Below are 133,280 nucleotides of genomic sequence, written 5' to 3' on the forward strand. Positions count from 1 at the left end.
TAGTTACAAGAGACGTCTGCACGAACGTCTGCACGAACGTCTACACGGAGTTCTGCTTAATGCTCTGCATAAGGCTCTGCACGAGGCTCTGCTCGAGGCTCTGCTCGAAGCTCTACACGGAGCTCTGCACGGAGCTCTGCTCGAAGCTCTGCCATAGAGCTCTGCTCGAAGCTCCGCACGAGGCTCTGCTTAATGCTCTGCACGAGGCTCTGCTCAAAGCTCTGCACGAGGCTCTGCTCAAAGCTCTGCTTAAAGCTCTGCCACGGAACTCTGCTCGAAGCTCTGCACGAGGCTTTGCCCGAAGCTCTGCATGGAGCTCTGCTTGGAGCTCTGCGCGGAGCTCTGCTCGAAGCTCTGCGCGGAGCTCTCCTCGAAGCTCTGCGCGGAGCTCTCCTCGAAGCTCTGCGCGGAGCTCTCCTCGAAGCTCTGCTCGAAGCTTTGCACGAGGCTCTGCTCGAAGCTCTGCATGGAGCTCTGCTTGAAGCTCTGCTTGAAGCTCTGCGCGGAGCTCTCCTCGAAGCTCTGCTCGAAGCTCTGCACGAGGCTCTGCTCAAAGCTCTGCACGATGCTCTGCACAGGCTCTGTTCGAAGCTCTGCACGAGGCTCTGCTCGAAGCTCTGCACGGGCCCGCGGCATGTTGCTGGGACAACCTCCTGGCCAAATATCTGATTGGAAGTTCAATCAAATCGGCCGTCAATCAGGCTAGCTTCAATCAAATAAGGCCCGTGCGTCAGTCAATCAAATATCCTGGCAATCAGTCCGGATATTTGACTGTTGGCAGCACTGAGAGGAAGCTGCTGGTAATAGAATTCCGGCTCTAGCAAGTAGGTAGCCTTATATTAATAGCTACTGTTCTAATAAAGGAGCCACCTACTAGCAAAATAGACGTGGAAATAAAGCTAATCAAGTTAAGCACCACTATCCTATCAATGCTCATATCCTTCAGAGGTGGAGTAGAAAGATCCAATCAGATACATTAACGGTTAAGGAGCCATCGCAAAATATAGTCTATCAGCTGTTAGCTTAAAAGATAAAACGGCAGCTACCAAAGAGTTAAGAGCTAATAGTAGTAGGAGGCTCACTATCTAAGTAAGTCAAGGACCTTATTTAGCTAATTACTGTTTAGGAGTTAAACTTAATAAGGCGTCTAGATCAGCAATAGCATACTTAACCCCCGCCTCCCTCTAGTGTTAAGCCGCCTACTTAGTTAAGCCCGGTACGGTTAAAAACGGATCATTACAAGATCCTCTCATAATTCTTTAACTGGCTAATGGCTTAGCCAAGCCATTCTAATAAGCGTTAAAGGCAGATTCTGGAGTTAATTAGGCATACATTAGTAGAGGACAATTAGGATATTAATAGAATAAGATCTCTAAAAGATATAACAATTAAGATCTGGAAGGATTATAGCTTTCCAATTAGTACGCTACCGCGGATAAGAGAGAAAATAGGAGAGTTTAAACGGCAGAGAGTAGTACACTATAAGTAGAGAGTAGATTATAAAGAGTCTCTATAAAGAGCCTTATTCTACTATATAGCTAGCCCTTTTAAAATAACCTTCCGCGTAAACTCCATAAGCTTAACTAATTATAAACTCTAGAAATCTATTAAAGCTCTTAAAGTTAACCGCTAGTACATAGTTTTTTTTTATCTAAGCCTTTAGATCTTTAAAAGTCGCCTTAATTGGATTAAAATCTGGCGAATATAGTGGTAGGAATTTAAGAATAACACCCGCCTAGTCGCAAAGCTCTTAAAGCCGCTTTAACTTATAGATAGATGCGTTATCTAGTATAATAATTAATCGCGGCCCTAGGTACGGTGTATAATTAGGTAGAACTTTATACTCTATAAAAGCCTTAAAAAGCTTACTTATAAAAGCTCCTTAAAAGATAATATGGTCTATATAGCCTTCAAGTATTAAGGCCAGTAAGATACTCCACCGTTCAGATCTTTTGTATGGCGTTAACACCTCACAGTCTACACCAACTAGCGCCCAGCCTCGTTTTCTATCACCAGTCCTCTTATTCAAAGCCGACTTATTAAGAAAGATAAGCTAGTCGGCGAGCCATTCTTTCTACCTACTCTGCCACGTATAACGGAGCGATAAGCTTTGCTAAGCGGCACGCTTAGAGACTACCTTTCAAGACCACCGAGCTGCCTTAAGAATACGGCAAATAGTGGTAATAGAGGCTTGGATGTCGAATTCGTTAAAGAGTGATGAACTGGATCTGAGGATAAAAGAATGAATGAAGCTATCGAATCTAACTACGAGGAATATAGGCCTTGATATAGGCCTATATCTACGGGGTTCGGGGTGACTACTACGGATACCGAACGGGAAAGGGACTCTGCTTATGTAAGCAGGAAACGCATGTGGAGGACTCCTCCAGTACCATCGTCAAAGAGGAAGTCTTACATCTCGTTAAGATACGCAGTAGGCCTGTCTTTAAGGTACTTAAGCAGTTACTATAAGTGGGCAGGAACGTTAATAAAAAACTTAACACTATGCCAAGAATACTAACCTGCTTTTAATACTCTAAAAGAAGGCCCGGTCTACCTAGTTTTACACTAGGTGGCGCGTATAGTCGGCCCCAAAGGTCCCAGTTCAATTAAAGCTTGTAAACGGTTGTTTTTAACAGCCCTAAAGCGACTGCTATATCAGGTACGTACTCATCAAGATCTAAACGAAGCTTAATTTGGGTTATAACCTCAATTGGAAGACGACGGCCCATTATAACGGCGTGTGCAAGCAAAAATAATCAATGGCATCGATTTCTATGTGAAATTGGGTGGTGCGCGATGACCGGCTTTACTCCGGCGCGAGTTCACGATATTTCGGCAAGAACAATACCTCATAAAACTCTAGGTTAGCACTCTTCCGATTCAAAATTTTCACATTGTGTTAAAAGTTGCTAACCCCTGCATCAGGACCATGTATTGTCTGGTATTTAGAATACTAGCTCAAGCCAAGCGCTCAGAGGACTGCCCGTCACACGCTTGGGATTGAATTCATTAAGTATGCCTAGTGTCTGAACATGTAACTATCTCTTATTAGTGTCAGGTAATTAAATTCGTCAAGACCTAGGCCTGAACGGTGTTAATAGACATAAAGTCGAGCAAACCAACGTAATTGTTACCAAAAACGCTATTCAGCGGCGTATTCTGCCCGGCACAGTTGGTAAACCAAAGCTCTCTTAAAATTGCGGATTAATTCGAGTTCGATTGACTGGCCTTGGTGACATGGGCATGGCATAAGAGCCCTCACCAATCTCCAAGACGCTATTCTTACAAAACTCCTACATAGGCGAGATGACACAATTGGCACCAATGTGCACCGTCCCCCCACCTGCCAATGATGATTTTACAACCCCGCGCCTTTCTGTTCATCGGACTACTGTGTGCTCACCCTTCGCCCTCTTACCCAATTCTCAACTCTCCAAATGGTATGACTTTGAGGACAATGCCTTCCTGAGAAAGTGCTCATTCCATCTCATTCTTTCGTCTTGACCGCAGAGTCAGCACCAATGCTACCCCTTTCAAAGTTCCTCCTCGGTAGGAAGATGCTGCCCACTAACTCTCCTACTAGGTGATTTGCTCGGAATCTGTCTAAAATGTCTCCTCCCTCCTTCTCTACCGGACACCGAACCTTCCGGGCTCGGTACTATCAGTGGCGTGGAGTCCAAGACCGTCGAATGTACGGATGAAGCCCGAGAATGGGGCTGTCTTGAGGGCGTATTGGGAGTCGAACGATAGTCTGGATAAGGCGCGGCGACAGGCGAGGATCCAGGAGGGAGCACGTTAACGGAGGGGTACGCTGGGCTTGAGCCAAAGGATTCTGCGCTGTCGATGATGTACATGTTGATGTCGCCGAGTTGCCTTTTGCATTCGTCCAGGGCTTTTTGAAGGTCCTCATGCTCCTCTTCGAGGGTTGCGCGGCGGTTGCGCGTTTTCGGGGGTTCGCTGGCTAGGGCTTGGAGGAGGGATTCGTTTTTGGAAGCTATATCTTGCACCATATCTAAAGTGAAGAGGTTAGGCAACTCGTACACGAGACAGTTGGCGATGGCAAGCGAAACGACGTTGTCAATGAAGGTGCGGAGCGCGTTCTAATTTGTGTCAGTCTAGTTTCCTAGAACGTCTTCCTGGACTGTGGACTAGCTGTTCTCATGAAGGATGGATGTTTCCGTGGGAAAGAAGAGAGGGCCATTACCTTGTAGTACAGTTTCATTAAGTCTAGAATTTGAGAGGAGTCAGATGGAAACTCTGTTGCTTCCGCTTTATAATCTGCCAGCCTTTGCCTGACAAATTTCTCCGTATCCTGGCCTTGTCCGGCGGCTATATGACTGGTAAGATTGCCTTTAACATTTTCCCAACGTTTACCATAAAGGTCTTTTTGCCTCTGGAGAAATTCTGGATCATGTGTCGTGACTGGGAGCTTCTCATAGGGTCGCAACATCTCATCGAGCTTGCTGAACAGGGTTTGCTGCTTGGTTTCCATTTCTGGAATTATGATATGATGCATTAAAGCTGTTGCAGTATGATCGTTGTCAGGGCCTGAAGCATGGCGCACCGCATCCCGCAAGAGTTGGTGAGTAGCGGTACAGATTGTTTCGAGATGGGCTTCGGCAATTCGTCGCCAGCGCTGAGACTGATTCCGAAACACTAAATTGAGATGCTCTGGGTTGCACATGCCAGGCAGCTCATGACCTCTATAATCCATTTGGATGCGCTTAATCATGTCAATGAATTCGGCTCGGGAGATGACCTCTGGAGGATCAAGGGGTTCTAAAGTACTCTTCATAATGGGGGGCTCGAGATCTCTCTTCGTAGGATGTTCTTTCTCTTCGTAAGTATGACCCCATCCGTACATCCATTCGACGAATCTGTCGTTTTGAGACCAAACGTATGCGTAATATCTCCTGCGGGGCTCGCTAAAGAAATTGTCGTCGTAACGAGCGCAAACAGCATCTTCGATCGTTTCCTTGAATTTTCCCCCAATCCGCGCCAAGTATTTCTGTTGGTCACTTGGTGTGATGCGGCTAGGTCCTAGGCTCTCCAAGTTCCGCTTGCAATTTTTTAACTTCCTCTCTAGTTCTTTGATAATACCTGGCAGTGCAGAGCGGGTGTGGTCCTCCAGGATCTTGCTGAGCTTCGCTCGCAGATTGTCAATGCCAAGCTGATCTGGCTCGAGTTCCCGCTTCCAAGCACTTTGGCTGAAAAATTCCTCTTCTTTTCGATCCCGTTCACCAAAGCTGGACTTTTCCTCCCCAGCGGCTCTATTTCTGACCACATGCCAGCCGAGCTCAAATCTGTACCGCGGAGACTTGTTCTTGGCCATATGGATCCATTGTTTTTCTGTAGCCGGGCCGTCAACTCGATCAGGTTTTGTGATGATGCCCATTGTTCGTCGCCCTTCGGGGTCGAAATGTTGGGCAATCTGTAGAACCTCCTGGTTTTCGTGATCAATTGGAGCAGCGACTACGGCTAGAATGATAGTTTTTGCCTTTTCCATATGCGCTCTGACGATTTCCCTGACAGTTTCCAGATCTTTTTCTTCACCAGCGTGAATAAGTCCAGGAAGATCGACAAGGGTGAGTGGCGGCCAGGATGGGTTGGATGCCTTAATCTTAAGAACATCTTTGAAGAATGCGCATCCATTTTGCTCATTGCGGCGCTCCATTATCCGTTTTGCCTCGTTGATCGTACTGCTCAAGTTTTCAACCGCGGTGTCCTTTGGACGAAATTCTTCTGCACCTTGGCGGGGGTTTTCCCAAATAATGCTGACGGAGACGCCAGAAGCATTTTGGTGTTCCAGAGTCAGCTCTGTTGCGAAGGTTGTACATTGTTTTTCAGCTCTTGGAAAATTCAACCTAGAAATAGCTTCCAGAACCGAGCTCTTTCCACAAGATTGGTCACCGCATACAATGATGCGAGGCAAATCAATTTCATATTTGCTGATAGGACGAAGGTTTTCAATGACTCCCAGGATGACACTCTGATCAGGAGAGAGAAGCTGATCGAGGGCCGCCAAACCAGCCACAGAGCCCGGTTGGTTCTCGTCTCTTCGAATAGCCATTGTGGGTGAATACTGAGCCACGTTTGCTGTTGTTTTGTAATGTATTTATGGAATGTTTCGGTAGGGCGGTAGGGAAGGGCGACGCAAGTTGGCGATTTAAAGGGGTGAGAAGAGCATTATTATATGGATAAGTTTTCGAATCCTTTCGAGAGGCCACAAAAGCGCGAATTATGGGACGAACTACGGCATCCAGCATTCTGGAAGGCAGGCTGTCGGCGTGTCCGGTGTTTCACACGGCGTAGCAGAAGCATAGTGAGAAGAGATAGGTGCGCACAAGGAAATTGGTCGCCAAGAGCTACGCCGCAATCGCGTCCTGAGGACAGTAATCCACTCCGGATGATTATAAACCTTGCGAGCCGCGTCAGACCACGAGATACGAGATGTGCCAGCCGCCCCTCACTTTACAATAATGTCGCGGCTACCCGCTCGAGCCAATTACCCCCGCTCAGGCCACCCCTTTTGTGACTTTCAGATCGAGCATTAACCCCACCTTTTAATTCAATCTTCAGCCTGTACGACCTTCGGCGTTAACCCCCCTTCTGAGTTTCGCTAGCAACTAGTCAGGTGCACCATCCGGTGTGGATAATTTACACCTTTCTAGTTAGAAAAGTTTCTGTACTACAAAATTATGGCTTGCTGAATGGCCTGAAAGGGAGCCATGTATCTGGTCTCGCTATCTCGCTCAGGTCCGCGAAAGAAAGAGGTAGGAATTGGTCGCCGATTTCAAGAATTAGGGCATGCACGTCGAAACGCCCTCTTGCGACATTACTGACAAGATGGCACTGCGAAGGTCCTTTTGGGCCACAGACGAGGGAAGGTTGTTCGATGATCAAGCCATGTTTGACAGGTTGATGTTGACCGGGCAGTACATCCCTGTACCGGAACTAGAGATCCTCGTCCTGCTTGACTACTTCTGCGACCCGTCTTTGAGCCTGTGGAAAGCTAGCCCATCATCGGTATCCGGACCCCGTCACTGATCTTAACAAGAGGGATTGAGTTGCCGGACACCATGCGCCAGCCTCTTTAGCATCAACTGTATAGAGTCAAAGACGCGCTGGTAGATTCACTTGTGGCGCTAGATGAGCAAGTAGCTGATTTGGGAGCCCAACCCCAGGGCGCGCGCTCAATCGATGAAGTTGCCTAGCTCGTCATGGAGGCGCTCATGAAGTGGATTCCGAGGACAGCGGCAGTTCCGAAAGACAGAATGGACATGAACAAGCCGATCCACGCGCATGGCATCGACTCACTCACAGCCGCGGGTCTGAGAAACTGGTTTGCGAAAGCCTTCGGTGTTAGTATTGCTGTGTTGAGATACTGGCTGGTGCGTCTTTCAGGGAGCTTGGATTCGCGGCTGCGAAGAAGTATAAGGATAAGGATAAGGATAAGGGTAAGGATGAGGATGAGGATAAGGGGAAGGAGAAGGAGAATAGGGAGGAGGAGAAGGAGGAGAAGGAAAAGACTAAGGCTGGTGAGGACAGTGAAAATAGGGTTCGTAGCACTTAAGAACGCTAGACGCATTGAAGTAAGGAGGGAGCCCCGTCACCATTTTGACGGCTTGTAATAGCTTTTGAAGTGCTCATATTCTTGATAACTCCAAGACTGCACACAAAATCCCGTCTGCCTCTGCACTGCTCCCTCTGATAGAACCGACACAGTAGCCTTCTTTGCGTGTCCCAAAGTCAAGGTAGTGTAAGGTTAACAAGTACGTAAATATTTCAATCGCCTATCCGGGAGGGTGGACAACATATCAGTTCTCTAATGCCAGACTCTGGGAGTGTTCTACGGAAGGCTGCTGTCGATGTGGGAAAGTGTGGTCTAATCTAACTAAAAGCGTTAAGTGTGAGTATTGCGCGAGATCGCTTCCTTGCCAGTTAAGTTATCAATTTCACTGCCGTATCAGCTGTGCCCCCCGCAAAACCAGAGCCCAGCTACCCCAACCAACCACTCTCCCAAACCCCCAGCTCCCTTATCATCACCAATACCTCGCGCCCGATTGGCGCCAGCCCTCAACAAGCAGGAAAGAGCTGTGAGAGAGGCGCCCCTCTCGGCCCCCAAAAGGCCATGGCGCACGCACGTGATGCCGAAAATCACGCACAGAGCGTCAGTCTATAAATTATCTTATGAATCAGACGCTCCGCAAAAGATTTGTTCCGTAACACGGGATAGCGTATAGACCCTCCTGCTAACTTCTGGACTAATTAGAACAGCGCACTAATTCCAGCCCCCTGCGCACCCCTGTCACCTGATAAAATCCTCTACGGAGCGTCTGAGAGCTTATGGGCGTCGCTTTGGTGAGATTTAAATGTTTTAAAAATTAAATTTTGTGTATTTCTATAAGCGATGCCCTTACTATAAGAGTTATTATATATTTTATTGATGCAATAGATTCTTTAGGTAATTATATTTATATATTTATAAATTATAACCCCCTACTAAGAATATTAGGGGGCGAGATACATCGTCGTAGAACGTAAGTTAATTTTAAATTTAAATGTTTGTAGATTTTAGGCCAAAGCTGACCGACTACCTATATCTAACTTCTTATATAATAAAGCTACAATATCGCTATAATATAGAGGCGATAGAGAAGACAAAGGGCTTTTAGCTCGTACTATTTTAGAGATAATTAGANGTAGAGAAGTATGTAATTTTTGGTAGTAAGGCAAGATTGCGATAAAATAGACTAAAACGACCGACTGCCTATGTCTAACTTCTTGTAAAATAGAGCTATAATATTGCCATAACGTAGAGGTAATAGAGAANAAAAAGAGCTTTTAGCTTGTAGTGTTTTAGNGATAATTAGACGTAGAGAAGTATATAAGGTATGGAGCTTCGAGCAGAGCTTCGAGTAGGGCTTCGAGCAGAGCTTCGAGTAGGGCTTCGAGCAGAGCTTCGAGCAGAGCCTCGTTCAGAGCTTCGAGCAGAGCCTCGTGCAGAGCTTCGAGCAGAGCCTCGTGCAGAGCTTCGAGCAGAGCCTCGTGCAGAGCTTCGAGTAGAGCCTCATGCAGAGCTTTGAGCAGAGCAGTGAGGTAAGATTGCGACCGACGAGTTTTTGCGACTGACGATTTTTGCGACNGATGAAAATANAACTAACGAAAATANGACTAACTAATNTAGCCACGACGTCGTTATTTATTGCAATAGATAGAGAAATTAAAGAGCTTCTACCTTATAGTATTTTTATAATAACTAGACGTTATAAAAGGGTTGAGATACAGCGTTGTAATAGAAGAGTCGTCGCCTAACAAGAAACATTGAGTTCTTATATAAAGGGCGCCCATAAGCTCTCAGACCCTTGGGGAGAAATTCCTCTTGGTGTGATCTAATTGGTCTAGGAGTCCACAGTACTAGGGTAAGGTCCACAAGCGTAGCGCTAGCCCTTAGCTACGTCGTGGCGCAATTTCTCCCCGGGGGTCTGATTCATGAGATAATCTATAAACGGGTTGGGCCCAAGCCCGCACGGCAGAAGCTTATCCTTAGGAGACCATGCACTCGACTAATGCCGTCAACCCGGTGCGCGCGCCGCGCCGCTTCGTCGACCAGCGCGGTAACACGACGCGCGTGACGCGCAAGAGCGCACCCGCCCGCATCACCACGCTGCCGGACTCCACGCTGCAGGTCCCGTACATAGCATCTTCCGCCGCCGCCGCAGCAGCAGGAGGAGTCGCTGGGGCGCCGGCAAAGCGTGCGGGCGGCAGGAAGGAGTTTACGTTCAGTCCGGCGGCGACGCCAAGGGGCCGGGGCAGGCGCAAGCAGGGCTTGAAGGGCCGGCGGGCAGAGCCGCTGGACTTTTCGCAGGAGGTCGAGCTGGACGATGGTGAGGAATCGGATTCGAGCTATAATAGCTTCACGCTCGAGTTGAAGAAGAAGGAGCTGCTGGGGAAGGACTCGCTGCTGGGGCTTGGCGAGCAGCAGGCGACTGGCGGGCTGGGTGGTGGCCGCAGTCCGTCGCCGGCTGGGAGTCTCAAGTCGAGTCATGGCAGCCATCCGGCTACGTATCGGGTTTTGAGGTCGCGGTATGAAGGGGATTTGTTTCGGACGGGGAATTTGACGGCGCAGCTGGTGGTTGCGCCTGAGAGGAGGCCGGGGCAGGCGGAGTCGATGAAGGCGTTGTTTCATTGGATGTGAGTATTCTGGCATGAGCGTGTCTGGATTGGGGCTCACAAGCTTTGCTAGACATGTTGAGAACCCTACTATGAATTTTGGTGCTTATATGGTTGGTCAAGCTTGCGTTTTGAACGATGATTAATATTAGAGCACCGTTAACTGAGCTGATTCAGGATTGTGTGCTACGATGTCCCTATCTAGAAGCTGAGGAAAGGGTGAGCATCAATTCAATTCTGAAGTCCGCGCGGGAGAAATCAGACACATCTTTACGTATGCCACCGGGCATGAAGGGCAACTATGTGGAACCTGAGTACTTCGAAGAGACGATTCAGACAACCGTCTATGAAGGCCCTCGATCCAAGAGACTGAAAACGCAAATCGTTCGGTGGCTGTCTATTCCTTACTTCTTCCTCGGGACCACCAACACTTCGTCATCTTCGAAGGAGGGTGGCGATGACACTGATATAAAACCCCATTTCTTCGCGACGGGTTTCACTGCGCAGGGAGAATTCTTCCAGGTGGCACAACTTTGGTGTTTGGTGCTTGGAGATAGTAGGACGCTTCACTTGTGCATATGTTGAACTACTTGGCTGACTGTGCAGGTCTTATCGTATCGTGCGCTCGCAGAGCTATACCTGATTTGCCGGGCAAGCTCATAGATATCATAACTCTTCCTCCAGCCGATCCTGCTCATCCGTTGACAGGAGAGCGAGCTCCGGTTATCCAAGTGTCAGACGGCGGTATCAAGGTCTGGCTGTTGCCTCTTGAGGATTGTGAGACATGGGCGGTGAGTCGTTTTCAATGTATACACCATTCTAACGAGCCAGGTTACCTACCGGCCATAGCACTGTGGGCCCTTCATTAATTCTTCAGTGATACTAATACCTCTGCCAGGAATTCGCCGCAAATTTTGTGACCTTGGGGTTCAACCTGGCGGATGGTTGGGAGATCAAATACAAAGATATAGCATTAGACGTTGACGATTGGCCTCGCATTATATCCATTGCTAAGAAGACCTCAATTCGATTAGTTTTGAGCAAGAAGTATAGTCATTGTTTACTACATAAAACCACAATCAAATGCTGACTCTGGTAGGGCTCGCGATGATGACGCAGATGTGGATTACGAAGGCTCAGATAATGAGTCCGAGGAAGATGTTGGAAGCACCCCAGAAGGGCTCTTTCAATACTCTAAAACCGACGAGGAGACACAGACAGAGTCTCCGCTCACTCAGCTACATGTCCCAGAACTCTCACTAGCCGGAACAACTCCGACTGAACAGCCAGCCCCAGGAAATGCATCCGGAGACCGAAAATCATCGGCAGTGTCACTTACTGCTGAGGGTTTTCACGTCTTTACCGTGCTGGCGACTGATTTCGACGCAGGAAGCGTTCCTCAAGTAACTACTCAAACTTCGACTGCCGGGCCGGGAACTGGGACCACTGCGCGGCAATTCCAAGTGAACGAACAGGTTCTACGGAACGACTTGGCCGAGGTGAACAAATACCTCTCGACCAAGAACTCACGGCTGATGGAAAGCGAGAGCTACGCGCAATGTCCCACGAAAACCACCTACGATGTCGAAGCCTCGATCGAACAGCTAAAAGCGCTGCGCGACCAGGACTCGCGGTACCAGCGAGAATACAACCGGAAGATCGCCTTCGCGCGAGCGGCGCGGGACATCTTCGAGTTCTTCTTCCCGCTGCGGTACGAGAACGTGGTGACGCTGAAGTACTGGGGCGCGCTGGACCGCATCATCCGAGCGCAGGGCATCAAGAGAGCGCGCGGCCAGTTCGACGTCGTCGTCAGGGACATATCTAGCCTGGCGCGCGTGACGAACGAGATCAAGCTGGAGCTGTTCTCCGGCAGGGACGCGCGCGACTACGTCACGACGGTGCCGCACGAGTTCATCCAGGCCTGGATGCTATGTCTCATGTACTTCATCATGTTCACTACCGAGTACTCGTCCCACTCCGTGAGCCACATCCGTAGATGCAAGGAGCGGCTGCTGCAGGGGAGGGTGAAGATGATCGAGCGGCTTCAGACTGTCAATATTCATGATATGGAAGCGGTGCTGCCGCTCGGTATCACGTCCTTACTTTTGGGGCAATTGCTGCAGGATAACCAGGGCCCGCTGATCCCGGACAGACACCGGTTAACATCGTTCTACTGGGAATACTTGCAAAGCCTCGTGAGTCTAGTCTACTTCACTTGCTCTTCCGTTCCTTGTTGGGTTCACGCAGCTAACACCGCGCGGACCCAACACGTGCGCGACAAGCCACTAAGCCGCAAATACCAAAACACATTCTCGATCCTAAAAGAGCAGCTCGAGACCGTAATCGCGCAGCTCGAAGACCAGCAGCGCGTGCTCGTGGCGCTGGACGACAGCATCAGCGAAGGCGAAACGGCGTCTATCTCCGCGTCTTCCCTGTCCCCCGCTTCGACGCCGCCGCCGCCGCCCCAGGGCCGCGAGTCGTCGGTAGTCGAGTTCCTGCTACACCAGACGGAGGAGATGCTGCAGAACTTTGCTGAGATGAGCCGGCGCACCACGGACCTGGAGTCGTGGCACCTGCGCATAATCGACGTCAACAAGGACCGCCAGGAGAGGGCCGCCATGACGTTCACGACGGTGACGGTGTTCTTCCTGCCACTGACCACGCTGGCGAGCATTCTAGGCATGAATACGTCTGATATTCGCAATATGAGTGACACGCAGTGGGTGTTTTGGGCGGTGGCGGCGCCAATGTGTCTGACGGGCGGGGTGTTGTGGCTCGCGTATTTGGGGATGTTCAGGACGTGGAGGAAGGGGAAGAGGAAGGGAGGACTTGGGAGATTGTGAAGGGAGTACTAATGTATAATTGATGCTGAGGGATCGGATTGAGCATGATGATGGGTAGGCATGATCAGCCCGGGCGATGGTTCAGACGTAGTTAGCATGCAAAAGTCAAAGAAGAGAATTGGCACGGCAGAAGTCAAAAAAAGAAAATCAGCATGGCGATATCTGGAGAGGATATGTGGCTAGTCCCTCCCCTCCACGTGGTGTCCGTGATTGATATAGCCGTAAGAAATGAATGCTGCGGGGCTGAGTGCCGAGCTACGTGGAGCGTGAGGTATGGAGCCGAGAGAGGATATTCCCGCGTCAATATATTGATTTCGAGATATCAAGTAGATATACTCTTTGCTCAAGTCCAATTTCTAGGATTGCGCAAAGGGGAGAGTTTATGTTTCTTAGGATTCTGTCGGTGTAGATGTGGAACTGGCGGTAAACAAGGGTTTGTGTGATGGGACTGGTGGCGCGTGCAGCATGCGAACACACGGCGCAGGCTTCGCGATAGCTCTTCTGTATTCCCACGGTATTTGATATGTTGATCGCAGAAGTTCTTGTGTTTCATTGAATAGGTAAATGCCTTGGTAGAAGTAGATGACGTTTCGTTGTCGCGGTGGTCAAGGGTCGAGCGGCGACTTTCCCTTGGTTTTCAAGCCCCTGCCAGCAGCTAAACCAGCCACCCAAGCTGCCAGCCAACCCCAGCCATCCCGAGCCATCCCACTTTTCTGCACGCCCAACCACGCCAACCACCATAAAACAGCTATGTCAAACCTTCAGCGTGCAGCTCACTACTGCATCTACTGCAACTGCTGTCTCCCACTTCAATTCCTCTCTTCCACCTCCCACCTACCTCCTCCACACTTTCAAAGCAATTGCCACTTGCACTGCACTCTCACTACAATCGCCCATAGCTACGCCTATCAGCTATCGATACGACACGCCGCTCTAGCAAGGAATTCCTAGGGAGTCAGTATAGCAGAGACGTCGATATTGCGTTTCGCAGCCACGACCACGGTATAACCAGCAACTGGAGGGGACTAGACACTGTATGCCTCTGAGAGAGACCATCCCTTGGATCCCCAGTGGAACCGCTGTGTCGCACAGCGCAAGCATTCCACACGGACATTCGACATCCAGACAACCTATACAGAAAGGAACCATGTTTAACAATCCACCCCATGCCGCCCGTTGGCAACCACCACCGCCGCTTCCACCCCAGGCCTCTCATGCAACCCTCTGCTCTCTACGAGGAGAGTCGAGACCACACCCGCTAAGGCAGAACCCGCCCTCCGTCAGGGGATCTTTTGACGAAGTCGTCTTCGAAGATATTCACCTCGCACCACCACCCTCCGCACTTACCTCAACCCACTATGACCCGGAGCCTGCCTCGCCCCTGGATGACTACAATTCTGCGACACGCGGCCACCAGAGGTCTTTGACGGATACATTCTTCGAGAACTGCAGACCGCTAGTGACCAGAGCTGCATCGTCGCTACAACAAACCTCCAAGACATCATTCCACTCGCCGACAAAGTCTCTCGCGAGCTTCATACCCTCCCGCAGCGCCGCCACCACTGCTACTTCTGACGCAGAAGCACACGCAGGCCAAGCGAAGCTGCGTGGCACCAAGATCTTCAGCGACTGGTTCAACGGGTCCTCCGCACCCGTCGCCGTGGGTGTCGCTCCGCCGTCCCCTACAAAAGACCACGCCGACCACACCGACGACGAAGAAGACGAAGACGAAGAGCAGCACGAGGAGACCGAAGACACTATCGCCATGCCAACCCACACCCTAACCCGCCCTCCGCCAGGGACCCGCATTACCACCACGACCGTCCCAGCCGCACCCATAGCCGCAAAGCGTCCCACCACCTCCGGCACCTCTAACCCCACCAGCAAATTCTCCTGGCTCCTAAACGCCAACAAGCCCTCCACCCCTTCCCAACCCACCACCAGCACAACCACCCCATCAACAACAAACTACCACAACCCCACCGACCCCCTCCTCACCCTCTCCATCCCCCACGCCCTCTTCCCCCACGACGCCATCGACCCCCTCGCGCCCTCCTCCTTCCACGACCTCCTCAGCACCGCCGAAGCCCTCCTCTCCCGCTACCAAACCTCCTACCGCACCCTCTCCACCGCCCTCGCCGATGCCCGCGCCGAGCAGTCCGCCCTCGCCGACGAGCTCGACGAGGCGGACACCCGCGTCCGCTGCCTCAAGACCCAGCTCGCGGACTCCGCCGCCCGCGCCATCGAGCAGGACGCGCAGATGGCGCGGCTAGCGGCCGAAGTGCGCAGGGAGAGGGAGGGCAGGCGCGAGGACGAGGAGCGCAGGAAGAGGAGCGTGGCCTTGGTCAGGGGTCCGGCGTGCCGGTCGTGCGCGCACTCGCCGCTAGCGCGCGAGCCCGTGGTGGTGTGCGCGGAGGAGGAGCGCGAGACGCCGCGGGCCGCCAAGCGCGTCAGCGGCGCGGGGAGCTGCGTCAGCGACTCGGGCTTCGAGAGCGAGGGCGAGAGCGAGGCCGGGAGCGTGTTTTCGCGCGGCCAGGGCGCGGTCTCGCCGGTTGGGACGGCGCTGTCGTCGGCGGGCTCGGTGGCGGATCCGGAGGAGCGCGAGAGGGAGCGCGAGCGCGAACGTGAACGCGAACGCGAACGCACGCCTATCACCGCGCCGCGCCCCCGCCCGATGCAGCGCCGCTCGACGTACGATAAGGTGCGTGCGGGCTTGGCGCATGAGGTCGAGGGTCGCGGGTGGGGTTGCGCGAACTGTGAAGGTGGGGCGCAGAGTGCGGTTTGGGGGCGGCTGGCGAAGGAGCGGGAGCAGAATGGCGCGTTGAAGCGGAGAGTGCAGGAGTTGGAGGGCGCGGTGGAGGGGTGCTTGGATTTGGTGAACGGGCCGTGGGGGTTGGGTGGGTTGTGATGATGACGATTATGACGGATGAGGAGAGTGATGATGGGTGATGATAATGTTGATACTGATACTGATACTGATACTGACGGCTGATGTTGACGCTGATGGGTTTTACGGTTTTGGGATAAAGGGAGTTGGATGGTCGGCTTTTTCGGATTTGTTGCTTTCATGCTAGATTGGAACGCATCGGACTCGCTGTCCTTGGTTCTTTTTATCTTTCACGGCGACGACGGGCAAGAATTGGATGCATTTTCATGAGCGTAGAACGCTCCCTTGGAGTCTAGCATCAGAAAACGGACGGGATGTATGCCTAGATTGTTTAGATAATTTCTTGGAGAATATATATTCTTGTTCCTAAAATGGATATGTACCCATATCTGGCATTGAATTGGCTGTACTTTCGCTCGCAGAAAGTTCGGTGCAAATGCAGACGGTTTTGGCACACAGGCTTGCATTCTTTTATGTCTTCCTGCACAGGAGGCTGGTCCGTCAGTATATCTTCCTCTTCCCCTTAGTGACAGCCCCTTACAGTAGGGCTGTATGTATTTTTATCCCTTAACACGCTTACGTCCTAAGGTCAAGTGGTCCGTGCAGAGCACCGTATAGCGTTATTTAATTGATTTAATTGGTTGGTTCTTATCAATAACGGTAGGACGCAAACCAGCGTGTAAGGGATACAAGGCTTTTAGCACATCCACGATATTATCACCGAAGCCTTTTTTCTTGACGAGCAACTACTGGAGTTGTATGACATGTCCGGAGAGAATTATTCCTGCTGACAGCGAAGCACATCGCCATTCTCTTCCGCCGTGTTTGCTTCCAATCATTATATTTTTATCATCTCATTAAGCCATCACCACCAACACCCACCATTAGCAAAATAAGCTTATTCCGGCAATTAATTACCTTCTTGTCAAGGCTGAAAACGGCTTCGCGCCAAGCAAAACCTCGGAAGAAGGTCTGGCCCCGAGGCAACTTCAAGCATGCATTTTGTAATCGAGCGCGGGATTGTTAGTCATACAATCAGAATGGAAGACCGCACATTCGACCCGAATGGGGATATTACCTTGATCATGAGGAGTCACCTAGAAGATGATCAGACTTCGGAACGCACTACCACTACAGAGAGCGTAATTGAGAGCACTCCGATGCATGTCCGCATGCTCGTGTCATCAAAGCACTTAGTCCTCGCCTCGTCGGTGTTTGGAGCCATGCTTCAAGGTCGTTTCAACGAAGGTCAAACACTTCGATCTGCAGGTTACTTGGAGCTCCCCCTTCCAGATGATGACCCGGTCGCTTTCTCGATTCTCCTGGACGTGATTCACGGGCATACAAGAAAAGTTCCACGTAAGATTGACTTTGAATTGTTGATACAGATATCGATTCTGGTAGATAAATATCAGCTGCAGGAAGTAGTGGAAGTGTTCTCCGATGGTTGGGTTCAAGCTTTAAGCCGGGAGGTCCCAGCAAGTCTAACTGCGGATTTGATTCATTGGCTCTGTATTTTCTGGGTCTTTGGGCAGTCAGATAAATTCAAGCTTATGACGCGGATCATGGAGAGAGAGAGCGGTGGGACAATATGGACTGAGGACCTTCCAATCCCACCTGCAGTTCTTGGTACGTTCTTTGGGGGTGGTCTGAACTTCACATTATACTAACTATTGTAGATGCAATCGAGAATAAGAGGCAGGGAGTGATCGCAAGTGCTATCTCTATGCTCACAGACCTCATCACAAATTATCAGAACTCAACCCCTCGCTGTCCACGTAGCGGCGATAACGCCTTTAAGTGTGATGCAATGGTGCTAGGAGCGCTTATTAAGAGTTCCATCAGCATTGGGCTATGGCCACCGCCTGCTCCACCATTCACTGGTATTTCATTTTGCGCCTTGAGTGGGCAGATTCACCAAATGAAGGTTCCGACTTTGTGTGATACAATTGGTCAGACAGAAGGATGGTATGGTTCTAGGGGTGATTATCCTTATTATGATAGGGGTGAATTGCCTGCCCATATCGGCATTAAAGAATCAATTGAGGCATCTTTCAGAAGTCTTGAGGATCAGCTATGCGGACTTGATATCAGTACTTTCAAAGCTTAAATCAAATGTGTTCTGCCTCCTGAGAACATGTTTGGGCGATCGTCAACCAGGTCCTATGAAATAGTTCCATGTATCTTCACAGCATGATTTCGAAAAAGAATTTTGTGTTGCAGTGAGATCTTACAAAGATTGCATATGATCTCTTCACCCTCCTTGAGATTGGATATGTGCTTCCGTCGGAAATGCTTGCTTAGGTCACCGGAAGTGTTAAAAGAATGGATACGCTTGCTCATTGGCAAATTTTGGTTGCCTGGACAGAGAAAACAAATCGTGTCTCTTCTCCTGGTAGACTGATAGCTTTGCAATGTCGAATGCTTGATGCCAGGCCTCTTTGGCCGGGATTGGACTCGCTTTTCTAGTAGGTAGCCTCCCACGTGATCAGGCAGTAGCTCCCCCTTCCTGGAACTTGCAGTAGGCAGCGACTACATTAATGGGAGCATTGCGCCGGCGAAACTCCTCTTCCAAGGTCGTTCCTGGCAGTGTCATCATTGTCTCGACCAAGCACCTCGGCCAAGTCCAAGGTGGTCTTCGCGTCCTGGTCGGACTTGAGTCCGGAGAGCTGCAGCTCGACCCCATTGACCGGGTGTCCTAGATCCCACGTCTCTTGAAGTTACTCTAGGAGTGCGGTTCCCGTAGCCTCTCACTAACGATCTCACCGCTGAGGATTCGGTAACCAGGCTGTTTCGTAACTGTGCCTGCGAAGCGGCGTTTCCACTTCTCCCGCTGTATAACAAGCTGGCGGATGCGGGGATGCTCATTAACCGACTGGGATTGCTCGAGCGTGAGTTCTTACGGCCGGTTGGGATCGATCCTTTAAGTTCTAGACACTATTATTTAAAATATCTAATAATCGAGAGTAGTTTCTTATCGTATATCTTATGGTTTAACTCTATAGGGCCGAGTCTTTAGAAGAGAAAAGTGTCAGGTGAAACCACAGTAGATAGCTAGCATAACGCACCTTAGACTGTGATATTCTTAATTTTTTCGCCATTTCCCATCTAGCGAGTGAATATCTACACTCTCGCACGTACATTTCAGTCCGGCGGATTTCCTGGCTTCTGGCCATAGACGACCGTCCTGGTAATGGCTGTCAGGTGGGCCTGTACATGGTATGAGGATGCTGGGAGGAGGTTGTGGAGGTGACAGCAGCGATAAAAGGTACACTCACACTTCGTAATACGCATGCGTCTTCCTGTCCTTGAGCCCGTCCTTGAACTTGGCGATGAAAACATTTGCCTCAGCGAGACTCCACTGAGCACTCGTCAGCGCCGCTCAAGGAGACTCACTGCATCCCACAGGCACTCACTTCCAGGACCCGTGTCAGCAAAAAAAGCCCCCACCCCTCAGCGCCCTGGTAGCAGTGCAGCAGGTTCCACCGCCCCAGTTCCCTCAGCTTAGGGTCGCTGCTCCATCCTCCCAGGGGGACTTTGTACCGTGTCTGGACGACGTTATCAAACCCTGCGGCCGTGATGAAGGGCTTTGCGCGTTCAGCGATCTTAAAGGTCTTGCCGGAGGCTTCGCCGGCTGAGATGAAGGTGCTCGACCATTGTGATAGGATGTTGTCGGGCGGGCAAGTCCCGTCGTCGGACTTGAACTGGATGTCCATTTCGAGCTGGTTGAGCCAACCGCCGGGCTCAAGGTGGCTGCGTGGGTTGTGTGTTAGTAGTTCAGCGGTTGGGAGATTGCATGGACGTGGACGCGACGTACTTGTATACTTCCTTGTACAGGCGCGGCCAGTCGGCCACGCTGCCGTACAGACACCGGATGTGGATCAGGTCGAAGTGGTTGAGCGGGAACGTCCAGTTCAAGCAGCAGTCGTCGATCTCGAACTTGCAGTTTGGCGGCAGGAATTCGGGCTGGATTGGTGAGAGGTCGATGCCTGTGACTTCGGCGGCGGGGTGCTCGTCGGCGAGGTCGCTGATGCCATGGGGTTAGATTCAGGGCGTCCGTGAATTGGGGAGTTACGGATANCATGGCGCGCACATTGCCCTGGCGTTTGTCAGTGGGCGGGTGCACGTCAGGGTCGTTGGGTCGGAGCCATACCAGATGCCTGTTCCCGTGCCGATGTCTAATACACGCTGGGCGCAGAGTAAGCGACGCACACTTGCGGATGATGGGTTCCTTACTCGCGGACTTGTGATGGGGGCTAAGTAGAGATTGTCGTCGAGGAGAAGCTGTAACATGTGATGCCTGCCGTCGATGGTTAGTGTTTCGGTCAGCCAGAGCTGATGCGCGGGATGCGAACGCAATGTCTAGCTGGTCGTTTTGTATATCGTCATTGGGTCCCCTTATAAACCGTGTTAGTAACAGCAAGGCAAATCTTGGTGCAGCAGTGAGATACCAGTATTCCCCCTCGCGATACTTGTGGTACCGCCGGCCGTGCTCGTACCGATGGCGATGGATCGAAGAGGCGACGCTCGTGGTGTCGCTAAGGACGTCATCGCCATATGCGGAGTCGTTCGAGTCGTCCTCGGAGGCCTACTCGATTTGGGAAGTTGGTCAGTGTGCCCACAATAGTTATCCTGTCTAGGGAGTGAGGACTACGGTACGCACAACGGGAATGTGGATTTCCTGTTCGTTTTGCGCCATAGAGACGGAGGCGGGCAAACCTTAGCCCAACGGTCGGGAATCAGTTGATGGTGCAGGTTGCTTCTACGGCAATTCGCCGTTGGGAGGACGGTAACAAGACACGACCTGCAGCCGAGAGAAGCTGCTTAGACGAAAGGATCAGAGTAGACATCCAAGGCTTTGAGGGGAAGGGGGTGGAGGAGGAGGGAAAGAGTGCAGTCCCAAAGCCAGCGGAAAGAGCTGTTTGAAAGCTGAAGCTGTGTCTTCTCTTTTCAACTTTCAACGGGCACGGCGGACGGGACGTGGGGGGGCGCCCGGCACAGGTTCTCGTCCGTGCGCAACAGGATCATGCTTGGTTCCCGCTTCTCAGAACAGCCGATTTGCAGGTGAGTTGCAGCCCCCCACGCATTTGGCGCGGTACAGACAGGGAAAAGATGACGTGCCATTCCAGGACCTACCCCGCACCAACAGGACCCCCCGCCGCTGATTTCTAGAGCGAGTCGATCCGCGGCCGAAACACAACACCACAATGCCAATTGCCCGCGATGCAGTCCTCAATGCTCGCTCATGTGGCACATCCGGCCTTCCTGGTCGCCGTTGCCGCCCTCACGGTTGGGTACGTGGCGGCGCAGATAGCCTACCGCCGCTTCTTCCACCCACTGGCCAAGACCCCTGGCCCTTTCCTCCCCGCCGTAACCACCCTCTACCAGTCCTACTACAACAGCCGCTACTACCTCGAGATCGAGCGCCTGCACAAAAAATACGGTGCGTTGAACACGCCTCGCTGCCCCAACCAGTTTATTCTAACAACCTAGGCCCAATTGTCCGCATTCAGCCCAATGAGATTCACCTCAGCGACCAACAACACTTCGAGACCATCTACCATGTCGGCTCCAAATACACCAAGAGCCCCGTCTACTACGGCGCGCTGTGTATCCCGAACGCGACCCACACGACGGCCTCCAACGAGATCCACAAGCGCAAGCGCGCCCGCCTGAACCCCATGTTCTCGCGCAAAATGGTGCTCGAACTTGAAGATGTCGTCCACAGCAAGGCCAACAAGGTCATCGCCCTCACCCGTGCCAGCATCGCCGCTAAGCAGCCAGTCGACCTGCACCACGCCTTCCGCTGCGTCTCCGTTGACGTTATTACCGAATACGCCTTCGATAAGTCGTACGACCTCCTCGACTCGCCGGACCTGGGCGCCCATTTCTTCAGAATGGTCCGCGGTCTTGGCCCGGCCATGTACTTTTTCCAACAGTTCCCCCTCATGCGCGATGTCACTCTGAAGATCCCGCCCTCGGCCGCCTACTACATGGGCGGGGCAATGCGGCAAGTAACAACCCTACAAATGGTACGTTCCGCCTAGTTTATGTCAAGATTCAGGCCGAATCAGTTTGACTTGTTACTTGCAACATGAAGCTTCACACCATCCTCTGTATATCTAGACGTCTCTCCCAATTCTATGCGGCGGTCAATCGAGGTCATGCTCAACTCACCTTTTGACGTCTTATCCAAACACATTCCACTGACTCCTCCCTCACCAACCACAGGAAGCCGTCAAGCAACTCTCCGACGTGAAAGCTCGCATGAATGCCGGCAAACTCGGCACTACTCGCCCAACTATTTTCTCTGAGCTCCTCGACCCAGAAAAACAAGACGGCTGGCCCGCCCCTCCGGCACACGAGCTCAAGGACGAAGTCTACTCCATCCTGGCTGCCGCCGCCGACACCACGGGCAACGCAATGACCGTTGCGTGCTATAAAGTTATCGGCAACCAGGAGATCTACTCCGCGCTTAGAAAGGAGCTGCATGCCGCTTTTCCGGGCCCTGATGCTAAGCTTAACTTTGCCACGCTTGAGAGACTGCCGTATTTGGTACGTTGTGCTTAAGTGTCTTGGTCGCGCAACTTGGGCTGACGGCTGCAACAGACGGGCGTAGTCAAAGAAAGCCTACGGTATGTTTAACTCTGATCCCATTCGAACCCTCAACACGCTAAGATTGATAGCCTCTCCTTTGGCGTCCCCGGTCGCCTCCCGCGAGTAGTCCCCCAACCCGGCGCCACTTTCAACGGACACTTTCTCCCTGCAGGCGTGCGTTCCCTTACCCCTCATTCCTAGCACACCACTCACTCATGCATATATCCTCACAGACAATCGTTAGCATGAGCTCTTGGATTATGCAGCGTAACGAGGAAATCTTCCCCGACGCGATGAAGTTCGACCCTACACGCTGGCTGGATCCGGTCGCGTATAGGAGGCTGGATAATCACATGATGCCTTTTGGTGGCGGCAGCCGGGTCTGTGTGGGGATGCCGTAAGTCACTCACACACACACATACGTACATATATATATATATACCCAACCTAATAAGCCATTGGCATCATGGACTTGAGCAATTAGAGTCCTATAGCCCTGCTAACACGTCTGTTGTGTAGGTTGGCATACGCTGAGCTTTATATTACGCTGGGTACGTTCTTCCACCGGTTTGGCAACCTCAAGGTCCATGAGACGACGGATGAGGATATGGTCTTTGAGGACTTCTTCTCGTCATACCAGATTGAAGGGAAGAAGTGGTTTAAGGCCGTTGCAGCGGAGACATAATAGCTGGGTGTTAAGAACAGAGTAAGGTATAATATGCATGGATATAAAGGTTATGATACCGCACATGGTATATCTGTGATCGTTCGAACGATCTGACATAACGAGAGAGCGATATTGGCCCTCTTGTCTTGATTCCGTGGTTCTTGTAGTGCAGCGAATGGTGTTCAGTATTAATAGTCAAGGATATTACCTAAAGAGAGAGTCTTATAAGGAGGTAATTAAGCTATTATATAAGCCTCTAGCACCTCTAGAAATTACCTAAAGTAGAAGTAGTAATGCGATACTAAAGGCTTTAAGTCAGGCTCCGCGCTACTATAGTAGGTATAGATTAATAGTCTAAGTACATAGTAAGGACTTATTAAGCATTTAAGAGACCTTAAGCGATATAATTATTGTATAAAATTAGGTGGTGGTTTTATAATATAAGGATATCCTCGTGTTGTGGAAATGCCCGAACGTTTCGCTTGTAGAGTACGTCAAACGGGATCAACCCGTCGAAATTCGGCTCCGTTTTCCCCGAACCTATAATATATAGAGCGAAGATTAATTAGTAATTTTCCGTAATCCGCACATGTATACGACTTAGATCTTCCTTCCGTTTTCTAGGAATTGCTTATAAGCTTTAATCTAGCGAAGTCATATTGAAATGACTATTACAACCAGATTTCTACACACTTGGGGTTATACCTATTCCCAGTCCTAGAAGTGTAGGTAAGGTCTCCTAGCTGCTAAGTATCCTGAGAATCTGATGGAATATGTTACAGATTTGTCTGGAGCAGGACCGACCATCTAGTTATACAATATTTGCTAATTCGCGCTTACTGTAACGTTTCGAGGTCCTTAGGCCCTGCTTTGAGTATGTGGGAAATTTCTGTTTCTTAAAAAGTAAACATGAGCTTTAATTCTTTATGACTCGCACGTGTTCATGGATGATGTGCAGAGAAAGGTGAGAGTCAACCTGCACTCACACGGGCCGATCTTAGTCCGAGACATTCAGCACCTCAACATCACCTCTAGGCTTCATCATCACCAGACTCAACTACGCAATCCACATCCTACCGAGAAACCTTGTTGGATTCATTCAGCGCGTTTTCTTATTAGACACGATATCCTGGAAGCCTACGCACCTCGATACCTACACTCCTAGATCGTCGCCACCGCATCCTCAAATCTCCGATAAGCTCGCCTACCATGAAACCCGTCGTGTCTGCTGTGAATGCATGGACATGGTATGCGTTATCATCCTCAAATTACCATGTGTCTATACTGATGTTGCTAACTCTCTACTAGCATTGTCGTGTCTATGTTCGCAATCGTCATTTTATCCATCATCGGCGCCCTATTCAAGGTATGATACCTACTACGCCGCCATAGAGCCCCCACCCCCATCCGACATTTTCACAACGTCGAGCCATGCAACAACGACATGAACTAATGTATCTGTGCTCTAGACAAATAATCACATAATGATGGGCTCCAAAAAGGATCCTGAAGATGGTGGTGCAGTCGCCGCGGCTGTTTTTGGTGCTGTTGCTGTATACGCTGTATGTCCAATTGTTCCACTCGAACCTTTGGGGTTAGATAATTGATCACTTCAAGCAATATCAAACTAACAACCTTTTGATTTTTAGGGTTTCCTCGTTTTCTGCGCCAGCCAAGCATGGCTACATATCAGAGAGAGTCGGCGGGGCGCGATAACACTATCATAACCTGTCATTTGTGATAGTAGGAAGAGAAAGCTGGCCAAAAAGGGTTCCAATCTAATATGGAACTACAGAAGCTTCCCAAGTGGGTGGTACACGATCAGTGATATGGCGTTCATATGGTTGCTGGATGGGAACTTGTAGATATTATTTCCTAGCAGGCGCATGCCCCGGATTCAGTTCTGTACACTCTGGTTTGTCTGTAGGTGGATTATTGTGTGGTATGTGTGCCTGTTGTTCAGCTCTTTGTTAAGCCTAGGCGGATGTCATTTCTCATGAGGTCTTGAAGCCAGAAAATTAGACTATACAAATATGCTATCAGCTAATCTCTATCCTTTTAATTGCTCCCAGCCCTGTGTGCTTCGTACCATTTCCCCGGCTCCATACGAAGCCTATGCTTTGCCTGTATATAAACGGAACGCTAGTAATGCGGAACGCCATATCATCATAAAATCCATATACCATAATTATCATTCTTCATCGCTGCCATCCGCACTTTGCTCCAGCATCTTACTCATGTACGGCCCGTCAAGGAAATACCCTAATTTTGCATAATAACTCCTGACCCCAACCCCTGAGATAACCGCAATCTTCTGACTACCATGCTCATCCCTTGCGATCCTCTCCGCCTCCTCCATAAGCAATGTTCCATAACCTTGATGCTGGAATTTCTTCGGATCACGCGCATGCACTGGTACAGCAGAACCATACACGTGCAACTCCCTCACAAGACTCGTCGGCTGTCCCGTCAACTCTGGCCGGAAGGTATGCGTCTTGCTGCATTGACGGAGACGCAGCAAGGCAATCAGGATATCCTGTTTAGGATCTTCATATGCCAAGAATGTCTCCCAACCCCCGTTAGCTACGTAGTCCCGCCGCACGAGTTCAACCTGCGAAGGCCGAATCTTGTTCTTGACTTCATTGATCCCAACTTCACGAGTACGCACATCTCGACACGTTGTCCCAAAATCCTTCATACGCGCCAGCGCCAACTCGCGCAGATTACCGTTCTCAACGCCGGCGGTGACTAGTGGCATCGGGATGTCGCGCTGCACACGGTAGATACGGGTCCAGGGTGGGACAAGGGCGAGGATGCGGGCAACGAGGTCGATAAGCGCGTTCGGCGTGTAGTTCTTGTAGCGGCCGGTGCGCCACAGCTCGTACAGGCCTGTGCCACGGATGACGAGTGTCGGGTATATTTTCAGGCCATCAGTGCGGAAAGCGGGGTTGGAGAAGTACTCGACAAATTGATCGAGGTCGCGCTCCATGCCAACATTGGGCAGGTCGGGCATCATGTGGCTAACGACCTTAAAGCCAGCATCTTTGGCTAAGCAGAAGGTTTGCGCAACCGCTGCGACTGTGTGCCCGCGGTTGGTGTCCCGCGCAACATCTTCGTAGAGGGATTGCACGCCGATTTCGAGGCGTGTACAGCCGTATCGTAGCATAGCGCTTAGATGTTGGTCAAGACAATAGTCGGGCCGGGTCTCGATGGTTATGCCTACACACTTAATATTGCTCATCTCACCTGCTGCAACAGCTTCGTCCACATTGCTGGTTTGGTACCCGCTAAGGGCATTATGTAACTGTGAAATGAATTCATCCCGGTAACTCTCTGGGAGAGACATGAACGTGCCACCCATTATAATGTACTCGACTTTATCAACGCTATGGCCCAAAGCTTTAATCTGATCGACCCGTCCACGAGCTTGCTCGTAGGGATCGTAGCGAGCACGGATGGCGCGCATAGAGGTCGGCTCATAGCCGGTATAGGATTGGGTTGAGTATTCAAAGTCAGAGTCCGGTCCTCCAGGGCAGTATACACATATGTTTCCCGTGTATGATATGTGCGGGCATCGGTGGGGTTTGCACATTACTGCCACGACAGCGATGCCCGAAGAGGTTCCTGCCAAAATCATTAATATAATATATGCATTTATCTCTTAAGTGCCATTCGTACGTATTGGTTTTGCGATTAGCTTTGGAAGAATATATTTTTTATAGTGTTCTGGCACTGCCGCAATAATTGCAGTCAGTGGTGGTTGGGTCTTGAGATAATGCTTTTTTGCTATTTGCCCTCGAAGAGCATTTAAATTTAGGTCTTTCTTTGGCTTAGAGCCATCTGCCTGTGCCTCATAGTCCTGGATGAGGGCACTAGCAATATCGGCGCATGCCCGCATATATCGCTCGTTCTCTGGTGGGAGCTTAACATTTTTTGGTAGTCGGTTCTTAGTCCTAGTCTCAGTCAGGGTTACGGTAGCCATCTCGATTTTGTACAAGAATATCTATAGGCCGTTTCGGGGATATTGAGACTGTCATGGGTGGTGCATGGTCAATACCCTCGGGTTGTGACTCTCAAAGCTTTACATCTCCAAAACTTTCGCGAGACTTCCCGGAGAAGCGCCGCTGACCTCGCACCTCCTCATCCCATCCATTAAGCCGAATTCTCGATCGTCCCATTTCCCCCCTCCAGGTCTGCTTTTGTGGCAGGTATACTGTCACAATGCAGGCAATTCGGCGTCCTCTAAGCTCTGCTCTACAAAAAGCCGCATGTCGGCAAGGTTATGCCACGGCGTCCTCGCAATACGCCCAGACCATTAAGAACCTCCGCATCAACAGCGACACGAAAGTCATATATCAAGGCTTTACTGGAAAGCAGGGATCGTGAGTGGTATCTTTTCAGGCTTTGGATGTGGCAGTGAAGCTAATACGCACCCAGGTTCCACGCCCAGCAAGCAATCGAGTACGGTATGCGACCCACTCAGATGCGCTTTTGATAACGCAGAGAGCACCAATTAACCCTCAACAATAGGTACCAATGTCGTCGGAGGCACAAACCCCAAAAAGGCTGGACAAGAACACTTAGGCAAGCCTGTCTTTGCGACTGTGTCCGATGCAGTCAAGGAGACCGGAGCTACCGCCTCAGCTATCTTTGTACCGTACAGAGCATTACAAGCATGATTTGTGGTAGTGACAGTATAACTGACGGGACATTAGACCACCTCTTGCGGCGAAAAGTATTGAGGAAGCACTTGCAGCAGAAATTCCATTAGTCGTAGCGTAGGCGCAGAGGTATTCTATCTAAAATTGAACGGAGGCTAATAGCATAATATAGGATCACGGAAGGCATTCCACAACATGGTAAAAATAGAATACCTCCAAATATTGACATAGATGCTGACTTTCTCAGATATGGTTCGCATTACGGATATGCTTAAGTCGCAGAATAAGACGCGAATGGTCGGACCGAACTGCCCAGGTATCATTGCACCGGTAAGTTTTAGAGTTGCAAATTCCACTGGTACAAGCTACTAACATATTTATCAGGGTCAATGTAAAATTGGCATCATGCCAGGTTTTATCCACAAACGTGGCCGCGTTGGTATCGTCTCTCGTTCCGGTACTCTTACCTACGAAGCCGTCAATCAGACCACACAAGTTGGCCTTGGGCAATCTCTTGTTGTCGGCATTGGAGGTGACCCTTTCTCTGGCACCAATTTCATCGACTGCTTTAAGGTCTTCCTAGAGGACGAAGAGACGGACGGAATCATCATGATTGGTGAAATTGGCGGTTCAGCGGAAGAGGATGCGGCAGATTTCCTGAAGAAATATAATACCCAAAATAAGCCTGTTGTCAGCTTCATCGCTGGTATTTCGGCGCCGCCTGGAAGGCGAATGGGCCACGCTGGTACGTACTGAACTCTCGTGTTAAGATACGAGCTTTATATGCTGACACTGGACTAGGTGCTATTGTTAGCGGAGGGAAGGGAGACGCCAACTCTAAAATAAACGCTCTTGAGGCTGCAGGCGTTGTCGTCGAGCGTAGCCCTGCCTCCCTTGGTAAGACCTTGTACAGCGAGTTTGTGAAGCGGGACTTGGTATAGTTGCAATAGAGGGGGTATAAGAATGAAGAGATGATGAAGGGCTCTGGGAATTACCGTTTTTGGTTTGCTGGCGCTATTGCTTTGCCTTTAACAGATCGTTACGGCGGCCCGAGCGAATGTTTGACTGTATCATGCATTATCTACCTCACGACATCAGTTCCGTCCTTGTACATTTAGTCATTTAGAGCAACTTGTACGGTCTGCGACCGCGCAGGAATCAGGTGCATTGTACTGGAAGAATCCTTCTGAGCAATGCCATGAGAATGGTCTGGAAAACGTTTAGATAGCTCTGGCAGAACGAATATCAAGAAGCTCCTCTATCCATGAAGCTAGAGCATGGCCCTTGCGCAGCCGACGCGGAGATGAACCCTGCCATTATTGCCCACCACCCGCCAGCACCGCAATCCAACTTCTACCGCTCCCTCGCCGGCATCATGCTCTCCGGCATCTTAATCTTCAATCAGAAGGGCGAGAACCTTATTTTTCGTGCTTTTCGCAATGACTGCCGCCCGCGACTTGCCGACGTCTTCCGCATTCAGGTCATTTCCAACGCCCAAGTCCGCTCACCTATCCTAACACTCGGTTCTACGACCTTCAGCCATGTTAAACATGAGAATATCTATTTAGTCGCTGTTACGAAGAGCAATGCGAATGCTGCCCTCGTCTTCGAGTTCCTATACCGCTTGGTTGGGCTAGGGAAGGCGTATTTTGGGAAGTTTGATGAGGAGGCTGTGAAGAATAATTTTGTTCTTGTATATGAGCTGTTAGATGGTGCGAAGACAATACTACGAATATCTGTATAACTGTTTGATCTTTGAGCTAATTTTATCCAGAAATTCTTGACTTTGGATACCCTCAGAACACAGAGACAGACACACTCAAGATGTACATCACGACAGAAGGAGTCAAGTCGGAGAGGGCAATGGTGCGCTACATCTATGCTAGGGATAGCCTTAGGGTACTGATAGCTAAATCGCACACAGGAGGATTCGTCCAAGATCACAATGCAGGCCACCGGCGCTCTCTCCTGGCGGCGAGCAGACATCAAGTATCGCAAAAACGAAGCTTTTGTCGACGTTATCGAAGACGTCAACCTTCTCATGTCTGCAACTGGCACTGTCCTTCGCGCTGATGTCAATGGCCAAATTGTTATGCGGGCCTATCTATCGGGGACCCCTGAATGCAAATTTGGACTCAACGACCGTCTTACTCTTGGGGAGGACAACCTGCAACAACCATCGGGGAACAGGGCTGGAACAAAAGCAACTCGTGCTGCAGCTGGGAGTGTCACATTAGAAGATTGTCAATTCCATCAGTGCGTGAAGCTGGGAAAATTTGATACAGACCGAACCATCTCCTTCATACCTCCGGACGGCGAGTTTGAGTTGATGCAATATCGAGCAACAGAGAATGTGAATCTGCCATTCAAGGTCCACGCAATCGTAAACGAGGTTGGCAAGACAAAAGTCGAATACAGCATAGCTATCCGCGCCAACTATGGGAGCAAACTATTCGCAACCAACGTTGTTGTACGCATTCCAACTCCTCTGAACACTGCCCGCATTACGGAGCGTACATCACAAGGGAAAGCGAAATACGAACCCGAGCACAATAATATTGTCTGGAAGATTCCACGCTTTACAGGCCAGAGCGAATTTGTGTTGAGTGCCGAAGCGACCTTGACGAGTATGACGAACCAGAAAGCATGGAGTCGGCCACCATTGAGCCTTAATTTCTCATTACTCATGTTCACAAGTTCGGGCCTATTAGTGCGGTATTTGAAGGTATTTGAGAAGAGTAATTATAGTAGTGTTAAATGGGTGCGATACATGACTCGCGCAGGTAATTATGAGATACGGTATGTGCTCATTATTCTTTCTTCGCATAGAACAAAAGACCTATATCCAGCCTTCCCCGGCAATTATTTGCTAACTACTTTTTAGATTCTGATTTCACCAGTGCTTCCTGGTTTTCATGAGTTTATGAAAGCGTGTATAGTACATTCGGCATATCTGGGCGTCTTTTCTAGCTGCATCTCGTAGGAGTTACCTATGAATATTATTCATGTCTACGCAAATCCATCACTTCGCAACACATATTTTATTGATCTGCAGGTAGAGTCGGCGCGCTCCAGAAGCTTCCTCGTGTTCAAGACGTCATATTCAGTGAATGCATATGACAAGTCCAAAAGCCTTTTTGGTTGCTTTAATAGTGGAGCCTTTTCCACACAACTCATCTTCGTCATAACCTCCAAATCCAACTTTTTTCTTAATATATTCAACATCTTCCAACAATGAATAAACCTAGAGGTGTAGTTCTTTCATTTAGATATTAAAATTATATCACTAGACCTCTTCGGCAGCACAGCTTGAGTTTCTTACACTCACGACTAACGCTAGTCATCATTTCTCTCCTCAATTATCTCATTAGAGGAGCGATATGCCCTCCGGTACTCCAACCTCTAACATTCAACCCACGATTCGCGCCCTTAATATCCAACTCCGCAAGCTCGAAAATGCATCCCACAACCCCTACACCGCCCTCACACCCGTCAAATCCCGCGACCTAGCATCTCTATCTGAGCAAATTGCGGAACAGGTAAGGTGAGCCAAGAGCCAAGAGCCGGGCAAGAGACGCTCCTGCCGCGGCTTGACGAGGCCAAGAGGAAGCTTGCATGTGCCAAGAAGAGGAAAATGTGGAGCTGTACTCAGGCGGACCCTGCGGGTCCGGTGAGGGATAGGCATCTGGTGGGGGAGGCGGTTGAGGAGCTGGAGAAGAGGATTAAGAGTTTGGAGGATGAGGTGCGGGGGTTGAGGGACCTGTGCCTAATGGAAAGTTGGAGACAGGGTAGGACTGTGAAAGCTTGCTGAAACTGGCTGGCTGGGTCTGTTAATTGATTTCGGTTGGTGAGAACCTGAAAAGCTGTGCACTAGGTGAATAATGAGCGGGATGTTGATAAGCCCTCCCAAGTGACTCATAGCCATGCAAGCAGTTGGTGAGAACAATTTGACGTCACATGAAGAGGATTTCTTCATCTCTTCCTAAAATTTCTAGCTCTGAAATATTCTACTCCACATCTCATACACTGTACACTTTCATTATACCAGCATACTCACTTAAAGCCATGCTATCACCCCCAAGGTCTTATCCATTATCATACTTCATACCCCAAATATCACAATAACTCCGCCGACTCCCGTCGATGACGAATACATTACCAGTCGCTGCCAGCAGCTAACCGAGTAGCTCAAGATCCTGAAAGAAGACTATTTGCAAGCGACAATCTGGCTAGACAATATGCGCGCCAAAAGCCAACGGTGAAGGGCTATGAGTCTAGACCCGGCTACTTTAAAGAGTTAGAAGATCCGAAGAATGAGATAGACGGATTGGTGGAGGGATCTTAGAATTTCTAATGGTTGTCAGAGGCCTAAAATTCAAGATACACGAATAATACTAAAGATTATTAGCTCTTACCCATCCACCATTAATCAAGAGCTAAATAAGAGCTATACATAAGAAGCCGGCATATTGCCCTGTGCCCATTTTTTGACGCGTACGAAAGTGGCAAGTGTCCCCATACGTCTCTCTCATCAACTATAACACCATGGTCAAACAGCAACTTGACTACCGCCTGGTGGCCCTCCTCCGCTGCCAGCGACAGTGTACGCCCCAAAAGATCTTTCCGATTAACTCCAATTCCGTTGCCGGCTAACAGCAGCTTAACTATTTTCTCATGGCCTCCACCGGCTGCTATGGAGAGCGGTGTGTGGTAGCTCCAGTCAACGTGGCTATATCGACTTTGCGTGTGGCCAATAGCAGCTTTCACCGCTCAATAGGGCGGTGCACGTCGATTTTGGTCATTGAGTCCGCTGTGACCACCCCATTGTGGGCTAGCAGCAGCTCAACAAGCTCCTACATCCATTTTTCGCGACCATTAACGAAGGGGATCGGCCTTCACGGTCTCTTAGGTCGACATTGGCATTATATGAATCAAGTAACTTAACCGTTGCCTTTGCTTCCAAATTGGGCGCCTCTGATGGCCATCTGGGGGCCTCCACAGGCTTGCTCCCACACAATGTGTAAGAGAGATCGACCGAAAAGATCTTAATGGTTAACCGGCACTTCCCATTTCAAGAGCAGTGACAAGGACTCCAGAGGTACTCGATGGCCTAAGGCGACATGTAAGGCGGGTTGGCTTGACTAATTCCGCCATAGTAATAGAATTCCGAGGTGAGGGAATCGCTATGCGGGGGTGTGTATTAGCTCCTGTAGAGAAGGAGGCGGTAACTGCCGTAGTAGCGTAGGGGTATAGATAGAGGCTCTACGTTGCTTGATCGCGGGGTTGGGATGGAGGGGCAGAAGCGACTGTTTTTTTGCCGTCCTACCGGGGAAGGAAGTGTGGAAACGGGTGCAAAAGAGGCGGTCCAGCAGTTAGCAGGCCGTTATGCCCAATGCGGAGTGTCCGCAGGGGTACTCGGGGCCGTGCGAAGGACGCCACTGAGAGCGCTAATATAGCCAGGGCTACATTAGCGCTCTCAGTGGCGTCCTTCGCTCTTAAGCCAGGTTAACTGTTCGACGCTAAATGTGGCTTAGTTCGGGAGTCCTACAGGGGGGGGTCCCCCTTCTTTTTATCCCGGCGGCGGTATGTGCGTTTTTCGTGGTCGTTTCCGGGGAGGCTCAGACGTGGGACATGGGTGCGAGAAGTACATCACCCGTTTAATCGTTACCGAAAGCCTTCAAAAGCACGGCGGAAATAATTGCTATGCGCAAAAATAGTTACACATCTGAGAGTCAAGGAAATCCATATTAAAGACAGCAACGGCCAAATATCACAATTTATACGGCAGATGCGCTTGCGGCCTCTGCCCGTTATGTATGTAATGGCAACTCTAACTCATGTAACCAGCCTACGCGTGTTTGAAAGCGTCAAATATTTCAAAGAGGATGCAGCCTTGTTTACTGACTCTAAAAACGGGCGCCAATTTAAGTGCGCGGTTTCGACTCATGACGCGCACCAGCCTCCCGTCGACTCTCTTTCAGCTGAGATTTTGACAGGGGTAGGGAAAGGAAGACCGAGACATGTCGCACTGTCCTGGCGGTAACTATGCGCTGGTGACCAATTGGCAAAGCCGGGTTGAGGCCACTTGGCCTGTGCGTGCGTCTAATCTGTCCCCGTTTCGTCCTAGCTAAACGTGCGAGCGATCGGCGCAAGTAATGCCGTCTTTTTGGGCTTGTTCTAGAGGCGGCGCTGGGCCGGGAAGCGAAGACCGATCGAGCGCTTTATTGGGCCGTGTGGAACGCCTCGCCGAAATACTATCACACTGTACGCTGTGTGTTTGACACTCTTGCAAGATATATCTCCAGCGTTGGTTTAATAACCCATGTAAGTACCAAAATCATATCCGATCTTTCCATGCACTTCAACTTCCAATGGCTCTTCTCTCTGTTGAAGCTATTATTGCCTTGATCCTTGGTGTTCCTTCTCTTATTGCTGCAACGCTTACTTTCTGGGAGGCTCGACGTAGCAGGCTTCAGGCTAGAGGTACTCCTTCATGTCTAGGATAACAACATCGTGTCTGATTTTGTTTAGCAATGGAAGCTGATGATGAAATAATTGACACACCGCCTATCCGAAGCTCAGATCCAGCAGGACTTCCAACATCTCTTGCCTTACTAGGAAGACCCACCTCAGTCACAGCGCAACATTCTCGTGCCGCAGTACCAAAACGACCTTCTTCTGCATCCTCGCCTGTGAAATCGCCCGGTGCAATACTACGGCAACCTCGTTCAACTACGCCGGCTAGCTTTTGACCGTCAAACTTTATACAAGCATGATAGAAAGCGTATGAGCTAGAAGTCGGCAACTTGGATCTTAGCCAATTGGCATGGATTAATTGGGCATTTCTTCGAGTTCTGTTCGATCCTACGATTTTGCGTAATGATCTTCGCATATTCAATTGCCATTGCTCAGGAAACAGGATCGCCTCGCGCTGGAGCCCGAAATCCATATATTTAACATTGTGCAAGGTGGTAAACTAATTAGCAAAAGTTTATTAGTAATAGACCATATATTCTATGCGCCTCCGAGACATCCACTCGAATTTTGGTGTCATTGCTGTGCCCTCAAGAATTGTAAAGGCTCCATGTATAGCTAGTCTTGAAGTACTTTAGATGTTTGTATAAAACTCAAATAACGTGGTAAACACTTAACGAATGGTCCTCACATGTGGATTTTAATTAATAACACCAGAGGTAGACTGAACGAAGCCTCTACTATTGCTTCATGTTCAAGACCAGGGTTTCAATTCAAGTCGCTCGGAGATGAACGGCATGGAGTATGGTGCATTGATAGAACCAACCTGGGGTAGTGTCTACTTAGACATCGAGACCAAGAGATTGTTTACTTCTGCTGCCAGACGTACCCCCTTGTTAGCTTAGTCTTCAAATAAGCGAGCCCATGTCTGAATATCGGGACCGAGTTATCTTACAAACATGCCGTACGTACCTGCAGGGAGGACATCTGGCCCGTTCGGGTGCCCCTCCTAGAAACTAGCAATCACGCCACTCCCCTGCTAGATATCTCATCCCGTGCAAAGCTCGATCGTCATAGCTCAACAATGGTAATGCTACAGCATTTCTCGATGTATGAAAGTTCCATTCCAAAGCGAAAGGCCACCGATTCAGAACCTCGTAAAGACATGGAAGATTCACCACCGAAACATCCCTGGAGATGTGTTTGTGGGATCTCCATCTCCCTCTGCAGATACCACAGGGCACGAAACTCCAGATAACCAAGGCATTCCCAACTTAGCTACGGCCGCAGCAGACCGCCAAGGGTTAGAGTTTTAGAGGGCCGAACAAGGGCAAACAGCACCGCCTCACATCTGCAACCGAAGAATAGCTATTCCTGCCCCTCCTGCTCCGCCCGCTCCTCCCGCTCCTCCCGCTCCTCTTGCTCTCCCGCACCTCCTGCAACTTATGTTCATCTTGCTCCTCCACTGCCAAACCAAAATCAAATCTCTCACGCACCAGATTGGGGTGCCACGGCTCCAACAGTGTCTCCAAGATACGACCCCAGTCAACTTACCCAAAGGAATGCTCACCAGGCGCCGCCTGCTCAAGTACCCAGCCGACTCTCTCAAACTCGTACTGCAATTATAACAAATGACATATCTGAAGAGCAAACAAGCAATATCTCGCTTATACTACATTACGATCGACCGATTAGATATGGCGAGGGAGGTGGAATGACTTCTAAAGATGTTATGCAGACTACAACACTTAAAATGTGCCAGTCGGTAGATGAATTTTTTTCGCACGGGCTTCCGAAAGCATTGGTGACAGAACGTGTTCTGTCATTAAGGGAGCTGTCCTAGAACTTTCAACCGTTGGGTGCGCTCCGTGGTCACCAAGGTTCGTCCCAAGGGGAGATCCAGTCTATGACCTTTGTAGTGGTCAGTCGTGTCACGTTTCCTATACTCTTTCACCACGCAAACTCCGCTTACGAGCTAGTGGTATTGTGGCATAATGCTTATTCCATTGATCAAGAGACTAGATGGATCTGGGGGCGCCCGTATAGCATTCGGTTTTCGGAGTCCGAGGGGGTTTAGCATCCAAAACGTTGTAAATAAAGGATATTAAATCCCACGACGTTCCTAAAAATCCTCGGAATTGCTGTTGCGATTACAAGGTAAGACGCTGGTACTTCCACAAGCAGTTGAGTATATGACTCTACTGACTCAATTGCGACTCCCTACGTCTTCAAAATCCGCGTGGCAAGCTTCTTCAGCAGCTCCTACCAAATACTCACCAATAAACGGTGCAGGTATCCCCGTACTGCTCTCAAGCCACTATCAGCGAACATGATGCACACGTAGCAAACCAAATGCTCCTTCTCTTGACCTTCATAATTGTCCGGTACATCATGCTTACATACACCGTAGATTCCTTAATATCCAACGCTCTCAATGACGACGGTAGATTCACGCCACCAGCACCCTGCGAAAATACCGAGCTGCAGCTGCAGTCTTTGCGGGTCACTAAGTCTCCCCCTAACGGAAACGGAAGAACAAGTTATCTTTAGTCGGTACGTCGTCTACTATCTTCGGGCCGTGGAGTTGCTACGTCGGATTCGGGTTACGAAGTGGAAAGCGGCGCTCGCGCGGAGGAATCTGAGGGTTTCTAGGGCACAAGGGGACGGGAGGAAGCGGCTACTGTTTAAAGCTGTAATTGACGGGCTTGGAGGGCGGGCTGAGAGGTGGGAAAAGGAGTTCGAGGAGTTGGTTTTAGGCGGGGGCGCTGAGGCGAGCGAATGTGTTCCGGATTTATTCTTGATTCGATATTTACCTAATGTATTAGTTGGCGAACTTTGAAAGTAATTAGATAGATAAACATAATGAGAGCGTGCCTAATGAGCTTCTCTCATTGCTTGCATTAACCGGAGGCGCTCTGATAAGGTTTGGAGATCTAAGAGAGATGTAATTAATCAAAGCAAAATCAAGGCAGCATAAGTAACTGGTGTTGCTTCTAGAGGAACACACATTTGAATATCATGAATAGAAATGCATTCCAGAGACTAATGAGAGTCATCAAACGAAACATTCTATCGGGCACCACAATATAAGGTAAGGGTAGCGCTAATCCTACTGCTGCATATGACTGGGTAGATTGTACCCCGTATAATCTAGGTGCACAAAAGCACGATCAACTGTAGGTACACTCTCAAGAACATATTGGAGACTCTCACCCAAGTCATGGCTATCGCGGAGACTTGTACTCTCATCAAGAACTACATCAACCTCAACATTGAGTTTGTCACCGGCGTGGTAAGCTTGTAGGCCTTGAATCTGCTTAATCGTTTTGGCAAAACGCATAGTAAGATAAAGCAAAATATTGCGTTGATCAGCGGAGGCAGCAGCTCCAGTAAGATTGCGGATATGAGTGGTTGAGGTCCGAGACCAATTGATCATGACGTATAGTGAGAGAATGATACCGCCAGCTGGATCGAGCCACCATACTTTGGCGTAGTAACCGACTGAACACCTAATTAGCTGCGGCTACAAGACTAAGATGGGAGAACGTGCCTAATGGAAAGATGATACTGAAAATATTGAACACAACGTCCGTCATTGCGTCCTGTGCTAGGGCTTGTACACTCGAATTCTTGATGAAACGGCACCAGAGCCAGCATAGAAACTTTATCACAACAGTAGAAGACATAATTGTGATAGCGGGTATTGTTAGTTCCACGATAGTATGATTTCCGGATGTCATTCTCTGAAACCCTTCCAGGGCAACCTGGAAGAAAGAGGTAATCATAATAACTGAAAATACAAGAACTCCGATAGGTTCTAATCTTCGTCGGCCGACTGGATATGCGTACTGGTCTTGCCGAGATATTAAACGCGTTGTTGTCCAAACAATCGCTGTGCTCAAGAAATCGAGCACCGCATCAACCAAACTTGCAATAACCGAAAGGGAAGACGTGAGGACTGTTACAATGATTTTGAGTATGAGCAGAATCGTGTTCGCAGCCAGGTTAGTGTATATGGCAACCTTTACAATGGAGTCTCCGCTGTCGATTTCTTCCTCAGGGATGAATTCTGGCAGAATCTGTTGAGGAGAATCCGAGCCATCGACCTCGGCTGTGAGCAACGGTGTCTGCTCGTCTGGTAATTTGTAGAGATTTTTGGGTGTTCGTTTGACCTTAACTTGGGAATTGCTCCCATTGCTTAAGACCTCAGCAACGTTACCAATTTGTCCGCTTGTTTCATCAAAGTCTGGAGAGACTGGACTAGAGTAGGATTCTTCATTTATAGTTGGTGGTACGTCTATTGGCAGCGACGGTTGATTGTATTCTTGAATCAAGTTGTGTGGTAGAGATGAATCGAGAAGGCGGTCTATGTAAATATATTGTTGTATCAAGTAGTTATTGCGTTCATAATATTGCCGTCTGTTGAATATCAGCATCAGCATTCCACCTCGATCTTATGGATACTCACAATGGTTTCTTCATTTTCTTAAGCTCCTCATCAGTCCTAAAATATTGCTCCCTAAACAGCAACACTCAGCTTTTAGATTTAATATACGACATTGAACATCCCCCACTTACCACTTATATCTTGGGTTACTATTCCCAATCAACCTCTGACTTCGCATCTGAGGTGTCATGAGAACAGAGGCCACACTCATCTTTCTATCCTCCCTCTCTGAAGCCCCTCCCCACGCCATTGTAAGCCCATAAGACCTGCCGGACTCGACATCGTCCTCGCTACTCCTACGTTCATACCGGACGCTGGACCGTCGACGCGTTACGGCTGGACTTGAAGACATGTTATGAATTAGAGAGGGAAGATTCTGTCCGCGGGTAGAGATAGGACGCTCCTCTGACAAGGGGAGGAAAGCTTTGAGGCTTGCGATACGGTGTAGGTTGGATCGCTGAGGAGGTGATTCTGATACGTCCTCCATGGCTGCTGTTTAACGACAGAAGCTGTGCTGCTTGTTTGCAAAATGATGGGACTATGCCGACGAGACTTTGTGTGAGAGGGGAGGAATTAAAGTAGAGCTTGGACCCTTGCCAAGACTTTCAGCCACCCACAGCCCCACTCCAGCCACTTAATCTTCCACGTCTAGCCCGCCATCTGCATTTTGACTTGACCAAATCCCCAGGCAACATGCCCATCTTCACGCCGGGGAAAGCGCCATAGCCTCACTTGCGTGAAGACCCAGCTGCAATAGCCACCCTTTCATTTTTCTATATCGCAACATGACCGCCGTAATGATTGAGGCAGCTTTCTCTTAACTCTCACCGCTCTCATTCACCAGGACCAATACTCGTGTTCTCCTATTGATTCACATTGCTGACAATATATCACCCTAGTATTGCAATATTCCTAGAACTCAGCATATTTAATAGGCCATGCCCTTCATACCTCACACTCCTGAATCTCTCCTCCCTCGTTCCGACTCGAAGAATCCCGCGACAACATGTAAAGGTATCACGTCTAGTGGTCGACCGTGTCGACGCAGTATTGCTACTGCAAAATCGCCTACTCGATCTTCTGCTTCTGCGACAAACGGCGTGCTCGCTGTTGTGTCAGTGGGAAATAATGGGGATAAGAATGATTCTGGAGCTGCTGCTTTCTTTTGTTGGCAGCACAAGGACCAAGCAGAGCAGTTGGTAACGACGGATAGCTCAGCACAACCACGAGAAGACGTAACGAAGCTTGTGCCCTTGAAAGAGCGGAGTAGTATCGATACTCTGGTGGCAAGACTAGGAGTTCTGGAGATTGAGGAGCCGAATCCTTCTTCCAAAAGGAAGTCGAGAAAAGAGAGGCACTCAAATGACAAGATTCTGAGGGACAATCCTCCTCATCGGATAAATCGACCTCCAACCTGGGAGAATGTCCCAGGCCCCCTGATGTCCGTGCCGGAGGACCTTATGGCCTCCACAGGAGGCCGAACTCCTCAAAATCAAGGGGCATACCGACCTCCACCTCGAAGACAGAGAAAGCAAGGACTTTGGGAAGCACTTTGTTGTATGGGGACCCAAGAGGACGATTACGTGGAGGTAGTGAGACATAAAAAGAGGGTTCACGGGCATCCTGTAGAAACACCTCAGTCTATGCCAGCAGCTACACCCGCGCGGCCGGAACGTAATTCTCAAAACTCTAAAAATGAGCAACGCAAAAAGCCACGACCTCAGCCAAGTCCGGGGCTTGTTCCTCAGCCGTCTACTCAGCGCTTAGCAAGCAGTTCACCAGTACGCAAACCGCTATCAGATAAACCAGCTCGACCTATCAATAAGCCCACTTCATCGAGCCAGTCGGAAACCTCGACTCTCCTTTCCTATATTCCCACATCTCTCTCTCCGCAAACAACATCACTTTTACTCGCCGAGCTTTCTAAACCCATCTCACAATATGATGACGAAGGATTTATCTACATCTTTTGGCTCACTTCCGAAGCCAGCGGTCCACCTCCTGCCACCGCTGCTGCATCACTCCTTACATTGCCATCCAGGCCTGCCAATGGTCGGCGGCCCAGTGACATAATCCGCGACTATTCCAACGTTTCCGCTCAAAATCCAACTAGCTCAAGGACTATTCCTGGCGCTTGGAGCACGGAAGATGGTGAAGGTGCAAATAAAACCGAAAAGAAGACGATGCTCTTGAAGATTGGCCGCGCATCCAATGTCCACCGTCGTATGAACGAATGGACGCGTCAATGCGGATACAGCCTCTCTCTCGTGCGCTTCTATCCTTATATACCCTCAACACCATCTCCCTCTCCCTCTCCCTCTCCTTCTGCTTCACCTGAGAATCCTCGTCGCCCATCTCTACAACCTCCTTCTCGACCTGCCGACCCCGTACGGCGTGTCTCAGAAAATTCGAATGCTAATGTACGCAAAGTCCCGCATGCTCACAGGGTAGAGAGGCTGATCCATATCGAGCTAGGTGAGCGGCGTGTAAAGCGGGATTGCGAGGCCTGTGGAAAGGAGCATCGGGAGTGGTTTGAGGTGGACGCTACCAGGGAGGGTGTTAAGGATGTTGACGAAGTGGTGAGAAGATGGGTTAATTGGGCCGAAAGGGCCGAAGCATGATGGACTCTTCTTTTTTTTTGCCGATATGAAAAAATGAAACATGAATAATGGACACGGATGTCTTTTAGTGTCTTTGAAAAATGATAATGTGGAACTTAAGGGTTATGTACACATTAATCCTCGATGCAAATGTATGAAGAAACTCAACACTAGCAAAGGTAGGATTAAAATGTCATTGTGATCCGTCTGGAACCTTCCTTGCTAAACGCTGATTAAAATGAAGGTCAATAATAATTATACACCCCCCAAATGATACGCGTGCACTCCCTAACTAATACGCATACACACACTCTCTAAACAGGGTTAGATCCTTCCTGTTAAGGTTGAAAAATCACGTGGATTTGACTTGTTTGCGAAAATCAAAGTGTTAAATGTGACTTTTATGGCTGTAATAACTAACGTAAGTGATAAAGTTATGACAGTCGGCATAGTTATGACAGTTCCTACCAAATTTCGTCTGTGCGTAGTTTTGATGTTCCAAACCGTCATAACCCTTAGTAGAGTTTAAATTAAATTTGGAATGTTCCGAAGGACTCCTAAGCAAAGTCCTCCTGAAAGGGCAAAGCCCCGAGACCCCTAAAAGCTTGTTAAATACCACCGCCAACACTAGGCAAGTTACCCGTATTAGTATCTTAACTTCTACCACAATTCTCACTACCTATAATACTACTCACCTGCCCCTGAGTCGATTAATTGGATTGCGCAGTGGCCTGTAAGGCACTGCGTAAGCTGATTTGGGTGCTGCCACCTCTGCTTAACGCCTGCGAACTGCCTCCGCGGCCACGCCCGCGGCCACGGCTACGCCCGCGCCTAGTGTATCCGGTATTTCGTTTAAATGCTGATACTCGCGACGAGTTGAGGTATTAACGCGATTTGTATTTGTAGTGCTGGCCGGGCGGTCACGGCGACGCTTAACAATCACAGGCTCTTGAATACGGAGTAGAGGATTGATAGGTGGACCAGAAGGTAACGGAGGTGGGTTGAGAGCTATGGTTGGTGTGGGGAAAGGTAAGGCAAATGCGAGGTGATGTTTTGGGTATGGGCGCGCATCGGTTGCAAATGCAAACAGGTCAGATTCACGTGATATTCTAACCTAAACAGGAAGGGTCTAAGCCTGTTTAGGGTATATGCGTATTGATTAGGGGATGCACGCGTATCATTTGGGGAGTGTATGATTATTGTTGGCCAAAATGAAAACCTTCAATTTTTAAAAATTTTGTCATTGTTGCGCAGTGGTATGTTACCTAGCGACAAGGGAAAATAACCACGTAAGCAACTTCACTGTTCTGAAAGACAAGTTTCCAAACCGTCAATCTTACCCCAAATAGTTTTTTGCATACCTCTGATAAGCATTATGACACTTTGCGACCTTTGCAAATCAATTCCGCTGGATGAGCTCCCTTCTCTGCCTTCTGAGTACTACAACGGACGTCCGGAATGGAAGTACATTCACCCATTTTACGGACCGCAGCAAACCAACAAACCACTCGGGTTTCCACATTGGCCAAACATTGAAGCTTTGAGGGACTCTGCAGCTAAATGCGAGCTCTGCGACTTAATTCTTTCTTCAGTAGACCGGGTCATTGACGAAATCTGCGACGCTACGGAAGAGAAACTGCTTCGCTACAACAGCTCTCCCGCAAGTCTAGCGTTTGATTTCTGGATCGTAAGACGAAGAGATGGAGGTGATGGATTTTGGGTTCTAACACACAGTGATGATGCCGATGACATTGGTAACCACAAGGTAAGTTTTTACCTTGTGGCTGCTATTGGGATCTGCGTCAAAGAGGGTACGATACGTTGGATAGAAAGCCAGACCTAATGAGAATCAATTAACTGATAAGCCTAGGCAATCCTCTTGCGCCCTCAATTATAGGTCGACCCGTAGAAGAAAACCCAAATAGCCAGGTGATATTAGCTCGGGCCGTGGATTGGGTGAACAAGTGCAATGAACACCCAAAATGCAGCGCCGGGATCCAGCCGCTACCTTCTCGTGTCATCGATATTGGAGACTCAAATGAACCTTGCATTAGACTTGTTGAGACAAGTGGAGACTCTGGCATCTATGCCACTCTTTCTCATTGCTGGGGCACTTCGATGCATCTTACAAGCACTCAGTCCTCCTTGGTTGCACGCAAAAAGGGCATTGACTTTGCTGAAATGCCAAAGACTTTCCAAGACGCAATCATTGTAGCTCGTGCTGTGGGCATAAAATATATTTGGATCGACAGCCTCTGCATTATGCAAGACGATGGAGAAGATTGGGAAAGGGAGTCTGCGAACATGGCATCGGTCTACGCTAATTCATACCTTACCATCGCTGCAACCAGTGCCAAAGACAGCTCCATTGGCTGCTTTACGCCTCGACCACCCAAACGGTATGTTAGCATTGACTACAAGTCAAAGGAAGGGATAAGCGGTCAAGTCCTAGCTTTCCTTCTTCCCATACAAAATGAGGCTCTTGACGACTTTTATATTACAATGGAAGAAGAGCCCTTAAGTAAAAGAGCATGGGCTTTACAGGAACGCGTATTGGCTCGTCGTACGCTGCATTTCGGAAAGCACCAGATGTATTTTGAATGTAACAACGGTTTCCTAGGCGAAAATGGCCTCCGATTTGAGCAGCGATATAATAGCGTACACACTCCCATGAACTCTACAGATCACACAAACCCTGTAGACTCGATGGATTCGACGGGCCCCGCGTCAGGGAAACCCCTTCTTGGTTCGGTAAATGCCAAACTGAACCCCATATTGAATCATTGGCATGAATTACTCTGGGCCTACGGTCCTCGCAAGCTGACGAAGGACTCCGATAAACTTCCTGCTATATCAGGCCTTGCCCGAATATTTTCAGAGAGACTTAATGATCAGTATATGGCTGGCCTCTGGAGGAACTCACTAATAGAGGGTTTGCTTTGGCAAGGTCTTCGGGTTCATCAAGTCCCCGAATATCGCGCCCCATCCTGGTAAAGATTATCTCCTTTGCTCTTGAATCCTTTTGGATAGGCAGCACACTTGCTGATACGTCATCTATTTGATAGGTCCTGGGCCTCAGTTGATGGTATTCCGGCCGCAGGACTCACGGAAAACTGGGAGCCGTTGGCCACGATCATCGACTGCCATGTCGAGGTGAAAGGGTCGAATCCTTTTGGAGAAGTGAAAAGTGGCTGGATTAAGATACAAGCCCCGCTGGAACCTCTCTTCCTAGATGAACGAATTGATCCTGATGGCGAAGGAGTACCGTACTCAAGAAATCCGAAGGTGCGAACTGAGAAGGGACATCCTGAGGGGGAGTATTCCCGTTTCGATGTCAACCTTATTGAAGGGACAGTTAAAGATGCTGCAGATTTGGTAGAGGGTCTGAAGAATGTGAAGATCTTCGCTCTTATCCTTGCAAAGGAGGCTACCACCCCAGATCAAGACGGTTTATTTATATATCACTCTTTGATAGTGAGTCCGACGGTAGATGGAGGCCAGACGATGCGGCGACTGGGCTTCGTAATCCAAGACGAAGGTACTCTAGGAGGTTGCGACTCTCTCGACCCTTCGGTTGAACGACCTGTTATTATGCTTGTGTGAAACGTCCAAATCCGCACTGCGAGAGTTATGAAATGGCCGCGCACAAAACTCTATGAATATAATCCTTGTTTTCTGCTCTTTAGAGGGCCGTGCCGCAATTCCCTAAGGGTTGAGGAGGTTTAAAAGCCTTCTCTAAACACAAGGACGCCCCGGTCCGACATCAGCTCCAGCATGGACGACGTTCGTAAATTATCTTAAGCTACACCCGTGGAACTGTGCAGGGTCATTCATCAGGAGGTATGGTAAGATGGAATAAAATTATGTACTTCTATGATCATCAAAAGCATGTCGAATTGTACTGGAATATTGATACCGACGCCTTGTATTAATCCCTGCAAAACCGTGCTTGAATGGTATTTGGGCTTGCCGTCAGGGACTCTCAGAATTGCATTAAGATATTCCTAGCCCATATTACGCGCCAACCTATTCCTCCATAATGTCAACAGAGATGTCTAACATAATACCCTACAGCTAATTACTGGGTAGCATTTTCATTTCATGGTGCCGCTGTGTCCCCATCGAGGTCTTAGCTTGAGTGAGCGAATCATGCTGGCATGTTATGAGAAGTAAATGACGGCTAGAATGTAGGTTGATCTTGCTTGAACAAGCTGGGCCAAGCCTTCGAGGTTCTATTAGCCGCTATCTCCTGCGACTAGAAGTGATTTGTAACATACTCGAGTATGCCTTTACCACCAAAAAATGGTCTGTATGATTATATTTGCCTATCTGACGGCGAGAGTTCAACTTCCATTACCGCGGTTAGTCACTTGGCAGGACGCCCTTGAGCCTTGAAGTAAATAAGTCCGGTTCCTTCCTCAGAATGAAGGGTTCTTGTTTTTCAATGCCACTTCTACTCTTCCGGTCTCCCTAATTATGGGGGTGCTGCCTGCGGAGCTGCTGGCAGGAAAAGGACGAGGTGGAACTGAATGGCACGATATTTGACCCTTTGTTTAGTAAATGGACAGCTTTCGAGCGGCGAGATGTAAGGCAAGACAATGGAGAACTAATTAGAATTAAGTATTAATTTGTCAATGTTTTCGTAAACTCTGGAGCGCCATGCTATGGATATATCAGACAATCATTGCGCCAATCATAGAAATATCAAGCCGAGCTCGAAAACCGAGTCAACATCATAATTGTCAAGTCCGGTAGACAGAAGCCATTTCCTAATAAGCCGATATCCAAGCGATTACTTCGCCGCAAACCTACTCCTGGCCCTCAGTTTAGCACCGAAGAAGTAGAGAGCGTAGACACCGAAGATACAGCCGCAGGTCAAGCCAGCCAGTAAGCTGATACCGGGGCCGACACCCAGGTTAATGAAGAGCGGTCTGGAAAAATGGACAGCTCCAGCGGCAAGGGTTGACCGCACGAAGTCGTTACCGGCGAAAAGCGAGGCGCTGTATTGAGGGTACGACAACGGCAGATATAGGAAGATACACTGGATGATAAGGAAGATACCGACAGTGAAGATACCAATGCCAATGACGGAGGCGATCCAGTGGATTGACGGATTTGATGTCCACCCTAGGGGTCATTGTTAGTCTCTAGCATGGTTGTAATCGGTGATAAAATGCTTACCGAAAATAAAGAGGCCAATGGGACACAAGAATGTGACGACTAGGGCGGGAATTAGCCGGCGTTCGGGCTCTCCAAGGCCATGTGTGCGGATCTCAGGCTCAACAATCCAGCGAATGTACGCCCAATATGCGCTCATTGCAAGAATAACACCAACAGTGATAGACAAGAAGGTGAGGCCGGTCTCGCCGATATTAAAGCCGTACATTCCAATATAAACGAGCGGGAAGGCTTCGAAAAAGGAGTAGTAGATACCATAGATAAGGGCGGTATAGATGGCTGTAAATGCGATGGAAGGATCCAAGAAGATTAGCTGCATGGGACGCCAGAGGGCCTCCGCGGCGATATCCTTAGCAGTGAGATTGGCCTGGTCGATCTCGCTCTGGCTCTTGAGACGGTTATCACCGGTAAGCTTTCGTAGGCGGCGAGCCCGACGAAGAAGAATGTTTGACGGGGAAGTCTCTGGGAGAGCAAGGAAGAGAAGAATCCAGATTGGGCCAGAGAGCCAGAGAAGTTCCCAGAGAGACCAGCGCCAGTTTTCGGCTGCTACACTAAATCCGCTGATAATGGGACCAAGAGCAGGACCACAGGTTGCTGAAAGTGCCCACAGTGACAGCGCGTACGGGAGCTTAATAAGCGAATACATATCCTGGAGGGTGGCCCCCCCAGTTGCCAAACTAGGGCTTCCAAAGAAACCTTGCAAGAAGCGGAGGACGATGAGACCTGCGAAATTGTCGACTACCGCCGCTGGGACTAGGAGAATAACGAAGATGGCAAATGTGATCAGGTATGGCGGATTCCGACCGATCGAAGGGATCTCACTCAAGGGAGAGAATACAAGAGGGCCGATACCGTATGCTAGCACGTACATAGAGAGGCCTAGAGCTGCTGCGTCTATGGAGACTCCAAAGCGTTTCACGACACCTTCTTCGCTGGGCGCATAAATTGCTGACCCCATGTAGAAAGCGAGCGTATACATACTAATTGGAGGCTCAGTTTCTAAATTCATACGCTAAACGTTTCGACTTACTATATCTGGAATGAAACAAAGGCTTTCTTTCCAAAGGACCAATTCTGGGGATTGTCTGGGTCATCGGTTGTGTACCAATCAACCAAGATGGTTCCATCTTCCAATTTCTCGGGCTCGATTGGTCGTGTTGGCCCCTTTTCCAAAGTTGCTAGCGTAAATTGCTCTTCAAGATCGGCACGGGTCACGGATTTCTGTAGGGCGCTCCTGGTGCCGACTCTTGATAGGCCAGTGCGAGATGTGCGCTGTGTGGCTGCTGTCTTGATCTTTTCAATGTCGAAGGTGTTATCACCTTCCACGTCAGAACCTGCCGTGTTGCTCTTTTCAAGCTCAAGAACGTCTTCGGGAGCTGCAGGGACAACCTCTTCCGTAGGCTCACCCTCTGGCTCTACCTTAAGTTCCTCTTGAGTCTCCTCTTGAGGCTCCTCTCTAGGTCCGTCGGGATGAGTGTATGATCCTGGGCACTGAAAGTCGGCCCTCTCTTCGGGGTATTGTAGCACCTGATTCTTAGTGACCCATCGAATTATCTGCCCCAAGGGGGCGTCTCTGATGAGAGCCGACATAATTTGGGATATAGATGATAAAAACTGGGCGAGGTTGAGGACGAAAGGTAATGGGGAATGAAAGCGATACGAAGCTGGTAAGAGACGAAGTGAGGCTTGGGATGGCGATGTAGACTCATGATTGAACGAGGTTATTTATTTACTGCACTGTTCGGCTGCAGCTAAAAGTCAAAATCCGTATGAGTCGCATGGACAGTACTACGTAGTAAGCAGTCGTGTCAGTAATTACCAATGTGCCAAAAAGCTTGGCGAAAATCGGCGCATATAGATTGGTTAGGGAGTTCAAGGGCTTGCTCACGTCAGCTACAGACGATTATCAAATCCACCGCTACTTCCGTTCTTAGTTTAGCGCCTTCATGAAACGTGATGCCCGCTTATTCCAAAATAATCTGTCTTGGCACGCTTTATAATCGGCGATAGGGCATAGTTAACAAGACAGTTGACGTCATTTTTACCGTCACCTACATTTCGGGGTTGAGAGTTCCTCCGCTGTATTTCTAAAACCATCATAACGCCATTCGACTCAGGAGCTTAGAAGGAACTGGAAGAAATACGATACACAAACATGCGGACAGCTATACGGACGAACTGGAAGACCCACATATCGGCTTTCTAATTCAATTGCGTGCTACGCTGCGGTGACTCTACGGGTCTTATTTAATCCTCACTACAGCAAATCCAACGGCCATACCCCGCATATATCTATGTTCAGATAGAGTTTCTGACAGTAAGGGAAGTGTGGAAACTAGGTTTTCCCAACCTCCAGAACCGCGAATCCTAATAATCACAACAACAACCGGCCAAAAACTAACTCAAGCCCTCGCCTTGATGAGATATGTAGCCTGTCATTGAATAAGCGTTTAGCCTTGTTTAGCATTTATGTAGCATCCCTGCATTTAAAATCCTTCGAAAATAAAGGAAAGAGCCTTATTCACATATCTTCTCGGCAATCGCGTACACAGAAGCCTGCAGATGCCTTGTAGGAATAAGCGGGATCACACTTAACAGGCTCGTTCCGTACACTCTCAAATCTGGACTCACAACACCGCCCCTATCTAGTGGCAGCATAGCGCATGTGCAGCTTGGGTGAGTGAAGCTAGGATACACCAGTGCAGTACGTAGGATGTTTTCAATATCAGCATCGCTGGTGATATTTGCACCAGGGAATGTTTCCACTGGCCCTAGGGTTTGGGTTGAGGGAGTGGCGTAATATTTCCGCAAAAGTCTAACATGATTAGCGACTATTATTATAAAATTAGACCATCTACTTATATAGCAAACTTTATCATAGCGATGCTGTTGGCAACTTCGACTAAGTTTGCAAAGGCGCCGTAGTCGGTGGTTGGGTCACCAAAAGGGTCAGTTATGTTGATTGAAACTGTCCCTCTAGAATGACTTGTGTAGGGCTGCCCAGGCAGCAACATCAGCTTTGTCCAAGGCAGATAACTGAGATGCAACGATGGAGCGCTGGGACAGGGAACTGGCAATGAGGGTCTGGTCGTAGATTTTCGGTAAGTAGGAAGTAGCATCCTGTGACCAGTGGAGCCAATTTGGACCGGATTGGACTGGAGTTGGATTACTAACCTTTATAGGTAACCGCTAGTCCTATTTAGGTTTGGTGTTCACGGAGCTCCAGGAGCTTTAGAGCGGATTTGTGGGTCAAATCCACTCCACTCCAATCCAACAAGATCACTGCCTGTGACTCCAGAGTTGATATTATAGATACGTAGTTTGGATTAACGGTTTTAAGAGAAAGGAATCCAATGGCATTGGTCTGAGACATAGTATATGGGCCTAAGAAAAGATTGATGTCTGTCGGCCTGGCGTCGATCACTACACACCATACCAAGCTTAGATCAGGGGTCCCTTTGACCCACCCAATTCGTGTATTTAATGAGGCTCTAAGCCTCTCGTAACAGACCAGAGTTCTCATCCTTGATCGTTCTGTTCGACAATGTATAAACAACGGTTTTAGTGCGGAGGAGACGCACTAGTCTTGAACTTCTGGTATTCTGTAAAAGCATCGCTATTGAATGTGGCATTAACGAGAAAAATTATCTGGATTGGGGAAGTAGTTCTTTATGACTAAATATTTAGCTGCGATGCTTATGGCGTCGTGTGTGGAGATAAAGCCTACAGTTATATTCTAGAATGCTACGGGATGGTCTTGGAAGTTTCGGCCCACGCCTGGCAAACCTTGTTTAACCTTAATTCCAGCCTTTTCCAGCAAAGCCTTCGGGCCAATGCCACTCCGTTGAAGAATCTGCGGAGCCCCAATGACCCCAGCAGCGAGAATGACCTCTTTATTTGCCTTGATGACTACGGGTGGGGTGCTATCTCTCGGTTGAGCAGATACTCCTTAAACAGTTAGTCCACCAGTGAAAGTAATGTGGATTACAGTATAGCCTGTAAATAAGTGGTAGTTATTACTACGAGATTTGGCGCGGTAGTAGTGGGCTGTTCTAGCGTAGGATCGAGTCTCAGTCATCAGATCTAGGGGACTTGGGACCCAGAAAACGCCAAATGCCTTGCCATTCGCGCCCTCTTTCTGTTACGGGATACCAAGGCCAGTCCAGACTTCCCGGAAAAGACCTGTTATCAACTTGTCAGTATTGATGCTTCCGAGGCCGTCACGGGAGTTTCGCACCTTCTGAAGGCTATTGATGTAGAGGGAAGATAGCTTGCACCGGCCCACACCCCCCCTATGCGCTTGGAATATCATGTCCGTAGTTGTATTGAGCTACCATACTTGCCAAAGGAGGAGTGGAAGTTACACTCTACAACTTGCACAGTCCAGCCGCGGTTCTCTGATTAGATGCATTAATGGCCTTACCTTACTTTCTTGAAGTAAGGAAGCAGACTAGACCATCCCCAGCCAGGATTGCCGAGCTGTTCCCACGCATCATAATCTGATGCCGATCCTCTATCGAGAAACATACCATCAACTGCGGAGCTCCTACCAACAACGGCACTACGTGGTTCCCGTCTGCGCTGTGCGATTGCCAGGGCCGGCTTAAGGAGCACTAGTCCAGTTGAACACATCTCGAGCGTTCCCTCTTAGTACTCGCTCGTGTATGAGCAGACCTTGATGGTCGTCCACGAATCTAAATTCTACAACTAGAACATTTCCTAGCAGCGCAGTATTAACCTGGCAGCTGGTTTAAGATCTCCGCTATGCTCGACGGAAATGCTTACCCTTGCCATTCTCTGTTAAAAGATTTGCAACTGTAAGCCGGCTGTTCCCCCGCCGGCGATGATATAATCGTACGAAGAGCTAAGCAGATCAGTGAACCACTTGGCCTGTGCTAGGTAACTTGTTAGGTAAACATGAGCAGACACCAGAGAGGAGCAAAACGTAGACTGCACGAGCTAAAATACACGCCATATTTATGAATTGATGAAATAACTTCGTAGTGAAGTCTACGAAAAGGAGTGCAAAAGAAAGGACAGGACCTTGCCCCTTAATATGATGGTTTTACCGATGAGAAATGAGTAGATGATGAGTTTCAGTTTATTGAGGCGCGGCAGCAAGACCTGGATCAGACGATCCAGCTTTCAAGCCACCAATGATAATCTATCGGTAGGTTTCCTCTATTGGCTTCGTCTATATTTCGTCAAGCGAGGTATCTAATACTCCTGGTCTCTCCATACCCCAAGGCAACCTAAACAAGTTTCCTGGGTGATGGAGGCGTAAAGATTTCGCTCCAAAGGACGCACAGAGAAGCCTGGCATTTACCTGCCGACGCCTGGCCTTGTAAATATACCCTGGGAAAACATAAATGGCCGAGTTGATAGTAAGTTATGATGGGGCAGCCTTTTAATAGCTCTGTGGCAGTGATGGCGCCTTCCAGATATCTGATGGCACTGCCGGTTGAAGATATCTCTTTTTGGGATACCTAGTTACACGATCGTGGCCAGGGCATCGGATTGGTCTTTGCGCCAAGGTCTGGGCCTGTTTCAGCTATTAAAAATTCCAAAAATACAAAGTGAGGCTGAATACATATGGCTATCATGCATGCGTCTTTGGACTTCCTCGGGTTCGTGCCCATCGATATTGAAATCACTATAAGGCTTGTCCTGCACATTCATTAAAAGTCAATCCGACTAGCTTGTCATTGGAGGGTCTATCCTTGCCGTGGATTGAGTGCCGCAATTCGTCTCTACATGCCTCATTAAAGAGTTGGAAAAGCCCAAATAACCAAACTCCCGTTTCTACCGCGCCCTTCTACTCCACGTTATTCTAGGATATCGCAATCATGCCATTGCGCCGAAGATGGTACGAACAAACATCCGATAAAACTTGACAACGACGTTGATTACCAAACCCATTGCCATCACTGGGAGAAAAATCTGGAAAAATTCGATCGGGCTCGCTGGCTTAACTTCTGTCTCGATATATCCGGCGCCTTTGACGGCCTTCCCACCGTCGGCCGAAGGAGCTTCTTCATCGTCAGCGGGGAAGCGACCGGTTTGGACATAGTGCTCCAAGAGTTTGTCTTTCTCAATCCAGCGCTGTCGCAGCCACTCCTCGAATTCCTTGGTGTCATCGATGGGAATTGTTGAAACGGCAAAGCGTCTCCAATACATGTTGACGGACTTAGGTGGTCTGCCCTGGAAATATGTCGACTTAAGAGTGAAAATGTCTTGACCGAATTGGCCACGTCTACGTTTAAATGAATATCTCGGTCAAGGGTCTCAAATGTTATGCGTGTAACTTACGGAACGCCCTCGTATATCACCGTACAATCATACACCCACTTCACGGTGCTCCTCATTTCCTGGAGGCAGAACTGCAACCCAGTGCTGCGGGGTAAGAGCAGGTGTTGCAAATCCTGGAGTCCAGCCTTGTCTGCCCATCTCTTGCTCCCAGCTCTTCCATTCTTTGACAGATTGGTGCCCTCGGGGAAAATAAGTAACCACATTGGATCTAGAGATTGGGAGCCAGACATGGGTCCACTGTGTCGGCCGCTGAGCTTCTGTAAGCGGTGCTGGAATCGAGGTTTATCTTTTGCCCATTTTCGAGATAAGAAGACAAAGCCGTAGAACATCATCCCCTGTCCTAAGATTGGTATCCACTTGATAGACTCCTTGAGGATGATGTAGATATGCCCGTGCATTTTAGCTGTATACGCTATCCACCAAAGATATAGCCAGTCGGTATATATCTAGCCTTGATTAGTACGCTAGATATGGCGTGACCTCTTGCAACGTGCCTGATGGTTTGCGATGAGGATCATGCGCTCCTCAAAGTCACATTCCAGCCGTCCATCCTTTGTTCTCCGCAGTTGTCCTCGAACGCTCTTGTCACCGCTTACTCGGACAAGAGTGGGACTCCACCACTGGGTCATCGTCGCAATCAGGAGCCCAAAATGCTGCTTGGTCAAGGCCATCCACGCGTAGTATAAGTCTTGATTGAAGAAATATAAAGGAGCGCCCATGAGTTGTGTGACAAATATGCTGAGCCCTGCTATTAGCGCTTTGTGCAGCGTTAGCACAAGGCGACCCACCATATGCAGCTTCCCAGAAAGTACGCAGCAAGCAGCACCATACGCAGCGCTTGACCATAGGTCCCATGCTTGATAGGACCTCCAGGGTGATGCTCTCCATCCTTAATCTGAGCTTCTGTTCTATTCTTATATTCGAGCTTCACGGAAGCTGGTGGATGCCTGTGCTTGAGGCCGTTGGCAGCCATAACGGCTTGTAGGACGATACAATAGTCAACGAGGGATATCAGGTATGGATGAGTGGGGGGTGGTCTGAAAGCGAGGCGCGTGCCGGTTTCGTGTGGGATTTAATTTGCAGCTAGGTTCTTTTTGTTAAATATGAAAGGTAAAGACGCAACAAAGAGTGAGGATAGGGATGTTAAGGGATTAGACAGGAGAGGAAAACAAATGTCTAAAGTCGTGTATCTCGAGCATACTGCTCAGGTGCAAGGTGTTGCTACCTGAAAAGTGTTGAATCACTCCCAAGTGCTTATTTGATGGATGTGGGCAGGCAGCGCCACGAAAGGATACAGCTGCCACTTTGCAGCAGACCAATGCGGGGTGGGCATTAAAAGAGCACCGCCGCAGAAGCTCGGGCCAAGGCAACTTGGTTCAACGAGGTAAAACATTCCAAGCAGCCACGGTAGCTTTCGCTCAGATCGTCAACACCAAATAAAAAATTCCGTATGAGAAATATCGCTGCGATATGAGAGCTGGAGCTGGAGCTGCCTGTGGGCAATTCTCAACTACGTTTGACCTCTTCTCCGTCTGTCATAATTACTTGTACATTGCTTATTTCCCACCACGTAAACTTGGAGTCATCTCAGAGGCCTGAACAACTTCGTATAAGAGATGAAGTCCTTCGTCCGCTCTCGCGACCTGCCATGGAGGCGATGCTTCTCACATAGTGCCACGAGGAGAGATATCAAAAGTATCTCAGAGCTGCCGGACCGGATACTCCCAAGCTACCAAGGTATGTATTCATTACCCCCGGAGAAACATCATGCCACGAACCCCGAGAGCATAGACGGCCTCTCTATCTGTAGCAACCTCTCGACGAGATAATTACGGATGCATCTTCTACCTTGTAGGCTAATTTGAGAGCCAGAAACCCGCCAGAACGACCTGCTCTGCCTCCAATGGCCCTCACCACCTAGAAACGTCCTGCTAACAAAAAAGAACAACACCCCTGGGATTACCGAGTCTCTTATCGAATATGCCCAGCACATTCACTCCACCTACCCGTCCATGAATATGATCCTAGAACCTCATGCAGCCGAGGAAGTCCACTCTCAGCTACCATTCCCAATATTCACCACTAATGACACAGCCCACGATAGAGCTCCCACTCTCCTCTCACATAAAACCGACCTTATTTCAACACTAGGCGGCGATGGTACAATCCTGCGCGCTTCCGCCCTCTTTGCACACGCGCCCACCGTCCCACCGATCCTCTCTTTCGGCATGGGCACACTAGGCTTTCTAGGGGAATGGAAATTCAGAGAATACAAGCGCGCTTTCCGCGAAGTATACATGTCTGGCGCTAGCGACGCCTACGCCAGCATAGACTGCACTAGCCCCTATTTATCCTCAGGGACTGCATTAGCGACAGAGATATCCCCACCCACTTCCTACGCCTCTATCCGCGGTAAATCGATGGGCAAGACGCGGAACGCGCGTATTCTGCTGCGAAACCGGCTGCGTGTAGGCGTCTTCTCGCCCTCTGGGTCACGCATCAACGGTCCTAGCACATCCTCTTCCCCTAACCCTGGCGACACGTACGCATTGAACGAAGTAATCGTGCACCGGGGCTCCTCGCCACATCTTAAGATCCTTGAGATCTACGTCGGAGGCCGCTTACTGACCGAAGCGGTTGCGGACGGGATGATTATTTCGTCGCCGACTGGTAGCACAGCTTACTCGCTCTCCAGCGGTGGCAGTATTGTGCATCCGCTCGTGTCCTCACTCCTCCTAACGCCTATATGTCCGCGTTCGCTCAGCTTTCGGCCGTTAGTGTTGCCAGCCAACACGCCTATCACGTTGCGGCTGAGCGAGAAGAATCGCGGAAGGGAAGTCGAGGTGAGCATTGATGGTGTGCGAATCAGTAAAGGAGTTGGAGTTGGAATGGAAGTTAGGGTGCTTGGGGAGGAGATTAGGGATAGGAGGACGGGCGAGTGGTGCGGAGGCGTGCCTAGTATTGTAAGGGGGGTTGTGGGGACGGAAGAGAAAGAGGAGGATCATTGGGTCGGGGGCCTAAATGCGTTATTGAAGTTCAATTATCCATTTGGAGAGGAGGTATGATCGATTGAAACGACTTGACTGACTCAAGAGGAAAGCGATCTCCTCGAAAGAGGATCACGAAATTCTTAGAGAAAGAATTGGCCAAGCAGCCAGCCGACATGACGGCCAGGGTATCAGCAAACAGATCACGCAATACACATATATTCAATCCAGCTAGGTATTCAACTGTCTCGATTCATTCGCATCAATGGACTAAGCTACCTATTCCAACCGATGCTATTTCAGCAAGCTTGCCACAGACAGAAATCTAACACATGACTCGATCACGGAAAGACAGCTACAAAGGGTACTACATTGCCCGCCATATAAAGCCACAATAGCCTAAAATATGCTTTCAGTTGATCCCAGCGAACCCTCCCGAAATGCTTGATGCGGCAGACGGTGCTAGCCAATAACGCCTACCCGGGGATCGCAACCCGAAAAATTCTTTGAAATTCTTTGAAGAACACAACCAAGGAACTCGCACTGAGGCCAAAAGAAAGGAGCAGAGGATTTTTGTACAGGCAAGAATATAATAGCGAGTTACGCAGGGCATTTCCCTGGTCATCCGCGCTCTAATCAAGCGTTGTGTCCAGAAAAACTTTCATGGGAGTACAGGACTCAGAAATGAACCCTCATGTGATCATTCGCGCCAAACGATTTGCCGCACTGTGGGCATTTCCGAGACCGGGAAGTGAGGCGCTCTTCAACGCACTCCTTGCAGAATAAGTGCCCGCAAGACTTAATAGCAGTATCCTTAAAGTTCTTTTTGCAAACGGCGCAGAGAATCATGGACTATAACTTGAGATCAGTGACCTTTTATTGGTGCCGGCCAAACTTCGTGCGCAACTTACCCGCATGTATTTCTCTTCGTCAGGTTGGTTACTCAGACTCTTCTTCTTCCAGTTTTCCGTCTGTTTCTGCGCATCTTCGAACTGAACCTTCAGCTTCTCACGCTCAGCTTCAGCTTCTCGTTGTGAGTGTGTGGCTGCTAAATATGAGGTATCCTTCGCGGCAAGAGTTTTCTTCAGCTCCGCTATTTGATTAATGTATCCTTCAGAACTGATTTGAGACTCGCTTAATTTCTGCTGCAGTACACGATGCTGATTTGAAAGTTCTTCTAATTGTACCCTCATTTCTGCAACCTGTTTCTCCAGCCTGTCTGTGAATGATCGACTAAGAGCTTCGACCTCCTTCAGCTGTGCAACGATTTCCGCGCTTTTAGTATTCTGAGCGCGCAATGTGCGGTTTTCCTGCTCTCGCGCCTCCTTGGTCTTCATGGCCGCAAAGTACTTTTGGTCTGCCTTGGCTTTATCTGCGCTGGCTCTGGAAATATGTTCCTCCCAGGATGCAAGCTCTGCTATCTTCTTGCTAGCAACGGATTGCGCTTTCTTCCATGCAGCTTCCATTGAAGGCAATTCGTTACTAAGTAATTTGTATTGACTCTCCAAGCTGGAAATCTTGCTGCGCAGCTGCTCAGAAGACATGTTTTCCAATTCGGTCTGATGGTCCTCCGAGGCTGTTTGTTCGGCCAATTGTAGGCGCAACCGCTCGACTTCGGATTCTAATGCAGCTATCCTGCTCTCTCGTGCGCTCGCCAGTTCTTTAATTTGGTCAATCGACGCCTTGTGTTCTTCCTGGCTAGCCTTTCTTATAGCAATGTCGGCCAGCAGTTCATCCCTTGAGTTACGGATACGTGTAAGGTCCGCTTCCGCACGAGCCAGTTGACTTTCTGTCTCACTTATCACCGCTCGAGATTCGTCGTCCATCTGTATGCGGTATGCGGTCCGTTCCGCTTGCAGTTTTTGGGCTTCTTCGCGGAGCTGCACATTGGTGGCTTCTAGGTTGTTAATACGCTTAATGACGTCCTCATGCTGCGATTTTAAAGTCTTAAACAGATCCGTCTTTGCGTAGTCATCATCTGTTAATCTAGAAAGCCTGATATTCAGAGACGTTACATGCTCGGACAACTTTTTATTCTCGGCTTCAAGTTGCTCCAGCTGCTCTTTTCTCTTAGCTGCCTCAGCAACAGCTTCCTTCCGCGCTGTCACTAGCTCTTCGTTAACTCGGACACTACCTTTAGTGCCATTAACTTCTACCGAGCCATCCACTTTTGCGCTGGACGAGTCTTCTCGACCGCCACTCTGTGTGGCTTGTTTTTCCAATTTGGCAACTTGAACGCTCTTGGTACGATCCAATTTCTTTTCCGCGATCATATATCGGTGGGTTGCACTTTCCATACGTTCGGATAATTGTTCCTTTTCCGTGGTAATCTGGTGCAATTGCGCTATATGTTCCTTTTCTATGGCCAGCAGTCCTGAAACTTGTTCTTGGAGTTGAGTTACTTCGGGTGACGCAGTAGGTATCTTGGCAAAGAGATCTGACAAGGCTGATTTGATGCTCTCTGAGCGTGATGAGAGATGTTTTTGGAATGTTTCATTGTCTGAGAAAAGTAATGAAGATGGGAAAGGAGTATCTGCTGCTGTAATAGTTAGGAAATATCAGCCTTTGAACACTCAAAATTACAACTCGAATGTGCTTACTGCTTTGCGAAATTCCAAGTGATAAGGTATCGTTCGCCAGTATCTTGACTTCATCGACCAACTAAAGAACCAGTCAGCCTCATCACCAATGCTAATGCGGACCAAGTGCACCGACTTGAGAGAACCAAACGTCTATTGTTCGAAGGTGGTCATCATGATATGCAGACCGCCTTTCCATATCGGCGACCTGAGCTTCGAGAGCGACCTTTTCTCGCTTGTACTCACGCATCTGACGGAGGATTGCATCTTTCTGGAAGGACTGTCAAGTATGGATGTGGTCAGTTGAGATTTCGTAGGTTGTGATTGACAGTGGATGCGGGAGGGGGCGAACCTCGATGTCATCTTTCCAGGGAAGGTCAGCGTCGGGATGCGGCTTCGCGCCGTTGACAGTCACAGCTTGCCTCTTAGCAGGTGGAGCAGAATCATCATGATCAAGCATTGCAGGTCTTTTACGGTCCTCCATCTTGACGACGTCAAGTGATGGGACTGTGACGGTTCTGGATTCGAGCCTCATCAGAGCCGCGAGGAAGGGTTTCAAGAGGTGAGGGAGGGTGCCAATAAGACAAGAAATCAGAACATGGGGGAGTGAAAAGAAAGGATCGAGTTGAATTAGGGCAGGCGAGCACTGGTGTTGGGTCGTGTGCGTTCACCGTCAACGAGAGTCAGGTCGAGATGGAGTCGAGGAGATGCGAATCCCTTTAAAACTAGCGCCTTGGCGCCAAGATATCGCGCTAACGCCCGGCATAGCACGAACTTCAACACCAACTACCACAAATGCTAGAAACTCTTCATGGCAGATCCTCATGTCTTCAGACACAGGCGGCACACAGCCACCGGCTGCTAGCACCGAGCAACCACAAACACTAAAACCTATAGCAAGTTTCGGCAGCTCTGTTATTAGTACGTTTCTAACCCGCTGCCTATGTGACCAAAGCTGATATCTCCTAGACAAGTCGACCAGGAAGTTCGCGCCGAAGGCCATACAGCGTCGACGGCCTGGCGCACCTCAAGCCCTTCAAGGAACTTTAACAGTATCGGCAAGGTCTAGCGTTGATAGACAAACTGCGTCCGGGACACCGCAACCGCCGACGACCCGACCCACCGAGTCAACCCAACCAGACACCGAAAATACAACTCCTTCGACCTTATCTTTACAAAATACCACCCAGCTTCCGCCTCAAGATGTTACTGGAATAGGAGCCAGCGTCCCGACTTCCACACCGTCTTCAGCGATACCCGCAATAGCAATATATACCGCGGCTGGAGATACCACTGCGTCACCTATCCATTCACAAGCTACTGCGGCAAATGAGCCAACACAGCTCAGAATTGATATATCTAGAACATCTCCTTCCCCAGAAGCTAGGCTACAGGGAGACAATGAGCATACAATTTCAGGAAGATCGCCAAAGCGGCGAAGGATACAATCTCCGCGCCCGGCGCAGCCTACGATTGCGAAACCAGTCGCAAGCCCGATATCAGCAGTTTCTGAGCCTGTAGGCCCTTCTACGTTAGCCACTTCCACCCCGACACAGCCTGCACAAGCAATTTCTACACAGTCCGAGTCATTGCAGCCCTTAGCTCGAGATAATGCATCTGGCAGAAGCCCTACAACGGCTCCCACAGCTGTTTTGTCACAAACTGAGTCTACCACATTAACCTCCCCAAGCTCCGAACCGCCTAGCTATCGATCACTCGTGAGGAAGGGCATCTCGGGGTTACCTGGGCTTATCAATGATGATACTCAAGCAGAAGCTGAACAAAATAGTCGTGCTGGAGGACAGGAAGATCGTGCTATAACTCAGAATGCAACAGAAACTACAACCCCAACCACAAAAGCAAGAGGCAAAAGGAAGACTACTGGAGATAATTCCGCAGAAGCTCCAGAACAGGAAACAAACGGCGATGCTCAAACGGGAACTGTTAAAAAGCCGCGCAAGGTGCGCAAGGACAAAGGTCAGCCCAGGAAACGGAAAGTTGTAGCTACTGTGGAAGGCGAGCAGACTGAACAGCAGGAGGGCGCGAGCGAAGCGCCTCCAAAACGAAAAAGAGTTAGGAAGAAAGCTGCCGCCACTACAGGAACTGAAACAAGTGGTGCACCTACTGGGGAAGGCCAGGATGGAGAGCTAAGAGGGAATGAGTCGAGACGCAAAGGCCGCCAAAAAGCCACAACTCCCGAAGGTGCCGAAGATGTCACGATAGCACCAAGTATGGTGTCAATGGGCAGCCTCGCTATCAGGGATCCCCGAAATGGCAAGCTTTCTGCTCGCGAACTCGCAATGCGCGAAATCGACTGGCCAGAAGTGATTCGTCGCCGCAAGGAACAGCAGTTAGCCCTTGCTAATAGTGACGGAACAGATCAAGACGAAGTAAACAAACGCCTAGAAGAAGCAGGCCGCGAGCGCGCGGCCGCCCAGACCCGCGGACCCCAACTCCGTATTGTGGACGGCAACATCATCCTGGACCAGACCTCCCTCGTCGTAGACCGCCACGCCGAAGCTACCCGTGACGAGGATACTCTGGAAGCAGTTGAAGAAGACGACCTGACCACTCGCGTCAATGTACAAAGCTGGATCCTAGCCGGCCGCCGCGNCCCCGCCGATCGCATCATGTTACACGGCTCCGCTACCCGTTGGAGTGCAGCGCAGACAGAATCCTTCTATGATGCGCTCCGGATGTTTGGAACAGACTTCCAGACTATCAGTACCATGTTCCCAGGCAAAACGCGACGGCGCATCAAGCATAAATTCGTCAAAGAAGAACGGGAAAATCCAGAGCGTGTCAAAGCCACTCTCACCGGCCCAAAGGATCCTATTGACTTTCAGAAGTACCTAGATATAACAGGCAAGCAAGCAGATTCGTTCAAAGATCCACGGGAGCTGGAGCTGGAGCTAAAGGAAGAGGACGAGCGGCAGAAGATTGAAATTGAGAAGCAGAAGCAGGATTATCAGGAAATGCAGCGCCAGAAGCAATTTGCGGGTGCCGGTGACTCTGACGAAGAAGGGGCTGAGGGCGGTGTTGGGGATTCTGCGAAGGAGAATAGGGGCCAGGAGCAAGGGGTTGCAGGGGCAAAGGGTAAAGGAAAGAAAAAGAAGAAAGACAAAAAGCTAAAACATCAACCACTTGGTGGCGAAGAGGCCGAGGTTTTAGGGACGATTGATGATTAATGAAGATATATGACGTGGGTTGGCATAGTCGGCTGCATCTAGCGAGGGCGTGGAGAGTCTAAGTGGACGCATGATTGATGTCATGGCATCTGGATTTCGGATCATCAATAAAATAGGGGAGTGCTATTTGGACACCCCCCAAATCGGGTTTGGTACCTGCCTCAGTAAGTTGGAATATCACGTGCGTTTAACTTGTTTGCATCTGCATCGCGAAAATCAAATCCTCATCAAAATCTCAACACCATCCTGTCGATAGCCCTCACTACTACCGCCATAGCTCTCAACGCCGCGCCTATAGCAAATTACGACTCGGTAGAGGCAGGAATCGAAGACCTTAATGCCCAAGCGAAGTTGCAAGGCTTTGCGATAATTACAAAGCGATCCAAAAAGGACAAACAGACTCCGGCGACTGTACGCAAGCTATGACTTATATGCGATCGAGGAAAACACTATATACCAGATCCGCGCAGAGTACTATGTAGTCCAATCAGTCGACTCAGGAACAGGTTAAGGTTAATTCTAGTGGTAGACGTAGGGTGGAAGTCAAAATACTACTGCAGATGCCTTGCTACCTATCGGCAGCAATATTCAACAGGCTTTAAGCGGTCGGAGGGCTTTGCCCTTTCAGACAGACTTTGCTAAGGGGTCCTTCGGCGCATTCCAGCTTTAATTTAAACTCTACTCTATATACTATAGCGGTTTAGTTAGGGTCGCTATAAGAGGCTTCTAGTATAGTAACTAGTTCTTTTGTAGTGCTTAGTTAAAATAAGTATATAGTTTCTACAGCGTCTCCCTTTAAGCGGCTTATAGTATGACGTAGCTAACTATTAGGAGTAGTATAGCAATTAATATTACTATTTAGCTTGTCTTTAAGTTAGTTAAAAAAGGAGTATAGTTTATTTCTTTTATTTAAATAGGCGGGGGGATTAGGGAGATGTTTAGTTAGGTTTTTTATAAAGGCACTGGCTAGCGAATTTAGGGTTAAGGAGCTAGTTTTAAATACATTTCTTTTATCTAGTATTTATAGGTAGAGGTAATAATATAGCGGATAATATATTATAACAGATCTCTTTAATTTCTTTTCTTAGAGATCTAATTATCTCTTAGTATTAGGCCTTTTATTAAGCCAAGGTATCTATAAAGGCCTTCTATAAGCTCTTTATTTATTCAGTAAATATATTTTATAAGTTAGTTATAGATATAGGGGCTTTTAGGTTATTTTATATACTAGTTAGAGTAAAGTAGGGCGGTATAAGGTATAGGTTTAACGTAATATAGTATTATAGAATAAGTATAAGCGGTAATAATATATATTAAAGTAGGTATTATTAAGCTATATATATAAATTACGTAATAGATTAAGACGTTATATAAGGAAAAAAGGGACCTGTACATCCCTCGATAAGTAGTAAAAGGCCTGGCATGTCAGATTTATAGTCCGTATAAATTGTCACGTGCTGTAAGAACCGTGTTAGTGGTGCTTCTGGCCAACAGCTGTTTGTTAGCGACTCAGTCAATCGAGGCACGAGCACGGCAAGAGGGACGCGCAAGCCTGTACGATTGGTAGTCTATAAACGAGGATCTAAAGCTAGAGAAAGGAAAGGAGAAGAAGAGCAGCGCCGGTCGAAGTAGGGTTCTTTTATGCGGTCCTCTAGTCACGTGACCGCGAAGTTCTGCCAAGTTCTGCCAGTCAAGTTCTGCCAAGTTCTGCCAGTGCCGTAACACTGTTGTCGTTAGACCATCTTCGTCTGCTATAGTGTTCCGAAATGACCTCAAAAGTGTTATCGCTATAATATATAGCGCGGCCCTCATCTCGCATTTCCCGACATGTTTCAAGAAGTTCGAAATTTGCTTGGTGCAAGTAATCATCTAGGTCAATTGGACGGTTCTCGACAAGCACGAGTCTTAGTATTATTCTAAGAATCTCAGGCGAGAATTTGCGAGGGTCCATATTGTTCTTTCGTTTTACCGGTTCAGGCAAGCGATTTGACCCAGAGTCGCCGCCAAAGCGGTGCGCGTAACATGCTCTGGGACGCCGTGACGGGAGCAGTGCTACTCGGACTCGCCTAAGTCGGTCGCCTTCTTGCCGGACGCCAATAATTTTGCATCACCTAATTAGTAACGGAAGGGGGTCGAATCTTCTCTGGCTTCCTCCTGTTTATCGAGTGATTTGTAAGAGTGTGTGGAACGAAGCTATTGTATTCGGACACTGGACGGGTATCAGGGCAAACTCGGAATCCAGGATCTGAATATGGTCTCGAGACAAGTCCTCAATCCCTACGCTCGCCCTCAAAGAGAATGGCTGGGTGAATCTTGTTGTTCCGAGTACACCGTAAACGACTTTATCTCCAGGATGGCCGTCTCACTCTGGTTATCCACGTCCCCTTTTGACGTGACCACCGCAGTGGACTCGATATCTACCTTATTGCGCCCTTCCGGGACGAGCTGCAGCTCTAAGGGTTCTGGAAACTGCTCGTAATGTTTTCGTTTTCGTGACCAGCTGTAGGTGTTGTCGGAACGTTGACGACCCCCCGATGGTTCGTTGGATTTGGAGACGGTGGAGTCGTCAAAGATGCGTGGGAATACGTGTCTCAGGAAACGACGCATCGTGGGCATCGAACCGCAGATGACGAACAGGTTGCCTTCGACGAAGCTATGCCGGAGTTAGGACTGGGATGCAATTGAGCGGTCTTGGAATTGCGGGAGGTACATACGTCCATACGTCTGCCGGAGCTGCATCCCAAGAAATGTCAGTGCTCCTGAGGGTTGCTGGCAGATAGACGAGTCGGACAATCGAGGTCGCAATAGTCCTGTGCAATGGTTAATCAATATCTGAGACCTGCGCTGGACGAGTTAGACGGGCGGGCGACTTACAATGAGCCAATGCCAAAGATAGCGATAGCAGCAATCTTCAGCGATTTGCCCATCTTGAGCTTGAGGATCATAGGGGTGGGCAGCAAGAAGAGCATTACATCGGTGAGGATGTTGGACACAGCCGTAGCCATGTACAAGATACCAGCGTCCAAGCAGTGTCCTGTTTGGATCTTGAAGTCAAAGGCTCGGCGGACTGGGTGGCAGTGAAAGAACATGAGGAGTGTTATGACGGATGTGTAGAGAACAACGATAACAATGCTGAACCAGGCGGCGACGCGGAACCATTTCTGCGGTGACAGCCGGAGGTAGACCATGAGCAGCAACAGTTTCGTGAAGCCGTTGCACATCTGGTAGATGGGGGCAGTAACGTATGTGACCTGTGCAACGTCGTCAGTCCAAGTCGCACAGTCTGCGGGACGACGGTTAGGTATTGTTGACGACTTACCACCGAGTACCTCTCGAATCTTGTGAGTGGCATTTCCCACGCATGGGCACACATGCCGCCCTCGACGATGGAGTCTGCAACGGCATCGTCAGCAACGCCATCCAGATGCAATGAGAGAGGGTGTTCTTACGGGTAAGCATTGCCTGGGTTACCAATGACATGACCTATTGTTGTCAGTCGTCTTTGTCAAGGGGAGTCGCGGTGTCGCGTGAGAGCCAACGTACCCATCCCACGAACATAAATACTGGAGAAGTCAGCAGAGAACTCCTACCGGCGCCTTGGATACTCACAATCATCGAGCTGCAAACCCTTGGAGAGAAACAGCTTGGTGTAGAAGCGCTGGCACAGGGCCAGAAAGGCCAGAGGAGCTCCAATGCCGAACACCAAGAAGTGGGCCAGCCGTTTGTTCTGTTCCGGATGGTCGAAATCCGGCACGACGCCCGCTGGCGGCAGCACCAGCACCGTGACGCCGTCGACGATAGGATAGCCCGTAAATTTTGGTGTATTTTGGGGTAGCTCGAGTGGTAGGGTGGCTCGATCGGGTGGCTAAGACGTTACCCACCCAGTGCCCACAGTGTCCACCAAGGGCCGCCAAGTGCGGCATCTCCTGTACGCTCCCGTTCTCTCACTGACTCTCACCGTACGCGCCCTCGTCGATGAGATGTCTAACTTTTTAAAAAATAATTATGTTGTAATTTTTAAAACAATAATTTTAGTTTTTAATATTAAATTATAATTTTAATTATAATTTTATAATATATTTTAACTATATATGCTTTAAAAAGTTTATATTTAAAATTCTAGCTAAATAGGTATTGTGGTGGTAGAGTTATAAAAGATTAAAATTAGTAGATTTTGGTGGCTGGCTCGATCGGGGGGCTGGCACGATCGGTCACTAAGACGTTATTTGGTGGCTGGGTTCCGGGAAGGGCGTCGCGGTCCAGCGGCCTTGGTACATATCCCTTGCACCGCTACGGTAAGTCCAATAATTTGTGGCCCGTGCGAGCCAATTAGGAAGCTGCGGTGAGGCTTTCTGCCGCATTAAATAAGGCTTCGCAAAGTTGATGTTCCTGAGCTCCGCGCACGGGCTACAAAATATTGCACCTTAGCGGTGCAAGGGATACTGCAAGGCCCATCAATCACAAAACTCTCGGTTCGAATGCGGTTGAATAAGGATATTGATCTCCACGCCCCCTGCGTTTTCGAACAATTTTTCCAATCTCGCTGCAGCCCGCACGATTTTGGCTCCTCCGGGGATCCGGCTGCTGGGTGCCGTAAGGAGTTTCCCCTGTTCGAGGAGGAGCTGGAGACGGGACGGCTCGCCCTCGACCGCCTTCTCCTCAACGAGACCACGATACTCGACCGGGATCCTGTGCTCTTCCGAACATCGCAGCGCAGCGGGAGGCTGGGGAAGAGGGGCATTCTGCTTGCAGTGTGCCGCACTCCCACCGCCCTGGATCAGGGCATAAAGTGGGCGCCCAGACGACGGCCATTGCTTACCTACGAGTGAGTTTGTTTTTCTGTTCTCCTTCTCGTATACACTGTCGATCTTGTGTCTCACTCCCTCCATCGCCATGAAATTCTCCGTAGCGGCATCGCTTGCGACTCTCGCGGTGCCGACGATCGCGAGGTCGAATCCCCACCAAGTCTGCGTAGGTTCATGCTTCTCTTCTTTTCGTCCCTTCTGTTCATCCCTTTCCCTCCTTCCGACTCAATTGAGCTAGCTGTAACACTGACCTGTGTCAAGTGCGCGGCTCTCGCTGCAGACAAGCAGCTGCAGGGCAAGGTCCTCCTTCCAAATACCGCAGCGTACAATGCGGAGTTAGATACCTACTACTCGGCCAATGCGGCGCAACACGCCTGGTGCATGGTCCTGCCGGAGAGCACGGCGGATGTGCAGGCCACGGTCAAGATTATGACCAAGGACCAATGCCCTTTCGGTATCAAGGCGGGTGGCCACTCGGCGTGGAAGGGATCCAACGGCATCGCTAACGGCGTCACGGTCGACTTTGGCTACATGAACACGACAAGCTACAACCCGGACACTGGAATTGCCTCGATCCAGCCCGGTGCACGATGGGGTTCTGTGTATGAGTTTGTCGATCCATACAACGTCACGGTTGTCGGCGCGCGAGCTTCGGTGGTTGGTGTTGGCGGCTTCACCACGGGTAGCGGGGTAAGTGTTTTCTACATACTGGGTCGACAGGCGAGCACTGGCTAACAATTTTTCAGTATTCCTTCCACAGCAACTCTCATGGCTTTGCATGCGACAATGTCGTCAACTGGGAGATTGTTCTTGCCGACGGCAGCGTCGTCAACGCCAACGCCAGCACGAATTCCGACCTCTGGAAGGCCCAAAAGGGCGGGTCCGGAAACCTGGGCTTCGTCACCCGAATTGATCAGCGTAAGCAATTGTCCCTTTTTTCTATAAAAACAAAAACGACGGGCTATACAGCGGGCTGATAATGTAACTTCAGAGACTGTCGAGGGCACCCAACTGTGGGGTGGGTTCACCAGCTACAACCTGAGCGAGACAGACAACGTCTTCAATGCCTACCTCGACTTTGTGGAGAACACCCAAGAGAACTCTCCCGACCAGACCATCATTGCCCTCTACTACGACTATACTGGATTCTCCATTCGATCCATCTTGACTAACAACGAGGGCATTGCTAACGCCCCCGCGTTCGACGGCTTCCTTGCGCTGCCTAACATCTCTAGCACCTTGACGGTGGGACCCGAGGCGGAGATCATCCCCCAGTTCACCGGTCCCACGGCTCTTGGTCTCTAGTAAGTTCAGCATACATCTGCTTCTTCTTATTAGTTTTATATAATCATCGACTAATACCTTACAGCGCCAACTGGTTCACTGGTATGGCCACCAACAGCTTCGAGGCCCTTAGCATCATCAACAAGCTGCATCCCGAATACGTCGCCAAGATGGTGGTCGCCGCGCCCACCTCCAACTTTAGCACCCTCATCGAGTTCCAGCCCGTCACCAATACCATGGTCCAGAACAGCGGCAAGCGCGGGGGGAACATCCTCGGTCTGGAGCCCATCGTCGCAGACGGCCCTATCCTCATGTGGCTCGTCGCGCTAACCGTCGACACCGAGGAGAACCAGGCGGTCATCCTGCCCATTGCACGCGAATTCGTCACTGCCATCAACCAGAACCTGCAGGAGGCCGGACGTTTTGTTGACTGGATCTACCTCAACTACGCCTGGGGTAATGAGAAACCGTACATCCACTACGGACAGGCCAACCTTGACCTGCTGACGGCCGTGTCGCACAAGTACGATCCTAACGGCGTGTTCCAGAAGCTGCGCCAGACCGGCTTCAAGTTCAGCTAGAGGAGCGGCCTGGACTATGAAAGAATATTATCAACGCTTTTAGAGACCTGACTTTCCATTTAGATATGCTTTATGATAACGACCTTGTGAATACGAAGGCGGTAGTATCAGAGTCGGACATACATTACCATTCTTTGAAACAGCAGGATCCGGACCGGGGACTTGCGTTTTGCGACTTTAGCTTCGACGTCCCGTGGGCGTAGGATCCGGGGGAGAGGATATGCGGCTTCTTACGTCGGGTTAGATGTTATTTACCGGTGAAAATAGATGTCACCCACAATTTCAGCCATTGTTGGGAGCACGTCGATTTGTCTATAGACCTATCCCTTAACCCCCGGAGCAGGTGATCCGTGCGAGAACGTCGGACTCTAAACTTCGCAGTGGTTAAATTCTATGGCTCTGATTGGCTAGTTCTTATCGATAACACGGGGACGAAATCCGACGAGTTAAGGGATAGCTTCAGTGCCGGGTATTATTCTTGAGAATCAAAGCCACATTAACGCCAAGGATATCCTATAACTCATGGGCTTTGATAAACAGAGTCCCTATTCTCCTTCCCCGATTCCCGTAGCGTTTGCAGCAAGCTGCACTTTTCAGAAAGTACGAGGGCGTGGTCCAGCTTCTTCAATCTCACTGAAAGACCTGTCAAAGTCCGGCTCTTCCACATATTCTGTTGCACTAATTGTCCATCCGTGATTCTTCATTTCCCTTCGTATATGATTACTCGGGCCGTCCTCGTACACCTCGACAATGATCTCTTGTAGGGACGAAAAGGCTCTGAAGCGAGCATCGACCAGCGCCAACGCCTCAGCAACGATCTTGGGATGATCAAGTGCATCGAGCTTCACCTCCATGGCATTGGTGCTATGTAGGGACGTTGTAAGCGCGCCTAATTCGGTGTAGTCACTCTAGATCTTCGCGAGAATGCAATCGCTATCGTCCTCGAGAGTGAGATCATGTACGTCGAGATAGTGGAATTGGGGAAAGTCGACACAGATATACAGGATATAGCTTGCGTTGTTGCGGCCAATTTGCTCGAGGAACGAGGTTACATCCTCAGAGGTGCACATGGTAAAATCGAAACGATTCTGGGCGTAGAGCATCGAGCTGGCCTCGAGGTGGACGGTCTTGTTCGCGCGAAGGAGCTGCGGAGTAAGCGCTCGGATATCGGCGTGTCGGGCATGCCACGAGTTCTTGAAGCACTAAGAGTTGCTCATATATGTTGTTGCGGAGTTCGCTGGGGAGGCTGAGGAAGTTGGCCGACATGTCAGTGGTCGTGGGCTGTTGATGCTGTGAGATTCAGTCAACGCTTCTTCACAAGTTGCGGACTGCAGACGCTGCATTCATCGATATCAGACATGCCGTCGAGAAGCTGCCAGCAGGGAATTTCGCATTGTACGATCTGAAGCCTTGTCATCTAAGGCAGCAAGCCGATTTTATTAGGCACGAGTGTGGCTACAAGCTTCCGCCATGCTCACCCTCGGCTCAGGTATGCTCACCCTCAGCTCAGGTTAAAGCAGCAGTTGCTCACGTCCGCAGACTAAAACGGAACTAGCGAAAGGGAAAATTAATCCTGAATCTATGGGGAGTTGCCCCATCTGTCCGGTTTTCTAGTACATGGTTTCTAGTAGATGATTTTGGTTAGATGGTTTCTAGTACATGGTTTTTGGTAGATGGTTTTTGGTAGATGGTTTTTGGTAGATGGTTTTTGGTAGATGGTTTTTGGTAGATGGTTTTGTTAGGTAGTTTTTGGTAGATAGTTTAACCGAAACTCTTCGGGTTGCTGCTTTGGGCTATGTGCTGAATAGAGTTTTCCGCCACGGCAACGGCTTAAATATAGTGCCACACAAAATAACGAGAACCAAATCGAATTCTATTAAAAAAATATATAACTAATGCCTTGATAAAACCAACTCCAACAGTCTATGGATTTCAAAAGTTTTAATCCTAAGAAATATTACCGGATATTCAAGGTTATAGGGTTCTAGTTCTCACCTCCGGGTCCATCGTATGCAGCTGTTCCAGTTGTTCTTCTGTAAGTTATACAATATAAGAATTCTTAGTTGGGGTGCGCAGGGGTGCGCAGGGGGCTGAAATTAGTGCGCTGTTCTAATTGGTCCAGGAGAGGGTCTATGCGTTATCCCATGTCACGGAATAAATCTTCTGCGGAGCGTTCTGATTCATGAGATAAGGCGTCCGGGGTTGTCCTGAGGGCAACTCGAGGTGACCGCAATAATATCCCTTACAATCCGTTCTCTTCAAGGCCGTACACCGATTGCAGTGCTCAACCTGTATCTTTATTGACGGGCTGGATGAAATCGACCAAGCGGACGGTGATGGCCTCTATGACCTTCTGGGACTAATACATCGTCTTCGCTCCCTGCCGAACATCAGGTTTTGTGTTTCTAGTTGCCCTGAGACGCTGATACGAAAGCAATTAGAAAGTTACCTCAATATGAAGCTACAGGATCTGACTCAGCACGACATGCACAAGTATATACTAGACACACCTACTCCAGAATGGGAAAAGGCCTCATTTCTTTACCCCACGAACAAAACCCTATCATCCTCAACCGAACTGGTTCTTGAGAAGGCGAATGGGGTCTTCCTCTGAGTCCGGCTCGTCGTGTCAAGCATCCGCGACGGACTGATCAAGTACGACAACTGGGAGGTTTTGTTAGAACACATAAATACACTCCCAAGCAAGATCAGTGAGTTGTATAACAATATGTGGAAGCGTTTCAATTGTGACATGGAATTTAATCGTACGAATTCAGCCTTATACTTCAAATGCTTCCCTATCAGCCTCCGTTTATCCGAGATTGGAGTCCGAAGGCCGATACTTTGCTCCTCATGCTATTGTCATCTAATCTTCCCCTTCAGCGGTCATTCTTGGAAGGCGGAGTCCATGTGTCGGAGCACAATCTGGCCAAGGAATGCTGCGTCTTCCAGCATCAGCTTTTGTCAAAGTGTGCCGGATTTATTGAGGTTGCAGACCATCTAGATGGGAGTGAAAAACTTAGCGCTTGGTCAAGACTGAGGTTTTTCAGACGAGCGAGAATGCGTTTCATACATAAAAGTGCCACAGACTTCCTCCTGGATACCTTGGACGGCCAGAAGCTCCTTCAACATGACAACACCACCATGCCTGAGCTTTTTGTTCTTTCAATGTTGTCAAACTTGATCTCTGAATTGCTTTTGGGCACATTTGAAGAGGATTCTGAATTATATGAGGTCATGTACAGGTTTACTCGAATGAACGTAATGCGAGAGGGGCTAGACGCTTTATGGGATCTCTATCATCAATTGTTTGTTGACCTGATCGAGAGAACACTAGAGCGAATTCCCGGGTGGACAGATTCTGGACTCGACTTCGTCCCCGTAGCGGCTGAGTTCGGCTTATGCGACTATGTTAAGAAGCAATTGCGAGAAACACCTCCACCAGAAGGTCTCTCTCCTTGTGAATGGAAGAGTGTTTTGCTTGGGCACGCAAGCATGGGTCATCGAGATCTTGGACACGTGTACTTGAAAGGCGAGAACATGGAGCTCATATCGTGGCTTTCCGACGAAGAGGCTGATCCTAACCGCAGTGTTTGCGATATCAGATTGAACGGTCAAACACCTTCCCATTGCTTCTTATTGACCGTGCAATATGGGGTGGTCGATGAGACAGATACAGAGACGAGAGAATTATCAGCAAGAGCATTGATACGAGTGCTTTACCACTTTCTCGGTCGTGGAGCGGACGTCAATGTTCCGTTATTTATACAGCTGGACGTCCTGGATTGCGCGCACGAATTTCATCCCCATAGATTCCCATACTAAATTAAATCATGGCCAAATGAGTTGGAGTCAGGGGAGGAGTTGGTATTTAAAGTTTAGGTTAGGAAGGTCAAGTTTAAATTTTAGAATATATTTTTCAGGGCGCGTAGCGCTAGTTAGGGCTAGGGATAGGAATGTGAGATTTTGCGAGATTTCAAACAGGCCCTCCCCCTTAGACGCTCTCGCGCTAAAGAAACTATCCTAGCATGTTAAGGGCTCTGCCGTAGCCTCATCTCTCATACCGTGTTTGGCTCACATAGTCCTTTCTGGGCCCCTTTACATCATAACAGACCTCCCACCACTCTTCATTTCCTTTCTGACCTCCGTTAGTATCCTCAGTCGCTAGCATATCCGCCCCAAACTTATACGAAGCTGCGTATAGATCTTCTCCGCATAAGTGCTTCTCTTTGCCATCACATATTTGCACTTTCCCGTCTCCGTGCCGACTGCTCCCTTTATCGCTCTCCTTTTGGTCAAGCGCCACTTCTACAAACATTCCAGTGACTGGTGGATACTTGTCCTTTCCATTCTCGCCAACAAACCACACACTAATTTCGTCTTTCTCTTCACAGTACCGATATGCGTATTTCTTTTTTGCGGTCATGTTGAATCCGGTGCTGGTTAAAAATATACCTTGCTCTTCGTATAAATATTCCTTCGAGAATTTCGGACTGGAAGGATCGCGTGCCTGGAAGTTCGCGGTGCCACTGAACGTACCAGAGGGATAGGTAGGAAGAGCAGAGGTTAGGGTGCGTTGAATAGACCAATGACCTTGGAGAGATGTGAATAGCTGTAATGTGACCGTCGATTCTGGGTGGATATGTAAAGAATAAATGTCAAGGCCGGAATCGGAAGGGCCTGCATTAGTTTGCGGATTGTTGGTAACAGGGACCGAACGAGTAGGACGGATCAAGAACGAGTTGATAGACTGTAAGGTTGCTCGTGCTGGATTAGCGGTCGGATATGAGGTCGTGATCCAGCTAAGGCGCTGACGGATGAAGGACTTATCGATATCATCGGTGGTACAGTTGGTTGATATTATTCCTGTCGTGTAAGACATTAAGATATAGCCCCTAGAAGTGCGATTTTAAGGACATTGTATACATACCATTATCGTTTGCGTATAAGCACAGAATAGCTAAAGCTACACCCAGAGAAAGGTCTTTACCAGTGGAACAACAAATAAGAAGCTTTTTAGGTGGTTCTTGCAAAGTGTTGAAAAAATGCTCTAGCTTCGGTAGCTCGTTCCTCAAGTCTCGGCTTCCTACCTTGCCAGTGCGGCATTTAAGATGGAGATAATTTCGCTTTAGCTTGGTTTGAAGTTCATCAATTAAACCTTCTCCACAGCTGATTAATGAATCAACGCCGAAGATTTCTTTAGTTTCCATCGATCCAACGTAAAGAGTAGAGGTCGGCTTAATTAGGATTGGTTCTGCCTCAGAACTTTTGTTTGGGCCCTGAAGGAGCCCTGAGATCAAAGTCGGAAGGTCGTCCTCCTGCGTACGGAGCAGTTCCTCTCCATGTTGCCAGAATAATGGAGGCGTAAGCCCACATGCCCATGCCTCGCTATCGTCTCCGGCGCCCTGTATGTAGCCACCTTCCGAAACTTCACCTCCTCTCACTCGCCGAGATGAAGTGCAGAGAACAACAGGGTGAAAGTCAGGGAAGGATGGAGGCGTGGAGGGTAGTGGAGAATCCTGAGTAACCCACAGTGGCCGGAGAGGTTTGGATATCTGCCCCCGAAGGGAGGCAACTGGGATGTTTAATTCCTAAGTGAGTGTGTGAGGTTAAATTATTTCAGGACCAAGAGCATTTGAAGAGGTCTGAAGCCTTCATGTTACCTGAAGTTGATGTACAAAGCCATCCAGGCGGGCTTCAATTTGAGAGCGCTCCGAGGCTGACACAAATTGAGGAGGAGTATGTAATGAGTGGACTTCGTATTCTGGAAACAGCATCCTATTCAGGACACAGCACCATATTGGCACAGTCTTTGATAGCGCATCTGGCATGCCTGTGTAGGAGAGCCTAAGAGTCAGATAGGGTACGAAATTTTACTAGACAGGAGTCTTAGACATACTTTTGCCTCTCCTGGTAGAGTCTACTATCACGCAACTACCAATCTCAGCCTGGTTCCTTCTTTATCTAGCTTACTAGTCATTTATTATACCCATCATGCTCCCCAATAACCCCTAGAACCTGAGTGTTCAATCTTCGGAGACTGAATGCCCATTCACCAGTATGGCCATCGGTGCTCTTGAAATAAGCACTTTCAGCTTTTCGATGCGGGTTAATGTACCAGGAACCGCATCTCTCATTCGCAATTAATGGTAGGCCGTAGGCATTGGCAACTGAGTTGACGAACGCAGCATCTTGAGAAATAGAGTCAAGACGATTAGATATGGAAAGGGCAGAGCGCGTAAGCGATGATAGGGTTTGAGAGAAATTAGTTGATAAAGCTGGGAAAATGATGTCGGAGGCTCGTAGTGGTTGAGAAACCGACACGATATTGTCCGTCATACTTCAAAGGACGAAGGAAATCCAGCTCAAAGACTGATCATCCCCTTTATCTCTTCAAGTAGCTTCGACGGCAAGCCTGGGGCCGTGAATCATTTGGAGTTCGAAATTCTTGAGTTCGGCTCCCGAATTTCTCCCAACTCCGAAATGCCGTGCCTCAGGCTACTTCAGTGTATGGAGATTTGGAAGAAGGCGTATATTGCAAATGAAGCCCAGAGAGGATTGTTTTTATCTTCTAGAGTGTTTCATGATGCGATTTACGGTGCTGGGACAGCGAGGTGGGGCCTTGGCTTTTTAATTGTACTGGATCAAATATTACACTTAATAAACGCAAGTTCCACCTGGATTTTAGTTATCTAATACATATTCCCATGCAACCATACAAAGCATGCCATGAACGCCGTTTACTCATGCTTATGGTGTAGCTGTAAGAAGTGTGAGCATCCTCAATGCGGACCACTTTCGGCCCTGTCAAAGTATCGAAGTCTTTTTGGATCTATGTAGCTTTCTATGGTGCTATATATTCTACCGCTGCTGCTCGTTGTGTAAAAAGGATATTTTGAATTATGCCAATTTCACACGACGCTTTTGGAGTTTGGCAGCCTCCCAAACTCTCTTCTTGATTCCGCACAGGGCGACACACCTCGCAGTATCTCCTACCCACTCCAAGACCATAGCATTGAAAACAGACCACGGCTCGCGAAGGCCTAGCGTATCTCCTGGTGCAAGCTCGGGGTTGTTGTTGAAGTCAATCTCGCTAGCGTGAAGCCCGACGATAGAAGTCCTCATAAGCAGCTTAACGCCGCCGAAGCCGTGGTATTAAATACCAGACACAGCTTCTCTTTGTCGTGAATAGCACCTGCAATCGGCCGTGCATAAATAATCTTAAGTCGTCGATGGTGGTATTCTTAGCATTGAGGATCGAGGTTTTCGGATCGAAGTCGAGTCGTGTTCGTATAGACCTGTGTACGCGTCTAGTTTAATTCGATCGGCGGACGAAAAACTGTCTTCCTCTCTCTCCCTATTGCGCGAACGCTCGTAGTGTCGTTCGCTCGAGCTCGTCTTGACTTCTCAATACAGGTCGGGTCACTACTCTGACAAGTAAAGATACTAGACACCGGACACCGCGTGAAGGTGCGAGCTCATCGTCCGGCATTGAAAATTGACTAGATGAGAAACCGGAAGTACCGTTTGTGGGTATGTAAACCAATCTCGTACAGTGCAAGGTACAAGGTACTTTGTAGCGGTGAGATTCCCCATCTTTTGATGTTTTGCTTTTTGATCGGACGCATCCCCGTATGGTGGGCCATACGCACCAAACCGCCAACGCCTCAAATTCGCCTCATCAAAATATCGCCCCATTTGAACCACGATTTGAACCACGATTTGAACCACGATTTGAAGCTTTGATTTAAAGCCTTAACTTGAAGTTTTTCTTAATTTGATGCTTTGATTTGGGGCCTTTTGACTCTATACCTACGTAGAGCTTCGTGCGGAGCTTTACACGGAGGCTCTATACAAAGGCTCTGCGTATAGGTGCTCTACACGAGGCTCTGCGCGGGGCTCTGCATTAGGGACTTCACGTACAGAGGCTCTATATACGGATGCTCTGCGTATAGAGGCTCTGCGTATAGAGCTCTACGTACGGAGGTTCTACACGACGCTCTGCACAACGCTCTACATTAAAGACTGCGTACGGAGGCTCTGCGTACGAAGGCTCTATACGACAGTCTACACAACGCTCTGCATACGGAGGCTCTGCGCATAAAGGCTCTACATACGGGTGCTCTATACAACGCTCTATACGACGCTCTGCATCGAAGACTCTGCGTACGGAGGCTCTGCGTATAGAGGCTCTGCGTATAGAGGCTCTGCGTATAGAGGCTCTGCGTACAAAGGCTCTATATACGGAGGCTTTGCGTACAGAGGCTCTGCTTATAGAGGCTCTGCTTATAGAGGCTCTGCACAAAGCTACGTGCGTAGAGCCTCTGTATATAGAGTCTTTAATATAGAGAGTCTTTAATATAGAGCGTTATATAGTATTATATAGAGTTATATAAAGCCTCTATATAGTATTATATAGAGTTATATAAAGCCTCTATATAGAGAGTCTTTAGTAAAGAGCGTTATATAGGCGTTTATTTATTAAAATATTTATAAAGATAATTATAGAGGCGTATATAGAGACGATTATAAAAGGATTTATAAAAATATTTATAGAGGCGTTTATTAAGACAATTATAAAGGTATTTATAGAGGTAATTATAAAGGCGTTTATAGAAATATTTATAGAAATATTTATATAAACGTCCTTAGAGACCCCCTAATATACTAATATAATATATTAAAAAGGCTTTAAAGTACTATATAAAGTTTTAAGTAGAGCTTTTATAAGATTATAACTAAAATTTTAAAGTTTTAAAGCTTTTATAATTTAGGTATTTAGTAGTTTAGTATATATAGCCTACTATATAACCTAAACGCCTATTATAAAGAGATACTCTAGTTTTTATATAATAATTATAATATAGTAGTAGTATAAAGTATACTATTCGCTAGATTAATATAAAGGAGATAAAGTAGAAAGGTTATAAGGATAATAATGTAATAATATAGCCTAGGTCTAAGAGATAATTAAAATATTTAAATCTATAGCTATAGGCGCAATTGGTTTATTTTTATTAATAAATTGGCTTATAATAAGAAGATAATAAGTAGGAAGTATAGGTAGGTACTTATTAAGAAGCCTATTAAAGAAATATTAAAACTAAAAATATTTAAAATATAGGGCTTACTACTAACATATACCTAATAAGGTAATATACTTAGTTAATATACTAGGGCGCTATTAATAGATAAAGAATAAGGTTTTTACTTATATATAGCCTTATTTAGTTTTGGTAATAGATAATTTATTAATCTATTATAATAAGGTATATATTAAAGGATAGACGTATTAATAATACTACCTACTTAAACCTAAGAAGTCCAATACCTCTATAATACTGCTAGTAGTAAACTTAAATATCTTTTTCTTTACTTACCTAATTTTAATCTAATTAAAGTTTTTTTTTAAAACTTAAAGTAGTAGCTATATACTTATTAATTTAAACTTAAATTATAAAATAACTTTAGCAACTTTCTAAACTATATAGTAGAGTAATAAAGATTTAATAAAGTGGTAGAAATAGTATTTCTTATAAGTAGGAATTTAGTAGTATAATATATAATATATTTAGATAAAGGGAAGAATAAAATTATATAAAGCGCCTATTAATTAATATATTAAATAAAGTCTCTACTATAGTACTATAACATTATTAATTTGTTCTAAAGTCCTTTAAATTATCTTCTATATAATTAATAAGCCTATATATATATATATATACTTTAATATCTTAAAGGTATAATACTTATTTGCTAAAATTAATCCTACCCCAGTAGAGATATAGGTAAAAGCTAGATAATAGCTTTATAGCTATTTAATAGAGATACTAAGCTTACTATTTAATTATTTAATACTACTATTGGTAGGGCTACTAAGTAGTAGGCTAGTAGAAGATATATTTAAAATTAAATAGTAAAGATTAATAGGCGCTTTAGAGAATAGAACAAAATTTAATAAAGTACCTAATAAAGAAGGCATTAAAGAATATTTTATATTTAATATAGGATCTACTATAAAATATCTAGTGGTAATTAGTAATATAAAAGAAAGTATTGCTTATTTATATAGTATTTATATCTATATTATATATTTACTAGTTTTTACTACTACATCTAGTTTATTAAAGCTACTATACTATTAATACTAATAGTTTTTACTATTAAATAATAATAGCTAATAATTTATACAACTATAATATAAGTCTCTTCTTATTACTACTATTATTAGAAAGGAGAGCTTATTAATTAATTTATACTATAAGAGTTACTTTAATAGTATTTATAGCTACATAGAGAGATATTTATATATTTATCCTCCTTATTCTATAGGTATTTACTATACTTAATCTGTAATAGTAAAAGATAGACCTAATATATTAAGCGTAGCTTTTTTCTGTTCTATTACGTCTAATTAACACGCTAAATAGTAGGGTTTTATTAAGTAAGTACTGTTAGTCACACAGGGTGACCTCACCAATAACGACTAACTCGAGTAGGTTACAGTGATGTTGGTTAATAAAGCTTATTAATTGGAATGAGGAAGGGCGAGGAAGCTTAAGACTCCTCGCCAGTGCCCGCGGCGTCACGTGACGACCGCTTGCCTCATTCCCGATAAGTACTTTAATTTGGATTTAAGACAGTATATAATATTATGCCTTTTATTCTTATAAGTATTATTAAAGATAGTAATAGCGTTAAATAGTGTGTATATAGTTACTCTATTTAGTAGTCTCTTTTTACTAATAGCTTCTTTACTATACCTTTATAATAATTATTAAAGACTCTACCTCTTTATTAACTACTACTTTAGTTAAAATACCTACTATTTAAAGTGCTGCTTAAATAGCTGTAGTAATTTTAATAATTATAGTATTAGTAGATGTATTAATAGGTATAGTAGTAGCCTTATATTTAATTAATAAGATTAACCTATTAAGTCTTTTTATATATTTTAACCATACCTCTATTATTCCTTCTGCTTTATACTATTTATCTATATTATTTACTTTCTTTAAGTATTATAAGATTCTTTAAACTTTTATAATATAATAATAGTAGTTAATTAATAAGCTAAAACGAATAAAAGGCTGCGATATTTATTAGCTAATATATATTTTAAATAATAAACTTTTAGTATTTAAAGACTTTAAATAGGATAACTAGAATATTAATAAATATCTTTATAGTATAGTATATGTAGTTATATTTAGAATAAATGTATAAAAACCTTTAGGTTATTCTATAATAGTAAAAGGCGTTTATATAGGTAGTATAGGTTTAATAGTAAGGTCTACTTCTTTAGGCGCTTTAGAAGTGTTTTTAATAGTATTTTTAAGTACCTTAGCTCCCCTCTTATATATTATAGTGCTAACTAAAATAAGAAAAAGTATAGGCTTTAAATAACTTTCTTAAAGGAATAGATAATAGTAATATAGTATANAGGGCAAGTAGNATATTATATAAGTATAGAAAAATAGTTTAAATAGGTAAGGTTTTAGTAAATTGCTATTATTAATTATAATTTCTAATATTTAATTCTCCTTTTTTAAAGCAACTATATTATAGCCAACTTTTATATCTTAATAACTTTTTAACTACGCATTCTATTTATATACTTTTAAGATATAAACTATAGAGCTTAAGAAGCTAAATTTAATAGTATTATAATAATTAAAATTTAATTATAGATAAAAAGTTATTAAATATTAAATTATATAACTCTATATCTATATAAAGTTTCGCGTAGAGCTTTATACGGAGGCTCTACGTATAGGTACTTTATATAAGGCTTTATATAAGGCTCTACGCGGGGCTCTATATTAGGGATTTTATATATAGAAGCTCTGCGTATAAAGGCTCTATATATAAAGGCTCTACATATAAGCTCTATACAACGCTTTATATTAAAGACTCTATATATAAAAAGATTTTATAGACAAAGGCTTTATATATAGAGGCTCTATATACGGAGGCTCTGTACAATGCTCTACACAACGCTCTGCACGACGCTCTATATTAAAGGCCCTATGTTAAAGACTTTGCGTACGAAGGCTCTATGTACAGAAGCTCTACACGACACTCTGCACGACGCTCTGCACAACGCTCCGTATCGAAGACTCTGCGTACGGAGACTCTGCGTTTAGAGACTCTGCGTACGGAGACTCTGCGTTTAGAGACTCTGCGTATAAGGCTCTGCGTATAGAGGCTCTGCACGAAGCTACGTACGCGGAGCCTCCGTATGCAGAGTCTTTGTATATAGAGTGTCGTGCAGAGCGTCGTGCAGAGTCTCCGTAGGTAGAGCCTCCATACGCAGAGCCTTCGCACGCAGAGTCTTCGATACAGAGTCTTCGATGCAGAGCATCGTGCAGAGCATCGTACAGAGCTTCCGTACGTAGAGCCTCCATACGCAGAGCCTTCGTACGCGGGGTCTTCAATGCAGAGTCTTCAATGCAGAGTCTTCGATGCAGAGTCTTCGATGCAGAGCATCGTGCAGAGCGTCGCGCAGAGCGTCGTGCAGAGCGTCGTGCAGAGCCTCCGTATGTAGAGCCTCCATACGCAAAGCCTTCGTACGCAGAGCCTCCATACACAGAGTCTTCAATGCAGAGCGTCGTATAGAGCCTCCGTACGTAGAGCCTCTATACGCAGAGCCTCCGTAGGCAGAGCCTCCCTTAACCTCCCCTTTTATAGAGCTTTGTGCAGGCGTCTGTTTATTAAGGTGTTCGTAGAGACAACCGCAAAGGCGTTCGTAGAGACAACCGCAAAGGCGTTCGTAGAGGCGTTCGTAGAGGCGTTCGTAGAGGCGTTCGTAGAGACGTTCGTAGAGACGTTCGTACGGGCGTTCGTGCAGGCGTTCGTGCGAGCGTTCTCAGGGACTTCCTAGTGTATTAATACTGTATATTAAAAGAGCTTTACCGCTCCGTATAAAGCTTTAAGTAGAACTTTGTATAGAGCTTTAGGTAGAGCTTTTGTATGATCAAGACTAAGAATTTGATGTTCTGAAATTTTCGGATTTCGGGCGTTGGCGGTTTGGTGCGCATGGCCCACCATACCCCGCGACCTGCAGGAACAGTCCAGCTGCTCGTACCTCGGCGCGTGAGCGTCATCATTATCAACAACGTCACATGTCTTTCTGTGGCACCAAAGCTCTGCCTAACAATTTCGTGTATAGTGCAGGAGCAGTGCAGGAACAGTCCAGCTGGCCTCGTTTCGTCTGCAAGGCTTTCCAGTTTCGTAGATCTGCAAGTCGTCTGACAAGTGCCGACCGAGGTCACGCGAGCCTGTGAGACCATGGTGCACCGCCCTGGTTCCCTATTTACAATGAACGTGCCAGCCATCAAATCCACCTCCTCCGTCTCCGCTATGCTCCCCGACCCCACAAAATCTCACTGCAGAGGACTAGAGTGAAACTTTTCTCCGCTATGTCTCGTTACGACTTCCCCACAAGCCCCGTAGCCCATCCAGATGCTATTGTCGTAGGCAACAAGTACCGCTTTACTGTGCTCACCGACGGCCTGCTACGATACGAATGGGCCGAAGATGGCAAGTTCGAGGACAGAGCATCGACCTTTGCCATACGAAGGAAGCTTGCCGCTCCCAATTACTATCTCTGGGATCGTGGGCACGTCCTCGAGATCATCACCAAACGCTTTCACGTCATATACAACAAGAAGGAATTCAGCTCAGAAGGACTTGCTGTACAGTTACGAGGTCCTATAACAAATCGGTGGTGCTATAGCCAGAATGTCGAGACATTGGGCGGCACAACACGGACATTGGACATGGCAAATGGAAAGATTCCTGTAGAGCCAGGAGTGCTCTCGCGGGAGGGCTTTGCTGTTGTCGAGGATAGCAAGACGATGCTTTTCGAACCTGGTGGCTGGATCGGGCCTCGCAGATCCGGCAAACGAAGTGATGCGTACATCTTTTGTTACGGCCATGATTACCGTGATGCCATGAGAGCGTTTTATGCGGTGTCTGGAAGTCAGCCTCTTCTGCCACGATGGGCCCTAGGTAATTGGTGGAGCCGATACCATCCTTACAGCCGTCGTGAATACCTCAACTTGATAGATCACTTCCAGCGCGATAATGTGCCTTTGGCGGTTGCTGTTCTTGATATGGATTGGCACAAGGTCCGCATCCCACCTACCTACGGGTCTGGCTGGACTGGATATAGTTGGAACAAAGAACTTTTTCCAGATCCTGTTGGCTTTCTCGGGGAGCTCCATGAGCGTGATTTACGCGTCACGTTAAACGTCCACCCGGCGGACGGTATCCGAGCTTTCGAGGACCAGTACGAGGAAGTTGCTGAGTACCTAGGATTGGATCCATCTAAAGGCTCAAACATCAACTTTGATTGTACAGATCGCAAATTCATGGATGCCTATTTCGATGTTGTCCACCATGAACATGAAGCAGAAGGAGTGGACTTTTGGTGGGTTGACTGGCAGCAAGGGAACCGTTCTCGCATTGAAGGAATTGACCCTCTTTGGGTACTCAATCACTTTCACTTCATGGATATAGGTCGGGGTCATCAACGTCCTTTGATACTCTCTCGATTTGCAGGTCCTGGCTCTCATCGATATCAAATTGGGTTTTCCGGCGATACCATTATGACCTGGGATTCTCTCAACTTCCAACCGGAATTCACAGCAACTGCATCTAATATTGGGTATGGTTGGTGGAGTCACGATATTGGTGGCCACATGCAAGGCTACAAAGATGATGAATTAACGACACGTTGGGTCCAGCTGGGCTGTTTCTCACCAATCTTGAGACTGCATTCATCAAACAACATATTCAACACAAGAGAGCCATGGGTATACAACAAGGAAGCATGCGATGTCATTGAAGACACTCTTCGATTCCGTCATCGACTAATTCCTTATCTTTATACCATGAATGCCAGAGCTGCGTCCCATGATGAACCTTTAGTGCAGCCAATATACTGGGACTATCCGGAGACAGAAGAGGCATACCTCTACCCAAACCAGTTTCGTTTTGGAAGCGAGCTGTTTGTGGCACCAATCACGAGATCCCGCGACTCGACAACTCATCTTGGGAACACCAAAGTTTGGTTGCCCCCACTAAGGTTTGTTGATGTCTTTACTGGCGTTGTATATGATGGAGATAGGGAGCTCTCACTTCATCGACCTTTGAATGGTTATCCAGTTTTGGCAGCCGAAGGAGCAATCATTCCGCTTGATGCAGCTTTGAATCTAGAGAATGGAGCACCAAATCCTTCCTCGCTTGAGATCCTCTTAGTTGTTGGTGCTGATGGTTCATTCGAACTAATCGAAGACAACGGAACAGGCACTCGTGTTGACGACGGAGGTTTTGGAATTGTCGAGGTTGACGGCACAGAATCTGGCACCGATAATGTCCGTTTCAGCTACACATCAATCAGTTACAAACAGTCATCTGGAATCCTCAGAATAGGACCCACTCTGCCATCAGACCCGTCAATCCCAAAGAACAGAGATTGGATAATTCGACTTGTCGCACATACGCCGAAGGACGATATTCGATGCCTCCTGAGCGGCAGCAAGAAGACTACAGTAGTTCAGACAACTACAAATGCGAACGGATCTACCATCAATATTGGCTCTCTGCCTACGGACCAAGAATGCGTTCTCGAGCTTGGTTCTGGCCCACAATTGGATATCATTGACCCGGTGTCACGATGCTGGCCCATCATTTACGATGCAAACATGGGTTATGATCAAAAGGAGGCCATTTGGTATACTATCAATGCAGACCAGCCAGTCAGCACGCGTATTTCTAGACTTCAGAATATGGGCATTAAGCAGGAGCTTTTAGATGCATTACTGGAGCTTATCCTTGCCGATTCTAGATATTGTTCGTAGGAGGTTTCATCATTGCGTTTGTGTTCTCATCTTGGGAGGTTTCGTATTAGCGGTCTCTGTCACAGGTAGCCTTGATGCTTTTGTTGGGCAAATGTCATCCGTTTTGCAGAATAAAGTTGGTTCGCTTCTCTTGTCCACAAACGCATTCATCCCTAAGCACACTACTTGTACTCTATACGAATGATCGACGTTGAAATGTCTCTTTAATGCATTTCCACACGTTTCTGCACTCAGTATTGCATCACATGCGTTGCTAATAAAGGCGTGCACGTGAGGAACTATGAATTTTGTAGGTTTCGGACAAATGACTGAAGTACTTCTGAAGTAAATATACAAAGGAATAGATACAATTTTCCTAAGCATCTGAAGTCATCAATGAGGGCACAACTTGGACACAAAAATGGAACGTGCTGTACCCCCTCAACCGCGGAAGGAATAAAAACCTGCTACTCTCCATCTTTCCCGTTCCTCTTCTCAGCATACTCAAAATGGCCAGCTCAACTCTTCCCGTCTCTTCAGGAGTTCATTGATATTCATGTTATGTCTGGATCCGGAAGACCGCTCGTCTAACCCAGCGGAACCCACGAGGAAAAATGAGGAGCGTGGTTTAATCTGAAGCCCAAATTATTTGTTCTAGGCAAACATTTACGAATCACTGCCACAGAGAGACAGTGTCCGAAAAAGAACGCCGGCCGGTGTCTTTCCTAAGCTTGCATTTGCTCTTGAAGATATCTATGACTCTCACTAAAGCAGTGATAATATTAGGTCCGCTCGGGAGCGTATTAAGAGGCTAGGTTTTACTTAACGATCTCACCGTTCACTACTTCGCCGCCTACGCCTTCACCCCCCACCGCCTCGATGTTTTCTTCAACTTCTCCATATTCTTCTCCATCCCCCTCCGTCCTCAATCTCTCCCTCACCTTCATCAAACACTTCCCCAGTAAGTTCTCCCCCCAAAACTCTCGATACATCTCAGCTCCATCCGCTCAGTAACCTATTCCCCACACCCTATCTCTCCTACCCGTTTCACACTGCTCCCTCTCCCCCGTCGCCAGTAGCGCCTCCTTCAGCCTCGCATTCTGCGAGAACTTATAATAGTTACCTTGCACAACGGCTTTCTCTTTCACACAACTCCACCTGGAATCGCTGAACCCCTCCACGCTAGTGCCGAGTTTCTTCTGCTCTTTCGGATCACCCGACGCCATGATGCAGGCGCCGGTCGCCGCGTCGCAGAAGTGCAGCGCTTTTCCGAACATCATAAATTGCTCGGTGCAGTTGAAGGTTAGGCTGGCATCTGCGAGCATGGGGTTAGAGGGCGAGAGGCTGGCTTCGCAGAGCCAGTGAGTGCGGCGGTGGGGACGGTGAAGGCCGAGGGGCACCATTGGCAGAAGATGCCATTAGGCTTTTCTTGTGGGAGGTAGAAGAAAAGCGCGCCGTTTGGGTCGGGTTGGGTGAGGTTGAGGGGCGGAGATGGTGGTCGCGCTGGTGGGGTTTGGGTTTTGGCATGGTGCGGAAGCAGGGATGGGTTTTCTTAATGTTGTGGATTTTCTTTGTGTGGTATCTCAGGGTAAATGGGAGTTTATATCTGAACGCGGCATATTTTAGGTTCTGATGAATCAGGGAGGTGCCGGACATTACAATGTTGTTCTTCAGTAGAAGAAAGGTTGTAGGCATGACTGCTCGCTATGCCGTTCTTCATCTGTTTTCAAGAATGTCTGTAAGTATCTAACTAGAGAAATAGAGCTCTGGCTGTGAGGTAACTGTTTGAATTCGGCCCCGTAAGAATGTCCTGACATCAAATTAGTCATAAATGCTTTAAAAGGGCTCAGCTAGTGAGCTGTCCGATATATCACTCGGCACCGAGTTACTCCTTTGAGATCTTGTACAGATGTAATTGAGTTGGTAGGAATTCTGCCAAAACGCCAGGGTCTTGTTCAATGAGTAATACTGTGCTCAATCAGTTTATCCTTCTAATGCGAGGTATATGTTCGAAGTGTGGAGAGTCTCCACCCTTGCATTTCAAAGAAATATTCCTAAGACCAGGTTTCTGGGATGTTGTGGTGCGGGATTTCAGTAGTCGAGACGCCGGCGGCTGGTCCCAACGATAATTTTGTTCATAGCTTCATAAACGATATATTCATTCATGAGAAGTAATAGCAATTAAATAAGTTAAATCCTGGAAGAAATTTTTTTTTATAAACTTATGAACATACATTTATCTCTGCGCCCCTTGTGTATCACCCGTTTCCTTTCTCCACTACTACTACTCTCAACCGCAACCGTAAACAAAAGGAGTAGATTAGGAGGTTATAGTAAATAGCAAGATAAACAAGGTGTGTCTGGAGAGCTGCATCACACCAAAACTAGTAAGGTCCTGAGTACCTAAATTCATGCCCAAGGACATGGCAGGAGACCAAAATTTAAGTGTAAACCTAGAGAGCGAACGGAACGATTGTTTTTGAATTGTAGTAAAATGTCCGAAGGCACTCTTCGAACTATGCTCCTATCCTTCAGTGCCCCGTATCAGATGATTCGCTATCCGAGCATTCTGAGGAAGAGGAACTCCAACTTAAATCACTTAAAATTAGGGGGTCTTTGAGGACGCCCATTTTAGAAATCCTGAATACAAAAGAAAAGATTGAATGCTCATCCTGCTTCTGAAACCACTCCCAGAGGACTCTCAGCTTTTTTTGGTCTAATTCATCTGGCTCCTCTCCTTGCAATATGTTATATCGTTTTGCGCCAGTGAAGAGCCAATCATGAGCCGCCCTTTCCTCCTCCGTCATCTCGGCTTCCCCAAATGCTTGTTCCACATGAACCGAGAGCTCTGAGAGTTCCCGAAGCCACGATATAGAGCTTAGCAGAATCTTGCATCTAGAGTTTTCAGTTGCTGTGTTGTGTTGTGCAACGCACTCCTCCTTATAAGGAATGGTTGAAAGGATATGAGCCATGATGCAGAAGGGAAGGTGCATGTATGAGGACGGTTTAAATGGTAAATACTTTTCAGAAATCCTCTGTAGTTCCAGCTTGGGATTCTTTGAGTTTTGTGGACCAGGATCAGCCTCAAAACCAAGTGTGTCCAATATCTGGCCCAGGTCTTTCTGCGTATCCTTTCCTACAACTTCCAGAAATTTCCGCAGCATCTCCAAATGAGTTTTGACGGTATCCCTTGGCACATCAATGTCCATTCGCTCGAACAGGAAATTTCCTAGTTGGAATCCGTCCCGGAAGCTGTCCTTAGCTGACGCAATCCGTGCCATATAGTGCTGATGTAGCTGGTCTAAAAGCAGTTCTGAAGATCGGACCAAACCATTAAGGCAATCAAGGATTACTCTCTCGTCGATTGTAGCTTTATCGAAGATATTTTTGTAGGTAATGTCGTGTTCTACTTCAGCCCATGCGTGGACAAGGACTGACACGATCTGTATCTCCACAACATCTTGCGGAAACAATTCTAAAGTACTAGCATCATCTTTTTTGATGCTCACAACAGCGTGTTTGGCTTCATAGCCCCCAAATTTAGGGCGGTAACCTCGATCAATCGTTCCATGCTGCTGATCGCTGGAATTGAGATTTGGATGGGACCTCCAGTCGACATGATCGAATGCTTCTCTTATCAGGTCGGCGACAAAATCCCTTTGGCTGGGGAAATAAAGAGCAATGCGCACTCCCGCAAGGTCAATTATATCGTTTTGGATCTGTTCTTCATTTGCATAGTGCCTTTTTTTATTTCGCTCTTCTAGCTTCTTCCGCAAGGACTCACTAGCTTTCGCACGGTATGTGATAATGGCCTGGATTTTAGATCCATCGAGTTTTTCATTGCATATCTCTTTAGCACGCACAGCTAGTTTTTCGTAGTGTGCTATACGATAGTGCCTCATGAAGCCTTCGATTACCGGAGATGAGGTCGAAGTCATTGTGTATAAGAGGCCGAAGGTGGATTCGTTTGGTTGTTACTAGGCAGAAGATAGTGGTGATGCTCCAGCAAGTATATCTGAGTAAAGGTAAAAGCCTTCGAGGCACTCTCAAGGCTGTAAACCACCTAGACGGACACGGCGCTATATGTACTGGCCTGTTGGCATGGAGGCTGACGCAGGCAACAAGGCTACGGGGCTGAAGACCGAAGGGCTGAAAAGATCAGACGAAGGGTTGTGTATGGCTTTCTAAAACGTATAGTATGAAAAAATCGCAAAGGAAGTCGGCCGGCAAGCCAATATCGAGATTTCATGACACAGTTATTATTTTATGCTCCTACACGTTTGGGTTTCGTCCCTCAGAGCCTCAGGCAATGAGGCCCATTCGTTTCGTCAAGTCGCAGAGTTTAGAATTCTAGAATTCGAGGGTTTCGGGGAGGGGAGGGGTACAACGCATAAATTGTACAGCCTCTAGAGGTAATAAAGCCTTAAGTCTAGCTCCTTGCAGGTTGCAATAGTGCGCATAAGGGTAACCTGAAGTTACTGAAAAGAGGAGAACCAATAAGGCTGGCTGGTAAGGCTGAGTGACTCGGTCCCCGCAAGCATGGCAGAAATGCATTTTGCGCACCTTTCTAGCCCAGACATGCAGGCAATGAGGTATCGCCTAAAAGTTGACATCAAGTATATCGATGGACTTCTGCGAAACCCGGTTGCGACGTGTTCTTGGCGACGTGGCTTGGACAGTCTGCCCCGTTTTCAGCCTTGTTTCCATTAGACCGCTCCACGACGGAAGGCAGACTCCCTACTTCTAGGTAATGACTCGCTACTGCGCGAGGACTGCGGCCTCGTAAAGCCGTATATACAGCGTCTCTTCAATTCCGGTGGTTAGCGCAGCCACGTCTGCACGGCCTTTTTGTAGGGGAAGTTTTGGTATTTTTGCTGTTTAAGGGAAGGTTAATAAAACACGCTAACCACCGGATGCGCCAGGACGCTGTAAATCAGAATACTGACCTACCAAGTTTCCAACAGTCGCTTGACGGCCTCCATCGTTATGAAGTCATATCGAACCTTAGTGGAGGTGCAATGCGTACGGAACCGGTGCCTATGTGACCTTCGCAAATTCCTTTCAAACCCAAATCCAAATCGCAAGGCCTGCCGTATCGCTTCTGCTCCTTAACACGCTTGCGTCCTAAGATCAAGTGGTCCGTGCAGAACACCTCAGCAAGCTCAACGTGATTCCGTTGGTGCGGATTTTCAATCGGTCCGCAAGCTGACTAACCACATTCGTGGTAAACCGCCGGAATCACGTCTGAGGCACTTTTCCAATACTTTGTATCCCTTAACCTGCTAGGGTGCAATGCCAAGCTGCACCGTGCACGAACACCGTACCGAGCTCAGACCTGCGGAGGATAAATTATCCTATCCGGTCGGGCGGATAATAATCCTATCCGAGGATAGCCCGGATATCGGATAATATCCGGATAATATCCAAATAATATACTACCTATAGCCCCACTAATATAACTCTATATTTTATAAATAGAGGCCTAATTTATAGCTTTATTCTAGGGCTATAAAATAAGCCTTTATTTATATAATTTAAGGCCGTTTTAGTAGAGTTATAGGGGGTACTTATTTCTAGGAATGGAGGGGCCGGATAAGTCAGCGGAGAGCCTTAAGCCATTGCAAAGCACCCCCTATAACCCTACTAATAACGCTCTATATTTTATAAATAATAGCTTATTTTATAGCCCTAAAATAGAGCTATAAAATAGGACTCTATTTATAAAAGATACAGTTATATTAGTGGGGCTATAGGGGGTATATTGTTTTAATAGAGGACAATACATATAACGGCGCTATCGCACGTTACCTGCCAAATTCTGCCATATTCTGCCGACCTGCGATTGGCCCGCCTAAAGCTAGCGCCTTGGCGGCTCACCCTATATATTTATTTACATCGGTCCTAGCAACCCCTTTTCCTTCTCTTTAGCTTAGTATCTTCGTAATACAGCATTCGTTTAAGCTTCGGTTTAGAGGCATTTATTTAAGCCATAATATTATACTAAGCTCTCCCTACCTTGCCTAGGAAGGCCTTAATAATATCCTACCCTAAAGAAACTTCGTCTATAACAACGCATTAACGCGCTATACTTAGACACTAAACAACTCTATATTGCCTAGGAAGGCCTAGATAATATCCTACCTTATAAGCTAGATAGGACTAGACCTATACCCCCGGAATTAAAACTAAAGCATATAATACCGATAAACCTTAGGAAGCTAATAATGGCACCTAAAGCAAGCTTATTTAAGAGAGCTACCTTTACCCAAAAGGAACCTAAGATCCAATTAGGATTAAAAATTAAAGATAATAATAACGTTATAGACGTACGCGAGCAGATTTATGCCCTCGCAGCTAGCTAGGAAGCCAATTATCTTAAAGCAAGAAATATATAAGAGACCCTATAAGAGATCCTAGAAAGCCTTACAGCCCTATAAAATAGCCTAACTTCCCCTTCTTAAAGCCCTAGCCGACCTATTTACTCCACTAAATATAATATACTAGGGAGTACAGATATAATAACGAAGTAATTAAAGTCCGTTAAGCTTTCTAACCCCCTACCACTATCTAATAGGATAGACCCTACCTTTAAGAATTAGAGGATTTAAGTATAAGGAAAGCTCTACGTTAACTACAACTATTTCCTTTCCGAAGAAGCCAAAATACTCTACCTCTTTAGTCAAACTACTAGGGACGCCTAACAGTACCTTTAAGCTAAGTTTAAGGATAACTCCCCTATCTAATTTATATCTATTAACAAGATAATACGGCACCTAGCGGCTATCTATGTTAACCTAAACAAAGTATAGGATGCCTATTATAACTATAATCGCCTAATAATAAAACTAAACTAACCCTTTACTAAATTCTAGACTTAATTTCTATACCTTATAGGAGAAGGCCAGGTCCCCCTTAAGAACTACTAATTAGACCTATATAATAAGCTAATAATCCAGCTATAAGAAAAGATCGCTATAACCTTAGATAACCTACTAACCTATAAAAAACTCGCAGCTTATTGCTTATTATTAAACTTAAAACTAAAGCGGATTAACGCCCACCCTAATTAGCAAAAGTAACTCCATAATAATTGAAACTCGCTAGCTATACCTATAGAAGCTAAAGTAGGAAGACAAGTTATAACTACTCTTTTATTAAAGGCGGTTATAACTACACACTAGTAAGCCTTACCCAACCAGTTATATACTACGCCATTAACTAGTATTTACCGCAATACTCTAATTAACCCTGCCTCGGCTACGTGCTTTAACTATAATAAGTAGGGTTACTTTACCTTATCCTACCTAGAGCTAAAAGATATAAGCGATATTAAGGAGATAGAGGAAGGAGAAACGTTAGATAAATTAGGAAAAGAGAAACCCTAGGGAAAGACTCCCCCCTAGGGTACCCTATCGATCTTAAAAAGATTAATCTTAGTTAGTTAATAGGTAAAAAGCATTTTATATTTCTATATATAGTATCTCAAAATAGATATAGAGTTAATATAACCGCCCTTATTAACACTAAAGCAAATAGCTTCGCCTTTATAAATACTGCCTATATAAATAATATTGCCAAGTTTCTAAATACAAAAGCCATCTAACTAGAGAAGCCTATTTAGGTAAAAGGCTATAACAGCTAAGCCGGTCGGCCTATTACCCATATCTTAAAGTTATATATCGCTCTTAACGGACAACACTAATACAGTATCCCCTTTTGCATCCTAGACCTGGGGTCTTATAATATAATCCTTAAACAAAAATAGATATTCTATTTTAATATCTAGTTAAATATATAATAAAGACGGTTTATTTAGCCGGAGGATAAACTAAGGTTACCCTCCTTTATTAGGGAGATCTAAACTAACCGCAAGACACTAGCCGCAAGGGCTAACCCTACCTACTAGCAAAATGTCTAGGCCTGTGACCTAGCCTTTACCTAAGAAAACGCCCGCTATAAAGCTAAAAAGAACTCTATACTAATAAAGATACTCTCCTAAAGCACTATATTTAAAGAGGACTCTATATATAAAAGCGGGACAGATAATAATATAGACGACGTCTAAATTATACAGATCCAACCGGTATAAAAAAGAACGTATTAATAGGATATAAGGGATAACCTCTAAAAGATGCAATAGAAGCTAAAAGAGGTAATAATAACGCCAGTACCCTAGAAGTCCCTAAAGTTATATACGCCCCTATTATTAGGCAACCCCCCTACTATAAACATCGCCGCAATTAGTGCTATAGCGTTCTACTTTAATATATACTAAAAGGACAATAAGGTCTTTATAATAAGCCTATATAAGATTAACTAAATTATTAATAATAGAGAGGAAAGGCTAGCTAAGGAAACTAATAAGGAACTAGTTAAACGCCTCCTTCCTACTATTTATATAAACTATAAGGATGCATTCTTAAAGGCGGCCTTAAATAAGTTACCCCCCTACCAAATATACAATTACAAAATTTAATTAGAAGCTAATAACTCACTAGGCTATAGCCCCCTCTACTATTAATTAATAGATAAGCTAAAAGTAACAAAGCAGTACTTAATTAATAACCTAGATAAAGGGTTTATCGAGCCAAGTTAAGCCCCTTTTACTTCCCCTATTCTATTTATAAAAAAGCCTAATAGAGGCCTTAATTTTTATATTAACTATTAAAAGCTAAACGCTATTACTTAAAAGGACCGGTATTCTATTCCTTTAATTAACAAAACCCTTATACGTCTAAGCCAGGTAAAGATCTTTACTAAACTTAATATCCGCCAAGCTTTCTACTAAATTAGGATAAACCCTATATCTAAAGATTTAACAACATTCCGTACCCATTATAGTTCCTATAAATATAAAGTTCTTCCCTTTAGACTAATAAACGGACCGGCTATATACCAAAGGTATATAAATAACGTTCTTTTTAATTACCTTAACAAATTCTATACAGTATACCTAGACGACATTCTTATATACTTAGACAACGAACTTAAGTATTAAGTTTATATTAAGAAGGTCCTAGAGAGACTACAGAACGCAGGCTTATAAGTTAATATTAAGAAATACGAGTTTAGGGTAAAACGTATAAAATACCTTAGGTTTATTATAACTACGGAAGGAATTAAGGTTAACCCTAAGAAGGTAGAGGCAATCCGTAACTAAAAGCCCCCTTACACAATAAAAGGAATCTAGTCCTTCCTTAGCTTCTGCAACTTCTACCGCTAGTTTATCTATAACTACAAAATTACGGTAAAACCTCTCGTATAACTAACTAGGAAGGACACACCTTTTGTTTTTAATAATAGCTATATAAAAGCCTTTAAAGAGATAAAGGATCTGCTTATCTCTTCCTTAATTCTTTATTACTATAACCTAGACCTTAAATTAATGTTAGAAACAGACGCCTCTAATAGGGTCGTAGTGGGAATCCTATTATAGTTATATCTAGACGGCGAATAATACCCTATAGCTTTTTTCTTAAAGATAATAGACCTAGCTAAGTATAACTATAAAGTACACGATAAAGAAATACTAGCTATTATTTAATTACTCTCCTAATAGCGCGCAGATCTTAAAGGTATAAATTTCTAGATTAAGATATATATAGATTATAAAGCCCTAGAGTACTTTATAACTATAAAGCAGCTTACTAAATAATAGGCCTAGTAGGCCAAAATACTCTCCTAATTCTTCTTTACGATTATATATCGTTCTAGTAAGTAAAACTCTAAGGCTAATACCCTAACCTAAAGAGAATAAGATATAGGACCCTAGAATAAGCTAAAGACCTAATATTAGACGCGCGCCCTCCTCTATCTAGAATAGCTTGACCCACGGATCCTTAAGGAGCTAGACTCCTAGTAAAATAAGCTAGTACTAATAAAGGAGTCCTTAGATAAGCTAATAAGGCTAATTAACCACCTCCTAACTATAAACCGCATAGCTAATACCCTAAGGGCCCTCCGCGAATAAGCCGTAAAAAAAGACCCCAATTTTAAGATAGAGGAAGAATTGCTCCTATACTAGGAGCGGCTTATAGTCTCTAATATTAATAATCTATAAACTAAACTAATCCGTAAAGCTTATTACTAAGTCTCTACAGCATACCCTAGCAAGAACAAGACCCGTAAAATTATTAACTACCGCTACTACTAGCTAAGAATAGTTGCGGATATTAATCAATATATACGGAACTGCGAAGACTGCTAGAGAGCTATAATCCTACGGGATAAGACCCTAGAACTACTTAAGCCACTCCTAATACTAGAGCGCCCTTAGCAGTATATCTCTATAGACTTTTATAAACTACCTAAGGACCGTAATAGATATAATATAGTTAGAGTTATAATTAACTACTTTAGTAAACGCCCGTTCTTAATTCCATATTATAAAAATATTAATACTAAAAAGGCAGCCTAGCTATATATCTATTACGTCTACTAAATCTATAGACTACTAGATACTATTATATCTAATTATAGGCTATAGTTTATATTAGCCTTCTGGAATAAGTTTACCTAGATCCTAGGCATTAAGCTAAAGCTTTCTACAGCTTATTACCCCTAGATAGACAGTTAGACAGAGATTATAAATTAGTACCTAGACTAGAGGCTTAGGCCCTTTATTAACTATTTCTAGGACAACTAGTTTAAACTACTACCCTTAATAGACTATACGCAAGCAACCTTACCCCATAACTTTATAGGGTTTGCCCCAATTTAGCTAAAAATGGGATATTTACCCCGCATAAGCTTTAACTAAAAAAGGCTAGAAGAACCCTAGACTATATAAGAGAAGCTATTCTATGCTAAGGCCCAATAGTACGCCAAATAATTAAAGGAGGCCTAGACGGTAGCCTATAAGAACCTAAAAAAAGCTTAGAGGTTAATAGAACAGTAGGCGAACAAACACCGTTAAGAGCCCAATTTTACCCCTACATCGGGAAAATATTCGCAGGATGAGATTTAAGTAGACTTTATTTAGCGCGTTTCGCGTAATTAACATGTAATTGACCAACTTAATATATAACTTAACTAACTTGACACGCAATTAACTAACTTAATATACAACTTAACCAACTTAATACGTAATTAACTAACTTAATATTTAACTTAACCAACTTAACACGTAATTAACTAACTTAATATTTAACTTAACTAACTTAATACGCAATTAACTAACTTAACATTTAACTTAACTAACTTAATACGCAATTGACCAACTTAATATTTAACTTAACTAACTTAATACGTAATTAACCAACTTAATATATTTAAAAGTTAAATAACACGCAGTTAATCTACTTAACAACTTTAAAAGCTAACTGTACATTCCTTAATATGTAATTAAGGTAATATAATATATTATTTTAAAGTTGTATGCCAATTGCGTAAATAAATTTTTACTATTTTCTTAGCCTATAGTATGCTAGCTTATAATATATATTATATATAATCTTATATAATCTTATACAATCTTATACAATCTTATATAATCTTATACAATCTTATACAATCTTATATAATCTTATACAATCTTATACAATCTTATATAATCTTATATAATCTTATATAATCTTATATAATCTTATATAGTCCTATATAGTCTTATATAGGTTTATTATTATATTATATATTATAGGTTTTATACTAGCTTAGCTACTTTTACTATTTATCCTAGCTTTTATATAATAACGTAATATAAGTTCCTTTTTTAAAAAAGTTATCTAAGTATAGAGTATTATATTAGTCCTAATTAATATAATTATTAATATAGTATAAATCTAGATAAGAAGTAGCGGCTAGAATAATATACGCGCTTTATAGAATAGATGGTATTAAATAAAAGCGACTACCTCTAAGTACTTGCCTAGTATTTACGCTCGGGCGCGGCCACCTTTTTACCTTAACTATGCCGTATATTAGATGCGGCAGTCTATAATTTAATGGCTAAAGCAGCTCTACTATAGCTCTAGTATACTATATATATATACCGTACTTATCTAACCTTTTAATATCTAGAATAGTAGTAATTAGCTAAAGCTAGCCTATAAGTCTTCTACTTAACGGCGTACAGCCCTTTCTAATACGGTCGCCGTTATCTATATACTCCTAAATCTATACATAATTACGCCTCTACTAGTTAGAATATTGCCAATTTGGTATACAACGTACTACCTCACTAATTTAGCCCTTAAGGTCGGTTATATTTTTTCCGTCTCGTTTCTAATAGCGAATAAATAGATATATTTTAATAAGCAGGCGTTTAACCTATAAGGGGTCCTTCTCTTTCTAGTCTATATTAGAGTTCTAGGTATATTTACCTTATAGTTTTCGCCTATACTCTTAAACAAATACTATAATGCCGTTTAAAAACCCTGGGATTTTATAGCAGTTTGCTATATAAAATATATAAAGCCACGTCTTTAACCTAAGACGCCTTTAGATAAGATCTGTTGCCCTATCTATATCTTTTAAAGGCTACCGAAGCTTTATAACTACCAAATGCTATATTAGTTAAGTAGCCTACACCTTTAAACGCTAGGAAGACTGTGGTATAGAATTACTATTTATAAAAGCTATTTCATCTTCTATTACTAGTACTGCTACCTATCTTAAATTATAAGAGCAGATTTAAGATAGCAAATCCCGTTTATTTATTAAGTTATAAAACGCCTTAACAATATAACGGTGTCTAGCTTCGCTATTTGCGCCAGTATAGTACCTATCTACACATCTATACAGGCGGATATTTCCCTTAAAATGTATAAGGGCATGGAATTTTAGTATATTAAAATGGCCTATATTAGAATCCTTTGCCTTTAGACGGAAACTTTAAAATACGCCTTTAAGCATATTAATTTAATATAGGGCGTGGTGCATATATCGTAGTATCTCCTTGTTATAGGTGTAATACTAAGCTATAATAATAAAGTTATATACGGCTCTTATAAAATGCATAGCATATAGTTCCCTAAACAACAGCAATAAGGCTAGCACAGCGACAAGTTAACAAACTATAGCTTTTTATTCATCACCTGTCCATTAAGTAACTTTACTAAATAATAGGTTATTAAACTATTTTAGCCCTATAAAAGCCAGGACTTATCTAAAACGCTAATTAAGCTAAGCCTCTATAGATATATTTATTATAGTTATCTTCGTCCCTCTTCTCTTTCTTTTTAGCTAGATAACATCGCCTACTAGTTTCCGTACCCATTTAATAAGTTATATAACAATACCCTTTAGAAGCTAATATAGAATATCTACTATTATACCCTTATAGATATTAAATAGGCAATAGTACTATACAAAATATTCTACCGGGTATACCCAGTTGTTTAAGGATAGAAGAATGTTCTTTAGTTTCTAACGTTTAATCTACCTTCTTGTCTCCTTATAGGTGCGTAGCGGGTATTATTTCTTGGTTAAGTTCTTACGCTTTAAAGGGGGGGCCTAGCATATAGTGCAGTGCTATCGGCTTTTAATACCTATAAGCAGCACTTATTCTTTATAGTCTGCCATTATTCCATATATAATTAGATAATATTATTACACAAAATTATCCGTATATTAAAGGTCTATGCCGCTTTCTACAAGATGCTTAATTACTATTATATTTTAGTTAATAGAATATAGCGTTAAAATACTAAAGCAGGACTTACATTTAAGTATAGTTCTTATCGCCTTATAATATACTTTACTTTTTATATCGTTATCTTTTTCTTTAATAACTGGTATAAAGCCAATAAGAATATTTATAGGGAATATCTATCGGCGCCAAACTTGTTGGTTAAGATTACCGATAGTAAAATATACCGGCTAGGCCGATTTATCGCTATAGTGTATTATTAGCTAGGTCTTATTAACTACTATAAGTATAGGAACTACTATAGCACCGCTAGGAAGCTTGCCTTGTGTCTCCTACTACTAATTACCGCTATATAGCTTATTATAGACTTAGTGGTTTTCGGCATTATAAAGTCTCTTTAGTGCATATACTAGTGCATCTTTAAAGGGTTAATAGCCAATTAGAAAGGTAATTATATTTATAATATCCTAGTAAAGAATATAGTATTCCCTCTACTTAGAGCCTTTAATATTTAATTCCACCTTACACTCTAATTAGAGCTATTATTTGTCTTATATACTAAATAAAATAGCGGTAATTAGTTCTTCCTATTAATTTACAGATTAGAAGCTAAGTAGGCTATAAAGTGGGCTAAGGCGGGTGTCTTTAAGTAATATGTTAACGTCTCCCTTTATATAGTAAATGCGGTACAGCCATATTAAAAAGGCGTAATTAAACTCTAAATAAAAAGGATTATATAGTATACTTTAGCTATTATCGTGTTATAATATAGTAATATCTAAAATTGTCTAGCTAACTTACTATATATTATTATCGGTCTCGCATAAAATTAGTTTACCCACCTTTATATTCTTAGTTGCTTTAAATATCTCTACTCTAAGTAATAATAATAATAATATAACGCTTTTTTAATATAGTATACCGTACAGAGGCACTAGATAGGCATTCTGCTTATATTCTACCACTACTAAAGCGTACTTATTAGTATCCGTGTCTATACCGTCTAGTTATAATCGCGCGTTATCTAACTAGTAAGAGTAGTAGAATTAATCGCGAATTATAAGCAGTTGGGCCGTAATAAATATATAAGTGTTATATCTCTCTTCGCGTGCTTTTTTATAGACGTGTTAGTGGCTAGGTAGCCGCCTTTTATAGCACTATAGGTATTAGTAAAGGCTACCGTAACTCTTAAGGGTAAAAAAACACCATAGATAGCTCCGCTGCATTATCGCTAATTATATATTAAACAATATAGTATTATTTCTAGGCGTAAAGAGTGCGTGTTATAGTACTAACTGTTAATTGCCGGTATTTAATCTATATAGGTGGCTTAGCTTTATAACTGCTAAGAGTATACCTTTTATTTTCTCGCTAAAACTAGTTACGCTAAAGCATAAGTATAACTAGCCTAATACTGAGTTTAAGGACTTAAAAGAGTCTAAGGTAGCTAAAATGGACGCTAAAGCGTAAGTATAACTAGCTTAATACTAAGTTTAAGGACTTAAAAGAGTCTAAGGTAGCTAAACTAGATGCTAAAGTATAAGTATAACCAGCTTAACACCAAGTTTAAGGACTTAAAAGAGTCTAAGGTAGCTAGAATAGACGCTAAAGCGCAAGTATAACCAGCTTAATACCAAGTTTAAGGACTTAAAAGAGTCTAAGGCAGCTAAACTATACGCTAAAGCGTAAGTATAACTAGCTTAACACTAAGCTTAACACCGAGTTTAAGGACTTAAAGAGTCTAAAGTAGTAAAACTGGACACTGTAAACTAAAGACTTAATAGTACCTAAAAAACCTTTATCCGTCTAAATAACAATATATAGTATTCTTAGGCAATGGCTACAGGACTATAGTAATAGCGAAGATATTATTTACCACTAATGTTACAGAGCCCGATAATATTAGCTATCTAGATCTACGAATTCTATTATTTCTATATAAGCCGTAGCAAGAAAAAAAGAAAAGATTAAGGGTAGTGCTAGTTAAGTTAAGATAACTAAATAAGTTAGTACTTGGAACTATAATATCCAATCTTAGGTATATAGAGTTCTAACTAATATCTAACTTAAGCTGCCGTCTAGAAGTCTTATATTCGTTATTAGGGTAACGCTAGAGGGCTAGGCTAGATAATAGGTATTAGCAATAATATAGATAATTTAAAGCCCGTGAAGTAACTAAATAGAAAGCCCGTGTCTTGTAGGCTAACTACTTATCTTTAACGGCTTTTAAAAGTTTATTTCTAGAATTCCTTTTAATATCTCCGGTTTCCTATTAAATAGATATATTAGCACAAGCCTATATACTACTAGGGTGCGGAAAGCTAAAATATAGTTAGAGCTCTTTAAATAATTTACCAGAAAAGAACAGGTTATTTAGGTTAGCCTATAGATTGGCCAGCTTAACCTTAACATCCTACCCTAGCTCGCGAAAATTAGGGCCATCTCTACCCGGTATACCACCGTCGATCTACGTATTAGTATCTCCCTTATTTACAGCGGCTAAAGAGGCTTTAGGTATCTGGTCTCTAAAAGGCATTATAATACGGCTTTTAAGAGAGCCTGCTCCGCGCTAGGGCACCAGACGCTATATTATAGGTAGAGCTTATAGTAGTTATATAAGGCGGAATACATTTCTAAGCAGTATACGTTTAAAGAAATTAAGGCTAAGGCAAGCTTAATATAGCTATATTTTTAAAGACAAAGAGGCTATAGTGTCGGTTTAGGCAGCTATAGAAGTTTAAAAGATTAAGCGAACAATAGCAGGAAATAGAAGAAAAAGGCGCGTAAATAAGAGTACGGTGTTATAGGGCTAGAGTGACAATAGCTATGTTATAGATGGCTTAATATGCAATTCGGACTACGGGACCTATATATAAATAAGTCTAGCGAATATCTTTAATATAAAGCGTAGTAGCTATAAGTAGGATTTAGGATACTAGTTTTAGGTTACCTGTGCAGTAGATATAACAGTTTATCCAAAAAAAAGTTGCTTTATTAGTAATATAGCTTAAAAATGGGTTATACTTTAGGTAAAAGGGTATTCTAAAGCCTTATCTTGCGCTTATGGGATAAAATACTATATTATATTTTACTTTGTTTCGTATAATCTTAGACTTTTTATAATATCTTAGATTATCCCACTACCTCTCTCTATTATGCACTTTACCTTATCTTGTACTTATGGGATAAAATACCATATTATATTTCACTTTTTTTTATATAATCTTAGACCTTTTATAATGTCTTAGATTATCCCCCCACCTCTCTCTACTATGCATTTTACCTTATCTTACACTTGTGGAATAAAATACCATATTATATTTTACTTTTTTGTATAATCTTAGACATTTTTAATGTCTTAGATTGTCCTAAACTTGTTCCTTAACCTCTCTAAAGCTACTTTACTAACTAGTTATAATACGAAGAATAGAATTATTAGCTCTCTTATTATTATATATCTAGTCTAGTTGCTTAAGTATACCTATTAGGGTATCTATTATCCTATCTATAACTCTTTAGCTTCCTATATAATACATATAACAACTAACGTTTTAAGGCTTTTACTGCGGATTATACTTGTTTTTATATGCCTTGCTATTTATATCTTATAATTTTATTCACTTAGTCAGCAGCGTAAATCTTATATCTCGTCTTACCACACACCTTTCGTTCCGTTTCTTACTCTAAGTCTTATATTTTATTCTACTGCCTATATTAAAGCTTATATCTTATCCTACTTCTTATATTAAGACTCGCATTCTGTTTTATTTCTTATATTGCTCTTATATCACTCTTATTAGAATCCGCTATTATCTTAAGTTAACACTATTAGCACACCTTCTTATTATAACTATTAGGATTATCTTGTTAGATTATTGCTAATTATCTAATATATTATCCGCTCCACTATCTTTATAAGTTACTCTATACTATTCTATATAAAACTTTCACCCGCTTATAAATATATAGGGTCCTTAACTATAATAGCGGCGCTATACCCAGACTCTAGTTAGTACTTAACTACTATAACTAATAAGAACTTATTATAAATAAGTGGTCCAAAGCTATAGTAAGGACTTGCGATCAACGAAAAAACATATAAAGAAATCCTTTAATACTATACTAGCGAAATTAACGAAGCGTCTAGCGGTAGGTTGCTAGCGTCTAGGCCCGTATAAAATGGAGTTAAGCACACAGTCTTTAACCTTCTTGATACTAAGTATAGGCACGTGTTTAAGAGATCCGATCTACCATTAGAGTTTAAAGCTTTTACTATCGCCGCCAAAAAATCTATATGGCGATACGTAACGACCAACAGACGTAGAGGCGTAGAGGTTATAATGGCTGATATTATTCTAAAGTATGGCGGCTTATCTTCTAGAGAGCAGTCTATTAACTTATTTAGATTAAGGGCAGCCTCCAAGGCTACCTAAGTACTTAGTAGTCTGTCCATTAAAGTCCTATAATAGCTAAATACTATACCTACACTATTCTATAAAATGAGCTTTACTGTATACAGTTATCTAGACAAAACGCCATTAAATAGGGCCCCCATTCCATACGGATTTGTATTAAAAACTAAGCATAAGCATCTGTTATCCAATTCTTTAGAGAAAGTTAATGCATATCACTATGGATATAATAAGCTACAGGCCGTAATAAGTATAAACTTCTCGGCGGATAAATATAGGGATAGCTAGGCCATAGTAGATCTAACCACCGGTATACTAATTCTTAACTATATAAACCTAGTATTTATAGTACTTTCTGTAAAGAAGGCTAGACTTAATATAATTATAATTAGAGTTAAAAATCCTAATCGGATTATAAAGCGTAAGAGACTTTACAACTTATATAAGATTATATAATATTATATAGAGTTATCTAACGTACGTTTATAGGTATAAGATTTAATAAGAGTACTTCTAAGTCTAACTCTAACCCTAATATTACACAACCAGTGCTAACTAAGAGAAGAATAGGTATACCTGCCCTAAGTCAAAGTAGTTATAAGCAGTCAATTTTAGAGTCCACGCTACCTATATCTAAGCAGTTAAATCTAAAGCCCACGTTAACCCTAAAGTCCACGCTACCTATACCTGCTAGTGCATTATTAGCCGTATAGCCGGCTATAATTAAAACTGCTTATAGCTAGACCCGTAGTAGTAAAGACTAGCCCCTACTAGATAAATTAGAGCTCTTAAAAGGCTTGGATCTAGACAAAGTATAAACATTTAAGATAATGCCATAGGATAAGATGAAAGGATAGTATAATAAATAGCTAAAGTCTAATCGCGAAATGTTTATTAATATATTATTTAAGGATATAAATAATAACCCTAACCTAATTTGTATTAGGGAAATTAATCTTAACCATATATAGGAGCGCCGCCACTTTAACGCCTTAATTAACCCTATTTTAACTAATAAGGAACTAGAAGATAAGTATAAGGATAGAATTAAGGAGGTTAATTAGGAAGTTAATTACCTAAAGGACGTGCGAGAAGTATACATTAACCCAATATTATAGGTAAAGGCGCTGCGGTTCCTCTCATTTCTATTAACTATTTATAACACTCTTTAAGACGTAACCTTTTACTTATACGGCATAAAAAAGGGTAAAGCTATATAGACATATTAGCTGCTTAGTATTACCTATACTCTTCGCAATTATATAGCCCTAGATAGAACTTTTCTTGCGGATATAATGGGTTTAGGTAAGACACTTTAAATGCTTTTAATCTAGTATACCAGCGTGTTAATAACCAAGATTAACCTCAACTAGCTTAATTGGAAAAATTAAGAAGGTAGAGATAAAAGTCTCTACCTTACTCCTAGTATAAATGAACACCCGTAGCTACCTAACGCCTAATACCTAAGTTAAATAGATGGTATGCCATAGTGCTATTATATTAAAAGAAGTATCACCAGAAATTTTCTTTACCGGCTAGTAGGACCAACTATATACATTACTAGACAGAATCTACTGCCCTAAGCGGTTAAAAACATTAAATTATGGTTTGAAACCTTAGAACTAAATAATTATATTCCTAGAGGCAAACTACAAGTTTATATACGCTATTCGGCTTTTATTAGGTCCAGTATAAAGAAGTATAATTTTATAGATAAAGATAAAGACATTCTTAAACCTATGAAATATAAAAGAGAAGGTAAGAAGGTCTGGTGGATAATAGACCTAAGATTGGCTTTATATCTTATAATTACGACATTATAAACTTAGGCAACAACCTGGACCGCTTAGGAATAGTATAAGACTATTTTTAATCTCTATAGAGACGGTGGTCCTTATTATATTATTAGTGGGATTTTTACTAATAAGTTCTATATAGATAGGTTAGAGATAGGTTATCTAATAAAAATAGCCAAACAAGTATATAATGATCAAGCAGTATTTCCTTACTTTTAACGCCCGGGCCTATCTTATAAGGATGGTAATAGTAAAATAGCCTACTACACCTTTTAACCTTTAGTAGTATTTACTTCTAGTACGCCAACCAGCGAAGGTTTTACAAGTTTAATTCCCGCCTTAGAAATTTTTAGGGCCCCTAATTGGGCGGATTCCACAAATACAAAATTAATTAATAATTATAATATTAAAGCATTAATTAAATATAAAAAGCTAGGAGCAGCTAATTACTCTTCTCTTCTAAATAAGGTTATTACGGGCTTTAAAGAATACTCCTCTTTAATTATAAAGATCTTGATTATACGCAGGATAGGGGAAGACCGATGGTTTAATAGGAGGGTGATTAATAAGCTACTACTAGTCGTTTACTAAGACTGCTATATAACGAACGATTTAATATTTAAACCGTATATTAATAAGCTCTGGCGTAGAGCATCTCTAGATGCTTTTAAATAGCTAAATAAAGCTTTTAAACACTAGAAAGCTAAAGAAAAAAAAGGAGAAGAACCTGTTTTTAATATGGATTAATTTCTAGAGGGAGCCGGTCGCTTATTAAAAATTTTTACTATCTTTCTAGGCCTAGCTAAGGTAGGAGATAAGTGGCAGGATATATAGTAGAAGGATAAGGCAAAAGTTAGAATAAAGCTGAGGTAGACAGTTAATAAGTTTTATAGCGAAAAATGGGATAAACCTTTGGACGAGAATCCGCTTTAGAGGAATTAAAGCATAATTACTAACTCTGGGAAACTAAAGCTAATTATAAAATACGTTGATAAAGTACTTAAAAGGAATCCTAATAAGAGACTACTGTTTAGTAGTTACGAACTAGCAGCATATACACTATTACGCCTTATAAGTTAGCTATTAAACTAGTAGTAAACTGTTACTAATAATATAATATAGTATTTTTATAAAAGGCTTAGCTAGTCTAAATATTCAGCTGTTTACTAAATAGAGTTTAGGATATCCCTAAAAGACCAAAAGGACATTTATAAAGCGTTTTGTATTCCAATAGGCGGTCCTTACTAAAATAACGTAGTTTAGTTTCTTATTATCAACCAAAGGGTTAGAGGAGAGGGTCTGAATTTAGTCTCTATATATAGAGTCCATCTACTTAAACCGGCGACAACAGTAGATATAAAGGTGCAAGTGTTTAGCCAGGCTGCTAGATCTAGACAGTTAGCGCCGGTAGTTACTATATTAACAACGTATAGTATAGATAGGTGGAACCCGATTAATATAGTTATATTAGTAAGGCGTACGATAACTAAAAGGATAATAATTAATAAGTTCCACGAGGTGTTTAAAACCCAACCTACTTAATAGGCTGATGATGATGTAATAGAAATAGCGTAGCTGGTACAGTTAGAGCAGCGATCCCCTACAATAAGAGTGTGTCTTAGCATAATATATATATATATAGACAATATATAACTGTTTAATATTTTATAATATATTATCTTAGTATTAACCACCGTATAGAAGTATAGGCCACCTCGTGTATAGTACCAATATTACCCCACCAAAATACTTATAACTTAAGAACTACTATAATTATTTATATAAAATTTTAAATATGGCTTATTAAATAGTAATTTAAGCTTTTTATAAAATAAAAATTTAAAAATTTAAAGCTATTTTATATATAGTTTTAAAATACTTATAGCTTAATAACTATAATAGCTATTTATATAAAAATTTAAATATAGCTTACTAATTAATATATTAAACTTTTAATATAATTAAAATAAAATACTATAAAATATTTTATAAAGAGTTTAACTTATTAATTAGTAAGCTATATTGGTTTTTATATAAATAGCTATTATAATTATTAAGCTATATATTAGCGACTTAGTCAATTAAGGCATAAGCACGGAAAGAGGGACACGTAAGCCTATATAATTAGTAGTCTATAAACGAGGATCTAAAGCTAAAGAAAGGAAAGGAGAGGGCGGTGCTACTTAACGTTATATACAATCCTCTGGTCACGTGACGGCAAATATCTAAAACTATCTAAAACTATATAAAACTGTCTGCGATTATCCGCTATAATCTACTAATATCTACTAGTTTCCACCAGCGCCGTAACACTATAAGTATTTTAAAACTATATTTTAATATAAAATATAAAATAAAACTATATATAAAATAACTTTAAAATAAAGAATTTTTATTTTATAAAAAGCCTAAATTACTATTTAATAAGCTATATTAAATTTTTTATATAAATAACTATAGTAGTTCTTAAGTATAAGTAATTTGGTGGGGTAATATAAGGTAGGACCGTGCACAAGGTAGCCTATTCTAGAAAGTTTAAATTTAATCTAGATTAATATTACTCCAGCTACTAACTACTTCGACACCTATTAAGTAATCCAGCCCACCAACTCTCGTTTCTATATATATAAACAGTTTCTATTAAGGTATATCCTCTCTACTAATAGATTATATATATTTGCTATCTTTATTATTCTAAAAGCCTAATTAATATGTAAGAGGATCCTCCCGTTAGTGGTGGTTTTTAAGATCTCACTATCCCGTATAAAAACTTTTCACTACTAATAACCACTAGCTCCCACCCGCATGCTATACAATGTCTATACGAAATCCCTAACGGCGAAGAAAAGCGTACCCTAATTATTCTATTTAATCTACCTCCTGTCTTTTTCCATAGGTGTAAGATATTAAATTAACCCATAACACAATACTAACTGGAATAATTGGCAAACCTAGCTTCGTTAGATAAATATGCTTAATAATAAGAACCAAAACCCCATTACTACTAAGCCTATTATGCTGTAAAACAAAAGGGCTATTATTAATATTAGTACGTTTTAAACGCACTTTATTAGCCGGCACTAATAAATATAGGTTAATAGGCTACCTACTACTTTATATTTAACGGTTCTAAGAATAATAGGGTAAAACATACTATTATTCGTCGTGCTTTTACCAACTACAATAATCAATTTATTATAGGCTAGAAACTTGGCCTTAGATAAGCAAAAGGCAGACTTTTAGGATATATTAGACATATTACGGACAAAACCTTTATATAGCCTACCCGTATTAGAACACCTTAATAGCAGTACTATACCGTTAGATTTTGCTATTAGGCATTAGAGTAACTAAGCAATCTTAAGTCTTCCTCTCGTTACTTAACCCTAAGCCTTATTATATTACTAAGACTCTTACATTATTAAGTTTCATTATATTACTAAGTATTATTACATTACCGCTAAGCCTCATCACGTCGCCGAGCCTTATTGTATTATTAAGTCTCATCACATTACTAAGTCTTATTGCATCGCCGTTAAGCCTTATTATTTTGCCGAGCCTTATTGTATTATTAAGTCTTATTACGCTACTAAGTCTCATTATATCGCCGTCGAGCCTTATTATATTACTAAGCCTCATTGCATTATTAAGTCTTATTATATTACTAAGTCTTATTGCATTGCTATTAAGCCTTATTACGTCATTAAGCCCTATTACATTGCCGCCGAGCCTCCTAGCCAGATTGGGCAATTAGACGTTGCGAATTCAACTCCTAGGCGTGGCGGGTGCGATTCCCACTTATCGCGCATTAAAAATATTAAAAAAGAAGGTCATTTCCTATTAAATTAGGCGTTAGTAAGGCTCTAAATTAAGCTTATATTTTCGTACGTATCCTATAACGCCTAAAGTCATATATTTAACGAAATCTTAGCACTATATACTAAGCATATTGGCTCTTCCACGCCGATTTTTAATTACGTTAGGCTAGCTCTAAATTAAAGCAAGAGGTAAAACGTACTATACCACTACACCATAAGGACTTTGGAATGTAATCTTATGAATTTAACTAAATTATAACCCCTTCCTAAACCTTACGATCAAACCAGATCTTTAGGGAGAGATCCCTGCATCGAATCTTAGGGAACGTTTAGTGGCGACTTTAGATTAAATCTAAAGGCCTTAGAATATATCCAATCTAAAGCTTAAATCTAATTCTAATGTAATCGTTCAGTTAATCTAGCGACTTTCTAATCTAAAAGCTCCTCTAGATTAGTAAGCTATACCGTATATAGAATCTAAACTGAGGTCTTAGCGTCAGTTTAAATTAGGAGCTTAAAGCTCATCTAGAGCCTTATAGAAGGATTAACTTAATTTCAGATTTCATATTTTAGTAAGTAGTTAATCTGCTGTAGTCCAAAATCTTAGTCATTAGAAATTTGGGGTGTCTCTGCCACCGTAGTGGTAGAGGCACCTTAAGTTTAACACCACGCCAAGTATTACGACTTTCCTACAGTAACCAAGCAATCCCAAATTAAAGCAATTATAGAACTTACCATACCACTGCCCGCAAAGGCCCTTAGTTATAGTCTTATAAATTTAATTAAAATATAAACACCTTCCTAAATCTTACGATTAAATATTTCTATGTATAGCACTATGCCAAGGATCACAATACAGATTGCTTAGATATAGCTTTACTATAATGCAACGGCTCTACGCTAATTAATTAATCTACGGCTCTAAAATCTAGATCTATAACACTAAAAACAAGCTCTAAGCTACTAATTTTATATTGGCAGAACGAAACTTAGCAAGAGATTTGGGCAGTAAAATTACTACTAAAAGTTACTGCCCGGATCCTGGCCGATAAATACCTATAACTATAATCTTAGTAAATGGTAAAAGTATATAGCAGTACTGAGACAATAGTAGGATAATATGAGACAATAATAGGACAATATAATATAATAGTAGGACAATAATAGGATAATATGGCACAATGGCAGGATAATAGCAAGACAATATAATATAATAGTAGGACAATAACAGGATAATATAACACAATAGCAGGACAATGACAGGATAATATAATATAATGGTAGGATAATGACAAAATAATATAATACAATGGCGGGATAATAGTAGGACAATATAGGACAATATAATACAATGGCAGGATAATAGCAGGATAATATAAGATAATATAAAAATATAAAATATGAGATATAAAAAGAGGGAGCCCTAATACTTCCTTTTCTTTTTACCCCTACGGCCATAGCGCCTAATGCAGTGTAATATTATCTATCCGTATAAGCGATAGTATTAAGACGGTTACTTTAAGCAATATGCCTAGATAACTAGTTTAGCGTATGGTTTATATAACATATAACAATAATAGGGGGATCTCCTATTGTTATATTGCTAAGTAACGCCTTTAAAGCTACGTTTTTCTAGTGCTTAGAGGTCCTTGGATTATTACAAGACGCTTTATAAGAACTTGTTTTAGCGCAGTGGCTTTAAGCCCTATAGTAGTCATATCTGGCTAGTCTTTAAGAATATGAATATTCTTAAATAAGGAAGCATCCTTAATAGCTATAATTGAGCTAAGATCCGTATAAGGCTTATTTATAACGTATTATAGTACTTTAATATTCTATTAAACTTAAACAAGGTGTTCTAATAACGGGAATCTATTAATGGTTAGATATCTTCTTATTTAGAAAATATCGCACACTTACGGCTCTCTTATTAGCTTTTATAATGCTAATATAGTATAGTAATTAACTTCGTAAAATCTAGTTTGTTCCTTAACTATTGTCTATAATATAGATAAGTTAATCTTAATCTCTTTAGGTCTTAAAGAATAAGTTAACCTCTAGAGGATTCTGTTCTAATACGGCTAATAGTCTCGCCGCCGCTATTGCGAGTATACATTTTATTTAAAAAATATTAGTCTTAGGAGTTAAAGCAACTAAAGACCCGGCGACTAGTCTTTTTAACTAATCCTAACGGATTATCTTCCCTACTCTCTTAAGTAAGAACGCCACGCGGATTACTAGCCCTTAAGGTAAAAATATTACTAAGCTAATATAGGCCTTATAGATATTAGGGGATAACTGCTTTAGAATTATAGCATGCTTACCTATTTATATATACCGATTCCATTACTATATCCAGATTCCGGCAAACTAAAAGGGTCTACTCTAATTTAACCTACTGCCTCTCTTAATGGTTTAATCGTGTCTTCTCTTAAAAGATTATACTAAAAGCTTAGATACTCCTCTGTTAAGCCAGATGGACCTAAGATCTTATTAACTTATAGTAGAATATCTTCGTTTTTGCTAATAATATTCTAGCCCTTATTAGGGATATTAAGTATTTCGGCGGAGGTCGGGATCTCCAATTATACTAACTAGGCTCCACTAGTTAAGGGCTAACTAGGCGTCTTAAAGTATTAATAAATATAGTTACTAGTACATGTTAAGCTGCTTAGAAGGGATTTATATATATAGAACTATAGCGCTATAGCCTAGAGGCTGTATATACAGTATTATATATAGTATAATATAATAGAGATAAAAAAAAATTTATATATATATATATAAAAAGTATTAACGAATCTAGGTGCTAAATTAAGCTTATTAAGATAGAGGAGACGTAAAATAGATAGGAGAAGGCTTATAAGTCTAGGTGGTGTAGTAGGTAGAGAAGCGTTCGCTAATACGCTTATTCATTTCTTATAAGACATTTAACCGATTGTTTTATATATAACTAAACAATATAGTTACCTATCTACACAATCCTGTATATCGGTCTTAGCGCGTAATTAAGACGTCTTTCCTACCGTACCTCCCCTAATGCTTCTGGAATTATGGCACTAATAATAGACCTAAGCTATAACACCAAAGACACTCTTAAGCGAGATCTTAGGGTTATAAATAAACAATATAATACGATCTACTATAATATTAAAATTAAAATGTTAACGCGCGGGCTCCTTAGATAGCCACTACGCTCCCTTATAAGTAAGGTATAAATACGGCAAATATTAAATGAAATCTCTAACGAATTCCCATCTGTGTTTCTAGGTTTACCTAAGAATTTACGTACTAAATATATTAAATAACTTGCCTAGCGCTATAGCTATAATGCGACGCGTTAAATAAACAAAACGGCTCCTATTAGGCAAATTATAATAGGCAACTTAGTACTCCTATACTCCGCCATCGCATATTATCCACCGGCTGGTATACTAAAGATAATAAGGTAGGAGGGAATACTAAGGTTATATAGGATAATAACAATACTAATCTGGTGGGCAGCTGACGAAGAGCTAATAATTATTCTAACCCGAAAGCTAGCGACTGGTAAGAATAACGCCCTAGATATATACGTTAATAATCTAAGCTTTAATATATTTGTAGATATACTAGGCTAGGATATTAACTTTAACCCTAAGAGCGAAACGCTTTACTACTATATTGGCGATAAGATAGTTAGAAAACAAATTTAGCTTATAAACAAAGAGAAATGACGTAGTGCGGTTAAGGATATATTTCTATAAGAAATAGATAAGTTTTTATTTATAATAGAATAAAGAAGAACAAGTAGGTTACTGCTTAAAGTTAATTTAGCGTTACTAACTTATATTTATAGTCTGCGCTACTAGCTAAGAATAATATAATTACTTACCCTCTATTTCCGCACCCTTGCCTTTACTAGATAACTCGTACTCTATATATATAAGAATAGGTAGAATAGGTAAACGGGTTAATACTAAGGCGATACTCGACCTACAGCTATCCTAAAAAACCTCTCCTAGTTAAAAAAGAGCCCTTACTCTACGCCTTAACCCGTAATAGAAAAGGCGAAGGCAACTATAACCGCAGCATGGATTATGCGCCTTAAAGCTACTACTTTATTTAGAATACTTGCTGGTTTAATAGATCACCATATATAAAGGTAGACGGCTTAATATTAGAGCCCTTCGGCGTGCTATTAGGCAAGGAAGTCTTAGAACAATATGTCCTGGGATATTCTTATAACTTATCCGGCATTCTTAAAACGCCTAAGGGGATTAGATAACAAAGCCTAAGGTTTATACCTATTCTTTTTAGTAAACTTATTAGGGTAATATATATTAACACCGTCCCTAGCTTACTCTTAGTATCCGATACCTAATCCTTATATCTATGCTTACGCTTTCCTTACCATTTTACTAAATTTAATTACTATTGCGATATATATGTAGGGGATAGGTTAGGCTTACTATAGGCTAGTAGGGTTAACAACACGGAAGAATAACGTTAGATATTTATGGTAAAAATACTAGGTGTTGTATAAGGGTGTAGAATATGGCGATATAACTATATAAAAGTGTTATTGCTGTCCTATATACCGCCTATGCTTACCCTAGCATTATCTATACTAGCGAGCTGTATAGATAAGGTAGATAAGCTTTATTTTAAGCGCGAGACGGGTATTAAACCTAGTATAGGTAGACTAGAATAAGGTATAGGATCTAAAAGCCGGCGCCCTAGATAGGTAAAGTGGTTTAATAAGGTACCTCCCTGTTAAATTTAGATATAAGCCTTACTAGCCTACTGCTTTTGTTGCCGGGATTAACGTTTAACCTTTTATATACCTATACTATATCTACTAAGGGATATACTAATAAAATAAAATAGTTTCGCGTATAATAGCAAATAGTATTAGACAATCTTTAACTATATAATAATGTTTTCTTAACTACTAACTTAACGCGAGTTAATAGGTCGCGATTGTGGCTTAACTATAACCGGTTAGAACTAGCAGCTAATTATAATAAATGCACCCCTATTTAAGTCATTTGCAAGCACTATAGTAATAATACTCCTACTAATACTACTATTAGTCTAATATATACTATACCAGTATATATTCTTTTAAGTTATTAATCTATATACGCCCTAGACATTATAGAAACAGCTATAAGGTAACCTATTTTAGCTATAAGCTATACCTTCTACTAACTAGGTAAATATAGGAGTATTACTATAGCAGGTAAACGTAAAAACGCGTTATTAAACACTTAAACTAGTAGCAAGAACCCTACTTTAAGTTAACGTATAATAAGGAAATAAGGATAACTAGTATAATTAACCTTACGTCTCTACCTAGCCTACTACTAGGAGTTACCCACGTCCTAGCTAATAGAAGGAAGAACGCGCTAATAGAGAATAAGTATATAGAGCCTAGCTAGAACAAGCACATGGAACCCAGCTAGAACGAGTAATATTATAACTCTAGTTTAGTTATATTTAGGCGTAAAGAGGAGCAGGCATATAATAGACCCCGTTAACGTTATATATAATATATTAAGCTGGCTAATAATATATAAAATATACATAGCCGCCTCTGGCCAAAAAGGGTAATCTCTAATAATGAGGATAGTAACTATAAGTCTACACCTACTTCTTCTACAAAACGATAGCAACTAAATATTAATAAATCTACTAAATCTGTTAATAATCTAGTAGTAAAACTAGCTTAGTTAAAGACGCAAAGTCCCAATCTTTTGGTTAAGGTAGGTTACACCTTTATATATAACCAAAGTCTAACTATAATACTTAATAGTCTCCTCTACTATTTAGCACTTAACGGGCCCTAGTAAATAGAACACTTTCTTTACTATCTAACCGCTAACTACTATAAAAAGCAGCATCTTTGTAATATACCTCCGGCTCTTAACGATTGCGTATTAGTTTAAAATACTCTCCTACGCGTCTAATCCGTACCTTACCGCGTAAACAATTGCGTGCTAGTTTAAAATACTCTCCTACGCGCCTAATCCGTACCTTATTACATAAACAACCAATATTTAGCTTTATATTTTCCCTAGTAAGCCGTGTCCGCCTAAACCCTAATATAGCTTCATCTATAAGATAAGTGACCTCCCTCTAATATAGAGTACACTAACCTAGTATTTAATCTAAAGGGGACCTAAATAGCGCCAGGGAAAGTAAGGACAAGTTAGACTATAAAGACGATTTTAACCTAACTACCGCGCTACGGGTAAGAGAAGAGTACCTCTAGATATTATAACGGCGACATATAAAAGAAAACCCACCTAAGAGATATAAGCCTATATTTACGCTTTATAGGTCTATTTTACTAGTAAGGCTAGTAACTAACTTTAGGACTTATAATGGGTATTTTATTAACCCATAGTTCGACCGCTTTTTAGGCCTTATTAAGAATATAATAAAAAAGGCATAGTTAGAAGCTATTTTAAAGCAGCTAAAAGCAGTACAAAAAAAAGCTAATTATATTCCTAACCCGGTGTCCACTTATAAGGTATCTATATACTAGAAATATTATATTAAATTATCTATTAATAATCTTAATATTATATATAGCTATTTAATGTAATAGGGAACTTTAGGAACTATATGATTATAAAGGCTTATACGATTATAAGGGAGGTGTATAGGCTAGGGTTTAACAATATACCCGAACTTATTGTGGAACTACTAACTAATTATAATTTTATTACGCTGGATTATATAAAGGTATTTTACCTATACTATTTAGTAAAATACTAATAAGAGTTAATAGCTAAGTAATAACCGCTTCCGTTCTAACGCGATAGTTGCTAGTATAGCTAGTATATTTTACGGTAGAGGAAAGAACGGCCTTACCTAATTACCCTACTTTTATAATATATTTAAAAAGCTTACCAATAATACTATTGCTTTTGTTTTAATAGCAATATATTATATAATTAGGGAGTATAGAACTAGGTCTAAGGGAATAAACAACTTTTATAGCACTGTTATTAGTAGTTAGTATATATCTAGTGTTTTACTACCTATTATTATTCTCTAACCCGTTATAGAAGCCTACGCTAACCTCTTAGGCGGCTAGAACTAAATATCTAAAAAACGGCAATCTAGAATCTGGCTGCGGCTTTAGCCCGTAGTTATTAAATATACTATAGGCCTAATGCTAGATTAATTAACTATAGAAATTATTAAGGACCCGTATAAAGATAACCTTAATAACCTTATAGCGGATCTAAGTAATAACGTAAGAGAGAGGTTCCTTATAAGCCTTAGCGATAATAAAACTAACGCGATTATTAACTTAGGCTATTTATTAGTAAGCCGGGCTATACCATTTAATTCACTAAGCCTGTCTTAAAGGGAGAGCTCTAAAGTAGGCTAGATTAGTTTACCAAGTCTGTCCTAAATAGAGAGCTCTAGAGTAGGCTAGACTAGTTCGCTAAGTCCGTCTTAAAGGGAGAGCTCTAGAGTAAGCTAGAAAATCTAGGGCCCTACTACTACTATAATATTTACTAATTTAACTTTTAGAACTAGCTAAGTTCGTTAGATTTAGCAGAATATATATCCTCTGCCCTAGTATATCACTTTATCCTAAATATAGGAACTAGCGAGCCTAGGCCAGAAAGGTTTAAATCTAATAAGTTATTTGTATAATTTAAGCAGTACTATAGCCTTATAAAGGACAGCTATAGCTAGTATAATAATAGGAAAGTAATATTAAATTTAATTAAGAATAAGGAGTAGTATATAAAGTTTGTAATATATACTCTAGACTCTAGTATAGAGGAGCTAGTAGAGTTTTTAGTAGGAGATTAGGTATAGGACTTTCCATATTCTCCTATAGGATAACTGCGGCTTCTTTATTATATATACTAGCTCTTAATCTACCTTTCTTTTAGCCTATATCTGCTACTCTTAGTAGCTACTTTTTAGCTATATATATATGCTATACTAGTAAAGCTAAATACTTATATTATATTATTGTTGTAGGGAGAGCAGGAAAGATCTTATAATTTTAGAATATATTATAAAACAGTTAGAATATTATATTATATTGTCTAAAATAATATATTGGATTATATAAGGAAGTGTATACAATTTGCCTTGCTAGCCTTATAAATAGCTTTAAAGTAGCCTTTTTTTATTATCTAAAATATACTGTTGGTATAAAAGAGGTAGATGGCTCCAAATATAATTGTGGTTGTAGGTTGCGTGTAGGTTACGTGCAGGTTGCGCGTAGGCTGCGCGCAGGCTGCGTGTTAAAAAAACACGACATAGGCTAGTCGGTCGGGTTGCCAAATGCCCTCAACTGCGCGCCAATTGCGTCAACCACCAACCATTGAGGCCATTGGAAGGGTACCATATTTTGCCGATATAGCGATATAGTCTAGGTTATAATAAGAAATTAAAAAACCAAATAACCTAGCTATAAGCTAGACTACTAGATAGCAGGACTATATAAGGTTCTTAAGAAGATAGGCAACTTATATAAGATAAAGCTCCTAGATTTAATTAGGGTTTACCCTATTTTCTCGCCGAATAAGTTACGGAAAGCTATAAATAACCTATTACCTAGACAAAAGAATAAGCCTCCCCTACCAGTTTAAGTAAACGGTAATAGCGAATAGGAGGTTAACAAAATACTAGCCTATAAGATAGTACGGGGAACGCTAAAATACTATATCTAATAGAAGGGCTATAATTTTAACCCAACCTAATACCCTATATAGAACTTTATAGGCTACCCCCAGAAGCTTAAAGAATTCTATAACCAATACCCTAATATACCTAGACCCCTAAAGTACCTAGACGAATAAATAGAATACTAGTATAATAAAGATAATAAGTTACTAGAAGAATATAGGGACAAAAACGCCCTAAAGCCCTAATACAGCTATCTGCCAAATTCTGCTATATTCTGCCGTTTTCTGCCAGTACTATAAAATATTAGATATCCAAGAACTTTAACCGCCAGTTAAAGTTGTCTAATTAGTTAGATCTATGCCAAGACTTTTAGCGGCTACTCTTTTTAGCCTAGTGCTTCCACTTAGCCTATAATCGCCCTTTATACTTAGTCTAGACGTACTTATATCCCCTTTATTTCCTTATCTTATATTTTATAATCCCACGTTTATAAGCCTAGTATTACCCTATTTCTAACTAAGCCTAAGGGCAGGCTTTCTTTAAAGAGGGGGGTGATGTAACGGCGCTATCGCACGTTACCTACCAAATTCTGCCATATTCTGCCAACCTACGATTAGCCCGCCTAAAGCTAGCGCCTTAGCGGCTCACCCTATATATTTGTTTACATCGGTCCTAGCGACCCCTTTTCCTTCTCTTTAGCTTAGTATCTTCGTAATACAGCATTCGTTTAAGCTTCGGTTTAGAGGCATTTATTTAAGCCGTGACAATATACACCACTACGGCTTAGCGATTTTTACCGATCTTTTATAGTAGATAGTAGAGGCTCTATATAAAGCTCTGCACAAAGCTCTATAAAAGCTCTTTATAAAGCTCTACTTAAAGCCCTATTTAGATCTCTAAGGCTTTACTAATACGTAGTACTAATATACTATAACGCTCTATATAACGCTCTGTACAATACTCTATATTAAAAACTCTATATATAGAGGCTCTATAGGACGCTCTATATAACGCTTTATATATAAAGGCTTTACATATAGGGCTCTATATAACGCTCTATATTAAAGACTATATATATAAAAGCTCTACGTATATAGCTTTATATAAAGCTTAGTGCTAGCTATATTTATAGTGTTATATAATAGAAATAAAAGATTTAGTTTTATAGTTAAAATTCTATAGATACTAAGCCTTATCTAGATATTATATTTAGGCTATCCTTAGATAGGATTATTATCCGCCTAACTAAATAGGATAGTTTATTCTTTATAAGTATATCTTTAATAAACTTATAAAGGATAGGCTAGATAGGCCTCTTAGATAATAGACCTATTAGCTAATAGTATTTGGAGACTATCTGGATAGTCTTTAGATAGCCTTAGCTATATTTCTTAATATATAATTATTTAAAGCTTAGAGAGGTCTAGATGTCTATAATAAAATAAATATTTATCTTTATAAAAATAATATTTATTAGCTAAGTAGTTATATATATTTTTAATTAAATATTATTACATTATATAGAGGCTCTGCATATAAAAGCTTTATATAAGGCTTTATACNAGGATCTACACNAATCTCTACGTGCAGAGGCTCTGCGCGACGGCTCTGCGTACGACGGTTCTGCGTACGACGGCTCTACTACGGAGGCTCTATATAAAAGCTTCGTGTAGAGCTTCGTGTAGAGCTTCGTGCAGAGTCTCCATACGTAGAGCCCCGTGCAGAGTCTCCATACGCAGAGCCCCGTGCAGAGCCTCCGTACGCAGAGCTTTGTGCAGAGCCTCCATGCGCAGAGCTTCGTGCAGAGCCTCCATACGCAGAGCTTCGTGCAGAGCCTCCATACGCAGAGCCTCCGTACGCAGAGCTTCGTGCAGAGCTTCGTGTAGAGCCTCCGTACGTAAAGCTTCGTGCAGAGCCTCTATACGCAGAGCTTCATGTAGAGCCTCCGTATACAGAGCTTCGTGCGTAGAGCTCCGTACGCGGCTCCCCTAAAGCCTTGTTCCGCAGAGCTCTTATAAGCTTTATATCTATATAATATTACTTATCCTTAGGATATTTAGATAAAAGTGGTACTATTTTAAAGCGCTTTATAAGCTCTATAAATCTATACTAATAGAAAATTTATTTATTTAATATTGGGAGGTGCATTACAAGTGTAAGCATATTAAGGGGATTTTGCCAAGACTATCCGGATAGTCTCTGGATACTATTAGCTGATAGGCCTATTATCCAAGAGGCCTATCCGGCCTATCCTCCGCAGGTCTGACCGAGCTATACACAGGGCATAACAGAGCATGTAAATAGTCAATAAAAGCTGTAATTTTTGCCCATTTTAATACCACGCAATGCCGCGTATATCTAATAACATTAACTATATAAAGTGGAAGGATCCTCGTTTTAAAAAATCGAAGAAGCCACTGCTAGAGCTATAGACTGTACCGCCCTTTACTCCCCTTTAAGTAGACAACTACTAGGACCTAGGAGAAGCTACTATCCCCTTAGGCACTAATTGTAGCGATTCTATAGCCCTTTTCCGCCTATTCTTTACTGATAAGATACTAGATAAGATGGCTAGCTAAATAAACACCTATATAGAGGCAAATTATAACGGAACCTTATAGCAAGAACTACGGTGGGTCCTATTATTAGGCTAGGTATATAGGAAATGCAAGTACAAAAGTCAACAACGTAATAATAACTGGTGGAGTGGTTGCCTAACAGATTAACTCTAATTATATTCTAAGAATTACTACAAGGAAGGAACTATCTAGGTAGGGACTAAGGGTCCTTAAATACACAACCGTACTCCTATAAAATCCTTCTTATACGTAATATACGTCTTATATATAAGGTACGTAAGTTCCTCTTATTCCTCTTATTTAATACGTAGTATATTATATAACCTTAGTTACTATTCCTTATTATATAGTTCTATCGGCTCCATACTAGACTGTGCCTAAATTAACTAACTAGCTTCTTCTAACTCCTCTCCTAGTAGTTATAACATTGTACTTAAAGCGTCCGTAACACTATCTCCCTTCTCTTTATCTTTATTCTTAAAGATTTAAAACATCTCTAAGTCGTTTACTAAAGGTATAATATCTATCTAATTAATTTAGTTAATATTGTTACTTATTATACCTAAAGCTTCTTCTTCCTTACACGCCTAACGTCGTGCTCGTACTATTGCTACGATATTATTACTTAGTGAAATTATACCGTCTCTATATTCTCGTTGCGTAAAAGAGGGATTAGTTTACGTTATATTAGCGAGTCTATCCTCCTAATAACCGTCTTTTTATTTAGAGTGCACTAAAGTAAATATTCGTTCGTCCTATAACGTTTGCTTTACTTCTAATACTAAATATACGCGACCTATTACTCTTAATAGTTATCTAGTTCCCTAATTAATTTATCTTAAGGTCTTATATTTAATCTGCTACTACGCGGCTAGATAGTAAACTGTCTTAAGCCCTTACTAAGTTAGAACGTTCTTATAACGCGGAACAGAAGGCCCTAAATACTTACATCGCAGCGTCTACTTAATTACTTCGTCTTAAGAAGGTATATAAGAAGGTTCGTTTTAAGGAGTAGAAACTTATAGAATAGGGTTTATAGAAACTTAGTAATAAAAGAATAGATTCTCTTCCAATAGAGAAGGAAACAGATTTAAGTAGTTCGGCAACTACTCTTCCTAGGTCCCCCTTAGGTAACTTATTTTTTTATAATCCTTTTTTTTTAATACTACCTGACCTAATCTCTTCTAATACTCCTATACCTTTCCTATAGCGTTCTTTAAATTATCTAGTGGCTCCTAGGTAGTCTTATTATAGCCTATCCACTTAACCTTATACTATGTTTTATTATTAATATCCTCATAACTAACGATCTTTAAAACTTACTATTTGTCTTCTTCTTATCCTCTATACGTATCTGCTTTATAAACTAGTAGCTTAATATTCCTATATACTGGCTCTAGCATTACAATATACTATATAGGGTAGATCTTTATTCTAGCTGGTAGGTTTAACTTAAATATAACTGGTGAAATCCTTTTTATAATTTTAAAAGGTCCTAGTCTAACGTGGTCCAACTTCTTACTTAGTCATTAACTCTTAAAATTTTTGTGTAGTAGCTATACTTTATCTCCCTCCTTAAGATCTAGTCCCTTAGATCTCTTAATATTATAGTACCTTTTTATTCTCTCTTATACTTTCTTCGCTAATTCTATAAGGTCTATATAAAGATTTATTAATGTCTTTATTCTTTCTTTAGCTGTATTACTTATTTTCTTTACTTGCTATAGTAATAACAATATTCTTAGCTTATATCCGTAATTTGCCTTAAATAGTAATATACCTATTCCTTCTTAAGGTATTATATTGTATATAAACTATATAACTAGTAATAGCAATACCTAATTATTCTATGCATAATTAATATAATACCTTAGATACTACTCTAGTGTCTAATTTAATCTTTCCGTTTAACTATCTATCTATAGATAATATATAGTAAAAGTTACTACTCTAACTCCTTACTCCGCTAAGAATACTTCCTAGAATGCTACTATAAATCTTAAATCTCTATCCGATATAATTTTACTTAGTACTCTATATCTTATAAATACTTCTTTAACATAGATTCTAGCGACATCTTCCGCTAAGATTTCTTCTGTGTATGCTATAAAGTATCCCCACTTTATAAGCTTGTCTACTATTACTAAAATTATATTATAATCCTGTCCGGTAATAGGGTCTCTTAATTTTAGCAACTTAATAATAAAGTCCCATAATATAACCTCCCATAGTCTCTTTAGTATTTTAATAGGTTATAGCCCTCTATATAGCTTATGCCTTATTAGTTTATTTCTTTAGCAATCTAAACATTCCCTTATTACTTTTCTTATAATATTCCAGATTCCGTTAATAATATACTCCTCCTAAAGTCTTAATACTAAGCCTATAGCTCCATTATATCCTTAAGTTAATCCCTTATAGAATTCTTCCATAAATTGCTCTACTATACTTCTTAGGATATACTTTACTTCTCGATTTTCGTATATATCCATCTATAAATCTTCTAGCTATACTTTTAGAATTCTTTATACCTAAAAGCTTTCTAGTATCTCGTAGACTTTCTCTAACTTATCCTCTTAAGTTGCTACGATCTTTAGATAATTATACCTAATTAATCCATCTATATCCTTTCGCAGTAGAGCCCCTGATGGCTTTTCGTTATTTTATAGTTTAGCCTTTCTGCTTAGAGTATCTGCTTATATATTCTCCGTACCCTTAATATACTAAATCTTAAAATAGTATTCTGCAAGCATCTCTGCCCATCTAACCTATTTTTAGTTAAGTTCCTTTGTCGTTAGGAATCCTATTAGGTTCTTATAGTCCGTCTTAACTATAAATAGTTTCTCTATACCTTATAAGAATGCTCTTTATTTCTTTAGTGCTATAACTATACCTAATAACTCCTTATTATAGATGTTATAGTTTAGTTCTAGTGGTGTTATCTTCCTACTATAGTATGCTACTGGATACCATCCGTCTGGATGCTTTTATATAAAGTATACTCCTAGTATAAAGTCTAATGCGTTTATTTCTATAACTGTCTCTAGTCCTAGTTAATAGATCTTAAGAACTAGCTCCTAGGTGAATAACTCTTTAACTTTCTTAAAGAGCTCTCTCTATTCCTCTCCCTATATCTATAGTTCTTCTTTCTTTATTAATCGCGTAAATGGTTTAATATTCTTTAACTACTGCGCTATAAACCTTCTATAGTAATTGCAAAACCCTAGAAATAATCTTAACTATATAACGTTCTCTAGTTTTTACCAATTTACTATAGCCTAATTTAATAATAAATTTAATAAAATCAGTCTTCCTAGTAAAGAACTCGCATTTCTTAATTGCTACTAGCATCTATTCTTCTTATAGTCTCTTTAAAACCCATTTAACGTGTTCTCTATATTCTTCCTTATTTATTAAGTAGATAATAATATCGTTGAGGTATACTATAACAAATTTATCTAAGTGTTCTCCTAATACATTATTAATACGCTTCTAGAACGTTACTGGTACGTTTATAAGCCTAAATTATATAACTAATAGTTTATATAGTCCTTCCTTTAACCTAAAGGCTGCCTTCTATTTGTTGCCTTCCTTAATCCTAATCTAATAGTATGCCTATCTTAGATCTATCTTTATAAAGATTTACGCGTTGCCTATCCTATCTTAGATTTCGCTAATTAAGGGTAAAGGATATCTATCCTTCCTAGTGATGTTATTTAACTGTCTATAGTTAATACATAGTCTTAGTTTGCTATTCTTCTTTAGTATAAACAGTACTAAATATCCTACTAATAACTGCGATGGTCTAATGTATCCTTTTCGTAGATTTTCTTAGATAAACTCTTTTAATGCTCTACCTTCTTCTTCGGTAAGCTTGTAGATTAGAAAGAACTTTAGACTTGTTCTTAGTTCTAACTCTATCTTATAGTCCTATGCTATATGCTCTAACAGCTTTTTACTTTCCGGTAACGATAGTTTTTTACCGTACTTATAGTATCTTTTTGGTACGTAACTTAAGCTTCCCTCGGTCTCCTTATATATCGCTCCAACTTAGTACTATACCATCTTAGCTTATTATTATATCTTACGGCGTTAAGTATCTCTAATATTAACCTAACCTATGATCCAATCGATCTTTAGATTATACTCTTATAACTAAGGCATCCCTAATACTGCCTTATCCTATTCTAATGGTAGGATATTAAAAGACATCTTAATCCGTCTCCCTTTAATGGTTATCTAAATAGGTCCTATCTTAAGATTAATAATCCCTCCTCTATAGGCTATTAGATCTCCTAAAATTATAACTAATAGGTAAGGTTGCTCCTTCTGCCTATATAGTAGTCCCATTCTCTTAACTGCTACTAGTAAGATATAGTTTCTCATTACTCTACTATCTATTAGCGCTTCGAACTGCTAATCTTGCCAATTAACTCGTAAATTTAGGTATTGTCCTTAAATTCCTTTAAGGGTCTAAGGCTCTACCACTAGCTCCCTCTGGTCCTATAGGCCTCTACTTTTCCTAACTATTAACTGCTTAATCCTTATATACTTGGCTTACTTTTTAGCCAATACCTAGTTCGCTTTTTATCTTTAATATACTATAGACACGTATTTTCTAGGCATTCCCACCACTATTATCCGTCTAAGCATTCTTTTATAAGGAATCTTCCTAGTTAAAGTACTAAGCTTCCTTCCTCTTAAACTTCTGCTAGATGCCATTTATATATATATTTAGTATTCCTGTACTATCGCTTATCTATTATCCAGTACATCCTTATAGGGTATTTCCGATTCTTTTCCTTTGGATTCTTATACATCTTATATATATCATCCACGTATACAATCCATAATAGTGTATAGTATGCTAGGTGCTTTAAGTTAACTCTTAACTCGTCTTTATCTTTAAGTTTAAACCTTTATTATGCTAATTTAAACATTATAACTTCGTTCGCGGGTACTAAGATGCGTCTCTCGCTTCTCTAGTCCTCTAATTGTTCCTCTAAATCCTTTAATATCATTATTAAGGCTCCTTTAATATACGTTATAGCCTTTTCTATAATTAGGTGGTTTTAGATAACTCTTTTATTTAACTATATATAGAAATCTTCCTACTTGTTATTATACCTTTATCTATACCACTTTTAGTACAGCTACTAGAGTATATACAGCTTATTCGTAAGGAAATATCTTCTTATTACTACGTTATAACAGCCTTTTATATATCGTTCTTCGAACCTAGTTAGGATTCCTAGATCCTCTTTATCTTCCAGTTTAGTAAGCTACTTAGCTCTTAGTATGCCTACTCTTAGCCTATTAGTAATTCTTTATACTAGTGCTCTGTCCTTTATACGTCCCAATATACTAGATCTCTTATCTAGTTTCTGTTCTTACTATGTGATAATTCTTTACCTAAATTCTTTTATGGTTTCTTTTAGTTTACGCCTCGCGCTTTAATTCTCAAAGTTCTCTTACTTCTTAATCTTAGTATTAACTTTTCAATCTTTAGTCCAAACACTATATTCTACTAGTAAGTCCTCTAAGTCCATATATTTATCTCCCAGTCTAGTTATTATTTATACTGCAGATTCTCTAATCTATAAAAAAGCCTCTTACCTCTTATTTATGGGTGTCCTAATTTGCACTCCAAATTCTTAGTCCCTTAGATTCTTTAATCCTAAGCTTACTTCTATCTTAAACTTAGCTCTAGCCTTAGTCCAACTAGGCTTACTTAGTATCCTCATCTCGTCTTAAAAGTCTTAAATCTTACTTATCTTATCTTAAGAGTCTTATGTCCTTAGGAAACTTCATCCTAAGCTTATTTATATATCACTAAACTAAGCCGTTACTCTACTCTATCAGTTATTATTTATTATAGGTCCTTAAGCTTACCTTATCTTATCTTAAAAATCTTAGTCGTCTCTTATCTCGTCTTAAGAATCTTAAGCCTTTAGCCTTTTGCCTTTATTAAGTGCCGAAGTGGTTCGCTATCCTACTTCTCTTACATCTTATAAAGCGATAGACATTATATCTAGTGGGGTTTCGATCCCTACTAATATTCCTTATTTTATAGTAAAATCATCCTCTACCTCTAGTATAACATCTCCAAGGTCTACACGCCCCTAGTAAGCCGCTTTTATTACCTTATTATTATAAAACGTTTCGCCTATATTAAAGTCATTGTCCTTAATATCCGATCTGCGAACTGGTTTATTAGTTCCTCTACATCCTATAGGTGCTAGCTCTTATAGCCAATAGCTTATACTATACTTAGTATCCTTATAAATTTAGCATACGTTGTTATAACAAAACGCAAAACTTTTAATTAAACACTCTTTTATTCCTCGCAGCATATTATCGTCCCTCTATACGTATATATCGTCTACTAGTCTTATACCTTTTACTATATAGTAACTCTGCCTACTTCTATAGTCTCTAATATAATAACCCTGTTTTCCGCAATTTATATAAGCTCCTTCTTTAAACCATCTTTCTTGCTATAGAGTCCGCCTAAACGTCTTCTACTATTAAAATCCCTAATTTAGCCTCTACTCCTTAGACCTTTAATTACTTAATCCTTATCCTCTAGGTTTTCACGGTTTCTTACTTTATCTCTTATAGGCTTTTCTAGTACCACTTAGGTCCATTAGCTCTGCGCCATACTATAGTTTTTAACTTAGCTTCTATTGTTACGTACTCTGCACCTTATATAACTATAGAACTCTATCCTAGCCCTTCTTAGCCTGTTCCCTTTAGTAGATCTAATTGTTAATCTTAATTACCTAATCTATTAGTTCCCTTAGGGTATCCACATCTTCTATTAGGATAATTACGTCCTAGACTTTAGCCTTAAGTCCCTATTTATACTATGCCATAAGCGCCTTATTATTCCACTCTACTTATATTACTAACGTCTAGAACTACATTATATACTCAATTACTAAGGTTTATTATATAATATCTTAGAGTTTCCTTTCCGCCATAGTCGTCGCCTCTAGGTCTCCAAACATTTGTATAAGTTATTCTACAAATCCATTCCAGCTTAAAAACATAAACCGTATCTCTTAGTTAGTAGTCGTTATACCATTCGCTTATATCTCTATAAGGTAAGGCTTAAACCACTTAAGTGCCCTTTCTATCAAGAATAGTCCTATATAGGCTATTTAATCCATAGATATTGCCAGCTTTACTCCTTCCTATACTACCTTAAAGTACATTTATATAAGGAACCCTTTAAGCTTCAATCTCTTCCCTAAGTACCTTTTAATTAATAGTAACTTAACCTTTGCTGCGCCTATCCCGTTAATCCTATTTTCCAACGTTATATTATTTTCTATCAACTAGTTAACTATCTCTTGTAGTTATCTAACCGTTATAGGTTGCTGTAAGTCAGTATCTACTATACTAGTGTCGTTACCTAACCTTAAAGTAGTTGCCGCCGTTAATAGCGTCGTGGCTAGTGCTTTTAGTGGCATATTATTCGACTTCTTATATTAATACTATAACTAGGTAGTGATTGTGTAACGGAACCTTGTAGTAAGAACTACGGTGGGTCCTATTATTAGGCTAGGTATATAGGAAATGCAAGTATAAAAGTTAACAACGTAATAATAACTAGTGGAGTAGTTGCCTAACAGATTAACTCTAATTATATTCTAAGAATTACTATAAGGAAGGAACTATCTAGGTAGGGACTAAGGGTCCTTAAATACACAACCGTACTCCTATAAAATCCTTCTTATACGTAATATACGTCTTATACATAAGGTACGTAAGTTCCTTTCATTCCTCTCGTTTAATACGTAGCATATTATATAACCTCAGTTACCATTCCTCATCACATAGTTCTATCGGCTCTATACTAGACCGTACCTAAATTAACCAACTAGCTTCTTCCGACTCCTCTCCTAGTAGTCGTAACATTGTACTTAAAGCGTCCGTAACACAAATCCTGTGCTAAAGGAGGAGGCGCTAGAGGGTAAAGCAAGGCTATAGTTTCCTATATATAGGCGGGAGCTATATATATACTTTAGAGTTGTAATTTATATAGGAATTATAATAGAGCCAGCTATAGAGGACTACTAGGGGCCAATTATAAAGGGAGCTGTATATAAGGTAATAGAGTATATATTAAAGAACCGATTTTAGCAGCTTAAGCGCTATATTTGTTACAGTCCTATACCTTAGGATGGCTTCTACACGATATTTAACCGCGTAAATAAGCTCTCTAAGCACCTGTGGGTACTCTATTGTAAATTCTAAAGGCCTTGTCAGGAAAAAATTTACCAGCATTTTTGCAGCATTTGGCAGCATTTGGCGGCCAAATGCGCATTCCGCGCACTATAACGTGTAGCGTATAGTATCGACTAAGGTGCGGCATACTGCCGTATTCAATAATGCGGTGCGGCATACTGCTGTATTTAATAATACGATACAGCATACTGCCGCATACTGCTGTATTTAACAACGCGGTGCAGTTAACTGCTATATTCAACAATACGGTGCAGCTAATTACCGTATTTAACAATATGGTGCAGTATACTGCCGTATTTAACAATGCAGTGCAGCTAATTGCGCATTTTGCACTTAATGCGCAATTAATATATAATGCCCTCCTTGTGCATTCTGCCCTCCTCGTACATTCTGCCCTCCTCGTGCATTCTATATATAATGCCCTCCTCACGCATTCTATATATCTTGCTCTTCCTACGCACTTAATTATATTTGCTTAGTTTATATAGTTAGTACAAAATTATATTATTTTAGATAATTTAATATATAGCGACGGTTCTCTTCTACCTGCCTACCTACCGACCTACCTACCTGCCTGCCTACCTACCTGCCTACCTACCTACCTGCCTACCTACCTACCTGCCTACCTACCTACCTNCCTACCTACCTNCCTNCCTACCTANCTNCCTACCTACCTACCTNCCTACCTACCTNNCTNCCTACCTACCTACCTACCTACCTACCTGCCTACCTACCTACCTACCTATCTACCTATCTATCTATCTATCTATCTGTCTATCTATCTATCTGTCTATCTGTCTATACCTACCCATCTATACCTACCTATCTGTGCCTACCTATCTATGTCACCTTGATTCGATCGATTGATCGAATCGTTTATCGTGTTCGCTGGCTGGTCGTTCAAACGGTTATCGTGTGGCTCTGGCGACGGTCGTGTAGCGATAACGGTCGTCTAGCTTCGGCGACGGTTGTCTGCTGGCTGTCGTTCTGGTGTCTTCCTAGGTAGGGAGGATATAAGGAAGGGTAAAAAATGAGGTGGCTACCTAGGTGTATATAGGGGGTATACTTGGCAGAGGCACGTGTAGAGGCTATCGGGAATATAGCGGGGACCCGATGCGGAGCTTCGTGAAGAGCCTCCGTACGCAGAGCTTCGTGTAGAGCCTCCGTATGCAGAGCTTCGCGCAGAGCCTTGTGCAGAGCCTCTATACGCAAAGCTTTATATAGAGCCTTGTGTAGAGCCTCGTGCAGAGCTTCGCGCAGAGCTTCGTGCAGAGCTTTGTGTAGAGCTTCGTGTAGAGCTTCGTGCAGAGCTTCGTGCAGAGCTTCGTGCAGAACTTCGTGCAGAGCTTCGTGTAGAACTTTGTGCAGAGCTTCGTGTAGAACTTCGTGCAGAGCCTTATATAGAACTTCGTGCAGAGCCTCGTGTAAAACTTTATATAGAGCCTCGTGTAGAACTTCGTATAGAGCTTCGTGTAGAGCTTCGTGCAGAGCCTCGTGTAAAGCTTCGTGCAAATCCGCCTCTAGAGCCGTAAACATTCTGCTAAGCCACCACTCGGAATCCACGTTTTTCTATAGCCCTTGCGGAAAACTAACTGTTTTATTTAATAATTTCTTTTTTTTTTCTAACTTTACCTCTTGTTCTTTTTAAAGTTCCACACCTCCATTAAAAATGCCATTAAGTTTTTAACCTCGCCGCCTCTCTCTCTTGCTCACTCCTCCCTCCCTTTTCTCCTTCCCCTCTTAACCTCCGCGCAAGCGCTCCTAATTATACGCCTATACCGTACTACCTTCTTCCTTCTACCTCCTCTATATTCTTAGCCCGCTATAAAAATATAAGCCTATCTTTCCTATACTATACTACCCTTAACGCCTAGTTTAACCGCTAGGGGTTTTATTTTAGGCCCCCCCTAAGATAGAGAGAGATATATATATCCTTTACCCACCGTTCCACCTATAGTCTCTAGTAGTTTTATCTCCTTTTCTATCCCTAACCTTAAATTCTAACCGCTCCTTTTACTCGTTCGCTATTGCGATTTTAAACTAGTTAGCCTACCTACTATCCTTCTAATCCTTTTATCCGCGTCTATCCCTTACTACTTTTGTTCTTCCATGCCCTAAAAACAGCTTCCCTCCAATAGCGATGGGCACCGCATAATACGGCAACGGCCGTTTTATAACAATCTCCATATCCGTCCCTATATTTGTCCCTATATCCCTTATTAATCCGCGTTTACTAGAGGAGGTAGATATAGGGCCCTTTAAAGCTAAGCGCTGCTTTTTTAATAACCTAAAGTCGCGGAGGCAGAGGGTCTTATTAGCCTTAAAATTATACACCTCCTAGCCGCTAGATAACCGCCTAGTAATTACAGATATAACGGGCTACTGTTATAATCGTACTATAGTAGTCTAGAAATTATAAGTAAGCACGCCCTTACCTATCCGTTTAACGTCTTCTATTACCCTTCCCTTCTCTACCTCTCCTTTTATTTCTAGCTACCTTCTCCTTACTAACCCGCACGCCCCTCTATATAGATTTATTAGGGACATCCTATAAGTAGACCTAGATAATATCTAGCTTAACTTATACCTTATATCTAAAATAGCTAAGGATTATTACTGAGTATTCCTCTAGGCGTATATTAAGAACTTAGAGCAAAAATATTTAGTCCTTAAACCGTAAGAGTATAAATATAGGCGAATAGTAAATACGGCTTCTTTTATTACGCAGTTCTAGAGGGGGCTTATTACTTAAGCTAACTCTATAGTTCTACTAAAGAAAAGGCGGCAAAATCCTAAGAATAAGGCTCTTTAGAGACTAAAGTTTATTAACTATACTAAGCAGTATGCGTAAGGGCCGATCTTTAAAATATCTAAGGTTGGTTATACTAACAAACCCTACGCCCCTCCTTCCTATCCCCCTTCCCCTTCCCTTTCCTCTCATTCCTCTCTATAGATCCTCTGTATAGGTACGCAAAAAGGTTAAAATGTCTATTCTAACCCCCCTCCCTCTTAGTGGATTTACGATGGCCTTGCAGATAAGCTTAGTTTTACGGTTAATTAGACCTTTAAGAAGGTTAAGGTAATAGCCGAAGATATTATTATTATCCTTAATACGCTATAGGAGCGTGCTAGGGATATTAATTATAAGCCTAATACTTAGCTTGCGTTTTACGCCGTTCTCTTAACAGTAAGCATTAGCGGCTTTAGGCCAGCCTTTATAATACGCCTTTTATACTAGTAAGTTAGTCTAGCGGTTATATAGAACCTAAATAACTAAACAAGAATAAGGCTTATCGCTATAATTATAGTTAAGAAAAATAAGAAAAAGCGGGCTAGCCGTAGCTTTAGAGCTGACGCGTAAGCCTAACCCTATCCTTTCTTTATATCTTTAGGAATTCCTCGCCCTACCCTAGTTACTTTTCTTTACTTACCTCCTTTGTTTTAATAGGATATCCTTTTCTATTACCCTCGTCCCGTATTTAAATATATGCCTTACTAGCCTTATTACCACGCGCGCGATTATAGATAACGCCTTTAAGCCTAGCTTTAAGTCTATTAATACACTACTCCGTTAACCCGCCCTTAAAGGAGTAGACTTCCTCCCGCTAAAATAGAAGAAAGAGATACTAGACCAGCCTATTTTTCTACTTACTTACTTAAGTTTTAACTATCTATAGCACTAAATATATCTTATAGCCGGTTTTTAAGAGGACTTATATATCTACACGCTATAGGTTAGTATAGGAGCTAGACTTAATAGTAAGAGAATTTAAGGCAAATATATATATATACATATGCATATATTAAGCAGCGCGTTTCCCTACTACTTTCCTTCTTAATTTTATAGATAGTAGGGATAACTACTAACTTTTTTAAACCGCTAGGTGTTCTCTCTAATACGCTACGCAATTATATTTTATCTAACACAACCTAAGTATTTTAAGGCAGCTATTAGACTAAACGCGTCCGCGAGGATTTTATAGGGTTGGCCTTTAAATCTATAGCTAGACGAAATAATATCCTCTTTTAGCGCCTCTATAATATGTCCCTATAAAGGAACGCGAATACTCCTATTAGCCTAAGTAAGGAGGACTTATAGGAGTTTAAATAGCGTAAGGACGTATATAATCTTTGCGGAAGCCTAGAAGCAGTAAAGTAAGCGGGAGATTATAAGGCAGCGACGGCGCTTAACGGGCAGCTCCGCTATATTATTAAGATTTTATTATCTTTAAAAGTGTAAAAGAAGAGGGCGGAATACTTTAGTCGCGTTAATAGATTAAGAGCCTTAGGTTTACTAACTATAGGTATACCCGCCGTATAAACCGCCAGATCCACTCCTAATAAGGGCGCTCCAGATAAAGGCGCTCTAAGGAGGCGCTCTCGTGACGCGGCGGTTATAATTGCTTAGTTTCTACAGAGTTATACCTAGGACGTTAATAAATACTAGCCCTTTAAATAGTATTTAGAACGGTTTATAAACCTACTTATTAGATATTTAACTCGCCGGCTAAAAGCAGACCCGTCTTTAGATATAGAAACTTTAAAGCGTAAGGCAGATAATATAGGTTAGGCAATATATAAAGAGGATAAAGAGGATAAAGTAGGCAACGTAGAGAGTAAGTAGGGTGCGCTTTTATCCTTAACTAGAATAAAGGGAATAAGGGGTCGCAAGGAATAGCCTAGGTGCCTTTTTAGCTATAGCGTCTATTACTGCTATAGCGAACTTATAAAGTACTATAAAAAGATTTATATTAAGAATAGGATATTTAAGCAGCCCTTTTAGTGCCCTAAATGCCGCCGCCTAGGGATAAAAGATTCTTAGATTAGTGGGGGCGAGTCTATATAAAGTAACCACGTTAAAACAGTTTATAACAAGATTTACGCGCCTTATTTCCCCTTCTATTTAACCCTAGCTAAGAACCTATTTAAATATCTTATCTATTCTAGCTTCTTTCTTCCTAAGCAAGGTCTTATAAGGCATTTTAGACTAATCTATATCTAGAAAGAAGGTATATTTAAGTAGCCCTTTCTATATTCTAAATACCGCCGCTAGGGAAAAAAGGATACTTAGATTAACAGACTCTCCGCATAGCCTAGTTATATAGCATTAGTATATAGTAAGGTCCACGCGCCTAATTTTTTATTTAGTCTATACTATTTACCTAGCTTGCTCTTAAATAACAGAACTCGGAAAATGTTTAGCGGGAAGAAGTAAAAGAGGGATAAGGGCGACGCTAGCGCTAGCACTAGCGGCAGCTTAGCGGAAGTAATAATAGATATAATAACAGATGCGGTAATAGATGTGATAATATCTAGTACCTAAACTCTAGCGTCTTCCGTAGACTCCAATATTCTTCTAAGAATTAATTCTCGCCTACTAATAAGTAAGGTAGAGGTAGAGAAATGGGAAAAAAAAATAAAGAGGCACGTACTGGCGCCTGCTTTACCGTCTATATTAAGATAGTCCTACCGTATAAGTCCTTCGGCGTAGAGACCAAGCTTAGTTAGGACGGTTTAGCCCTAAGATGCTAGGCAGTTAATATATTATATAGCACTAAAATTAATCTAAACTAATACTGCAAAATACTTCTAGCGGAAGTATTTCTTTAATGTTAAGTAGGGTAAACGGATTAAATATAAAGTCTATAAAAACTATGCTCTTAGTATATATAGGACTGTTTCCTAATTTATCCTTTAAAAGCTTACTAGTAAGCTATTAAGGCTAGTAAAGGGCTTTTCCTTTAACTAGATATTGGTTGTTATATTAATTAGAGTTCGCGTAATAAGTAGCCTATATAAGTAAGATTTAAGGAAAATAAACTTGCCTTAAATTGCAGTAAGCGGTTAGACCCGCAACATATAGCGGCTATATTTAGGTATAAAAGCGGTAGTAAAACTTAATAGAAACGTTTTAAAACCTCGTAAAGCCTCTTTAAATCCGCCCTGTTTGCGACCTATACTAATTAGCACCAAAGCTTAAAGTAACTTTTAGCTCGCAAGATCCTAGAGCTCGCACAACCCCTAAACTCGTACGATTGCCTAGTTTATATAACCCTCCCGGCTTAAACCAAAGCGGA

At 43.3% G+C, this 133,280-nt stretch overlaps 27 protein-coding genes across 27 annotated transcripts; 14 read left to right on the top strand and 13 right to left on the bottom strand.

Annotated features, from left to right (window-relative positions):
* Positions 1-3,536: 3,536 nt before the first annotated feature.
* Positions 3,537-6,073, bottom strand: K441DRAFT_582774 (uncharacterized protein; the record flags this gene model as incomplete). The annotated part of the gene is made up of 3 exons (XM_067644476.1): positions 3,537-4,103; positions 4,208-4,272; positions 4,372-6,073. 3 exons carry the CDS (start codon positions 6,071-6,073, stop codon positions 3,537-3,539), a joined length of 2,334 nt encoding a protein of 777 aa, XP_067499147.1.
* Positions 6,074-9,510: 3,437 nt separating this feature from the next.
* K441DRAFT_667265 (uncharacterized protein) lies at positions 9,511-10,416 on the top strand. Its single transcript, XM_067649800.1, has 2 exons — positions 9,511-10,197; positions 10,250-10,416. The coding sequence occupies exons 1-2, from the start codon at positions 9,560-9,562 to the stop codon at positions 10,320-10,322; spliced, it is 711 nt and encodes a 236-aa protein (XP_067499148.1). The 5' UTR covers positions 9,511-9,559; the 3' UTR covers positions 10,323-10,416.
* Positions 9,991-13,191, top strand: K441DRAFT_272267 (uncharacterized protein). The gene is made up of 5 exons (XM_067640887.1): positions 9,991-10,197; positions 10,250-10,732; positions 10,783-10,967; positions 11,075-11,223; positions 11,276-13,191. Exons 2-5 carry the CDS (start codon positions 10,315-10,317, stop codon positions 13,017-13,019), a joined length of 2,496 nt encoding a protein of 831 aa, XP_067499149.1. The 5' UTR covers positions 9,991-10,197; positions 10,250-10,314; the 3' UTR covers positions 13,020-13,191.
* Positions 13,192-13,747: 556 nt separating this feature from the next.
* K441DRAFT_667266 (uncharacterized protein) lies at positions 13,748-16,257 on the top strand. The gene has a single exon (XM_067649801.1). It carries the CDS (start codon positions 14,167-14,169, stop codon positions 15,925-15,927), a length of 1,761 nt encoding a protein of 586 aa, XP_067499150.1. The 5' UTR covers positions 13,748-14,166; the 3' UTR covers positions 15,928-16,257.
* Positions 16,258-16,901: 644 nt separating this feature from the next.
* K441DRAFT_734709 (uncharacterized protein) lies at positions 16,902-18,375 on the top strand (the record flags this gene model as incomplete). The annotated part of the gene is made up of 3 exons (XM_067654284.1): positions 16,902-17,265; positions 17,311-17,535; positions 17,586-18,375. The coding sequence occupies 3 exons, from the start codon at positions 16,902-16,904 to the stop codon at positions 18,014-18,016; spliced, it is 1,020 nt and encodes a 339-aa protein (XP_067499151.1). The 3' UTR covers positions 18,017-18,375.
* A 378-nt stretch (positions 18,376-18,753) lies between these two features.
* Positions 18,754-20,737, bottom strand: K441DRAFT_667268 (S-adenosyl-L-methionine-dependent methyltransferase). Its single transcript, XM_067649802.1, has 11 exons — positions 20,570-20,737; positions 20,358-20,494; positions 20,262-20,303; positions 20,143-20,206; positions 20,060-20,094; positions 20,000-20,005; positions 19,724-19,933; positions 19,323-19,659; positions 19,185-19,267; positions 18,975-19,093; positions 18,754-18,836 (listed from the first exon to the last, which is right to left on the bottom strand). Exons 1-10 carry the CDS (start codon positions 20,603-20,605, stop codon positions 19,051-19,053), a joined length of 993 nt encoding a protein of 330 aa, XP_067499152.1. The 5' UTR covers positions 20,606-20,737; the 3' UTR covers positions 18,754-18,836; positions 18,975-19,050.
* A 404-nt stretch (positions 20,738-21,141) lies between these two features.
* On the top strand, positions 21,142-23,565 carry K441DRAFT_619083 (cytochrome P450; the record flags this gene model as incomplete). The annotated part of the gene is made up of 7 exons (XM_067645858.1): positions 21,142-21,349; positions 21,400-21,938; positions 22,138-22,461; positions 22,516-22,541; positions 22,593-22,677; positions 22,737-22,900; positions 23,023-23,565. The coding sequence occupies 7 exons, from the start codon at positions 21,142-21,144 to the stop codon at positions 23,186-23,188; spliced, it is 1,512 nt and encodes a 503-aa protein (XP_067499153.1). The 3' UTR covers positions 23,189-23,565.
* Positions 23,566-25,361: 1,796 nt separating this feature from the next.
* K441DRAFT_689865 (histone acetyltransferase) lies at positions 25,362-27,152 on the bottom strand (the record flags this gene model as incomplete). Its single annotated transcript, XM_067652341.1, has 2 exons — positions 25,362-26,794; positions 26,849-27,152. The coding sequence occupies 2 exons, from the start codon at positions 27,150-27,152 to the stop codon at positions 25,362-25,364; spliced, it is 1,737 nt and encodes a 578-aa protein (XP_067499154.1).
* Positions 27,153-27,306: 154 nt separating this feature from the next.
* On the top strand, positions 27,307-29,115 carry K441DRAFT_667273 (alpha subunit of succinyl-CoA ligase). Its single transcript, XM_067649803.1, has 8 exons — positions 27,307-27,552; positions 27,608-27,636; positions 27,701-27,827; positions 27,886-27,948; positions 28,004-28,029; positions 28,079-28,161; positions 28,216-28,576; positions 28,633-29,115. Exons 1-8 carry the CDS (start codon positions 27,392-27,394, stop codon positions 28,770-28,772), a joined length of 990 nt encoding a protein of 329 aa, XP_067499155.1. The 5' UTR covers positions 27,307-27,391; the 3' UTR covers positions 28,773-29,115.
* Positions 29,116-29,149: 34 nt separating this feature from the next.
* On the top strand, positions 29,150-30,781 carry K441DRAFT_272550 (clathrin adaptor, mu subunit). Its single transcript, XM_067640888.1, has 4 exons — positions 29,150-29,543; positions 29,606-29,697; positions 29,756-30,630; positions 30,716-30,781. Exons 1-4 carry the CDS (start codon positions 29,207-29,209, stop codon positions 30,720-30,722), a joined length of 1,311 nt encoding a protein of 436 aa, XP_067499156.1. The 5' UTR covers positions 29,150-29,206; the 3' UTR covers positions 30,723-30,781.
* A 1,505-nt stretch (positions 30,782-32,286) lies between these two features.
* On the bottom strand, positions 32,287-32,538 carry K441DRAFT_409391 (ankyrin; the record flags this gene model as incomplete). The annotated part of the gene is made up of 1 exon (XM_067641505.1): positions 32,287-32,538. A coding segment is annotated over one exon (252 nt), but the record flags the coding sequence as incomplete, so codon positions are not given.
* Positions 32,539-34,130: 1,592 nt separating this feature from the next.
* On the top strand, positions 34,131-34,854 carry K441DRAFT_667276 (uncharacterized protein). Its single transcript, XM_067649804.1, has 2 exons — positions 34,131-34,314; positions 34,363-34,854. The coding sequence occupies exons 1-2, from the start codon at positions 34,203-34,205 to the stop codon at positions 34,581-34,583; spliced, it is 333 nt and encodes a 110-aa protein (XP_067499158.1). The 5' UTR covers positions 34,131-34,202; the 3' UTR covers positions 34,584-34,854.
* Positions 34,855-37,414: 2,560 nt separating this feature from the next.
* Positions 37,415-39,239, bottom strand: K441DRAFT_689868 (uncharacterized protein; the record flags this gene model as incomplete). The annotated part of the gene is made up of 4 exons (XM_067652342.1): positions 37,415-37,806; positions 37,856-38,724; positions 38,774-38,824; positions 38,884-39,239. 4 exons carry the CDS (start codon positions 39,237-39,239, stop codon positions 37,415-37,417), a joined length of 1,668 nt encoding a protein of 555 aa, XP_067499159.1.
* A 199-nt stretch (positions 39,240-39,438) lies between these two features.
* K441DRAFT_667279 (DUF1766-domain-containing protein) lies at positions 39,439-41,608 on the top strand. Its single transcript, XM_067649805.1, has one exon. The coding sequence runs from the start codon at positions 39,691-39,693 to the stop codon at positions 41,371-41,373; it is 1,683 nt and encodes a 560-aa protein (XP_067499160.1). The 5' UTR covers positions 39,439-39,690; the 3' UTR covers positions 41,374-41,608.
* Positions 41,609-42,667: 1,059 nt separating this feature from the next.
* On the top strand, positions 42,668-45,300 carry K441DRAFT_619101 (HET-domain-containing protein). Its single transcript, XM_067645859.1, has 3 exons — positions 42,668-43,163; positions 43,223-44,342; positions 44,418-45,300. The coding sequence occupies exons 1-3, from the start codon at positions 42,728-42,730 to the stop codon at positions 44,953-44,955; spliced, it is 2,094 nt and encodes a 697-aa protein (XP_067499161.1). The 5' UTR covers positions 42,668-42,727; the 3' UTR covers positions 44,956-45,300.
* Positions 45,301-45,844: 544 nt separating this feature from the next.
* On the bottom strand, positions 45,845-48,369 carry K441DRAFT_667282 (MFS general substrate transporter). The gene is made up of 3 exons (XM_067649806.1): positions 47,561-48,369; positions 46,534-47,510; positions 45,845-46,479 (listed from the first exon to the last, which is right to left on the bottom strand). Exons 1-3 carry the CDS (start codon positions 48,118-48,120, stop codon positions 46,145-46,147), a joined length of 1,872 nt encoding a protein of 623 aa, XP_067499162.1. The 5' UTR covers positions 48,121-48,369; the 3' UTR covers positions 45,845-46,144.
* Positions 48,370-51,912: 3,543 nt separating this feature from the next.
* Positions 51,913-53,901, bottom strand: K441DRAFT_272732 (acyltransferase-domain-containing protein). The gene is made up of 5 exons (XM_067640889.1): positions 53,628-53,901; positions 53,334-53,577; positions 52,840-53,285; positions 52,121-52,783; positions 51,913-52,066 (listed from the first exon to the last, which is right to left on the bottom strand). The coding sequence occupies exons 1-4, from the start codon at positions 53,810-53,812 to the stop codon at positions 52,375-52,377; spliced, it is 1,284 nt and encodes a 427-aa protein (XP_067499163.1). The 5' UTR covers positions 53,813-53,901; the 3' UTR covers positions 51,913-52,066; positions 52,121-52,374.
* A 554-nt stretch (positions 53,902-54,455) lies between these two features.
* On the top strand, positions 54,456-55,904 carry K441DRAFT_583163 (ATP-NAD kinase; the record flags this gene model as incomplete). The annotated part of the gene is made up of 2 exons (XM_067644488.1): positions 54,456-54,576; positions 54,712-55,904. 2 exons carry the CDS (start codon positions 54,456-54,458, stop codon positions 55,902-55,904), a joined length of 1,314 nt encoding a protein of 437 aa, XP_067499164.1.
* A 300-nt stretch (positions 55,905-56,204) lies between these two features.
* K441DRAFT_272776 (BRE1-domain-containing protein) lies at positions 56,205-59,084 on the bottom strand. Its single transcript, XM_067640890.1, has 6 exons — positions 58,758-59,084; positions 58,542-58,685; positions 58,427-58,487; positions 57,074-58,362; positions 56,738-56,890; positions 56,205-56,678 (listed from the first exon to the last, which is right to left on the bottom strand). Exons 1-6 carry the CDS (start codon positions 58,938-58,940, stop codon positions 56,505-56,507), a joined length of 2,004 nt encoding a protein of 667 aa, XP_067499165.1. The 5' UTR covers positions 58,941-59,084; the 3' UTR covers positions 56,205-56,504.
* Positions 59,085-63,882: 4,798 nt separating this feature from the next.
* Positions 63,883-65,516, bottom strand: K441DRAFT_689876 (uncharacterized protein; the record flags this gene model as incomplete). The annotated part of the gene is made up of 7 exons (XM_067652343.1): positions 63,883-64,246; positions 64,308-64,403; positions 64,468-64,844; positions 64,913-64,986; positions 65,133-65,189; positions 65,221-65,428; positions 65,475-65,516. The coding sequence occupies 7 exons, from the start codon at positions 65,514-65,516 to the stop codon at positions 63,883-63,885; spliced, it is 1,218 nt and encodes a 405-aa protein (XP_067499166.1).
* A 970-nt stretch (positions 65,517-66,486) lies between these two features.
* Positions 66,487-68,263, top strand: K441DRAFT_582739 (FAD-binding, type 2; the record flags this gene model as incomplete). The annotated part of the gene is made up of 5 exons (XM_067644474.1): positions 66,487-66,558; positions 66,660-67,088; positions 67,145-67,316; positions 67,390-67,702; positions 67,768-68,263. 5 exons carry the CDS (start codon positions 66,487-66,489, stop codon positions 68,261-68,263), a joined length of 1,482 nt encoding a protein of 493 aa, XP_067499167.1.
* A 2,544-nt stretch (positions 68,264-70,807) lies between these two features.
* Positions 70,808-72,094, top strand: K441DRAFT_272877 (uncharacterized protein). Its single transcript, XM_067640891.1, has 3 exons — positions 70,808-70,974; positions 71,041-71,795; positions 71,869-72,094. Exons 2-3 carry the CDS (start codon positions 71,054-71,056, stop codon positions 71,871-71,873), a joined length of 747 nt encoding a protein of 248 aa, XP_067499168.1. The 5' UTR covers positions 70,808-70,974; positions 71,041-71,053; the 3' UTR covers positions 71,874-72,094.
* Positions 72,095-72,121: 27 nt separating this feature from the next.
* On the bottom strand, positions 72,122-74,846 carry K441DRAFT_667286 (uncharacterized protein). Its single transcript, XM_067649807.1, has 5 exons — positions 74,253-74,846; positions 74,163-74,197; positions 73,927-74,096; positions 73,194-73,854; positions 72,122-73,129 (listed from the first exon to the last, which is right to left on the bottom strand). Exons 1-5 carry the CDS (start codon positions 74,600-74,602, stop codon positions 72,315-72,317), a joined length of 2,031 nt encoding a protein of 676 aa, XP_067499169.1. The 5' UTR covers positions 74,603-74,846; the 3' UTR covers positions 72,122-72,314.
* Positions 74,847-74,901: 55 nt separating this feature from the next.
* K441DRAFT_667287 (uncharacterized protein) lies at positions 74,902-75,857 on the bottom strand. Its single transcript, XM_067649808.1, has one exon. The coding sequence runs from the start codon at positions 75,386-75,388 to the stop codon at positions 75,164-75,166; it is 225 nt and encodes a 74-aa protein (XP_067499170.1). The 5' UTR covers positions 75,389-75,857; the 3' UTR covers positions 74,902-75,163.
* A 5,733-nt stretch (positions 75,858-81,590) lies between these two features.
* On the top strand, positions 81,591-84,485 carry K441DRAFT_667291 (glycoside hydrolase family 31 protein). Its single transcript, XM_067649809.1, has one exon. The coding sequence runs from the start codon at positions 81,685-81,687 to the stop codon at positions 84,127-84,129; it is 2,445 nt and encodes an 814-aa protein (XP_067499171.1). The 5' UTR covers positions 81,591-81,684; the 3' UTR covers positions 84,130-84,485.
* Positions 84,486-85,105: 620 nt separating this feature from the next.
* On the bottom strand, positions 85,106-85,683 carry K441DRAFT_667292 (uncharacterized protein). Its single transcript, XM_067649810.1, has one exon. It carries the CDS (start codon positions 85,509-85,511, stop codon positions 85,116-85,118), a length of 396 nt encoding a protein of 131 aa, XP_067499172.1. The 5' UTR covers positions 85,512-85,683; the 3' UTR covers positions 85,106-85,115.
* Positions 85,684-86,639: 956 nt separating this feature from the next.
* Positions 86,640-88,046, bottom strand: K441DRAFT_680924 (uncharacterized protein; the record flags this gene model as incomplete). The annotated part of the gene is made up of 1 exon (XM_067651416.1): positions 86,640-88,046. One exon carries the CDS (start codon positions 88,044-88,046, stop codon positions 86,640-86,642), a length of 1,407 nt encoding a protein of 468 aa, XP_067499173.1.
* Positions 88,047-133,280: the final 45,234 nt, after the last annotated feature.

Source organism: Cenococcum geophilum, assembly GCF_001692895.1.
Source record: "Cenococcum geophilum 1.58 unplaced genomic scaffold K441scaffold_54, whole genome shotgun sequence".
Lineage (NCBI taxonomy): Eukaryota > Fungi > Ascomycota > Dothideomycetes > Gloniales > Gloniaceae > Cenococcum > Cenococcum geophilum.

Excerpts from the sequence above, each read along its gene's own strand:
- K441DRAFT_667265 (XM_067649800.1), top strand. The coding sequence starts at position 9,560 with ATGCACTCGACTAATGCCGTCAACCCGGTGCGCGCGCCGCGCCGCTTC. Across the intron at positions 10,198-10,249 it reads AAGGCGTTGTTTCATTGGAT|ACATGTTGAGAACCCTACTA; the intron begins GTGAGTATTCTG and ends AAGCTTTGCTAG.
- K441DRAFT_272267 (XM_067640887.1), top strand. The coding sequence starts at position 10,315 with ATGATTAATATTAGAGCACCGTTAACTGAGCTGATTCAGGATTGTGTG. Across the intron at positions 10,733-10,782 it reads GTGTTTGGTGCTTGGAGATA|GTCTTATCGTATCGTGCGCT; the intron begins GTAGGACGCTTC and ends CTGACTGTGCAG. Across the intron at positions 11,224-11,275 it reads CGATTAGTTTTGAGCAAGAA|GGCTCGCGATGATGACGCAG; the intron begins GTATAGTCATTG and ends TGACTCTGGTAG.
- K441DRAFT_667266 (XM_067649801.1), top strand. The coding sequence starts at position 14,167 with ATGTTTAACAATCCACCCCATGCCGCCCGTTGGCAACCACCACCGCCG.
- K441DRAFT_667268 (XM_067649802.1), bottom strand. The coding sequence starts at position 20,605 with ATGGCGCAAAACGAACAGGAAATCCACATTCCCGTT. Across the intron at positions 20,495-20,569 it reads AGGAAATCCACATTCCCGTT|GCCTCCGAGGACGACTCGAA; the intron begins GTGCGTACCGTA and ends CAAATCGAGTAG. Across the intron at positions 19,094-19,184 it reads ACGCATGCGTATTACGAAGT|GACGGTCGTCTATGGCCAGA; the intron begins GTGAGTGTACCT and ends AGCCATTACCAG.
- K441DRAFT_667273 (XM_067649803.1), top strand. The coding sequence starts at position 27,392 with ATGCAGGCAATTCGGCGTCCTCTAAGCTCTGCTCTACAAAAAGCCGCA. Across the intron at positions 28,030-28,078 it reads GGAAGGCATTCCACAACATG|ATATGGTTCGCATTACGGAT; the intron begins GTAAAAATAGAA and ends TGACTTTCTCAG. Across the intron at positions 28,162-28,215 it reads GCCCAGGTATCATTGCACCG|GGTCAATGTAAAATTGGCAT; the intron begins GTAAGTTTTAGA and ends CATATTTATCAG.
- K441DRAFT_272550 (XM_067640888.1), top strand. The coding sequence starts at position 29,207 with ATGCTCTCCGGCATCTTAATCTTCAATCAGAAGGGCGAGAACCTTATT. Across the intron at positions 29,544-29,605 it reads TGTATATGAGCTGTTAGATG|AAATTCTTGACTTTGGATAC; the intron begins GTGCGAAGACAA and ends AATTTTATCCAG. Across the intron at positions 29,698-29,755 it reads TCAAGTCGGAGAGGGCAATG|GAGGATTCGTCCAAGATCAC; the intron begins GTGCGCTACATC and ends AATCGCACACAG.
- K441DRAFT_667276 (XM_067649804.1), top strand. The coding sequence starts at position 34,203 with ATGGCTCTTCTCTCTGTTGAAGCTATTATTGCCTTGATCCTTGGTGTT. Across the intron at positions 34,315-34,362 it reads TAGCAGGCTTCAGGCTAGAG|CAATGGAAGCTGATGATGAA; the intron begins GTACTCCTTCAT and ends GATTTTGTTTAG.
- K441DRAFT_667279 (XM_067649805.1), top strand. The coding sequence starts at position 39,691 with ATGCCCTTCATACCTCACACTCCTGAATCTCTCCTCCCTCGTTCCGAC.
- K441DRAFT_619101 (XM_067645859.1), top strand. The coding sequence starts at position 42,728 with ATGACACTTTGCGACCTTTGCAAATCAATTCCGCTGGATGAGCTCCCT. Across the intron at positions 43,164-43,222 it reads TGGGATCTGCGTCAAAGAGG|GCAATCCTCTTGCGCCCTCA; the intron begins GTACGATACGTT and ends TGATAAGCCTAG. Across the intron at positions 44,343-44,417 it reads GAATATCGCGCCCCATCCTG|GTCCTGGGCCTCAGTTGATG; the intron begins GTAAAGATTATC and ends TCTATTTGATAG.
- K441DRAFT_667282 (XM_067649806.1), bottom strand. The coding sequence starts at position 48,120 with ATGTCGGCTCTCATCAGAGACGCCCCCTTGGGGCAGATAATTCGATGG. Across the intron at positions 47,511-47,560 it reads TTTGTTTCATTCCAGATATA|TATGTATACGCTCGCTTTCT; the intron begins GTAAGTCGAAAC and ends GCCTCCAATTAG. Across the intron at positions 46,480-46,533 it reads CATTGGCCTCTTTATTTTCG|GGTGGACATCAAATCCGTCA; the intron begins GTAAGCATTTTA and ends AATGACCCCTAG.
- K441DRAFT_272732 (XM_067640889.1), bottom strand. The coding sequence starts at position 53,812 with ATGGCTGCCAACGGCCTCAAGCACAGGCATCCACCAGCTTCCGTGAAG. Across the intron at positions 53,578-53,627 it reads TTTCTGGGAAGCTGCATATG|CATATTTGTCACACAACTCA; the intron begins GTGGGTCGCCTT and ends AGCAGGGCTCAG. Across the intron at positions 52,784-52,839 it reads GTGATATACGAGGGCGTTCC|ACGTGGCCAATTCGGTCAAG; the intron begins GTAAGTTACACG and ends ATTTAAACGTAG.
- K441DRAFT_272776 (XM_067640890.1), bottom strand. The coding sequence starts at position 58,940 with ATGAGGCTCGAATCCAGAACCGTCACAGTCCCATCACTTGACGTCGTC. Across the intron at positions 58,686-58,757 it reads CCTGGAAAGATGACATCGAG|TCCTTCCAGAAAGATGCAAT; the intron begins GTTCGCCCCCTC and ends CATACTTGACAG. Across the intron at positions 58,363-58,426 it reads ACTTGGAATTTCGCAAAGCA|CAGATACTCCTTTCCCATCT; the intron begins GTAAGCACATTC and ends CTATTACAGCAG.
- K441DRAFT_272877 (XM_067640891.1), top strand. The coding sequence starts at position 71,054 with ATGCTTCCCTATCAGCCTCCGTTTATCCGAGATTGGAGTCCGAAGGCC.
- K441DRAFT_667286 (XM_067649807.1), bottom strand. The coding sequence starts at position 74,602 with ATGACGGACAATATCGTGTCGGTTTCTCAACCACTACGAGCCTCCGAC. Across the intron at positions 74,198-74,252 it reads GTTATTGGGGAGCATGATGG|TTGCGTGATAGTAGACTCTA; the intron begins GTATAATAAATG and ends TGAGATTGGTAG. Across the intron at positions 74,097-74,162 it reads CTCTACCAGGAGAGGCAAAA|GCATGCCAGATGCGCTATCA; the intron begins GTATGTCTAAGA and ends TCTCCTACACAG.
- K441DRAFT_667287 (XM_067649808.1), bottom strand. The coding sequence starts at position 75,388 with ATGAGGACTTCTATCGTCGGGCTTCACGCTAGCGAGATTGACTTCAAC.
- K441DRAFT_667291 (XM_067649809.1), top strand. The coding sequence starts at position 81,685 with ATGTCTCGTTACGACTTCCCCACAAGCCCCGTAGCCCATCCAGATGCT.
- K441DRAFT_667292 (XM_067649810.1), bottom strand. The coding sequence starts at position 85,511 with ATGGTGCCCCTCGGCCTTCACCGTCCCCACCGCCGCACTCACTGGCTC.